The 114268-nt window shown below is 36.9% G+C and overlaps 1 protein-coding gene across 7 annotated transcripts; it reads left to right on the top strand.

Annotated features, from left to right (window-relative positions):
* Nucleotides 1-56483: 56483 nt before the first annotated feature.
* TRIM2 (tripartite motif containing 2) lies at nt 56484-114044 on the top strand. Of its 7 annotated transcripts, XM_087936010.1 has the most exons (13): nt 56589-56780; nt 62132-62255; nt 80425-80606; nt 82708-82945; nt 87557-87708; nt 89788-89968; nt 92139-92862; nt 93251-93354; nt 95404-95571; nt 96923-97091; nt 105713-105783; nt 108232-108372; nt 109868-114044. In XM_087936010.1, the coding sequence occupies exons 3-13, from the start codon at nt 80473-80475 to the stop codon at nt 110018-110020; spliced, it is 2235 nt and encodes a 744-aa protein (XP_087792136.1). In that variant the 5' UTR covers nt 56589-56780; nt 62132-62255; nt 80425-80472; the 3' UTR covers nt 110021-114044. The 7 variants fall into 7 exon arrangements, with proteins under 7 accessions (XP_026553942.1, XP_087792136.1, XP_026553945.1 ...); XM_026698157.2 differs by lacking the exon at nt 62132-62255 and having other exon boundaries at nt 56484-56780; XM_026698160.2 differs by lacking the exon at nt 62132-62255 and having other exon boundaries at nt 56641-56780; nt 80428-80606.
* Nucleotides 114045-114268: the final 224 nt, after the last annotated feature.

Genomic DNA, 114268 nt, shown 5'->3' with positions numbered 1-114268 from the left:
TTCTTATTTAAACTACATATTGTTACTATTTCCAGCACACTTTAGTATAAAGACTATGGAAGCCTTTTCTAATTACTGCTTAATTTGGTTTATAAAGGAGTGAATTAAGGTAAACCAAGTTTAAACACAGACTCAAGTTTGCATATTTGAATGTGGACTTTAACAACATTTGAGTTTAAATTATTTATTGTACGAATTTAAGCAAATAAACATTGACCTGCCCTGACATGTGCATGATACTAAATTAACTTTCAGTGGCAGAATAGATTATTCAGAATATTTAATAAATCAGTTCTTGTTTTTCTATTCATTTTTACGGCTGCTGGAAAAAAGATAGAATAAATAAAATGAAATCACAAGTTCTTAGTTCAGCTGTGTATTGAGTGACTTCAGCTTGTGTTTTGTTAGCTTCAGCATGCAGAGGGAATGCAATATAGGCATGTCTTAAAGACTCATTATGAAGAATATTTAAATAATATATATGCACTATTTTAATTTGTTAAAGAAAAGCGTGAAAGTTGATTGTATAGAACATGGGTACCAAACTCATCATGTCACGTTGCCGTAATGTGACACTTTGCATGGCCTGTGACGCATCTGACCAGTAGGCCGCCAGTTGGACACCCCTGGTATAGAACTTCTGTCTGTTGAATCTTTGACAATCTCATTCCACATTAAAAAACTACTTTCCTAAAATTGTGAATGAGTTACGAAATATGATGTTCCCTTCCATAATTCTCAATTTTATGTGAAAGGAGAAATTGTTCAATACCTGTCTCCAGAACAGTAATCTTAAAAGAATTATGAGGGCTGTCAAAATAGAGAAATATGTGAAAAAACAAATTATGATTTTCGTTTTCCTGAGATAAAACAGAATTTCAGTTATAGAAAAATAAGATGGCGAGCTTTTCAGGAATTCTAAATTTCATTTTATGTTTGAATTATCTATTTTAATCCTTCCCACAGTCTTTATAAGCCCACTTGTAGCTCTGTTTCTGTAGGCAATTAGAAGTTCTTCCATACAGATAGTCTCTGTATTATTCCTTATTGACCATTCAAGAGAGTATTGGCATAAAAACGTGAGCCATTATGTATCCACTCGCATCTTGGGTCAACCTTGCTGATAGGATTAGTTTACTAGTCAATGTGCTTTTCAGAATACTAGGCTGAACTAACAATGGTTTATTGTGGATAGGCATGTGTTATATAAATATAGTCATTCCTCTCCTCTAATATTCTTTAACTTTATTGGAATTCCACATGACAAAGGATCATTTTTGGATTCTGGCAGCATTCTAGATCACTTTTTGGCTGTTCCATTTGGTGAGATAGTTTTCCTAATCAATTCATAGGTTAAATAAATTCCAAGGTGTCTTACCCTAAGATGTAGTTGGCTGGTTTATAAATCAATAAAAATGTGTCACTAACCATTTTCAAATAAGAATGACTCCAGGTAGTCCTCAACTTACAACAGTTCATTTTGTGACCATTCAAAGTTACAACTGAATTGAAAAAAAGTGACGTATGACTGTTTTTCTCAGTTACAACCTTTGCGGCATTTCCCATGATCATGTGATCAAAATTTAGAGGCTTGGCAATTGGGTCATACTTATGGCCATTCAGTGTCCTGGAGTCCTATCATCACCTTTTGCAACCTTCTGACAAGCAAAGTCAATGGAAAGTCAGATTCACTTAACAACCAGATTACTAACTTATCAACTACAATGATTCACTTAATAACTGTCACAAGAAATGTTGTAAAATGTGGGAAGATTCACTTAACAAATGTTTCACTTAACAACAGCAATTTTGGGCTCAATTGTGGTTGTAAATTGAGGATTACCTGTAGTTAGGTTTTGCATGGAAACCCAGAAAATTGAATTATTCCATGGATTGAATTATTCCATGGCTATCCCAGTCAATTAGATGCTAAAGCAGCTTTTGATAGGTTCTTGTCCTCTGGATGTAATAGTTGTGAGTCTTCCAGTTCCAGTAAGGATGATACAGTGGTCTGTTGGCTGGGAATGCTCATGTATGGGTCAGCAAGGCTGTTTTAAGACAGCTACAAGACTTCTGGGGTGTGGTTTGGTGACTTTGAAAAAGTTAGACAGGTTACAGAGTTGCTCTGGGTTAGTACGTTGACATCAGGAAATCCCAGGGCTATAGATTAGATGCACTGAGGCAATACCTCTGTATGGTTGCCAAGAAAGTAACATGGATGCATCATTTAAATTACCAGAGCATTACTCAATGAAAGCCAATTTAGTCCAGTAGTTAAGCCTAGGAACTAGGTGACAGTGAATTCTAGTTCCACTTTAAATATGAAAACTGGCTGGGTGGTTCTGGGCAAGTCACTCTGTCTCAGTCCAACTCTCCACACAGGGTTGTTGTGGTGAGGAAAGGAGGAGGAGGAAAAAGTATTATGTATGTTCACAACATTGGATTATTCATAAAAATAATAAAGATGGGATATAAATAAATTGAAGTTTTACTTTTAGGAGATCTTGACAAAAGCATTGGTAGTCAAGGGGATTTAGGGTTAGGGTTAGGGTTTCATGGGTTTATCTGACAGCTTTTAGTTTTTCTAGAACAATGAACACATGCTAAGAGTCTAGTTAATTCATACAATTAGTAGCTCTTGAGGCTTAGATTTACTGCTTGTAGCAATGCATACATTTCTATTATATATGAAAAGAAGTGTTTGATCTTAATAACAGTGCAGATTTTAATTTAAATGCTTCTATAGAAAAATATAGAAAATAAAAGTGCATATGGTGTGATTGAGGTCTTACATTACACTAAGCAGTGGTTTTCAATTATAAGTTACTGAATAAACCACAATTCATAAACTATGATTTACAAATCACATTTTTCTAGAACCAATCACATTACTGGTGTGTTAACAAACTCATATACTGTATATCCAATGCAAGTATAATCTGCTGCATGTTTACTCTGAAGTTCCCATGTAAATGTGTATGAAAATGCAATGCTTTCTCCACTATCAAGATTTCTATTCCTCTGTACCTAGTTTCTTTTAATAAATTCCTGAGAACTGAAAGATTGATTCTTTTGTCTTATGCATGAATATATACTTACACATGATATTGACTTGTTTTAAACACATAGAAATATATGCATACACAATTGCTTTTTTAAACGTTTTGTCTTATGCTACAATACTGCAACTTTCTTTTCCTTCAAGCCTAAAATTATGGCTTGTATGCCAGAGAAATTTGCTGTGGATAGTCCTGCCTGCAGCTCAGAAACAAGAAGGTAAGATTATAGTGAGGCTTTTTGTTTGCTCACTGACAAAGAGACCATGATGCAAATTGAATACACACTTCTTGTATATTACTCAATAAGTAACTGCGTACTATTTTTATTCTTAAGTAACTTCTACTCACATACAAGGAGAAAAAAATAAATATTAATTGGAAGAAGGCGTGTATGACAGAGAGCAAGTAAGAGAGAAATACAGTCTGAATAGTCAAGACCTTGCTGATGATCCAAACTCTGACAAGGATCTTGGAGTACTCATCTCAAATGACCTAAGTGCTAGAGCCCACTGTAACTACATAGCCAAAATGGCATTAAGAGTTGTTAGCCTAATTGTATGTAGCTTTTTCTCTGGTAATATTACACTAATAATTAGAGCATACAAAACATTTGCTAGACCAATACTCGAATACAGCTCATCAGTCTGGAACCCACATTATGATATTAACACAGTTGAGAAAGTCCAGAAATATTTCACAAGAGTTCTCCACTCCTCTACTCATTGCAGAATACCTTATGCCACCAGACTCAAAATTCTAGACCTAGAAAACCTAGAACTAGGCCGCCTTCGGTCCGATCTAATTATAGTATATAAAATCATACATTGCAATGTCCTACCTGTCAATGAATACTTCAGCTTCAACCATAACAACACTAGAACTGTTCTGTACAGACATTTGCATACTCGAAATCCGGCAGCCCGGATTGGCTAAAGCGCACGGCCACCGGATTGGCTGAGTGCGCGGCACTGATTGGTCGTTCGGAATCGACCGCGATTGGCTGAGCCGATCGCGGGCAATTCAAACGACCCGATTGGCCGCAGCACTCGGCGGAAAATGCTTTTAAGCCGCGTTTCTTCCCCACTCACCCCACTTGTGTTTTATCCCGAATAAAGAGCTGAACCAAGTCACTGCCTCGCGTCCTTTGTTCGTATGAGAGATACGACAAGAACAAACAATAGATACAAACTCAAGGTTAATTGCACCAAACTTGATTGCAGGAAATACGACTTCAGTAACAGAGTAGTCATGTCTGGAATACTCTACCCTGACTCTGTGTTTTTTAACCCAAACCCCCAAAACTTTAACTTTAGACTGTCTACTATTGACCTCACCCTTTTCCTAAGAGTTCTGTAGGGGGTGTGCATAAGTACACCAACGTACCTACCGTCCCTGTCCTATTGTTTCTTTTATATATTTTTATTTTATTTTTCTTATATGTATCCATGTATTCATAACTATGTTTTTACTTATACCTATTATCTTGTAAGCAATTGACAAATAAAAATAAATAAAAAATAAAATAAAAGTACTATTAAGTGGCCACATTTGCATAATAGTAAATCATAACAATTATCAAGGCAGGAAAATTACTTTGGTCACATAATGTAATATGCCAAAGCATAACATGGCTTAATATGATAGCCTAATTCATACAACATGCTAAATTATAATGTGGTTTGTTGGGTTATAGTTTAACCACTGTGGTTTGCAAGTCATGGTTTTTGATGTAGTGTATTATATGAATAAACCTAAAGTATATTTTTACCTCACTGTGCTGTGTACATAGAATATTATTTCTCTGGAACAAATGGGTGATTTTCCTTTTCTGCCTTAAATGAACTATGAGGCTTTGACAATTTCATAAATGCAATGAACGAGATGATTGTGTACTTTCATATGACAGTCTGAGGTGATACTTTTCAATGTTTCCTATCTTAGATTATATCAATATCCTTATCAAACCCCACTTCTTCCCAGAAGAATATTTGTATATTAACATAGATTTCATCATCTCTAAAATAATTTAAAGTGACTCACTCATTATGTAACTATGGGAACCAATACATAATATAACTCTTACTGATGAATTAGATAGCAATTCCAATTCCATTTTTATTCATTCAAGTGGGTAACCATTAAATAGATTAGAATCACCATACACAAGGAGAGCAGAGTCTTGTCCTTACTCCTAGGACCTTTTTTTTTTCAGAAGAATTTGCATGTACTCCATGTATGTGGATAGGTGTGCACATACCTATCCAATTGTCCGTTCATGCACAATTTTAATCTATAGGTACTTTGTAGGAGGGTTTTCATTTAGAAATTTTAATAAGTAGATTCTAGATCAGCTGGCTTCTTTCCTATACATTGCATTCATGAACCAGATTCAGTTACATGTATTTCAAAAGTAAAGTTTCTATACTGAGTTTGATTTCTGGTAATTCTAACATCATGGAAGGTGTTCCATTGCCCTCTCCTAGTTTTTACCAATATATTATGGTAATTATCAGAGGAAAAACATTGAAAGACATGTGTATAATAAGCTGCTTTGTTCTTTATCCCTTTTCAAATTGCTTCCGCTGTCAAACAGATGAGGCTAGGGACTCTGGAAGACGACAGATACATAAAACTATGACAGAATAGAATGAGTTTCATAGAAGCAAAAATGACCTTGCAAAAAGGCCTTGGTTGCTTACTTACCGTACTTGTTTTACTTGTTTTATATATGAGATCTTTATATTCCTGTAAGCCGCCTTGAGTCACTATGTACAAATAGGCAGCAATATAAATTTCATAAAATAAAATAAAATAAATATTTATTTATTTACAGGGTTTATGTGGCTGCCTATCTCATACAAGAACTTTAGGTGGCTCACAACAATTCATATCAACATGGTTAAAAACAGGAATACCATTCCATCCAGTCACCAGATCAAACATTCTGGCGGTTCACTAGTGGTATGGATGATCCAAATCTTAAACCATTTGTGGAAGTTTATCTACTTTCAATCTGCCTGATCATACATTATATGTTCCTGACTAGCTATGTCAGGATAATAGTTTGGGGAGATCAAATTACTGATATATGGAAATTTCAATGCTTCTAGTGAAAGATAAGCACTAAACATATCTCAATAGAAACAGGACAGGTGAAAGAGAGTGTTCATGTAAATTCAGAACAAGAATATTGATGGATGGTTTAGGCTGGATTCTAATGAAGGCAATTGCTTTTGCAAGGGATTGCCAGGTTCTAGGGAATTGTAAATGAACTGCAAAAGCTTCTTGGTATGCACCAGCACAACAATTTGGAAGCTGTTCCTGCATCATTACTCGTGTTTCAGCAGAGCCTGTAGAGGAACTCATTATTCATGATTTCATCTTGCCTATTTAAAATGTGTAATAGCTCAAAGATTCGGTTGATGGATTCCTTCCAACTCTTTGATGACTCAAAGATAAATTTTCAAGGTTCTCTTCTAACTGGTCCCACTCCCATTTTGTGGTTTAATGTTTACACTTGAGCTGCATGTCTTTACTAGACTGAAAGATCCTTAGGCCAGGATCTTATCATTTTTTTGTCTTAAGTAGCATGCACACCCATCAAGTTATAGATAATAGTTGCAGCTGCAAAGGTATGGTGGAAAATTACTTAAGCTCTATATTTCATTCCTTTCCTCGGTGTCTTCTAGATGTATTAAACATCATGGTTAGGAATTATGACAGTTTAAGTCTAATACAAGAAGACTGGGAATGCTGGTTTATTCAGCTTTCTGAATTTGGCTTGAGCCAAATTCTTTAAATTAGGCTTAACATAAATCTGAAGTCTCCATTTCCAACAATAAATAATCCTATTCTTAGTTACCGCTGCTTTTAAAAAAATATGTCTGTATTTCAAAACTAAGTTCAAGTATGAAGAACTGAAGTTATATGAAATAAGTAAATAAAATCACACAATGCATTTGCTTTCCCATTTACCAAAAAATTAAAAATGCATTAATTAAATTTCAGGAGAAAGTAGTTTGTATATTTGTTATGAAACAAGATGTCATAACATCTTATGAAAATCAAGTTCTACCAGTTTTATGCTATGATCCTCATATTACTGTAATTTTAAAGGCTGGTAATATTCTATTCAGTGCACAATTTATTATCCATTATCTTTGTTAAATTTTGAGCTGAGATTAACAGCTAGATAGGTAAGAAAACTTCAGAATATATTACCCAATCTAAATCATCCTGCTCAGTCTGAATTTATGTAACAATCCCAAACTTCAGACAATAAATGACTACTGATTGATAAAACTTGACCAATGCACTAATTATCTGGAATTTGGTTACTTTTTCAGCACTGAAAGTAGCTAGACAGATGTCGATCTTATTAGTTAGACAATTTAAATTTGATTTTTCTTGTCATGAGAAGTTAGAAATTGGGAATCTGGTAACACTTTTTCTAATTAACAAATGTTACTATTATTGTTTAATTAATATTTAATTTAATTATTATTGTTGTTTAAATATATTTATCATTAGATGCAAGACAGCTGATGTCATTTGTTAATTTATTGTTTATTTATTCATTATTTATTTCCTGTCTTTATTATTTTTACAAATATATCGACACAAATTCCTCCTCCTAATTTGTCCACAACAACACTGTGAAATGAGTTGGGCTGAGAAGGAGTAAATGTGCCACAGTCACTCTCAAATATAATTTAATTCAAATTAATTAATTTAATAAGTATTAGATAAATTTAATAAAATTAGTCTAAAATGTGCTATTTAACAATTTGATTTTGGGCTACCATAAACTAAGATGCATCCTGTTTATCTACCTGTCTGTCTGTCTGTCTATATCTATCTATCTATCTATCTATCTATCTATCATCTATCTCTCTATATCTCTATATCTCTATCATCTATCTGTCACACTTCTTAACCCTCCATCTTTCTCAGGCTTTCCTTCTACAGAGATACAGGGATAGTTGTCAAGCATCCAAATCTAAATCACATGACCTTGGGGATGCTGCAATGGTCATAACTGTGAAAAAGTGGTCATAAGTCAATTTTTCAGTGCCATTGTAACTTCGAATGGTCACTAAATGAACTGTTGTAATCGAGAACTACCTGTACTCTGGAGTCATTCCTATTTGAAAATGGTTGGTGACACATTTTTTTCCCGAGAATATGTTCATAACAGAATCATCGCTCTCAGTCAGCTGTTATGTAATGATATCTTCAGAACTTTCAGGAGTTTACAAAAGGAATATAACTCATCTAAAAAGGGTAAATAGCTATACATTATCAACACATTGTTCAGCCTTAATGCCAGCACAGCCTTTAAAACACCACAGCTTTTAACAGCAATTCTGCACAACCGCGCACTGGGAACAGGATCCCCCTGTTCCTTTGCCTCACTGATGTCAGATTCTGGAGGCTCCAGACTCAGCACATAACTCTCAGATGGCCCTGGCCCCATCTCTCAGATCCCTCAGATCCCTTGTCTGAGCCCTCCCAGACTCCAGGACTGGCCCATGCTCTGCCTCACTGTCCGACTTTGCTACCAGCTCCGCAGGCTGCCAGCGGACCACAACACCATGGTGCTGAACAAGGGGTACTTGTAAGACATTTCTGGACATTTCTGGGAGTATATTGTTGTTACTGTGTGCAAGTTGGGCAGCCATATAAATCTATTAAATAAATACAATGAATAATAAATATTCTCATAATTGCAACTGTCAGATCGCTGGAGCCATAGAAGTGCACTTTAGGCATTGGTAACCAGTTCACAATCATAACGCATAGTCCCACATCTTTGAATGCCATTGGGATCTTAATTGCTTCCAACAGTCAATGGAGAAACTAGAAGGAGGTTACATGACTGTAGGATTCATGCAACAATCTGCCGGAATCTATGCCTTACAACAGTGATAGTTAACCGTTTCGGCACCAAGTGCCCAAAGTGCATGTGTGCATTCCCAAAATGCAATGTGTGTATGTCCCCATGCATGCGTCCTGCCCCCCCAGGCATGGCAGGAGGGGCATGCACATGCGCGGCAGAGCTGAGCTGGGGTGATGGCTCGTATGCCCACAGTGAGGGCTCTGCGTGCCACCTGTGTCACATGTGCCATAGGTTCGCCATGACGGCCTTACAACCACTCAGCAATGGAGTTCCTGGTACTAATTACCATTAACACAGTTGCCAGTTTTTAGCTAATGGCCTTCATTCGCACTGAGTTCTTCCTCAGGTACAGTACATAAGGGCAATGGAGATTTCCGTCTACCAATATCACTTCAGCTCTGCATTAATAATGCTGCAATTTCTATTGGAAATATACTTTGGGACAATAAGTTTATTAAACAGCAGAATCACTGCTGGAAGACGGTTGACCATATATGTAATTTAAATAAATATATACACTGCTCAAAAAAAATAAAGGGAACACAAAAATAAGACACCTTAGATCTGAATGAATGAAATATTCTTATTAAATACTTTGGTCATTACATAGTTGAATGTGCTGACAACAAAATCACACAAAAATTATCAATGGAAATCAAATTTAGCAACCCATGGAGGTCTGGATTTGGAGTTACACTCAAAATTAAAGTGGAAAAAAACACTACAGGCTGATCTAACTTTGATGTAATGTCCTTAAAACAAGTCAAAATGGGGCTCAGTAGTATGTGTGGCCTCCACGTGCCTGTATGACCTCCCTACAATGACTGGGCATGCTCCTGATGAGGTGGCAGATGGTCTCCTGGGGGATCTCCTCCCACACCTAGACTAAAGCATCCCCCAACTCCTGGACAGTCTGTGGTGCAACGTGGCGTTGGTGGATGGAATGAGACCTGATGTCCCAGATGAGCTCAGTTGGATTCAGGTCTGGGGAACAGGCAGGCCAGTCCATAGCATCAATGCCTTCGTCTTGCAGGAACTGCTGACACACTCCAGCCACATGAGGCCTAACATTGTCGTGCATTAGGAGGAACCCAGGGCCAACCGCACCAGCATATGGTCTCACAAGGGGTCTGAGGATCTCATCTCGGTACATAATGGCAATCAGGCTACCTCTGGCAAGCACATGGAGGGCTGTGCGGCCCCCTAAAGAAATGCCACCCCACACCATGACTGACCCACTGCCAAACCGGTTGTGCTGGAGGATGTTGCAGGCAGCAGAATGTTCTCCACGGCATCTCCAGACCCTGTCACATCTGCCACATGTGCTCAGTGTGAACCTGCTTTTATCTATGAAGAGCACAGGGCGCCAGTGGTGAATTTGCCAATCTTGGTGTTCTCTGGCAAATGCCAAATGTCCTGCACAGTGTTAGGCTGTAAGCACAACCCCCACCTGTGGACGTCGGGCCCTCATACCACCCACATAGACTCTGTTTCTGACCGTTTGAGCAGCCACATGCATATTTGTGGCCCGCTGGAGGTCATTTTGCAGGGTTCTGGCAGTGCTCCTCCTGTCCCTCCTTGCACAAAGGCGGAGGTAGCGGTCCTGATGCTGGGTTGTTGCCCTCCTATGGCCTCCTCCATGTCTCCTGATGTACTGGCTTGTCTTCTGGTAGTGCCTCCATGCTCTGGACACTACACTGACAGACACAGCAAACCTTCTTGCCACAGCTCGCATTGATGTGCCATCCTGGATGAGCTGCGCTACCTGAGCTACTTGTGTGGGTTGTAGACTCCATCTCATGCTACCACTAGAGTGAAAGCACTGCCAGCATTCAAAAGTGACCAAACCATCAGCCAGAAAGCATAGGAACTGAGAAGTGGTCTGTGGTCATCACCTGCAGAACCACTCCTTTCTTGGGGATGTCTTGCTAACTGCCTATGCTTTCCACCTGTTGTCTATTCCATTTGCACAACAGCATGTGAAATTGATTGTCAATCAGTGTTGCTACCTAAGTGGACAGTTTGATTTCACAGAAGTGTGATTGGCTTGGAGTTACATTGTGTTGTTTAAGTGTTTCCTTTATTTTTTTGAGTAGTGTATAATGATTCAAAATATACATCAGTGAAAATTAATACTTGAGTAAACTTACAAGTTTATATATTATTTATTTTTATTTCACCTTAATTACTTTATAGGTAACTCAAAACAGTGAACATACACAATACTTTTTCCTCCTCCTGTTCCCACAACAATCCTATGAGGTGGGCTGGTTTGATAGAAAGTGATTTGCTCACAGTCACCTAGCCAGCTTTCATGTCTAACACAGAACTAGAACTCACAGTCCCCTGGTTTCTAGACTAGCACCTTAATCACTATGCAAACTGACTCTCTTTAATATCTATCCCCTCCACCTGTGATGCTATAATGCAGGGGTGTCAAACTAGATTACTTTGAGGGCCAGATCAGCATTGTAGTTCTCCTCCATTGGCCAGGTGGGCAGGGGAGAGATGGGAGGATGCCTCCTGCAGCACCTGCTGGCCAAAATGGGGTGCAGGGGGCCACTTACAACCCCCTGAGCACCGATTTGGCCCTCAAAGTGGTGCAGGAGGCTGTCCAGGCTGAAAATGGGCTGCATGGGGGCCCCCAGCATCCTATTTTGCTGCCAAAGGCATCACAGGTCAGATTTAAGCACCCCGCGGACCGGATCCGGCCATGGGCCTTGAGCTTGATGCTCCTGCTGTAATGTGTTAAATCAAGGATTAGGCAGAAATTCAGTAACCAAATCCATTTTCCAGTATAGAAATAGTATAATGAAAAAGCAAAACAAATTAAAGATTGTCTAAGAAGAAAAATACGGCAAATTAGCCACTAAACAGGAATTAATGATTAACATTTACTGCCAATAGCTAAAATTAAGATTTAAAATAGGTTTACTTCTTGGCCAAAAAGCTTTAAGCATTTACTGTTGCCCAGATGATGCACATCTGTGCTGATCATTTGTAAATCATTTTCTTTTATGGGGTTTTTTTCTACTCCTCCATATGCATGTATCTTGTGAATATTTGACTGCTTAGAATAAAGTGGGATGAGTTTGAGGCAGCAAGAAAGACTGTCATTAATTGCTTTGTGGGTTTACTTGTATACAAGTTCCTTCAGGTGCAGATTACAACAGTTTTATTTTTTTCTTACGAACACTCTTTGTGCTGTCTCAGCTAGCTTTACTAATGAATTCAATGGGAGGCCCGTAGAGCATATGCAGTACTGAAAATTAAAAATATAAAATAAAAGCAGGTTGCCAACATATTCTAATAAACTTTCTCATTTGCTCAAGATGAGCAAATCTATGGGTATGGGCAATTTTTAATAAATGATATCTTGGCTTTGTATCTTTGCCAGAAGCTGAAAACTTCTTTTTTTTTCCTGCAACAAAGGCAGGCTAAAATAGAAAATAAAAATAAAAATTATATTACTCACACTTAAAAATTCCCACTTAAATGTTTGAGGTTTTTGAGAAACTTCCCAGACTTACTGGGATTCAGGCAGCCTATAAATTTATTTACACTATATTGTTGTATCATATAAATTATTATTACTATAATATATACAACATGAAATCATAACTGCCATTTTTAAGCTAATGGTCTTCATTCACACTGAGTTCTTCCTAAGAACCTAGGATATTGTACTGTGTTGGTGTAGCATATGGACACATCCAAGCAGTGTGCATTTTATAATCAACAGGTGGAAATTTTGTCAATGTTTGTACTACTTTGAATTCTTTATCTGGTTTGCTATTGGAATTATGCAAAACATTATTCTGGATTCAGGGTTGTTTCATTTAATTCCTACATAAAATCAACTTTATAAATTGGATTGTGGAATATGTTCAATTGAATGGTTGCTTCTGAATTGATCTGATAATATACATTTCTTAAATAGATCAGATAAATATGGTAACCAAAATGAAAGTCCACATCAAATCAATATTTTAAATTGAATTGATTCCACTATTAAGACATAATCATCAATTGATGTTATCTTTTTGACAAGACATCCTTAAACAGACAAGTACTAGAACTCTAGACACAATTACACATGCATCTATCTGGCTCCTGAAACATTCTTTATTATGGCCACATATAGTAGCTTGTAGACATTAAAGGGCAAAATACATACAGTATCTATAAGTAATATCTGTGTGGTAAGAAACCAGAAGAGCAAGTAAGTATAAGTTAATTAAAATGCAATTAGGAAGCAATCTTGACAAGGCAGGAATAATATGTTTAAAATAGATTTAGAAAAGTTGTGAAAAAAATTGCAGCTACTTTGTCCTGATGCTCATATTTTGCAAGGTACAAATAAGTGTAATGCACTCATACACAATTTCCAGGTTCAACTTTGTTGTTTTTGTGTTTTCTTTCGCTTTTCTATTTAACCTTAAGTAAGGTTAAAGTAAGGTTAACCTAAGTATAGTTAACTTAAGATGTCCAAACAGCTCCAAGGAGGTGAAAAACTGACATCTATATTTTAGTTTCTTATTTATGCACAAATCTAATGTAAATATGGTATGAATTGTATGAAGCCCAAAAAAAGAAAAGTGTTTCTTTGCTACTCTTAGGACCCAAAATCTGTGTCAATATATTAGAATGTGTGGACAAGCTCAACTAAACCAGCATGTGCTTTGCTTAAGTTAGTCTTAAGATATTGAGCAAACCCAACAAATGTGTTTCATGAGCCCTGGCTTATGAACAAACTGAATCACTTTTGAGAAACCCATTAAACAGCAGCCCATGCCCTGAATCTAGTAGGTCAAAGTTCAATGCAGTTTAACTTAGAGCATCCTACTACGTCATCCTTCATTTTTGCCTCTATTCATCTCAGCAGAGAGGCAGCTTTCAGGGATAACTCAAGCGAAGAACAATATTCCCAGCAGCTTGCATTGTAAGTAGAGCTGGCGGGTTCTTAACCATTCAGCCACTGTTGTCTTGCTAATTCACAGTAGTCCTTTTCTCTCAAGCTTCAAACACCTGCAACTTAATGAAAGCGTACATTGTTACTTCAAGTGGGGGACAGCACATGCTGTGTCTACTTCAGCAGCAAAAGATGAGGGGGGTGACTTCCCATTTATTCACCCCACTCCCACAACACTGTAAGGGAGCATTGCCATTTCCGCTCATCTGCAGACTGTAGGTTTTCCACTAGGTCAATGAGCTTAATATGACACAATTTGCTTTTGAAAAACCAAAAACATTATTCATGTTTTCCTGTGAAAAAAATGTTCAAAATTCTCTTATTTCTATCCTGAAAACAAATCATGCAGTTCAAAATGCAGTAAAAGCCAAACACTATATTTGAGATCGAGTAAGCTATATCCAAGCAAAAAAGTGACATGAATTATTTTATTCTTGGATTCAAACAAACTTGTGCTATTCTTAAGTTTTCTGATTGCTTCTTTTTAGGCCTATTCCAAAGAAGAACATTGAATTATTTACTTGAAAATGTAATAAATATATTAAAATAAATTGTGTTGGACTAATAATTATTTATAAAAATACACAATGCACACATGAAGTACTGAACTGGTTTTATGTGTAAAGAATGCTATATACAAGTGAGCTCCAAAACTCTCTTGATCTCTCCTAGTTCTCCTTTGTGGTCTCACTACTACAGTACTACCATCACATTGACTCCCACTATGGAAGTAGTCATGAGGACAGAGTAAGACCTTTCCAGGTTGAGAATAGGAGATATACTTCTTTTCACTGAACTTTTTCCAGTAGTTGCTGATGTGGCCAACTCAATAATTAAGATGCTGAACTGGAATCAGGAAGATTCAACTTGTCCTTGTGAACCAAGAAATGTCTCTCAACCCAACTTACCTTAGAGGATTGAATGAAAAAAAAAACGGGTGGAGATCTTCACATAAGATGTCTTGATCTTTCAAAGAAAAGACTGAACAGAAGTCTATTAAACAAACCTGCTTTGATAATGTTGTTCAGCTTAATTATGTCTATCTTTCAGAACTGATGAATAATTTCATTTAGAACAACCAGTTTGCAAATATTTGAGTTCTCTACAACTCTTCATCCAACAAGGTATTATAAAAATCAGGGGATAAAGGAGAAACATTACATTATCCAATAATTATAAAGAAGGAAGATAAGGAAGAAACATTACATTATCCAATAATTAGGTTAGCAATTTTAACCTAATTAAAATAGGTTAAATAGCATTTCTCTTAGTTCAGAAAACAGAAACATTATGTTTTCATGAAAGCGGAATCAAAGCTATGGCAGTTTGTGAATTCTGTGATGGAAAGCTGAAGCTGTGGGCACACTTACAGAATTTTGATATTTGTTTCCAGTAAAATAAATGCTAACTTTGACATTATTCGCAGTGCAGAAGTATGCTTATTTCTTTTAGAAATACCCCCAAGTTTTAGTAATGATTGTTCCTAAGTGAACATGTATAGAATTGCATTCTTATTGGTTTCTCTAATTCTTCCAAGATAGAATGCTTTGCTTTTCATCAAAGCCGTGATACGCAACTACATTTTTCATGTGCCTCTTCGTTGTTTATAGTTAGTTCCAATGCTTTTCTTCTTAATATGCACTTCATCCATTATCTAATGAGTAATCTAGAAAAATTCTGAAGTAATCAAATGTTGTAACTCTGCCTGAATTAACATCATAGATCTCCCTTGCAGTATCTATCACTAAGTACATTATGAGGGCATATCAGAATAACGTATGATTGACTAAGCCAGATTTTACCTCTGATACACTGTTTCTGTGCCAACCTGAATTTGTTTGCATAAAAAGAGTTGTCCAGAAACAAAGTTAACCTTGCCTATTCATCTAGCTCCAGATCTGGTCCTACTGTTAACTTTATCATAATCCTATATTTGCGATTGGTTTATTAATACTTGCCACTTTGCTGGAATATGTAAAACACTGAAAATACCAACTGGCTATTATTAGAGAATCAATTATTACATAGAATAGAATAGAATAGAATAGAATAGAATAGAACAGAATACTTTATTGGCCAAGTGTGATTGGACACACAAGGAATTTGTCTTGGTGTAAATACTCTCAGTATACATAAAGAAAAGATACATTCGTTAAGAATCAAGACTCATAACATACAACACTTAATGATAGTCACAGGGTACAATCAACAATCAAATCGTACTAGGAAACAGTCAATATAAATCCTAAGGATACAAACGACAAAGTTACATTCCAACAATCACAAGTGGGAGGGGATCGGTGATAAGGAGTGATGAGAAGATTAACAGTAATAGTAGTGCACACTTTGTAAATAGTTGAACAGTGTTGAGAGAATTATTTGTTTAGCAGAGTGATGGTTTTGGGGGGAAAAATGTTCTTGTGTCTAGTTGTTCTGGTGTGCAGTGCTCTAGCGTTGTTTTGAGGGAAGGAGTTGAAACAGTTTATGTCCAGGATGTGAGGGGTCTGTAAATATGAATATGAATTGAACCTGGATTGCAAAAGTACCAATGGTCCAACAATAAGGCGTGAGCGCAATATAGGCTTAATACATTGTGTATTTACTTAGTGTTAAATTCACACAGTAGCTAATTCATTGTGTCCTGCTATTTGTTAAATAACATAGAAACTTAACAAAAATATGATGTATTATGTGAAAAAATAAATTTTTTAGATGTATTTATGTGAGGGATTAAACTGTTACAGATTATTATTCAGAAGACCCAATTTTTAATATTTATAAGGGGATTATTAACCTCATTATTTGAAGCTTTTTACGACTGCTCCTTGTTTCTGTTTAATTTTTGTGGAATAAGGCAGGTGTTCATGTCAAAGAAAAGAATGTAAAAGTTGGTACATTATACATTTGGTAAATATCAAATCATTTTGTCTCTTAACATAAATACTGGTTTTAGGTTATAATAGATAATTTTATTTATTGTCTATTTTTCTTTCTACCAATAAATTTTAATTTGTTTTTCCATTGTAACTTGTTTATTCAAGTCTATAATATATGTATGATTATTCAAATACACTTTTTGCAAACAAGTAAAGCTTTCACCTAGCAACTGCTAGCAATGTAGAGAAAAGTAAAATCCTACACTTAGGCAAGAAAAACCAAAAGTACACATATAGACTGGGGTGAAACCAGGCTCAATAGCAGTAACTGTGAGAGGGATCTTGGAGTTTTAAGTGGACAACCAGCTAAAAATGAGCCAGTAGTGTGCAGCAGAAAAAAACCTAATGCAATCCTAAGGTGCATTAATAGAGGGATACAATCAAGATCAAGGGAAGTACTAACACCATTCTATAAAGCCTTGGTAAGACCACACCTAGAGTACTGTATCCAGTTTTGTTCACCACATTATAAAAAAGATGTTGAGACTCTAGAAAAAGTACAGAGAAGAGCAACCAGGATGATTAGGGGACTGGAGGCTAAAACATACGACGAATGGATGCAGGAACTGGGCTTGGCTAGTCTAGTAAAGAGAAGGACCAGGGGAGACATGATAGCTGTCTTCCAATATTTGAGGGGCTGCCACAGAGAGGAAGGGGTCAAGCTATTTTCTAAAGCGCCTGTAGGCCAGATGAGGAATAATGGATGGAAAGTGATCAAAGAGAGATTCAACCTGGAAATAAGGAGAAACTTTCTGACAGTGAGAACACTCAAGCAATTGTACTTTTTCATGATGTTTGCATTTTAATGCACACTGTTCCTTAACAGTACATGTTTTCTCATGCATTTTAAAAGGAAAACTTCATCATCAAATTCTAACAATTTTGTTTTGGATTCCTTTCTACTTTGGGGAGACTATGGGAAAGGGTCTGGAAGATACATTTGGACGAAAATATGAGGTCTGGATACTTCAGCTTCTGAAACCCTCATTAAAGATGTAAACCATGTTTTAACTATAGTTTACTGAGTGAACCTAATTGGCTGAATCTCTACAACATCCTGAGGAATAAACAACAAATTACAAATACAATCCAAAATGGCTGGGTTCATGCACCATGATAAATCCAAGCCAAACTATTTCCATTCTTATGTATATATCTAAAGTACAAATTGTACAGGTAGTCCTCAACTTACAACAGTTTGTTTAGTGACTGTTACCACGGCACTGAAAATGTGACATATGACCCTTTATTGTAGTTACAACCTTTGCAGCATCCCCATGTCATGTAATCAAAATTCAGAGGCTTGGTAACTGGTTCATACTTATGATAGTTGCAGTGTCCTGGGAGTCATGTGATCAAAAATGTCTCACTTAACAACAGAAATTTTGGGCTCAATTGTGGTTGTAAGTTGAGGACCACCTGTACTGTTTCAAAAAAATATTCTTAGTATACTATGGGAGGGAGTTGCTAATGACACTATCAAGAACTGCATCTAATTTATATGCTCTAGTCCAGTGGTGGCTAACCTTTTTGGGCTCTTGTGCTAAAAATTGTGCACGTGCTTGCAAGCTCATATTTGTGTACCAGCACTTAGAAGGCAATGTGCCCCCTCACACCCCCTCCACATGCGTGCGCAATCCCACCCCATTCCCCACCGCCCCCTTACCTGCACTGTGCCTCAAAGCTGATTTTTCAGCTGGTTTGAGGCCTTTTTCAGCCTCCCAAAGGCTTGATGAAGGCTTCTTCAGGCTTCTACAAGCTTTGTAGGAGAAATCTAGCTCTGTTTTGTCACTTCATGTTTTTCCGAAAATATTGGAAGTGACAAAACGGGGCTAGATTTCGCCTACAAAACTTGTAGAAGCCTGAAGAAGCCTTCCTCAAGCCTTTAGCAGGCTGAAAAAGGCCTCAAACCAGCCGAAAATCAGTTGTGAGGCGTGCATATGCGCAGTGAGGTAAGTTTGCCTGCAGCTCGTGTGCCAGCACAAATGGCTCTGCATGCTACCTATGGCACGCGTGCCATAGGTTCGCCATTACAGCTCTAGTCTATCCCACTGTCCAGGACTTTATGCACACATGAGATATCACTGTATTGGAGTAACACAAATGTCAGTTTTGCTTTGCATGGGACATTTATGTCACTAGCACTACATTGTATCATTCATAGCTATTTCATCAAGCCACATACTTAGTCCTTGACCTACAACCACAACTGAGCCCAAAATATATGTTGCTAAGTGAGAAATTTGTTGAGTTCGGCCCCGTTTTACAACTTTTCATGTCACATTTGTTAACCGAATCACTGCAGTTGCTAAATTAGTAACATGGTCATTAAGTGAATCTGGTTTCTCCTTTGACTTTGCTTGTCAGAAGGTTGCAAAATGGGATAATATGATGCCCCATGACACCGCAACAGTCATAAATATGTGTCAGTTGTCAAGCATCCGAATATAAATCACGTGACCATGGTGAAGCTGCAATGGTCATAAGCATGTAAAATGGTCATAAGTCCCTTTTCCAGGGACTTTGAATGGTCACCAAATGAACTATTGTAAGTCAAGGACTAACTGTATTTTCTAAACTTGCCCCTAACTCCAAAAAGACTTACATCAGGTGGGTTGTGCCTTTGTTTTGATTTGTGAAATGCTTAAAATGTTGTTTTTGTAGATTGTCTAGGTGGAGAATTATTTACAAAGCCAGAGACATTTGCAGATATCATACAACTTGAGGAACAACATTGGGATTGTAGACATCACTCTCAATGACAGCACACTTGGACGACAACTTTTAGGCAAGACTGAGCGAGCTTTTCTCATCAGCTTCTCTTTTATCTGAAAACAAACAACAGTGAGCTGCTTGACAAGTTTCAGTGGGAAATAACAAATGTTTTGTTCACTGCAAATCATGCTTTTTATTTCCCTAATACAGTTGTCTGGTCTATCCAGTCATTTTTACAAAAAAAGAAATCTTTGTTGCTGCTATTTAGATAACTTTGCCTGATCCCTCCCAATCTTTTTCTCCTTTGATTTTGCTCATGTTTTCCCCATCCCTGGTCATAGCCTTTTTTCCCTTCACTGATTTTTTTTTCTCATTCCCTATTCGCCCTTAGGCCTGACTCACTTGTACAAGCAACTTCCCAGACCTTTGATGATTGCAGAGATGCCCCAGAAATGCAAAACCAGGTTCCCTGAATCAGCAACCTACAATCCTGGCGCCAAAGGGAGAGAGTCCCAGCAAAATCCTTAGGTAGTTAAGATACACATGCAAGCATTTTACACACCTAGCATTTCATATGTACACGTTGCATACATTTTACAACATACAGTAGCTGCACAAATATTTGTTAAAGCAGCTGCTAAACATCTGAACATATAAAAAAGGATTCACTCAAAATACTTGCCTTGCCTGTTGATGGTTTTAGGTGTGAAATTGGGTAGGATCATTTTTCAGGATGAAGGGCTCACATCACAGTATTGAATGCCACGCTGGCAACTACATTCCATAAAACTATGTGAAAGAAATTGGTGGGCCGGGGCAAAAACTAAAATTGATTGTATTTAATTTGCATAGATTTAAATTTTAATCAAGTCTATGCAGTTAATAATTTACACCTTACAATTCAGTGAAAACCTGTAGAGCAGCACTGAAGAAAGATTTGGGGAATTCCATGCAACATTAAACCCTTAAGAAGGGAAAACTTTTCACACACACACACAGAGAGAGAGAGAGAGAGAGAGAGAGAGTGTTAATGGGCTAGAAATCACATCGTTGTAGTTCTGTAACATCTACTATCCTAATTACTTAGTCTAAAAATTTAGTAAACCAGATTCCTTTTAAAATATGTTGCTTAAAGCTCATGATTTGCACATGCTTCGAATTAAAATGCCATTTGAGAACTATCGAATGCCAATTGAGCAAGCCAGCATGGTGAATTGTGAACCATGATTTCTAGTTTAGTGCATTGCATAAACCTAGTCACTTTCAATAAACTAATATTAAACAAAGCATCTCCAAGCACAGTTTTTAAAGTCACAACAAAGGCCTAAATAAAACATTTACTGTTCTTAAAGTCTAGATTACAAGCACATGTGTAAGCAGGATGTTTCTTCAGCTGATTAAGGGTACTGTGTGAAAGAAAATGAAGGAAAACGTGCTAGGGCAAGGATCAAGGCGGATCAAGACTGTTTACTGTGCTGCATCTGGCATAAGGGTTGACTGCTTTATGGATCATCAACCTCCACATCTGCAACAAGTAAGAGAAATGTTGATCTCTTTAATATTAGCAAAGCTGCTGCAATCCAATTCTTTCAGAAACACTTCAGTGCAATGGATTAAAACATGAGGTGTTCTTATCCCATAAAGATCACTTCTAAGCATTTGAAGGGGTCCTTCTACCTTGTTGTTGATAGGCCACCCCAGTCATGGCTGAAGCAGATGAAGGACAGATGACTGGTGGATGGATCATCAAGGTTCCTTGATTTTTATCTACAAAGAAAAAGGTCAGGATTTGGGTGAGGCTGAGGAAGTTTACCTGCTATTTGAAACCAGCAAGACATTTAGAAAGTGATCCTTCTGATCAAAAGAAATCTTATTGCTCTTTTCCACGTTGGTTAAGTGGCCTGCTAAGAGAGTTGGTATAACTAAACAAACCCCTTATTGGCTTAGTTCCAACATAGAGAAAGTCAGTATCAGAGTTGGCTGGTTCCCATTGTCCCGTAATCTGTTCGATCCCAACTTTTCCACTATGGGTTTACCCTTAAACAACTGGAGAAAAATGCCCATGATGTGTCTTAGTTTATTTTCACCAGCTGTTTGTTCAACATAAATATTTAATTACCATCTGAGTTAAGAGACTTTCTTTTCTTTAAAGTTAACATAAAATTGTTAGGTGAAACAATGATGAGTTGCAGTATGTAGTCCAGAGCTGGAATACTTGGGTAGTGCAGTGTATGGCACAAGTTCCTGATTGCACTTGATTCCAGCAATATAGTCACTTTTTATCCAGTGATCTGCTACTTTTATTTGCAGTTGAGGTAGGTCAAGTTATGATTGCTAATTCTCAGGATTAGCAAAGTTTTCACATAGTTCCAAGCCATAGGATGTATTTTCACAGTTATATCCAGTGGTGGGATTCAATTTTTTTAATACTGATTCTGTGGGTATGGCTTGGTGGGCATGGCGTGGCTTGGTGGGCATGGCAGGGGAAGGATACTGTAAAATCTCCATTCCTTCCACACTTCATGGGGAAGGTTACTGTAAAATCCCCATTCACTCCCCACCCCACTAACCTGCTTTCCAGCTTCGTTCTCCTGTGCAGGGCAACAAAAGAAGACCCAGCCAATCAGCTAGGACTCGGGAGGCAGAGAATGGATGGGGGCGGGGCCAGTCAGAGGTGGTAGTTGCCGGTTCTCTGAACTACTCAAGATTTCCACTACTGGTTCTCCAGAACTGGTCAGAACTTGCTGAATACTACCTCTGGCTATAAGTAAACTCAACCAACCATTTTAGCTACTTTATTATGGCAGAACCTAGCCTGAATGTTTCATTTATAATTTCCTATATTGTATAAACCCTGGGGGATGGGTTATTTGAAAAAACTATGTTTGAGCTCACAATGGATAAGTGTACCATGTAACTGAACTCCTTGATTCCTTCTTTGCATCTATTATCATATAAAAAGGGGAAAATAGTCCAACCTACCAAAAGCAGCACTGGATGTATCACATGCTGGCCCCCACACCCATCTGGGTTAGCAAAGGGGGGGGAAGTCCCAATACATCACGTGACGACGCTGTGATGATGCAAGTTTGACACCTCTGCTGGAGATGATAGCATAAGCTTATGAGAGGTAATAGTACCACTAGTGAAACTACACTTGGAATATGGCATTCAATTCTGATCACATGGTATAGAGGCAATAAATGGACTGGAGACTAAATCATACAAGGAATGCTTAGGTATGTCTACTCTAACAAACAGAAGGATTAGGCAGTGACATTATAGCTGTCTTTTTGTACTTGAGGGCCTGCTACAGAGAAGAGATGACCAATTATCGAAGGCATCAGAGGGTAACATAAGAAATGATCGGTAGAAATTCATTAAAGAGAAATACAACCAGAACGGAGGAATTTCCTGACAGTAAGAAAAATTAATCAATGAAACAGTTTGCCTAACATCTGTTGTTCTTATCACATCACTTTTGCCCATGATCCACCCCCAGAATTTACAATTTTACATTCTGCATATTTCATTTTCATATTCTTATTAATTCTCTTAATCCTTCATCTTAAACAATCAAATCAGCTATACTTAAATTTATATTCATTTTAATTAATTAATTAATTAGCCATGAATATGTATAAATAGATGTTTAAATTTGAAACATTTTTTTTTTCCTAAGCATTCTATTACTGAATTTCCAAATTGCCAGATTTTTCTGTACTCTATGATTTTGTTTCTACCTATTCATTCATGTTACTTAACAAAAAAACTCTTTTTTGTTCTGGATTGCATTCACTCAAAATATTGCACATTTTTTCTGAAAATTCTTATCTTGTTCTTCCATTATTACTGCAATTCAAGTATATATTTATCACCAACCTATTTATTCCTACTTTAATACATGCTCAAAAGGAGCACAGTGGCTTACATAGTTAGGATGTTGCGCTGACAATTTGCAAGCTTGTGTTTGAAGCCGGGTGTTGCTGTATGATGGGGGGTGAGCCCCCATTTTTCGGTCTAGCTCCTACCCACAAAGTAATTTGAAAGCATGAAAATATGAATAGATAAATAGATACCACTTTGATTAACAGGAACATTAAAGGAACCCCCAACTGGGCATCCTCTTGGCAACAGTGATGTTGTGAGTTAATCCTTTAACCACAGAAGTGCTTCGGTGTTTCCGACATGCAGTGGTAGGAGCCAACTAATTTAACAACCAGTTCATCCTAAAGACCAGGTGGGCATGGCTGGAGAGATCATGTGACTGTGGGTGTGGCCAACTCGATGTCACTCACTTCAAGATGGGGTGGTGATGGCCAAACACTTAGACTTACCTTTGTGCAGCAACAGCATTGGTGATTCTCCAATGCCTCATGTCTTGCTGGGTCTCGCTGCCTGACAGTCAGGGTTTTTTAAAAGGATTTTGCAGCAGGAAATGGCGAGTGGCTACTTCCAGCCTTTTGTGGTGCAGCTGGGCACACGACCCCACCCTGAGACACTGGCCTGCAGCCACCAGTCTTTTTCGGCATGAGAAGCCTGCAGCCACTGGTCTTTTTCAGTCTGAGAAGCCTCCAACTGCTGCCTCTTTGCTGGCATGAGGGGCCTGCAGCAGCCATTGCCTCTTTGCCAGCATGAGCAGCCTCGAGTCACCTCTTTGCCAGCTGGAACTGAGCCGGCAGTGGCAGCTGGAGACTGCAGGCTTCTCACAGCAGCAAAGAGGTGGCAGCTGCACACTTATCAGCACTTATCAGTGGAGGGGGGAACACGGTAAGTAAAGAAGTGCTGACCAGGGTGTGACCTGGGAAAAGGTGTATTAGGTAGCAGTATAGTCATATCAATGATGCAAGCATTCCCTGGGTAAGACCAGATCCACAGCTCCTTCTTGCTCCATGAACACAGGAACAAATGGGCCCATCTTTTATTCATATGCACTATCTGTGTTTTGATGTGTTGCATTTTTACTGGTTTTTGTCTCGAGCTATCTGAAGCCCTTCCAAGTATTTAATCTACTGTACTTAATTCCAGTCTAGCATCATCCTACCTCTGATTGTCTACAGCATACCCCCTCTTTTCCAGCTAATGATGACTACCCAACCTGGGGTCTTCTCAGCTGATTGCAGCTTCCTCTTTCTTTTCTAGTTGATTCAATAACTCTGTAAAGGCCAAGCTGTCCAGAAGAGTCCCAAAGGTTCTTTTTCAAGAAGCAATTGGACTTTCTCTGGGTTTTTTTTTCCTGAAACCAGAAGCTGAAGAAACTTCTTGGATGAGAAGTGAAACGTCTTCAAAGAAAACCCAGAAAGTCCAGTTGCCTCTTGAAAAAGAACCTCTGGGACAAACATAACCCGGATGATTGAGAATCTCCATAGGTGTGTTTTGGCCACCAAGTTTTTCTTACATTTTCCCAGTGAACATCCTTTTGATTTCTGCTCGGCCTGATGAAACAATCCCCTTTCTTTCTTACCATATGCCCACTATATTGCAATGGTTTCATCTCTCTATGATTGCTGTTCCTTTGCTTCTATTAACCTGAAGTATGAATTCTTCATAAGGGGCTCAGTGGCTAAAGCGCTCAATCAGAAAGGTCAGCAGTTCAGCGGTTTGAATCCCTAGCACCGCGGAACAGAGTGAGCTCCTGTTACTTGTCCCAGCTTCTGCCAACCTAGCAGTTCCAAAGCATATAAAAATGCAAGTAGAAAAGTAGGGAACACTTTGGTGGGAAAGTAACAGTGTTCCGTGCACCTTTGGCATTTAGTCATGCCGGCCACATGACCACGGAGACGTCTTCGGACAATGCTGGCTCTTTGGCATTGTAACAGAGATAAGCGCCACCTCTTAGAATCAGAAATGACGAGCACATATGTGCAAGGGGAACCTTTACATTTACCTATGAATTTTTCATAGCCACACTGGCAGATTTCTATAGAATAAAGGACATGATTCTCCCTATTAAAGCACAATGTTACAATGGGGGAGAAGGAAGGGAGGGAGGGAGGAGGACGGAAGGAGGGAGGGAGGGTGAGGGAGGGACTGTTTAGTTTCAAATGAAAAAACATGGGGAATGTGAAGGGGATCTGTTTGTCCAAATAACTAGGAAACCAAAGGATAAGGATAGGGATTAGTGAGGAAGGAACCATCTCTAAAATTAAAAAATAAATAACTATAGTACTGATAGACTCGCCCACACATAGAACAGATATCAAGGCTTTCTTTTTTTGCATAGAGGGAAAAAAGGAAGCGAATGACTAATCAAAGTTTATGGTTATCATAATCTGAACTGATCCCCTGTCTAGTCCATTGCTAAACTATTGCAGTGCAATGCAGATTAGAATTCAATAAAATCAACTTTAGGTACAAGTAGGAGAAGAGTTCCTGCTCTTAAGTCCCCAATTAAATTTTATGAGTTTGGCCATATTTTGGGCAATATTCTGCAAGGGCAAGCAGCATCCATTTTTAAAACTATTCTATGCAAATTAGAATTTCTAAACTAGAAACTATCTATTAAGCCAACGTAGTGTGGCTCACATTCTACTAACTAGGAAGTATATGGAACATACTTACACACCCTTGCGGTGAATGGGAATCTTTATTCATAAATAGTTTGCTACCAGAAAGTGGCTGCTGCCAAGATGCTTGACACCGTGCAACTCATGTTTACCTATTGAGAGCAAAGATAATACAATAAATAGTTATTTGTGAGAGCTGGCTGTGTGCAATTTCTAAGAAAGGGTAAGAGGGCATAATAATTTTTGAAAACGATGATTCGGGTGAGCACATTGACTCCAGAAAGTGTCAAATCTTCCTTCCTATTGCATAACCTTCTTTTTGGTATGAGCTACTTAGAAACAATGGTGTTTCCATCAACTTTCTATTGCAACCACGTGTATATGTTAATATATGCAAAGGTTTACATATAACTTGACAGGTGATAAGGTAGAACAGGTATGGGACAAGGGGGTAGGATAGCTAGATTTTTTTAGATCAGTAATGAGCCATGATTTCCTGATAAATGCTGCAAATTGTTCAATGGACAAGCAGTTATACATTGTTATACAGCAGTTATACATTGTTTCTTGGAAGTAGTGTGTATTTACAGATCTTGTACAACTGTTTGCAATGTACATAAATGCAAGTTAAAGTAGAATTAAGTTTGCAATCCTGTGATTTATGAACGGACGTTCCTTAGCATTTATGTAATAAAGTACCACACATGTAGTGTGTCATGTATTACTTCATTAGGGTTACAGAAGTCTTTCTCAACCAGGGGTCCTTTATATGATTAAGACTGTTAACTCCCAGATTTCCAAATCTGAAAGTAGAATAGACCTTACATGAAACAAAGATCCCAGTTATTACCTTTTTACTACAGGTTTGAAGTATGACTGAAGCTAGAATGTAGAAACAGGCTACATCCATCTTCTACGTGAGCTTTTGCAGTTCAGAAATTACTGTCAGCAATTACACTGTGAGATTTCACCTCTACTTACAGCTAGTTTGTTATACTTTTATGGTATAGAAAAGTTCATTACTCTCTGTGAAAATAAATGATCAGAAAAGAAGTTCAGTCAAATAACTGATGGGCGCCCAATAAATTTTATAATAAATTTTATAAATAAATAAATAACAGCAAGGTAGAAAACACCTTTTCAAAAGAAAGAGGAAAAACAAGAAAAAGTTACTCTGATTCTAAATGCTTTACTTACATCCTATTATGATTTCTCTGATTCTAAAACTGAACAAACCAAACCCTAATTCCTGAAACTGGAGGGTGGCATTATTTTCTGAAAGCAACAATCATTTGTTCATATATTTAAGACTGGGTTTCATTGAAAGTAACTGAATTTATTTCTTAGTAGATAGGTATCTCTCCTGCAATTTTTTTTTAATGAGCCTTATATGCTGACATTGACATTCTTCATGTGTAGAAACTGGGTTTGTCTCAAATATTTTGCAATAACAATTAATGCTGTCACCCAGTGATTTGCAATTAGTGACTGACAAGGCATTGCAATACCATTTGTGAACAGTAGCAATGGTAAGAAAAGGTCAACATCCAATAAATAACTTCTCAGTAATTATTTTCCACATCTGTGAACATCTTCACAATAACTAAACATTTTACTCACCTTAATACTTCTTAAATAAAACCCAGTATTATATCTTACTTTTTCCTATGAGTAAGGAAAAATACTTATTTAATTAATTCATAGTTACCCTAGTTTTAATCCATAGCACAATTCTCACAAATTAGAGATAAGACTTTAATTTTTCCTGTAACCAGACCAATGTGATTAACAAAAGTAAAGCTTCACTTAATTCAAGAATTTGTTGAATTGGTTTTATAATAACAAAACTGAGTAAGATGCATTTAGTAATGTCACTCATATTGAGTGGAATTGGGACACAGAAAGGGCCTTTGGACAAATCCAGACAATCATATCTGAAGTTCACATAGGGCCAATGATAGAGGTACTCCACGGTGTCTTTCGTAATATCTCTTCCTCCAAGCCAGAGGTCTTCAAACTTGGCAATTTTAAGACTTGTGGAGTTTAACTCCCAGAATTCTCCAGCCAGCTATGTTGGTAGTTGAAGTCCACAAGTCTTAAAGTTGCCAAGTTTGGAGACCCCTGCTCCAAGCACATGTTTGATTATTACCAAAAAGAAGTTGTATTCTTCTATATGAAAAAACCTCATCAAATATCACCCATCAAAATGTATGGGTTTGTTGGAATATTTTATAGAATATAGTATTAGAAATTTCACCTGAGCATTTACACTTTTATTAAGTCTCAGAAACCATGTGTCCTTTTGCTGACTTTAAGATTTGTTGGCCTTCATACATTTTATTGTTCACAGACTTTGAAAGAACCAGGGAAGACTTTACCTAGGGAAGTGAGTGAGATAAGGTGTACATTCCAAGGATAGTTTCTCCTTAGGTAAATATTCTCAAGAAACCTAGAAGACCTGGTGAAGAAGGAAGGAAGGAAGTTCCTTATATGGATTGATGCAAGGAGGGATATGAATGATTGGGAAAGGAGGCATTCTGTATGAGGGGCTGATTGTATTGTATATAGCCTGTGCTGGATGGAGGGCATATTTGGGATCACCCACCCAACAGCTTATTGTCATGGTTGTTGGGTGAAGAATAAAGAATTTAATTCAATGCAACTGCCTGTTTTTCCGATCCATCTCAGAAACAAACTTACTAAGGAATAAATATTTCAACAGGTTGTATAAAAGTAAAGGTTCCCCTTGCACATACGTGCTAGTTTGTTTCTGGCTCTGGGGGTGGTGCTCATCTCCGTTACAAAGCCAAAGAGCTGAAGACGTCTCTGTGGCCATCTGGTTGGATGACTTAACGCCAAAGGCGCATGGAACACTGTTACCTTCTCACCAAAGTGGTCCCTATTTTTCTACTTGCATTTTTACATGCCTTCGAACTGCTAGTTTGGCAGAAGCTGGGACAAGTTAATGGGAGCTCACTCCATTATGCAGTGCTAGGGATTCGAACCACCAAACTACCGACCTTTCTGATCAACAAGCTCAGCACCTTATCCACTGATCCACTGCATCCCTTAACCGGTTGCATACAATTATGCTACTGAGGGCAATCTCAGTAAATTTTCTGCTAGGATTTTAATTTAATTTATTAAATATGCTGGTAAATGAAAAGAAAGAAGGGGTAAGAATAAGTGTACCTGAAGAATTAACAGCCAATTTGATGCTGCTTCCTTCAATCCGTGATTTTCTTGATATGGAATGAAAACATTTCCGACCACACCTGCAAAATGCATAGAAAATTTCAAGTGGGATTGCAATGGTTATGTTAAAAAAGTTAAATTTCTGGCTGTCTCTTTTAGGCCCTAATCCAGGGCAAGTGGTCCCATGTTTAAACCGTAAGAAAAATCCATCAATTTATGGGATTCTACGTATGTTTGAATATCATTTGGCCCTAATCATATTGGCAAGATTCATAGCAAATTCATCATGTGATTTAGATATCATATTTGACTTGGACATGTTTCATGTTTAAGCATGTATTGTAATTGCTGCTTCCGCCTGTAAAAAGACTTTAAGCTGCAAGTTCAGACATGTTTTATGAAAATTGGTTTGTGGTGCCACCAACTGGAATTATTCTCTCATGACAAGAGCAAGGTACTAATGAGAAGAGATTTAATTATTCACATTTAAAAGTTAATTAGCCACAATTAAATAATCCATGTGATACAGAAAACCTTTCTCTCCACTGTTCTTAAAATGACAAAAAAGAGTTCTTGTTCTATGAAATATTTAGAATTAGATCTTCACCACAGTTACCTTACAAATTGCTCACATTTATTTTCCAGATTAAATAGGATTGCTGGCCCTTTGCCCAGTGACTGTTCCTATTCCTTTAAGAATTTTCCCCTATTTCCTGCTTTCTAGTTATGCTGGAGTATGCTGCCAATTTTCCCTGCCATTTTAATTTTTCTTTCTGGAAATAATGGCAGCCGGGCATATTTTGAGGTCATTAGGTCGGGCAAGAGAGCTTCTAATGGTGTATCAAGAGATGCCATTTTCCTGTATTATGCACTTTGCCTGCTCAAGAGACACTTCCTTTGCTAACTTCCTTTGTTCTAGAAGTGGTTTCTGTGGTGTGGGAACTGTATTGTTGGTCTGGCAATAAGAGGTTACAGGAATCAAGTGATGATGAAAGCCGATCTATAGAGATCTCCCTTTTTTAAAGAGCTTTTCCATACTGTGGCCTCATGTTAAAACTGGCCGGAAATGATGCTGTCCTAAATCCTTTCCTGATTTCAACCCTTTCCTCCTCTTTGGCTATGATAATGGGCTGATATTTTGCCTGGACCACATTGTCCATAGCAGAGATGGTATTCAGCAGGTTCTGATGAGTTCTGGAGAACCAGTAGCGGAAATTTTGCGTAGTGCAGAGAACCGGCAAATACCACCTCTGACTGGCCCCACCCCCATCTATTCTCTGCCTCCCAAGTCCCAGCTGATCATCTGGGTCTTCTTTTGTTGCCTTCCACAGGAGAACGGAGGAGGAAATGGGGATTTTGCAGTAACCTTCCCCCAGTGGTGGGGTGGAAATGGAGATTTTACAGTACCCTTCCCCTGCCATGCCCACCAAGCCGACCCCTGCATGTCCACCAAGCCACGCCCACAAAACTGGTAGTAAAATTTTTTGAATCCCACCATTGTTCCATAGCCCCGATTTTGAGTTTCCCTGCTTCTTTACCCATTCTGAACTGAACAAGGAAGGAATTATCACTCTTTTACCGTTTGGGCTGCCAGGACAAATTTTCCCTCCGATTTTATCTCTTTAAAAAAAAAACCTTTTTATTGTTTTATAAGTAAATTTGTAAGACAACAACAACATAGCTACACTGCTCCAGTTTAATGCCTGAATTTCCCAAAGCCAAACACTCCAAACCCAGCTTTTCACTACTCCACTAAGTCAGCCTGTAAAACAAAATGGCTGCGAAAGGCAATATAGTTAGTGACTAGAAGGGAAGGGCAGTTTCTACTACAGTTCATGGCAGCCAATTACAGGGAGAGGTTTACAGTGTAATAAAGCACAGCAGATGAATCGCTTAGCACATTTGAGTCAGCACAAGTCAGAAAGCCTTTGGCTTTTGATGTATAGCAATAAAATATAGACATAGGTTGCCTTCCCTTTAGGCTGAATATAGAAAAAGATTATCACTGTGACCAGATCCATTATTATTCAAAGACCAAAGAAATAAACCTGCAGACTTTTAAGACAAATCTCTTCAGTGTAATAAGTTTCATTGCTAACAAAACATGGATAGGATTGCATCAAAAAGTAAATTCCATTATGCACGTCTTTTCTAGTTAAGTAAAAGCATATTGAATATCATTTTTTTAAAAAAACACAGCCAAATAGAGTAACTTATTGCTGTCTGGTTCTCTCACAAAGTGAACTTAAGTTAATAAAAATATTGATCCTACTGTGTATTTTGCATAACTGTACTGGCCGTGCTACAGCCACACAACAAACTACTTACATACATTATAGCACCAGCAAATCATGCAACTGTCATGTGGAAATGTCGCTTCAATCAGACGTGGACAGACATGTAAGCCTTACATTTATTGCAATGATTCAATTGTGTGTCCACTTTACAGAAAGTGTACAATTTTTCAGTGTCAAAAGAATAATAAATAATTTTACATAGTATGATTCGGTTTGGAGCAGTTTTTGATTACAACTTTTAATTGTAAAATGCTTTGTTTCCAGGGAATAAGTTTGACAAACACAGTAGGTTTATAAAGCAATAAGTTTGGTGTGGTAGATGTCATTTTTCTTATCAACCCTTTAACTGTATTTCAAAATTTATACATGTGAGCAAGAATTATTTCTCCTTTACTTATCTATACTAATGATCCAGGATTTGGGGGGTATAAGTGATTGTAGAAGTCAGCCTGACCTTTTGTACATTGGATGATGCAAGATTTGGAACAGCCGCACTAGATTAAGATGACAACATCTTGGAAGGTTGCTGAATGACAGTGAAAAATCTTGATATTTTAGTTGATGAAGGGATCTGAAAAAAGGGAATTACATTTCATAAAATTCCAAAGGAATAAGATCATTACTGCTTGAATTGTATTAGAAAAAGTTGAACATCTGGAAAATGTAAAGCCAATAAAACCATCTGTGATTTTTATTAGAAAATATGTAAATTGTAGAGTAAAATGATCTATTTGTGACACTATCAAATTAATAAGAATTATTTCATATGGTTTCAAATCAGTATAAATAGGGGATTCACAGTTACCCACAAAAGGAAATAACATGTATCTCATTCATTTTCTTCCACTTCATCTAATTTTTCATTGTTATATTTATGAAACACGTTTTTCTTGATAATTTTCTTACCTGTTTTTTTTTTTATTTTCCTTGGCTTCTGTTCCAATTCTATATTCCAGGATATCCCAGGATATAGAATGGATAGATTTTAATGTAACTATTTATAATAGAATTGTTAGGACAGGAATAAAATTTACACAGATTCCATAGAGTTTTGAAAGATATATTTTATTATTATCCCATTTTATGTTCAATACATGCAAAATTCCTTCTCAAACTTCAGTGAGTGCTTTATCATTAAATTCTAGTGTAAATATTTTGTTCTACATAATTTCTTTTAAATCTGTAACTTATATTTTCTCAAGAAAGTTTTACTAAATTTGTCTTCTCTTTAGAATGTTTTTATAAAAAAGATAGAACATTAAGATACTATTTTACAGTATTAATAAACCGATTACAAGAAAATATTAGATTTATGATCTTTGATATTGCTTATGAATTCCAAACTAGAATTAAGCCAATGCACCAATAATTGTTCCAGGCAATACAAATAGCTAATGCATTTATTTACAGTTATTTTGAGATTGTTCTGTAAACTAAAGCAGTTTGCCTTATAGTTTAACTAATTAAATGTTTTATACAATGTTTAGAAGTAAACAATACATATTATTAAGTGTTCTAACGTCAAAAACGTCATCAAAAATGCACAACAAAGAATGTTCTTTCTGCACCAACTCAGAAAGCTCAAGCTGCCCAAGGAGCTGCTGATACAGTTCTATAGAGAAATTACTAAGTCTGTCATCTGCAGCTCTATAACTGTCTGGTTTGGTTCTGCAACCCAACAAGACAGACACAGACTCCATAGAGTAATTAGGACTGCAGAAAAAACAATTACTACCCACCTGCCTTCAATTGAGGACCTGTATACTGCACAAGTCAAAAAGAGGGCTGTGAAAATATTTACAGACCCCCTCACATCCTGAACATAAACTGTTTCAACTCCTTCCCTCAAAACGACTCTACAGAGCACTGCACACCAGAACAACTAGACACAAGAACAGTTTTTTTCCTGAAAGCCATCACTCTGCTAAACAAATAATTTCCTCAACACTATTCAACTATTTACAAAGTGTACACTACTATTACTGTTAATATTCTTATCACTCCTTATCATCCATCCCCTCACACTTGTGATTGTAGGACTGTAACTTTGTCGCTTGTATCCTTACGATTTATATTGACTGTTTCCTAGTATGATTTGATTGTTGATTGTACCCTGTGACTATCATTAAGTGTTGTACATTATGATTCTAGATTCTTAACGAATGTACCTTTTCTTTATGTATACTGAGAGTATTTACACCAAGACAAATTCCTTGTGTGTCCAATCACACTTGGCCAATAAACTATTCTATTCTATTCTATTCTATTCTATTCTATTCTTGGCATGGAGGACTTGCTCCTGGCAGATAGCAAAACTTTGTATTTCCATTTGCAATGGAAGACTTTTTTTTTCTTTTTAATTGAAAAGTCTAAAAGATATAAGTATCTTTTTAGCAGTACAGATGAACAAATTAAAAATAAGGAAAGGGGAACAGCATAGAATTGATTTGATGGTTCGCTTTTTGCCTGGCATTGCATGATGGAATACTTAAATATTTCTGTGCCTTTGATTGATTTAGTGTTGTCAGATCCTGATTCCTGAACCTACAATTTTCTTTGAAATATCAGACTTAAGATCCTTGGAATATTGTCTTGATTAAACATTACTGTATATGGTAGAAAGAAACAAATAAATATGTGTATCTGTAGCTATTATTTTGAAAGTCAAAGATTCCAAAGAGATTTAGATTATAGAAATGAAATATGTGCATCAAAATATAGCAATATTAATCCATATGAGAATGAGATTAATTTAGGACAGGACATTTTCTCATAACTTTAATATATGCATTTTTCAGCTATGAAAAAAATGAAAAGCCTGTGTTTTAAAGTTAGTTATAAAAATAGAATTGAGAGTCCTAACTGAATAGAAAGTACTGTATGCTGGCATCACATCATATAAGCATTGCTATGTGGTACAACTCATATGAGAGAGGGTGAAATTATGACCATAATCTAATGTTAGATCATATTCAGTTCCATATACTAAAGCAAATACAATAGCTATTGAAACACATAATTTTGGTTCAGAACCATAACTCCCATGGTTTTGAAACTTTTGATACACAACTGTCTCCACAAATCTATTCATATTTAAATTGTACCGTGCTTCTCCAACAATACAGCCTCCACCAATAGGAAGGCCCAGTATGATTTCTAGGCATGAGGTGAAATTAAGTCCCACCCCCAAAATTTAGGCCTATTTAATCCATGTGTTTCCCAGCCATTTCTCACATCGTTCGTTAGAACTACACGAGGTGAAGAGAAATGGGGGGAAGGGCGGGGGATGGGGAGAAAACTTGCCTTTAGGAGTGCCCTGCAGGTAGCCTAGGCTAGAATACCCTGATCTACTGACAGAACATCAGCCGATAGAAGCTCCCCGAAGGCAGAGTCCCCAGCAGCTTCGGGGTGAGACGTGGCTACCTGTGTCCCCTCACCATTAGGCAATGTCTTTCAGGTGATGGAAGCTCCCCAAGGGCAGTCACCAGCCACTTCAATTAACCGGTAGAAGCGGTTTCGGGGCGAGTGCACACGCACACTCCCCTATCTTTTATGCATATTAGTTAATATAAAGATTGATTCACTGTTTTAATTGGAAGCTAATAAAGCAATAAGATGCTTATTTTTTGATAGCAACTAGATGAGTCTCCCAATTACTGTGCTTCTTTCTATAGTAGAATTATAGTCTGTTTTGAATAAATCCAGAAATAAAATTTTAAAAAGGGGCCTGTAAAGTATGTAAAGTATAAGAAATATTCCTATCTCTCTGAAAAGAACCTGTATTTATCCAATTATATGGTCAATTGTGTCTTTGTCATCTGGATAAAAGAATAATTGAGCTGTGCTAATTGTTGCACAGGTTTCTTTCCCATCATGAATACCAAAGCAGTGTTGTCTCATTGGTGATATCAGCTTATCCTTGTGTATATGTTTTGATCTCTCTGAGCAGCATCAATTATCTCCTGATTCATCATTACAGGAATCCACATAAAAATTTTTAGGCACACCCAAATATGTAGCATACCATATGGCAGTATTTCTCAACCTTGGCAACTTGAAAATGTGTGGCCTTCGATTCCCAGAATTCCTCAACCAGAGGTGGTATTCAGCAGGTTCTGACCAGTTCTGGAGAAGCGGTAGCGGAAATTTTGAGTAGTTTGGAGAACCAGCAAATCCCACCTCTGACTGGAGATTTTACAGTATCCTTCCCCTGCCACAACCACCAAGCCACGCCCACAGAATGGTAGTAAATGTTTTTGAATCCCACCACTGTCCCCAACCAGCATGGCAATATATCTTCAAGTTGACAAACAGTGTCATATTAAGTTCCTTTTTCATTAAACATAATACTTCTACCCTTGTGATTTATCTAATATTGTTCAATAAATTGTCTTGGATCCTAAAATAACATGGAAGTTGCTTATGAAGAATTACAGATCTGGTGATCCTGCCTTGGTTATGTTCATACTGCAGTTTTATCAAGTCCTGGTCATGAGTAGGTACAGGCATTAATAGTATTACGTGTTTGTGCCAACAAAAAAAAACCTTATTACCTTATTATATCTTGATATAACCAGCAAAATATAACTTATTACAATCAAGTTATATTTTGCTATATCAAGATTACATTCTAAAATGTCTAGAAATAGATGGACCGGATGCAATTTTGTGATTATTTCCACTGGTGATAGTTTTCAGTTTTTGTTTTTTTTCAGAGGCTTGGACAATGTTTTTTTTCCTTTTCTTTCCAATTCAGTGACATTCACGGCAGGTCAAAAATATTTCTGCTCTCTGTGGCTTCCTGAAGTCTATTTCTTCCTTCGCCAGCTAGTGTGATAATCAATAGAGAAACAGATTAGAAGTGAAAATCTGAATTCATGTACAAACAATTTTTTGTAACAAAAATTGTTCCAGACAAGGATTTTAGTTACACGGTCATTCTTCCTTATTCAGAGAATTCCAGCATTGAGGTGAGATGATTTATGCTTGTGTTTGTTGTTTATAATTTCTTCTGTTATTTTCTTCCATGGAAAATGTATGGAATGGAACAGAACAGAATAGAACAGAGTATTGGCCAGATATGATTGGACACACAAGGAATTTGTCTTCAGAGCATAAGCTCACAGTGTACATATACACTGCAAGTAATAGGTCATAAGTCATAAATCATAGTTATAGTTATTAATCATAAGTTACAAACAACAATTGGTAAATTATAAGAAACCAATAGGAGAAGATAGTAGGAAAGATGAGGAGGTGAGAAGAGATGAGAAATGAGACAGTGCTGTGGGAATTAAGGATTCAGCAGAGTGATGGCACGAAAACTATCTTTTTGTCTGGTTGTTTTGGCATGCAGTGCTCTATAGCAGCATCTTGAAAGGAGGTGTTGAAATATTAGTTAAAGATGGAATGGCTGCAGACTGCCTTTGAATGTCTAATACCAGGAAGTAGCCTGGGGGGAGGAGGGGGAATTTGGAGAAATCTTTTAGCTGGTCCTTAAAGTGACAAACACCTTTATATCTCACATAAAAGTATTAGGGAGATGAAAGAAATAAAAAACAAATGGAGGTACGTGAATGGTTGGGAGGCATGAGGAAGCAGAATGGAAAGAGGAGGGATAGTTGATTGAGAACATCAACCATCAGTCTGGAATCCACATTGCATATCGGACATTAATACAATAGGGCGAGTCCAGAGGTATTTAACGAGAAGAGTACTACACTCCTCTGCTCGCAACAGAATACCCTATATCACCAGACTTGAGATTTTGGGCTGGGACAACCTTGAACTATGCCACCTAAGAGGTCTGTAAGGGGCGTGCATAGTGCACCATCGTGCCTACTGTCCCTGTCCTATTGTCCCCATTTATTTGTACCTTTTTCATGTATTCTTACTCATCTTTATACTTATACCTATTATCTTGTAAGCGATTGACAAATCAAATAAATAAAAACATCTTTTATTACCCCATGATAGCTTCCATCTTGCTTGCAGTTCTGATGAGCAAGGACACAGCTTGCTTTATATGACCCCACTCCTCCAAAGCAAGGCTGCGACAATCATTTTGGAGCCAAGATGTAGGTAACAAGCAACCATTCTGCAATTTTATACAGTACGTAATGGCAGCTGTTTAAAAGCATCGCTTCTCAACTTGTTGCCTTTCCTTTTAATTAGTGTTGCTCTCCATCTATCATTTATATGTGTGTATATTTTAAAGTCAATTACATGAAAGCTCTGATTGCCAGAAGTGAGACAATAAAATATTTAGGTTGGTAACTAAGCAGTGCAAGTGCTCTTTGAAGTAAAGATGACTTTTACATGTTTGCTTCTGTTGTACTCAGTTTTAACTCTCTTTGTAAGTTATATAACTGTTCCCTTTGGCCTGTTGTCAAGGTCTCACATTAATGATAGGTTTGCTGCACATGGCTGAGGAAACTGACACACAGAGTGCCCACGTGCCAATTCCCAGCTACAGAATAATTTGTTGGCTGAATGTTTCTGTAGAAGAAGGTGGAATATCTCTGCATAAAGTTGCAAGAATAGTCATGATGAGGCCATTGCCCTAGCATAGAAAATATGAGTTTTGATTTAAAAAAACTAACAAACCCCACTTTGCACCACAACAGGTGCTTTCTTGCGCCTCCGTTTGTTTTCCCATCTCTCTGGGGATCCAGCACATCTCTGTCTGGCAGCCTCTGAGGAAGGGCAGGGTGGAGAACTGGTAGAAGACTTCATCCTTCCCGATACTTATTTGTATTAAAAATGCTCCACTATATCTTTCCTTTTATTCATGCTTTGGCACTCCCATATTTGCCAATAACATAGCGTAAGCTCTGAAGACATCTAAGGTAGAAAAACTATTTAATGTCTGTCTAGGTCAGAAGTCTCCAACCTTGGCCACTTTAAGATTTGTGGACTTCAATTCCCAGAGTTCCTCAGCCAGCAAAGAAATACAGAACAGGGTTGCGTTCAAGCTCTCAAACGCTTGCCTTCCTTCACTTTCAGCTGGTAAAATATGTGTCATGGGGTAGCTTGGCTTCCTTGAGCCAAAGCAAGAAAGCATCAGGGCAGCTATCTGCTTCTTCCTTGCATATCTTTGTGGATGGTGTCTTGCCATCTCTGTTTTGTGAGGTTGCCAGCTATTGACTTTTAGTTGGTAGGCAGTCTTGGCAATGATGAAATGTGCTGCAGAACCGGCCTTCTCTCATCTTCTCTATAATTTGTGCCACACCCAAATGTTGTTCAATGGTGTTATTTGTGATGTGGTCAAGAGGGGAGATACCTGATGTCCAATGGAGCAAAGCTGGCTGAGGAATTCTGGGAGTTGAAGTCCACAAATCTTAAAATTGCCTAGGTTGGAGACCCCTGCAATGGAGCATTCACATTTCCATGGCATCTACAGCTATACAGGACATAATTGTTTTCTGCTGTTCCAGAGGACTAAAAGGTATAGCAATAGCACTTAGACTTATACATCGCTTCATAGTGTTTTACAGCCCTCTCTAAGTGGTTTACAGAGTCAACAAATTGCTCCCAACAATGTAGGTCCTCATTTTACTGACCTGGGAAGGATGGAAGGCCAAGTCAACCATGAGCCCATCAGATCAAACTCCAGACTGTGGGCAGAATCAGCCTGCAATACTGCATTCTACCCATTGTGCCATCATGGCTCTGGCAAGAAAGCAAATGTTGCCAAAATATTAGAAGAAATGTCCTAATGGTGAGAACAGCTATCTTGGGCCAGCCATCTGATAAAATGTAAAGAGGCATCCTGTTTCCCAAACACTCTACCAACTCAGTGGCGGGGTTCTCATATCATACTAATCCGTAAAGCACTGGTAATCTTAGTGTAGGTAGGGGCAATAATCTTTTTTTTTTTTTTTAGTGTCTGATTTCTGAGAATTGCATGTTGTACAGCCAGTATTTTGATGAAACCATCAGACGAGACAGAACTAAATTTTCCTGTTCTTTAGAGAAGCTAAGAAGAGTTCTGGGTGTTTCAAGTCTTGAAGAATGTTCGGTGATTTCTGTACTAGTGATTTGTAATTAATTCAAGACTCTTCTAACTACAGATAATCCTAAATTTATGACCACAACTGAGACCAGATTTTCTGTTGTTAAGCAAGGTGGTTTTTAAGTGATTTTGCCCAATTTTACAATCTTTTTTTGCTACAGAATTTTTTTTTTTTGCTTTTGTTAAGCAAATAATTGAAGTTGTTAAGTGACTCATGCAGTCATTAAGCAAATCGAGGTTCCTCCATTTATTTTGGGTTGCAAATGATGTTCATATGAGTCTGGGACACTGCAACTATTGTAAATAAATGGTGGTTGCCAAGTACCCAAATTTTTGACCATACAGTTGATACATCAGTTGTAAGTGTTTTTCATATGTATTTGTTTTTAAGAAACGTGCAACATGGTTGGCTTTATACACTCATACACATATTTCTTACAAGTACATTTTTAAAAGACCAACAAAACTTGAAATGTTACAGCTTTTATCTATCATATAATCCTGAAATTAAAAAAAAAAATTCCTTGAGTGTATGTAACTGCTACATCATCTCAATAACCTTTCTTCATACCCTCTGATTTTTGTACAACCTTAAATAGATTTTTAAGTTTTAAAAATCATTTATCATGAATTAGTTGATCTCACCAAATCATCCTATTTTAATGAGTATTTTTATTCATTCTATTTGGTGCCAAACTGTCTTAAATGGTACATGGAAAAATGTGCTTTTTCATATATTTTTTCTGAGGCACTAAGAATAAATTGCAGATAGCTTTCTGAGCCACATAATATGGAAAAAAATTGCTGATACCTTTGAGGCACATGATGTGGAAACAATTTGCTGATATGTATTTTAAGATCTGATAAATGTTAAACTTGAGCAATCTGTATGGAATTGGAAAGGGATTCCATAACCTTGAACAAGGTAAATATATGGTTATGTGCCAAGAAGTTAAATCTCTATCTAATATATGGTTCAGAACATGCTTGCATGTGTTTATAAGCTTTAATTTAATTCACAGGAAGTCCCGTTACCTTTTGATAAGCCATTGAATTACATGAGTCAATTCATGTTTCACCTGTCCTAAAACTATTCAACCTGTGTCATTGTATTTTTTTCTCAGTCTCTATCTAGAATGATCTCCCTCCACCACCATCTATTGAAATAATGGTCTACAACCAGTGATGGTATTCTACCGATTCAGTCTAGTTCTGCTAAGCCAGTAGTACCAATGAGCAGTGGAGACCAAACCGGTTCTCTCCACCGCTCCGCTGTTGGGCCCACCCACCCACGCAGGCTGCCATACTCACCTTTATTCCCTGCTTTTGAAGCACACCTGCTTTGCGCGGCACAGCAGAGTGCCATGTGGCAGCTGCTGAAGCAACAGGAAGGGTGCAGGCTTGCAGGAGGTGAGTTGGAACGCCTCTGCACCTGCAAAAAGTGCATCTTTTGGCGTGCATACACATGTAAAATGTGTGCACATGAGCAAAACGCGCCCACCAAGCCATGCTCATTGAACCAATGGTAAAAATCTTTGAATCCCACCACTGTCTACACCTCCTAAAATTTCCAGACACACTCAGTTGGCAGTCTTCTTTGGTTGTTATATAATCTCTAGGCTCAGGGGTGGGATTCTACCGGTTCTGTCTGGCTCTGTAGAACCAGTAACTCTGAAGAGCAGCAGACACAGAACCGCTTCTGTGTCTGCTGCTGTTTTGGCCCATTCGTCCACCCATGCCCGGGCTCTTACCTGATCTTTATTTCCTGTTTTTTCAACCTCAGCTGCTTTGCGCGGCACGGCTGTGGTTGAAAAAGCAGGAAAAAAGTGCTTTTTCAAACACTGCGACCCACGCGCAGCTCTGCTCATGTTTTACACTCACACACAAAACATAAATCACCGAACCAGGAGTTACACTGGTCGGATCCCACCCCTGTCTAGGCTGCTAAACTATAATTTAGTGGTATGAATTTCCTTTTGGATGTTGAGTGAATTTAGCTTTGTTATTTAAAATCCATGATTTTATCAAAATGTGAATCCAGCCCATATTTCTACTGTATGTTTTGTGAATTTCTATCCCATTCCCTTCCTTGGAATTGTCTGAGTTTATGCAAGATGCAAAAATAAAGCCAAACTGTAAAAGACAAACAACCTTACAGAATAAAGTTGATCTCAGACCATCTTCCAAGAAGATCAGTATTTTCACAGATCACAGCTTTCACGGCTTTGCTCTTAGCAGATGGTAGTTCCTACCTTTCAGAGACTGTATACCTGACATCCTCCACTAACAGTCATATAGGAGAAGCTCTCTCACCTTACTTACTGCCTTTCTGGGATTAAAAATTTAGAGGATAACAGTGGAAATAATTTCTACAGTGTCACCTGCTGGCCAGGGAGCGTAGATGCATGTGATTAGAGGATTTCAATTTTCCTTCCCACCTTTGGGAGATAATCAATTTTGCAAAAGAAAAAAAAATTATTTAACTTGACTAAAATGCAAAACAGACAAATTGCAGAACTTCCCAAATTAAATTTTAAAAAAGGAAATCCAAAAGAAAAAAAAATACTTCTGTCGTATTATAAAATGGGGATTATTTGCTGTAAATACAATATGTTTTTAGTATTGTAGTATTTAGTACTGTAGTATTCAACAGAGAGAATACCCAGCATTAGTACAAATTTCAAATACTTTTTAACTATTTACGCCAGTGTGGAATAACAGCTGACATTACAAAATTCCTTAACTTAAGGAATAAAAGAAATAAGACATAAAAAGGTGTCTTTGCACCAAGCAGGAAACAATTGTTGTAAAAAAACAGTAGCATAGCAGTAGTCCAGTAATGTATGTTTCTTGTTTTAAAATTACAAAGCTTTTTTTTTAATCCAGCCAGAAAGGAGGGAAGATCTGATAAACTACCCCCCCTTGTATTTGACCAAGTACATATTTCTCTAATGGGGATTTCTTTTTAAATGAAGCTTGCAGCTTGGCAGCAGGCTACAATCACAATACAAATAAACAATATCATACTTTAGTATGTTATGAGAATTAAGTTTATGTTTGGTATAGTATTTGATTACAAAATCCACTTATATATACTGAAATGTTCTCTTAAAAAATAATGATATGCAAAAAGCTCCTTGAATTATCTCTTGCTGATACTGGAAATCAATGTTTGATAGTCTCAGTTATAGTACAATCATCATGGAGAAAATGTATGTGTTTGATAAGCGCTCACATGACGTTGGTGACACGTAATGAATCGAAGTGTTGCCGAACTATGATTTTCTTTGAATCAAACTTTAGCCTACTTATAAAGGAACAGAATATCAGTCAAGGTTAATAGACATGAGTTCAATCCATAGAACAGAGTCTTTCAAAAAGATAAAAAAGCTACACAATTTCCACTAAGGATTAATAAGAGTTTTTTTAATTTGTCACATGATGCATTAAAATTGATAAAAGAAGCAGTTGTGCTGAACTGCTCCTTTTCTTTAGGTTTTTGCTTTTTCCATGTCCATGAAGGTTGCCTGTAGTGAAGCATGAGATTTTTCTTAGCATTAGTGGTTACACCTACTTCTGGTGTGGTCCTGTAACTGAGTTTTTGGCAACCACTGTCAAAAATATTTATGTTTATGTGTAATTTGAGGTCTAAGCCTTCCTCCTCAAGGCAAGAAAGGCCTTTAGTCGATTTCTATAAAAGCAGACAGTAAATTAAATTTTCATGATGTCTCTTCATTCAAATATAAATCAGTGAAACTTCAGTTTATGTGCACTTTGCCTGCAGCTGTTAGGAGCAGAACAAAACGTTACCAATCATCATTAAGGCAAACTTAACAGAAGAAGAAAACAAAGGAGAAATTTTTTTTTGTCACATCCTACTGAACATTCCATGTCTCTTAAGTTGTATATTTTTAGATAGAAAGGAATTACCTATGCACTGTCAAATCAACTATTTCCTACTTAAGCTTTGCACATTCAATTCTCAAACAAATAAAAAAAGGCTTTTATTTGCTTTTGATGAATACGGAGATACATAGTTCAATTCAAAAGACTGACTTAGATGTTTGATTATATTAGAATTACCATACTGCTGATGTTCATTTATCAGAGGGCAATGGCATGAAAACTGAGGTGTTTTTCAGATCTAAGCAGTATCAACCCTGACTTGGAATAATATGATATTATATTACAAGGAACATAACATTACTGTGTATAATATGAGAAAGCTTGGGACAAATATCAGTGTCATTATATCCCTGTATTTCTAAATTCATGTATTTACTTAAGCATCTTTCAATTAGCCTGATTGATTTCTTGACCAGATCTGTGTGACTTCTAGCAACAAAGGGAGAAGCCCTTATCTGATCTTCCCTTGGAAGTAGGCACTCCTTGGCCATTGTGTGATTGATGGCTGGGTCAGGCTGTTTTAGATGTATGTATTCATGAGGTCTGCCAGTTCTGGAAAAAGTTCACTCATGTCAGGATGTAATAATGCTTTCTTTTAATTTTAATTTTTAATAATGCTTTCTTGGTTTAATTTTGGAGAACTTCTAGGGAAGTTCTCAGAATTTCATTTTTCTTGTGATCTATAATGATATTTAAAAACCCCACTCACTTGATTCTTATGTATGGAAATTAGTTTCCCTTGTGTGTATATGTGCACATGTGTGTTTTTTCTGCCCAGTCTGGCTTTCAGCTTTGTTCTCAATACTCCTGGTACATTCCTTAGGGCATGTCCTACTGATTGTTGTTTGCCACTAAAAATAATCTGAGAAAGGCCACAGATACTATGAAATACATTTAGGTATCTGCTCAAGTATGATGGTTTAATGTATTGAGTGTGAGTGCATATGTGTGTTTGTGTGTGCGCATATATTTTCTATGTGAGAAAATATAATTTGGTGACTTTTCAGAGGCTTCTACAGCAGGGATGGTTCTTTGAACATTTCATATTACAATTTGTTATAGCATTTAGTGGTTATTTTTAAATGTTTATTATTTATATATTTTCTTTTTCTATTGTTTATTTCAATATGCTAATTAATAGAGATGTGCCTTGACTAGAAATTGGGTATGAAATTACTATAGATATCTAAGTCATTAATAATATATTTGAATATATTAGAGAATACAGAGCTGTGGTGGTGCAATGGTTAGAATCCAGTACTGTACTGCAGGCTACTTCTGCTGACTGCTGACTGCCAGCAGTTTGGCAGTTCGATTCTCACCGGCTCAAGCTTGACTCAGCCTTCCATCCTTCCAAGAGGATATCTGAGTAAAATGAGGACCCAGATTGTTGGGGCAATATGCTGACTCTCTAAACCGCTTAGAGAGGGCTGTAAAGGACTTTGAAGTGGTATATAAGTCTATTGCTGTTGCTATTTGGATACTTCATATTTTATTATTATTCAATAATTGTTAATTATCCACCTGTACTTCATTGCTTATATTGGTTTAAAATAAATACTTTTTAAAATACCATATAGAAGATCTTTCCATTACAAATTGAATTCATACTCACCCACTGTGCCTATTGGGTCTTCAGTATAAATGTTTATTTACTGGGTAAAGGTCTGACTTAGGTTTCACTCTGATGCATTTTTATTAGACTGACCTATGTTCTACTATCAAGCTCATAAGCCATAGAAATATTTGATAAAAACATAATTACTGGTCTTCCAATTGCTACTAATTGTAGTTCTGATGATGGCTTCAGACGATGCAGAACTTTTTAAAGGTTACAGGTAAGTTGTAATTGGCTTTCTATCCTCATGCAAACTCTGTTTTTTCTGCAACTCACAGATTTTTTTTTTCTTTAACAAGATAGCAGAAGACTTTATCTGCCGGCATGTATATATGTATATTTTGCTTTTCTATGTAGGTAATGATGTGTCTTCAGCACACTGTCATTACTCTGCACGAAATCAGCTTTACTTCTGAAAACATATGTTAATTTTATCAGAAAATAATGACAAAAGTGGTTAACTACCTAATTATTAACATACACTTAAAGTTAAGTCTGATTTGGAACAAAAAGGAGCTTTTAGTATTTCAGTATTACAGTACTGAATCATTATTCTCTATAACATAAGTAGAACTTTGGTGAATATCAACTTCTTTCAAGTATGTAGGCTGCAAGAATCCAATGGAGTTTTCTGTATTCATTATATCTTTTTGTATCTGAATTTTTTCAACCAGGATTCGATAATCCTAATTGTATGATTTTTATATCAGAAACAGAACACAAGTTGCAAAAAGATTAATTTATTGCTGCCCATACATGCTTTCCAATTTATTTATGTGTTTACATGCACAGTCATGTTTATATAATATAAACATGTTGTTAGATAAATCATGAGCTAATCTCAGTTTATAACTCTTAAATTAGCTACAGTTTGGTTATTCCATAGACTTCTGACTGAATTTCAATGGATCCACATTTTTTCCCCTGTTTATCATGTCCAATTCTTATAGCCTACCTGGACAACTCACTGCAATTTTCTTGTCAAGGTTTTTCAGAAGTAGTTTGCTATTTCTTCCTTCCTAAGACTGAGTGATAGTGACTAGCTCAAGGTCACCAAGCTTGCTTTGTGCCTAAGGCAGAACTAGAAATCAGTCTTCCCATTTCTAGCCTGACCCCTTAATTACCACACTAAACTGTATCTCATGACTACATTATTAAATCCATGTGGAATACGGAACTATGTGTAATTATTTGCTATCAGTTGTTGGATGTCTTTCTGCATTTCTGCATTCTTGCATGAAAAAAAAATATAACAACAGAGAAGATAAATGGGCATTTAAGATTAATAAGTTATGCTATCCCATATATTGTTTACTTATTAAGTTATTATAATATACAGCTTTATCTTCATTCACTAGGCATTAAACACAATTCCCAACACAAATATATTCAGTTGGCTGAATGGAGTTGTTTTTTTCACAAATTACGAAATACCCTTCTTTAGTTCTATGCTCCTTCAAATGTCATCAGCACCCAAACTGAATAGTGCCAAATATGTTTTTAAACATTAGGTAATGGAAACGTACAAAATAGTAAAAGCCTATTCATGCCTGAGCAGATCTTGCCACATTTGCTCATTTGGGCACTAAGGTATTTGCAGATATAATCAGAAGAGAGTGAAATATGAAATGTTATCTCTCCAAACACACAAGTATTATTCAGAGTTTCAGAACTTCAGAGGGGGGACAGGTTCAAGTATGAATGGTTTTGAAGGCCTTTTATGAAAAAGTGGGACAAATGGAAGATAACAACTTCTGGACTCCTTGCAAACTCAGGATAAAAACCTGTTTGGAATAACTAACACAAACATTGAATCCAGTTTCCACCAGGAGGCAGCAGAAACTGCTAATTCAAATCAATTCCTACTTTTCTTACTTAAAGGCATAAAATCAAAGAATCATGAGGTGATGTGGGGCCAGTCATTCTGTCTCAGCCCATGAAGTCGGGCTCAGGGGACAAGCCAGTCAGTCAATTCAATATATTGTCGCAAACAAATGGATCAACACTTGGTTGATTTGGAAAAAAAATAGACTTTCTACTTGTGGGAAAACATTAGGAAGGAAAAAAAATGAAGAGAGTAATAGAAATACAAAAAACATCAGAAAATACATTTTCTTTTTCTTATTATATATTTCTATATTGTAGCAACAATCAACCCCCCTTCCAAGCTGGACAGCTTTAACATATGCGATCAATAAATAATAAAAAAGGAAAATAATCAAATACTTAATATATGGCGCCATAATGAACAGAGGATATGATAAAGATGTGTAAAGGTCCCTTTGGATTTTTTTTAATGTATTAATAAACAAATGTATAAGACATGCTTGTAAAGTTAGAAATGTTGATTAGAGATATGACGGTGCACACAATTTGCATGCAGTATTGATACCATGTTGTTGGACAAAAATCAAATGTCATGATATAATGATGCATATAGAATTGAAATTTAATTCATAGAAGACATATTATTGTTCTTGACAGGGAAAATTAGAACAAACAATTTCAAGTTATACTTAAATTGTACAAAATAACAACAGGTGGATGAATTTGGATATGCTGGAAGAATGTTTTTTAAATATGAATAAATGGATAGAGAAATGTTAGGTACTTATAGAAATATAATTGGGTAGGATGTGGCCTGTTCCAAGGAATGATTTTTGTTTAAAAAAATCAAAAGTGGATAGATGAAAATGAAAGTTGGGTTTCATTTTCCAAACTGAAAATAAAGCATAAAAACAAGTAGAGTGCATTTTGAATGGGTTATTTAAGAAATGGGGAGTGGGTGATGGTTTAAAACAAGAATTTGGGTAAAAAATGAATAAATCAGATGCTGAATGAGCCTAGTTTGAATACAAAAGAAACAAGGATGAAAGGTGGGCTTTGAGACATTTGAGAACAAATCCTACAACAAATATATGAAAGAAAAATAGATTGGTCAAGAAAATAATATAATATCCTAGGTTCTTAGGAAGAATTTAATGCATATGAATGCCAACTTTGGCTAAAGAAATGTGACTTTAGTTCATTGTTGTGAAATAATCATAAATATGTAATAAATACACGGGTGGGATTCAGCCAGTTCTTACCAGTTCGCCCGAACCATTAGTTAATTGCTTATGTAGTTCGGAGAACTGGCTAAAAATAAAGTGCAAGAGAGGTTTCTCTCTCTCTCTCTCTCTCTCTCTCTCTCTCTCCCCCCTGTCCCTCCCTCCCTCCCTCCAGTTAATAGCTCTGGGCAGACAGCCAAGAACTACCTAACAGTTGCAGTTGGAATGCAGATGATACATGCTTGAATGTAGTCAATAAACAACAGAAACTGTCAGGATTAGGGCAGGGAAACCCATCAATCACCCATCTAGGGATGGAATTAACCTCTTCTCTTCAGGAAGAAGGACAAAATTGCAAACGTTTTCATTATAAAGAGTATTAAGTAACACTTCTGTGATCAGTTGATACTCCCTGGAGTTCCCCAAGACCTTTTATAGCTGCTACAATGTTGGCTACGCCTTGCCTTACCTTGCCATATATGAGGTGTAACAAATAAAAGGACGGGACTTCCTAGTGTAAATGGAAGAGCTTCTTGGTCCCAATTTTCTTGTGCTAAAAGCCAGATATGCTGAAGTTTATATAACAGTATTCTATAATTAATGCTTTATCAGACAGGTTATAATATTAAATCAAAGAGAATACATGCAGCTCAAGGTTCGAATTGTGGAGGCCTTCATTCTCTCTAAGCTTGGTTGTTTTCTTGCAGACATTTCATTACCCAGCCTGGTAACATCATGAATGCCATCAATGGCAACATACATATTTATGAAGTTGTAAATGCTCCAACGCTGGAAGTTTTTAAGAAGAGATTGGACCGCCATTTCTCTGAAGTGGTATAGGGCTTCCTGCCTAAGCAAGGGTGGGCCTAAAAGACCTCCAAGGTCACTTCCAATTCTATTCTTCTTCTTCTTCTTCTTTTTCTTCAGCGTTTGTCTCGCGCTCGGGCGAGGTCCGCTAATGTCCTTGAGTACTGCTTCCACACCTCTCTGTCTGCCACGTGTGTCGGGTCTGCCTTCGCGATCTCTAGATCGGCCTTGATCGTGTCCATCCAGCGTTGTTTAGGTCTACCACGCGGTCTCGCTCCTCCGACAGTCACCTTCATTACAGATTTGATGATGGATTCTTCCTTGGCGCGGCTCACGTGGCCGAACCATCGTAGCCGGGACTGCCTCATGACCGTGGGGATGGGCACGACGTTGAGCCGTCTACGCACTTCTTCGTTCCTGACGCGATCGAGTAGGGTGAGGCCTACCGACCATCGGAGCATTCGCATCTCCATTATCTGGAGTCTGCTTTCGACTTCTTTGGTCGTCGGCCAGCACTCTGCGCCGTATATGGCCATGGGGCGCACCACAGAGTTATAGATTTTCGCCTTTAGGCGCATCGGCATCTTCTTGTCACAGAGGACGCCCGTGACGGACTTCCATTTGCCCCACGCTGCATTGATCCTGGCTGCCACCTCAGTTTGTAGTAGGCCTTCTTCCCCAAGAGTAGTTCCCAGGTATTTGAAGGTGGAGGCGCGCGGTAGCTCCTGCCCGTTCACGTGGATGGAGCCTGTCATTTCATTGTCAGTGGTCAGGTATTCGGACTTCTTTAGGTTCAGCCGGAGCCCGAACTGCTCGAGGCGGTCGTGCCACTGTTGGACTCGGTGCTCTAGTTCAGCCTTGCACAGGTTGGCCAGGAACACATCATCGGTGTAGAGCAGCGTCCATGGGGCGGGCGTGTACAGGTCGTGTGTAATTGTGTCCATCACCAGAATGAACAGCAGTGGTGAGAGAGCAGAGCCCTGGTGTACGCCGACGGTAATATTAAACTCCTCTGATATCCCAGCTGCCGCTTTTACACGGCTTTTGTGACATCTGTATAGGAGTTGGACCCATTGTACGAGCAGCTCAGGCACGCCGTGGTCTCGCAGTGCGTACCAGATGAGATCGTGCGGGACTCGGTCGAAGGCCTTTTCCAAGTCTAGGAAGGCGGTGTGGAGCGGGATTTTCTTTTCTCTGTGAGCCTCCAATTCTATTATTCTATTATTATTATTCTATTCTGCTATTCCGTTATTATTTATTTGGGTAATGAAACATATGCAAATAAAAAACAAAACTGATGGAGCATCAAGAATTGCACAGTTATAACATTTACATGAAAATTGCTTGGAATCTGCTTAAAAACTACAGTCAAGTTAACTGGTTTTGGTTATCAGATTTGATTTTATCAAAGCTGATGTCAGCTTTGGAAGCCATATTTTACTTAGAAGTTTTCACGCTGCCATATTTTAGTGCCTGGGAATTTGGGAGGGTGGATCTCACAGAGAGGTGGAAGTTTAGACATAACAACATTCTTCTTCTCAGTCAAGGACATGTCATCCTGCACCTGGGAAGGAGCGGTTGGAGGAATGTCTCCAGTTGGGACGATCAGTGATTGGACCATGTAATGGACTAGTAGGTGCAGGAGATGGGGTTTTGATTTTCAATTACAAAGGGAAAACCCAGAACTCTCAGATTCAGGTTTTCCCAAATGTGCCAATATGACAACTCTCATAAAATAGAACTTTAAGAAAATATTTGTCTCAGAGCTTGTTGCATTGGAGTTTGTGACTTGGAATGCTGACAGCTAACATATGCTTAGCGACATATAAACAAATACTTTTTTTTTTCTTCTTGTTGGAGTTCTGATATAAATGTTTTACATGCCAATTTCTGATGCAACGTGCCTTTTTAATTGCTATATTACAAAAGCATTTCAGTAACGTTACTTTCTTAATATGTTTGCTATAAAACCTATACTTACTTATCTTATATTTATGGCATAGATTCCACCATTGAAATTCATTAGGCTAGTTAATATGTATGTGAGGAAAATACAGAATATTGTCCTAACAGGGATAAGGAGAATAAGAGAAATATAAATTAGTGATGTAGTCTGACAATGATCCTGTATGACAGACCAATTAAAATCTTTTGATTTGTTTGGCAAAGAATGCAGAATTTCCAGAAACCTTCAGTAGCATTCTGTAAAAGTTGTTGACATAATTTAAAATAAACTCCTAGCTAAGGTTTAATTATACATATTTCAAGACTAGTCATATACTGGCTGCAAAAAAAAAAATATTTTGATTAAAATATGTGAATAACAATGACATATAGTAATTGGTAGTTGTAATTGTAGTTATAATAGCCTTATAATAGCCTTATCACTAGAGATGTGTTATGTTCCTTCTTGCTTCAAATGCTCTATTATCATCCCAGTGCCAAAGAAGCCCTCATCAAGGAACTGAATGACTACAGACCAATTACTCTAACATCTGTAGTTACGAAAATCTTTGAAAAGCTAGTGCTGTCCCACCTGAAAACCATCATGGATCCACTGTTAGATCCCATGCAGTTTGCATACTGAGCAAATAGATCGACAGATGATACTGTTAATATGGCTCTGCATTACATCCTACAACACCTTGAATCTTTAAAACCTACACAAGGGTCCTCTTTGTAGACTTCAGTTCAGCATTCAATACCATCATTCCAGACATTCTTCTAACTAAATTAAACCAATTAGCGGTACTTGAACACACTTGTAAGTGGATCATAAGCTTTCTAACTGACAGGAAGCAGCAGGTGAAGCTAGGCAGAATCACATCTGATACCTGTACAATTAGCACAGGGCCCCCCCCCAGGACTGTGTGCTTTCTCCACTTCTCTTCTCCCTATATACCAATGACTGCATCTCAAATGATCCATAGTGAAGTTTGAAGATGACACAACAGTGATTGATCTCATTCAAGACAATGATGAATCCGCATACAGACAGGAGGTTGTACAACTTGCCTTGTGGTGTAACAATCTGGAACTGAACACACTCAAAAACGGTAGAAATGGTGGTAGACTTTAGAAGAAACCTCCCATACTACCACCTCTTACAATACTAGACAACACAGTATCAACAGTAGAGACCTTCAAATTTCTAGGTTCTATTATATCACATGACCTAAAATGGACACCTAACATCAAAAATGTCATCAAAAAAGCACAACAAAGAATGTTCCTTCTACGCCAACTCACAAAGCTCAAACTGCCCAAGGAACTGCTGATACAGTTCTACAGAGGAATCATTTAGTCTTTCATCTGCACCTCTATAACTGTCTGGTTTGGTTCTGCAACCCAAAAGGACAGACATAGACTTCAGAGGATAATTCAGAGGACTGCAGAAAAAACAATTACTACCAACCTGCTTTCAGTCAAGGACCTGTATACAGCACGAGTCAAAAAGAAGGCTGTGAAAATATTGACAGACCCCTCACATCCCGGACACAAACTGTTTCAACTCCTTCCCTCAAAATGACGCAATAGAGTACTGCACACCAGAACAACTAGACACTAGGACAGTTTTTTCCTGAAAGCCATCACTCTGCTAAACAAATAATTCCCTCAACATTGTCCAACTATTTACAAAGTCTGCACTACTATTACTATTAATCTTCTCATCACTCCTTATCACCCATCCCCTCCCACTTGTAACTGTATGACTGTAACTTTGTCACTTGCATCCTTATGATTTATATTGACTGCTTCCTAGTATGATTCGATTGCTTATTGTACCCTATGACTATCATTAAGTGTTGTACCTTATGATTCTTGACTCTTGACAAATGTATCTTTTCTTTTATGTATACTGAGAGTATTTGCACCAAGACAAATTCCTTGTGTGTCCAATCACACTTGGCCAATAAAGAATTCTATTCTATTCTATTCTATTCTATTCTATTCTATTCTATTCTATTCTATTCTATTCTATTCTATTCTATTCTTATAGATGCTATAAAAATAACAAACATTTAATTCAGAGGAAATTATTATTTTAGGTAGCAAAAAAAGCCATAAGAATTCTGGTAGCATCTTCTCTGACCAAAAAAAGATAAGCTTGTATTACAGACAAGCTTTTATGATCTACTGCATACATCTGATGAAGTATGCTGGTAAATGTTTTTGGTAACATTTATTAACCTAAAAGGTACAACCAAATGCATTCTGAATTAACTCAGGCAATTAGAGATAGTTCTTGTTTAGCAACTGCCTTATTGAGCAACATGATAGCAGTGTTCCAATATCTCAGGGGCTGCCACAAAGAAGAGGGAGCCAGGCTATTATCCAAAGCACCTGAGGGTAGGACAAGAAGCAATCCATGGAAACTGATCGGAAATTTCCTGACAGAACAATTAATCAGTGGAACTTGCCTCCAAAAGTTGTAAATGCTCCAACACTGGAAGTTTTTAAGAAGAGATTGGATAACCATTTGTCTGAAATGGTATAGGGTTTCCAGCCTAAGCTGGGGGTTGGACTAGAAGATCTCCAAGGTCCCTTCCATCTCTGTTATTCTATTCTATTCTATTCTATTCTATTCTATTCTATTCTATTCTATTCTATTCTATTCTATTCTATTCTGTATAGTTCTGTTTGCCGTTATGATGATGATGGAAAACTAACTTGGTGACCAATTCTTCCATGTGAGACCTTCATAGTTTGGTAAAGGTAAGGAAAGCTCAAGTAAGATTATAAGCACAGTTGTGATTTTATTTAGCAATCGCTTCGCTGAATGACCAGGTTGATAGTTCCAATTGTAGCTAATAAACAAATACGACATATAAATGAAATTAAAAATATAATAGTTACTCCATAAAAATAACTGAAAAGAATTATTGCTGAGAAAATGTGAGAAAATATAACATACCAAATATGTTCAAAAATATTTACTTAGAACTGAGGCATAAATTTCCTAGTCCAAAATTGTTCTAACTTTACTTGTAAGAAAAGTTTTGTCTAAATGAACAAGAGATAGAGCATCAAAAGGCATGTATGCCTTTCCGAACATAGAATTCAACAGCTACCCCAAGCCAAAACAGGTGTTATTTTTCACTAGTGCTGCACATAATGGCACCAGATGCTTAAGCTGTTTTTCAACCCTCATAATCTGTGTGGCATTTGAGATTCTTGGAGGCATTCTGCTTGTGATGCAGTCCCTGGATAATTATCTAGGCTTTATTACTGAAACAATCATCTTTTCAGTTATTAGTACCCATAATTCTTTTGCATATCAAAACCATCAAACATTATCTACATATACTATATGTACTAATTACTTATTATACTAATTACTTTGCATTCCAGAGATCAACCAGATGTACCACAGTGCTGTCTCATAGGCCCAAGGAAATTTTTCCCAATCACCTGCTCAGAACCAAGTGAATTTTTATCCTCCCTATAAAAATCAGTGATAAGCATAAGTCTAAAATTGACCGGATAATTGTTTTGTCAGTGACAATGGATTGATGTTAATGTTGTCTGCATACAGATCACAAATAATTGTTCTGCGGTGAAAATCAGACTTAGCATATAGTTTCTCACATGAGTTGGTATCATGACAAGCCCAAAACTATTATGGCAGGAATATATTTGAAAGCTTCTACTTATCTCCTCTCTTCAAGGCACAACACCAGAGGTGGTATTCAGCAGGTTCTGACCAATTCTGGAGAACTGGTAGTGGAAATTTTGAGTGATTCAGAGAACTGGCAAATACCACCTCTGTCTGGCCCCACCCCCATCTATTCTCTGCCTCCCAATCCCAGCTGGGTCTTCTTTTGTTGCCCTGAGCAGGAGAACAGAACTGGAAAGCAGGTTAGTGGGGTGGGGAGGGAATGGGATTTTGCAGTAATCTTCCCCTGGAGTGGGGTGGAAATTGAAATTTTACAGTATCCTTCTCCTGCCATGCCCACCACGCCATGCCCACCAAGCCACGCCCACAGAACCGGTAGTAAAAAAAATTGAATCCCACCACTGCACAACACTAAAATATCCCAGTACACAGAGGTTTGGGGAATATTCCCAGGCAAGGTCAAAGAACTCAGCTAGGAAGTTGATTGAGCCAACAATGGGGTAGGAACTCACACTTGATCCAAACACTCAATTTCACACAACCTCACAAGATTACATCAAATAGATACATTTGCAGCTCTGTTTTTGAATGTTTATGTATACTAAAAAAAAGCATTGCAGAAGAAATTAGATATTGCAAACTGTTTCAGATCTGCTCTTAGAAGATGTGTCAGAGAAAAAGAGAAGTTGATTCCTAGCTCCAGATCCAAAGTTAACTAGGGGATGCACAAAATAGCGTATTAAGTCAGTTTATAATTAAAAGTAGTTATTTTCACCATACCATCTAAACTCTGCCATCTGGTTTAGCATCTTGTGGAAAAACAGCTGTCCTTTTAACTTGCTTGCTTCACTGATTCTGTCAACATATATTATGCATGTTCCCCTGTGACTTTAGTTTAAATTTTTATATACAGATTTTAAAAGTGTTGCAAAGCTACCATGGGAAAAGGAGAAACTGCAGCCTCTCCTTGACATTAGGATTTGGAAAAAAATTATAAGGGGAAATATTAAGTTTTATGTGACAGAGACTAACAACAAATGTTCAGGCTAAAGACTACATTTCCTAAATTGGGAAATTGAAAAAGCATAACAGAAGACAGTATACTGCACCACCAGCTTCAGGATTGTAACATGTACTGATGTGTGGTGAGCATATTTAATTGGGAAAAATAAAAGACAAACTTTTAAAAGGGGGTAAATTTGTAGGGTAAAATAATATTTTCCTGGTCATATTTGCTTTACAAAGGAAAATTCAAGAGCAAAACCAAGAAAATAAATAAATAAATGGAAAGGACAGCTTTCTGAAATAAAAGAGTGTGTGTGTGTGTGTGTTGTAGGTAGAAATAAAGTGCTAACACACTCTAGTATTTGAAGCATGAATATACAGCCTTCCAAATGTCTTTGAATTACAGCAGAATCTTCCTTTGTCAGTGCTTGATTAAGGATGATGGGAATTGGAGTCCCAAAACATTTGGAGGACCACTCAGGATATTTTTGTACTGCAGTTGAATTGGTAAAAGAGATGTCTTCATTCCCTGTTTATGAAAACACTGGAGTAAAACTTTAAAATATTTCCTTTTTATATATTTGATTTAAAAACTCTCTAAGCTGAGCAGTGTTAAATATATTCAGAAAAGGACCTAAGTTGGATATTTTCTAAGAAGGTACATGAAATCTTTATTGATGTCGTTCCTTATGTGGCTTTTACCGCAATTACATTTCATGTATCGGTAGTAGAAAAAAAACATGGCCATTTTTCATGATTTGGTCCCCCCTTCTCGCCCGCCCCCACCGCTCCTTTTTAAAGCTTAGGATGCAAATGTCACATCTGCTTCAGAGGAGACGCCTTAATCTGGGACATATAGATTATGCAATGTTTCCATGGCAACCGTTGGGGGGAAATTTAGCTCTCTGCAGTTTCCACAGAAACTGTTCCCTGCAGAGACAGGTGCCTTGGAGGGAAGGGAAATGAAAGGGATCACGTGGTCGCTGCAGCCCGGAGAGGGGGGGAGCGTTTGTAATGCCTGTTGTTTTCCATGCAGGGAGCGGGGTTTGTGGTTCTTTGCCTGGGCCTTCGTGGAGGCGCTGTGGTTGGGGAAAGCCACATTCCGGCAGACATCTGATCTCGATCACGCCAGCTGTTAATTTGCAGCAGTTTAAGAATAATTTTTACATGGAGACATTCTATCGGTAAACGAAAGCGCCTTGTTTTACGCTTTTTATTTTTTTTATTTTATATTTTTCCTAAAGAGCCAGCAAGTAAGAAAGAAAGGATGGTTCGGGATAGGAGATTCTTCTCTTTTGGTGGCTCTTTTGCATCCATGAATTAAAATGCATGTTTAGGAATCCCATTCATGTAGTCGGGGGTGGGGGTGGGGGAGGAATTATTTGTGAATGTTCTTGTTCTCGATTAATATAATGCTTAATTTTTTTAACGTTTCCATTCAGTCGTTTGGAAGATGCAATAGCATCACGCTTTTATTTAAATAAGGAAGGATTGTGGTTTCACTTGGTTTCATCAGAGAGGCAAAACGTAGCATTTCACTAAAGGCGTAATGCTGACAGATTAATGCACTGGCTATATATATGTGTATATATTTTTCCCCTGCCTCCTTTCCTCCATCCTTTTTATGGAGAAAACATCCTACCCTGGTTGTTAACCCTGACAGCTGTTTGGTGAGCGCAAAGGAAAAAACAGCAGGTAGAGAAAAGAGGAAGGATGGAAGCATGTAGGAGTGAGTGGTTTTCAGAGGGCGACCTCCTTTTTTCCCCTGGCCTTGGGCTTATATAAAAAGTGGCTTCAAAAGACCTTTTCTCCCTTTTGTTGTTATTATTAATCTCCGGATCAGTGCACAGATCACGCAAAACAATTGCAAATGTAAGTAAGTGTTTGTGGTTTCCTTGCTGATTTTTAGACTGTTAGTTAAGGGTAGTATTTTGGTTTGGATTCTTTCCCCACCCTATAATGTAACTAAAGTGTTCTTGTTGAAAAAGCAGTGGCATGAAAGGCGAAGACGAAAGCAGTTTTCTTAAAAGGAAGTACTGACCCGTCTTTCAATGGAATGATTTGTGATGCGGAAAATTTTGGGAGCTCTGCAGAAGAAGTAGTGATGTGCCGCATTAATAGAAAGCAGATTTGTTGACAGAGGTGGAATGAGGAACCGGAGTCTTTTTTTTTTTTTTTTTTGAGAAACCTGTAAGCAATTACTTATTCCATTGAGCAGGAATCTGTTAATCTAGTTGCCTGGTTTTAAAAAAACGAAAATGATTCAGAAGCGTTGCTGAGAAATTCTGCAAGATTTTGTGAAAAAGCTGCAATAAATGGGCATTTATAAGGGATTGTTAAACCTGCATGAGAAATGAAAAGAACAATGCCAGAAGGATGGTGAGCAGCGCTTTTGTTTTTATAATGAATCCTTTTGTAGTTTTATAAAGGGAGGAGGATCTTTCAGTGCCTCCCAAGCTTGAATGCTTAATACTAATGGTGCTTGGGAAACAGAAAAGTTGTTTTTTCTCAGTGATTTAGGCATGTGGTTTAATGGTAAGAATTTTAACCTTTTCCTAGGGATACATTTATTTATTACAAACTAGTATCAAAGATGGATTTCTGGCATATTTAATATATATGCATCCACAGTTTCATACTTGTACAATGACAATAAAGTTCTTCTAATTCTAAAACTCTTTCTGCTGGTTTGCTGACCTTTGCTTTTGTAATATACAGCTATGTCAATCTGTGATTTTAAAATATAGAGCTTTCAATATTTCATTATATTACAAACAAAGCTTATATGGTTGAAGTAATTCTTGTGTTAAATATATGTGTATTTGAAAATTATGCTTGGAATTCTTATACTTTCCTGTATGAAAATTGAAAAGAACGATACTAGAACAATGGTGAACAGTTTGCTCTAGTTTTATATCTTGTTTATTTTAGGAATGTGTTATTTGCTGAACATCCATCCACTGCATCCTGTTTCTTAGCTATGTATGATACAATTTTTACATGGTTATTAAAAGATGGATGCATGAGATGACAAGAAAGCAATGATGTCACAGTTTGAATGATGAAGTGAAATGTGCGGTGTAAATTTGAAAATATGCTATAGACAACAATTCAAAGTTATGGCAGCGCTGAAAAAAAGGACATATACCAGTCCCAATATTATGGCCACTGCAGCATCTCCTACGGTCAGAATCTCTGCAGTCTCTTTGGATTATAACATCACAGCAAGATGTGTCATGTGATCATTTCAAACCTTGCCTGCCAGCCTCCCATAAGCAAGGTCAATGGGAAACTGGCAGGGAGGTTTTCAGGTTGCTTTTTCTCCCAAGGGGCATATCCTTCTGAGGTCGGTAAAAGGAGAACCCAAAATTGTTGTGGGCAACATGCTGACTCTGTAAACTGCTTAGAGAGGCCTGTAAACCATTGTGAGGCAGTATATAAGTGCTGTTCCTATTTGTGTTATTTTGTGCCTTAAATTTGAATATCCTACTCTTTTTTTATTCTGTTATATACAATAAACATAGTATTGCTTAGCCTGAAAGTATTTATGTGCTGTACATATACAGGTAGTCCTAGAACCGGAGTGTCAAACTCATGTCACGGCTGCATCACATGACATATTGGGACTTTTTCCCCTTCACTAAACTGGGCATGAGCATGGTCAGCACATGATGCATCTGGCCTGTGGGTGGGGTGTTTGACAGCCCCGGACTAGAAGTAAAAACGGCGCTGAAAAAAGGGACCATCACATCATCCCTACAATCACGTGATCAAAATTCCACCAGTTTGTCAACCAGTATGTATTTATGATACTTGCAACGTTCTGAGGTCACATGATTGACATTTGTGATCTTCCTAAAGGACTTCTGACAAATCAGTGGGGGAGAGTTGGATTCATTTAATGACAATGTGTTTCGCTTAATGACCACGGCTAAAAACATTGTAAAATGTATTCATATAATAGCATTGCTTAGCAACAGAAAGTATGATTCCCATTATTGTGGTCAAAAGTCATGATCTACCTGTATGTACATGAAGTTTCTATAATTGTCTAAACTCAATTCCCCTCAATATGGGGAATTTATATCTGGTGGTCCATACAATTATAGCTTCCTAAATCCAAAGGACAATTTGATTTGGAATAAAAAGGCAAATGTTGAGGATTCCAAGGCATCCTTTGCCAATTCAGTTTTGGCTATGCTGGCCAAGAGTTCTGGCCATTATCATCCTAACACATTTGGATGGCGTAAAACTTTACCAGGATGCATTATTTTTTCCACTTTACCGGGTTAAAAAAGAAACTTTTTTTATATTTAAAAAAATCTGTTTTGAGAATGTATCATCAAAATTGCATAAATGCCTGGAATTACATATGCTATATTATAAACTTTAGAATCTGACATGATTGGGTTCATGCTAAGTCTGAATCATTCTAACTGTATTTAGGTCTTATTCAAAGGGATTCCGGTAAATAGTAGCCATTCTTCTTTCTGTAGATAACAATAGCAGGAAGAGATAAAAAATGTGTGTAGTGACAAAGAAAAAAAGGCTAACCTTGTCTCTTCTATGTAGTTGCAGTTGAGATAATTTGTATTCACAATTTGTTGTATTTAGTAAGATTGAAAAAAAAATGGCAAGTTTGTTAGAAAGTCCTGTATATATGATTTTTCAGTTTGTTTTTCAGTGGATTTTGCAATTAGTTGCAGTTTTGTTGCATTGTGCCCAAAGCACGCATCTAAATTAATTCTCATTATGTTAATTACAAATATCCAATGCTGCAGTAATAGAAGTTCAACTGAGCAAGAATTAAAAACAAAACCAGATGTCATGTGGATGGCACCAGAATCTTCCCATGACATTTTACAAAAATCTTCGCTGAAAGATTGTATTGTTGTTGCTAACAATTGCTGGTCCTTAGGCAGGCTGAGCAATGGTACTTTTGAGTAGAACAGAGCCAAGTGGAGCCTCTCCCTGCCCTGACAGTATTGCTGCTCCCCCCTTCCGTGAACGCAACAAGCTGCCATCAAATGGAGCACTCACCCACAGACAGAATGAAAACCAAAACTATAGCGTTGGCATTCATTGTGTTTGCAAAATAGCCTTTCAGAAAGCAAGTAATACATTCCGACAGAAGTTAGGGCAATGGAAAAGTTGCCTCAGAACATATTCAGGCAGTTCAAAAAAAGTATGAGTTCCTTGTATATGCTGCTGATACATAATTACAGTTTAATTGCTAGTGGTGTTATGTCAATTTCCCAAACAAGTCAAAATTGTTAGAATTGTATCTACTTGTTCACCATATCTAATCTGGTACCCAGAAGCCTGATGAAATATGTGAATGTCAATCATGTCATCTAATTATTTCCCCAGAAACTCCGACTGATTTGAGGAATGTGTGATTTGTAAAGTCACAGTTATGAAACAGTCATTCATTCTATCTTAGGAAGTAAAGGAAAGCTAAAATGGTCATGGTTTTACTTCGCAACAGTTTCATTTAATGACTGAGTTGCCAATCCCAACTGTGGTTGATAAACATGGACTACTGGCCTTAGGAATTGATATTCAACCTATAGTCTATATATTTTGGACCATAAATCTTAGCCATCTTATTTAGGGGTAGCAGTATGCAAAATATTGAGAATTCAATCTGGTTTGCATACAATTAGGGGAATAAGTGGGCTTTCTCAGTCTTCCATTATCTTTTAAGAATAATATACCATATTTTAATCAGAAATTAACCAAAGAGGCTGATCGTTGGCTGGAACTGCCCCATAATACACTGTTAATAATTACAAAGACTATTGAAATCATTTTCAAAATGAACTTGAAGCACTGATTTGAGTTTGAAATGCTTCCAGGCTTACAGAGATAGCCAGTCCCAAATGTGAAACCAAATCATTTCAACTTTGAAATGTTTTACAGAATTCCCTGAATGCTTCCCTGATAATTTTTCCTATTTTTCTTGGAGGATTCCTCTAGCTCACGGGTGAGCAACTTGGGCCCTTTTATGACCTGTGAACTTCATCTCCCAGAATTCCTGAGCCAGCATGTTTCTAAAGGGGCCATAATTACTCACCCCTTCTGTAGTGGAAGGCTAGTCTGAGAAACAGTGGCCAAAGTCACAGCATGGCATTTGTTACCAAGGTTTTGGCAATTTAAAGCTGTAATCTAAAATGCTCTGGTAATTTTCAGTGCCAAGTAAAATATCCCACAATCTATTTATATTTTCAAAAATCTATTAGAATAACAGGAAACATTACGTAATGGCCTGTCATATCAGAATTACAGCTGACGCCTTCCATAGAATGATTTGTATTTTCCCTGTGCAAAGCATTTTTAGCTCCTATTCATTTACGAGCAGGCTGGCACAATTATTCTTGTGGGCTTTTCTCATTCCCCCACTCTCCTTTTAAGAACGAAACACTATATCTTAACCAAACAGTTGCCAAAGAGACTGATCATTGGCTGGAACTGTCCCATGAGAATAAGTCCCACCTCTTTGGTTGTGCTGACAAGCTGTTTATGTTTTTGCAAGGGTACTCTTTAACTCGGCCTCATGATCGCTATAATGGGACCAATTGTCTGAATGCTGCTTGGAGCAAACTCTTTCCCCCAAAGAGACTGTATTTCAATCCCTAGAAAGACATAATGGAATGCCTGTAAGTAAGCTTTGAATTATCTCTCTCTCTCTTTCTCTCTCACTCCCCAGCACTACTTCTTTCTTCTTTCTTTCTTATTTCTGGAATTGGAAAAATTCTAAAAATATTTTAAAAGCTAGATTTGGGCACCTTGTGACATTTTTGTTGGTCTATTCCGGAAGGATCTCTTAAATTGGAAGAAGAATATTACTTTGTGTTCAATGACATGCTTGATAAAATGTCCATCAAACAACTATGAGATTATCTTGCAGGGAAGCAGTAGGAAAAACAGTGACATAAATTTAATAGGGCACAGTGATTAAAGATAACATTTAAAAAGAATTATGAAAATGATCATGAGGAACTTCTCTAAAGCCTTTGAAGGAAAATATATTGATGTGTAGAAGGACATCAGAGGATTGTTCTGTGCCTGTGCTAGGATGTGGGCATAGATTATGATAAGAAATTAACATATTCCTTTTAAAGGAACTGAGCTTTAACTGTGGCATTATATGATGTATTTCTAACATCAAATGGTCAATGATATATCATATCAGATTAATTCATCTCTCAAAGTTTATGAAACATTTTTGGATTCTTACAAAACAATATTCTGAGGTTAAACTTTCTTAAACATTTGGAATAAGAAAAACATTTATATAATTTTACAAAACAAAATGTGAGTTCTTGATAGAGTTATAAAGTTAACAGAAAACATTAAACCATTTTATAAACTTAAAATTTTGTTTTTTTAAAAAGGTATCTTATTAAAACAAATAATATAAATTATATATGATCATAGTACTGTAAATTAGAAAATGGATAATCCCTCAAATCTAGATTAAGTGTTTTTTATAGTTTATGAAAACCAAATTCCCAGATTGACTCAATATATAAGGTTAATTTACTACCCAGAGATGAAATATACACCACTGATTTAGAATTGTACCATGTAATATTGAGCTGAAAGTGTATTCAAGTCTATATGAGTCTAAGCACATGAATTGAAGTGCAAAAACTGGCTTCACCATCACCTCAAACTCATCCCTATCTCCACAAACATATGCAGCTTATATAAAGCCCAAAGGCCTGTAGAAAGGGAGATAAGGAAACACTTGTATTTCCTGACGTTCTATACAACATGTTTGCTGCAGCATCAAAACATGGCTTTTCTGTATGGGGAAGGATTTAGTGGAAAATGAATTCGTATTTCCAAAGAACACAACTTGTGCTTTAAAAAAACACTTTCTCTTGTTTCCTCCAGAAGTAAAGCAAATTAACCATATTAATTTTCCTCTAATAATGCCTTCAGCACTCCCTCTTCTCTAACTATTATAATTTATTAGAGGTGGTTACATCCAAGTTCTGGAATTTTTATTAAACGTACAAAGCTATGCATTTTGCAAACTGAACTAAAGCCATATATTTTTGTGAAAGAACATATAGTATGTACGTTGAAATAGAACATTACTTTAAAAAATGACAAATTCATTAAGAATATATTTGGCAACAATATATTATCTTGCGAATAATTTCCACAGTCCATGTGACACTGTCACTTAATAAATCAGGCTGAGATGATGACATATAATCAAAATTAGAACAGAGAGAAGATTTTCAAAGTCCCAGAGAAGCACTAGACCCTAGGTTTATATTCAAGGGCATTGAACACGTCTTCCATTTTACTGACTGTTCACAATTTATTTGGCTTTTATTTCTAACCAGAAATAAAGCAGTTTTAATTGCCCTTAATAAGGGACATGGGATCTGAAGCATATTAGGCTGCACAATAAACTTTTCATGGGCAATCTGAAGCTACTCTGATAGCATTGGCACACTAAAGTAACTGCTTTTACAATAGCAGTGCCCTACTGTGCCGTTTAGTTTCCCAGAATACCTCTCATTTAAGGCCACTCCAGAACATTGGGGAATTTAAATGGGACTAGATGTAATTAGGATGTGCTGCTTGGAACATGTCCTTTTATCATTTTTTAAGATACAAAGACATGTACCATAGGCTCCATGCTCTGATACTTGAAATGCAGGTATCGTATCTAAAAATATTGATAATGGTGTTGGCTACAGCTGTACAAAACCAATAATTGTAGGACCTGAAACTTTCTGATTATAGGATTCCAATAGCATTTGGCTGTTTATTGTGAAAAGCAGGATATAAGTTCAGCAAGGTAGAGTTTTAGTGGCACAGAACAGAAACTAAGTATACAGAAGTTTCAGATTCAGTTCCTGGAATTTCTAGGCAGGATTGAGAAAGGCTGTTGTATAAAATCTTCAAGAGCCATCACCATTCAATACAAATTTAAGTTCTCAGTTTGGTACTCTTCCCCAATGTCTGTCAAAGATGAATAAGAAAAGCTCCCAAATATTCTGACATCTGTTTTCTAACTTGAGTTCTTTGCTCTTGGATAATTCTCAGAATTTTAGCTTTCTATGTTTTAAATAATGCAAAATAGTTGAAAACCATGTAATGCAGGCTACAAATGTGGGGAATTGTAATTTTACATATCTAGTAGGTGATGAGGTTGGGAAAGTCTGCTGATTAGTGTCAACAGACCTGATATAGAGTATGTAAAAATACAAAGCTAAATATTCTTACTTGTAGCTTAGTGTGTGACATTAATGATACTTTAAAAAAATTGACTGATAATTGCTGATGTTCGTACAGTAAAATAAAATTTTGTTATAAATCCTTCATCTGAACAAGCTGTTTTGTAATGATGTATGCCTGCTAAATGTAAGACAAAATCAGGATAGTACAAATGCCAGCTCATTTAATTCAGCTTATTTTTTGCATTGTACCATCTGTGATAATTTTTCCAGTTTCCGATCTGCCTTTTACATTAAAGGCAACCACCTGGAAATCAGAAGCCCCTAATGATCCTGTGTAGCTTACTTGATTGCTTTCATACTTCTGCATATACACCTAATTGGGGACTGGCTCCTTTTGTGGCTAAATTCTACAGAACGGGGGCATGGGGTGTTACATTTCATGCCTTCTTGAATATTTTAACAGAGAGTTCCGCCTCTGACAGTCTTCACGCCATATCAGACAGCAATTGTAATTCCAGTGAATTGTGAGATATACTAAGGATCTGATGCATCATTTGCATGCTTTATTCTTTTCATGATTACACAATACAGCAGACAGATTTTCACTGATGGGTAATATTACACTGTTACTCCTCCTAGCCCATGTCAAGTTTATCCCATACACCCGGTTTCTAGCTCTGCTTCAAACTTTGTGCTTTCTGACATGAGCTATCTTTCATACCAGATGGTTTTTAACACTTCTTTCTATTTATTAACAGTTCCTGCTCCAATTGGCCATAGTGCCTGGCATTCCCCCTTCCTAGCCTAGCTGTGTACAGCTGGTTGGCAGTTAATCCCATGATAGCTGTTATGATAATGAAATATTTCCAACCCAAGAAGCTCATGCTCCATTCAACCCTTTCATCTTCCTGTGGGCATTTTTTAGTTTCTCTCTAGGCTGGGGAAAACATATTCCGCTTGCTTTTCTACATCCTGTCTACAATTGAGCAAACTTTCCTTTCCTTTTTCTTAATTTTTAAGCTACAACATGGGACATTTTCAAGTGGCAGCCATTCTTTGGATTTACAAAGTGGTATAGAAAGAGCCATCGTTGATTGCTTTGATTTTAAAAAAACTTAGATCTGCTTTAGTGTCAAAGAGTAATATGTAAGAAAAGGGGCTATGTGTACCAACATCTAGAAAAGCAAAGGAAAGTCGTCAGAGTAGTAAAGAGGAAACAGATCCTAAAAGGAAAAGCTGGCACCAGTGCACTGATCCACTTAGGAGCCAACAGGAGAAGAACCAACAGGCATTGCTGTGAGCATAATTGAACTAAGGACTAGTCCAGCCCTGTGGCAACCTCACCGCAATTCAGAAGTGGATTTTATGAAGTAGCCTTAAGAAACACATGTATCATGGAAGAGAGGCTGCTTTGGCTGCAATGTGGAATAGTCCTGTATATAAGATCAACTGGGCGGATGCAGGATTTAGCTTTTACTTTAAATTTCAGTCATTTCAATAATAATTTGAGAAATCTAAAAGAAAGTGGTGTATGCAGTGTGCTCAGTCTGGTTCAGCATTGATTTCACAGGATATTTTTTTGACTTTCTTGGTGAGATTTACAGGAGGTCCTCAATTTACAACCACAATTGAGCCCAAACTTTATGTTGCTAAGTGAGACATTTGTTAAGTGAATTTTACCCCATTTTACGACTTTTCTTGCCACATTTGTTAGGTGAATCACTGGCATTGTTAAATTAGTAACAGTTAAGGGAATCTGGCTTGCCCATTGACTTTGCTTGTCAGAAGGTCACAAAAGGTGATCATATGAACCTGGGACATTGTTGTGGCTAATCTTCCACCACTTCTTGCAATCACCTTTCCCAATTTTCCAGGCACTAAATATGGCAGCCTCAAAGCTACAAAGGAAAAAAAAAATGGCTTCCAAGGCTGACACACAGGGTGCTTAGATCTGGTCTGTGGGCCTACCCTGGAAACAGTGAAAGACTGGCATGCGGTCCCTCTGCCAGCAAAAAATGGAGGTTGGGAACGCTCTCCCAGGCTCCATTTTTGGCTGTGACAGCCTCCCCGAGCTTTATTTTCACTGGCTGCAGGAGGCCGTTGTAGCCCAAAATGGAGCAAGGGTGGGCCACACGCACCCTGCCTGAGCTCTGTTTTCACTGGCAGAGGGCTGCAGAAAGCCACCGCGGCTGAAAACAGAGCTTCTACAAGTGAGCTGGCCGTGCTCCCCTAGCCATGCCTCCCTGGTCCCCTGAGGTCAAACCCAACCCACATGTGACCCTCAATAAAATAGAGTTTGACACTCCTGATCTACAGTATATAGAATGTATATCTGTGTTTCTCTGTTTGGTTTAAAAATATATATATCAATGGTTTGAAAGATAAAATACAATATCACTTTCAGTTAAACATGTTCAGTTATATTCATTGCTTAATTTTCTCGTTTTACATTATTAGCATGTGTTCAAGCAGAAAAAATAGGTATTACATGAAGTCTTACAGCTTCATTGCTTATGATAAAGAATTTTTTAAAATCTTTTGCTGCTTGTATTTGAAAGTGATATAGTTAATCTTCTTTTGCCAGAGCTTTTCTAAACGCTATAGAAGTTTTTTGCATTAATTTTCACCAAGATGCCTTATTTGAAAGTGTTAAAAAAACACTTCTGTTGAGATTTCTGACAGTAATTCTGCTGGGTTGTGAGTGTGAAATATGAGATGCAGAGAAGGACAGCAAAACGTCACTCCTTCAATGGCTGGCTTTTTGGGTGGGGGAGACAGAGTTTTGCCCTATGTGAGGTCAGAAGAAACAAATGAAGGATAAAAAATATTTTGTATGGCTAGAATAGATCAGAATTTTATTTTTTAAAAGAAACTTTCATTAACTCATTTTTGCATATTACTATAGTTTATAAATAGATTGCCCCCCAAAATACAAACTCTTAGTAACTTGGATTATCTTCAGAGTAAGGCCGAGATAAGCATCTTAGTACCTTCCAACCTGTATCTATACCAACATAGGCTGATGGGAACTTAAGTCAAAAATTGGAGGCATATTGTTGCCCTTGCAAGTAGTTCTCGACTTACGGCCATTTATTTAGCAACTATCCAAAGCTACAATGGCATTGTAAAAAGTTACAATGACTAATCCTCATATTTACAGCATTGCAGCAGCCCCACTGTCATGTGATCAGAACTTGGGTACTTGGCAGTGAGCATGTACTGTGTTTCCCTGAAAACAAGACCCTGTCTTATATTTTTTTGCCACCGAAAAAAGGCACCAGGTTGTCAGCTTTAAAATTCAGCTGTCACATTTTGGGGGAGGGGTGGAGGAGTTGAAAAGTTCAAGGTTATTCTGTAGGTCATATTAAGAAATTCCAGTTGCAGTTAATTGGCTCTTGTGATTTATGAAGTGTAGAAGTGGGAGGAGAGAAGGGAGGAGAGAAGGTGGATTCTGTGTAATGCCTGAAAATAATTTCACTTTGGGTAATTGCCTTTGACATGCCAGATCTGTTTCTAAATAAATCGGAGAGAAAATATCTCGGAGTGGTTGATATCATGGATACTTTCTGGGTGCCTTACACAGGTCTTATTTTCAGGGGATGTCATCCACTGACTAACCTCACTTGCACGCGTCACTCCCGGCCTCCTTTTCTCTGTCAGAGGACTTCAGAGGACTTCAGCAAGGCTTTCCTGAAGGCATCTGCAGCCGATAACAGAGCTCTAGGTAGATCTGGAGCTTTGTTATCAGCTACAAAGGCCCTTAGGAAAGCCTTCTGCCAGCCTTGCCAGCTGCAGAAGAAATGGGCTGGCAAGGCAGGTGTCAGGGTGTGCGAGGTCTGGCTACAGCTGTCCAAAGGTAAGTAGTAGGGCAGCTCCACTCCCCCATCCCCACCCTAGCTTAATTTTTACCCCTCCACTCTGGACTGGGCAGGAACTTGATATTTATTTTGAGGGTAGGGCCTATATTGGGTGCACGTGTAAAAATCAAGCTAGGACTTACTTTCAGGGTAGGTCATATTTTTGGGGAAACGATATTTAGAATAGTTACAGTATGCAGAGGGGAGGGTCATGTGATCTCCATTTGGGACCTTCCTAGGGGGCTTGTGACAAGTAAAGTCAGTGAAAGATCCAGGTTCATTTAATAACTGCATGATTCATTTAATGACGGTAGTAATTTGTAGGATTGTAAACATAATAAAGGTTGTAGGATATAAATTAATACAATTGGGTCCCAAACAATGGCTTGAGTGACAGTTGTAATAGCATTTTAGCATTTGAGCCTAACTGTACAATAATAAGTATTATTCAGTAGTTCATTCCATTGCATTTATCACAATTTGTTCCCCTATGTTTTTGTACTAAATTAAAAACAGTAGAGATAATATGCTTGGAAGTCTATCTTTAGTTTACATTCTTTGTTATCAGTATACTGCACTTCCTGCAATAAACATAGCTTGTTGAAATCAAAGCACAGCTGATACCAACGTTGTCTGCTTCAGTTAAAATTAAAAAGCTCCTACCAAATATTTTTAGAATAAGTGATGGAGCTGACATATGATCACCATCTCACTGAAAATCCCAATTAAACACAGTATGTTGCACACTTGTTGATTAGATGCACATTTATATAGCCACAAATTTAATACATTATTGACAAATATAAAGGATATGAAGATGTTAAGGAATAAGAACTCACAAATTCAACTACTAATTTGGCTCACTTCTATTCATATAAAGGTCTCTTAAGTAACCATAGATTTAGTGTTAGATTATGTTTAATAACTATAAGGGGATGTTTATGAGTCAAATAAAGTTAATAGCATTTGTTGTTTTTACAATTTTAATACCTTTATTTATATAATTAGGCATTTTAGTTTTTTGAAATAATGATCCCTAATGGGTCAAAGCTTCTAGAAACACTAATGTAATACACCATATTATTATACTAGATGCAATAAATGAGCAAAGAATGGATTTTGCGTAAGTCTCCTATTCTCTCTTATGTGGTACAGAGGAAACCAAATACTATATTGATAAATTAAGAGCAAAGTTAATCTCAGATATGTAAATAATGCAGTTAGTTTTGGAATTTCCTGTCTAATTTTTTTATTCCTTGGTGAATTTTCAAACAAAAAAACTTAGTGCTTTGTTATATTGAGACAAAAAGTGATAGAAAAGTTCATTAAAAGTTTGTTATGGACAAACTAAATTGAGAAATAAAGAACTATAATCACAGTAACATAGTTTTCAGATATATTTTTTTAACCTGTACATGGTTTTTCTTTTGAGGCCTCTATTATTCTTTTCTGCTAGTTTTTTTAGTTACTGCCTCTTTTTAAAAAATCTGAATGAACTAATTCAAGAATTGTTAGGAATATTTTTATTATTTTTGAAATGTAGTGTGAAATAACATAATTTAATAATCTCAGAAAAGTAGAATACATTAAAAATTGGATTTTTATATACTTTTAAGAAAGATAATTCTGAACTTTTTAAAAAAATGTTATAGCATTCTTATCCCCAAATTACTGAAAATTGGAAATTTTTATATAGCCTATTGTTGACTAATTGGTATGGTAAAGGTATGATGAAATGGTAGTTTGGAAAAAATTTACTAATGAAATAACAATACTGACTTCTGAGAGGAATTATATTTTTATCATATCTGAAAAGTTTATACAAGGATATTAGTAATGACTGTTCTGATAAATTAAGTATTATGTGTAATCTATAGTTGGATAGTGAAATATCTTTTTCTGGGCTATTGTACTCAAGGTTGGGGGTTTTTCTTTGCATTACAAGGATATTAACAATGAAAAAATAGTAAACACAAAAATCCAAATAAAAATCCAAATCCAAACATAAAAAGCTACAATTATGGAATATGGAGTTTTTGGGTACCATTAATCCTCAAAAACCATACAATTGATATTTTTACCTACTTTGAGGTGGTCTTGAGACTCACAGATATTTATGCTTTAGAGCAGGGCTGTCAAACTCGCATCATCACAGCATCGTTGCATGACATATTGTGACTTTTTTTCCTCTTCGCTAAACCGGGCATGGGCGTGGCCAGTGTGTGACAGGTTTGGCCTACAGGCTGTGAGTTTGACACCCCTGCTTTAGAGAGTAAACTATTCCAGAGGGAAGCTGTTGCAGAAAAGGCCCACTATTGGATCACCTTATACCACAACTCCTGATATGGGCACCCTAAGTAGATACTCTGTGAATGTCAGTGATACTCAGATCTCAATCCATAGAGAGTATTATACGTAGCAACTAGCAGCTTGAATTGCACTTGGAAACCCAGTGGTAAATGGTGCAGCTCTCGTGGTAGTAGTGTAATCTTGCTACATTCTGGATTAGCTGAAGTTTGTGGGTAATGTTCGTGTATATCCTCATGTACAGCAAATTATAATCCAATTAAGAAGGCAGGTCATGAATAACTTATATCCGGTTCATTCTGCTCCAGGCTGTAGCTGGGGAACTAATCAAAGCTAGGCAAAATTCCTTTTGGTCACAGTTTTCACTTATATTTGAGTAGGAACCTTGAGTCCAGGAGAACATTTCATTTCAGATCATTCTGGAAATGAATCCCATTAAGAGCCAAAAATACTGTTGTCCCTCTGGATCAACAATTTCTACATCTTGCTTGAGTTGAGTATCAGCCTGTTTTCCCTATCCTGGCTTGTGCTGCTTCCAGAAATCATATGACTTGTACCATATTTCCCAGTGAGCCTATGTGGAGATACTTGTCTGCATGTACAACCTATCACCTTCTTCCATGCTTTATAGGAAGTCCTTGAGTTATGAACGCCCTTGGAACCAGCATTTATATTGCTAAAATGGTTATAAAGCAAGATGTCACATGACTGCTTTCTTTTTATTTATTTATTAAACTTATTTTCTGTCCTTCTCGCCTAGAGCTGAATAGTTTCTTCCAATGTATTGGTATAATTATTTTTTATTCTGCCTGAAATAATTCAGCAAATCTTGTCTGCATTGTGGTTCTGCAGGATATTTTTTCTTAGGGGCTTACTATATTTCTTATCATATACTGCTTCATTATTTAATAATTTAGTATAATACTATTTCAGAGATGAAAAATTTAGTATTAAAAAAAAAACTTTTCCACAACATTGTGCAATAGAGAGACACAGAGAGAAAAATACAGAGAAAGAATTGGGATACAAACAGTTAGGGTCAGGTAACACAATATCAGAGCTGTCAAAATGGTGGCCCACGGACTGGATACATCATACGTAGACCACAGCCACCCCAGCTCTGCAAATGGGAAAAACTTCACAAAACATCACATGACAGCAATGTGACACTGTGAGTTTTTGACACTCGTGCACGATATTAATATGGCACTCATGGAAAAAGGGAAAGAGTAAGGGCGATTATCTCTATTGGAAGCAGTGCCTAGATGAAAGAAGAGTTAAAGAAATATTACCTGTTTTATATTAGAACATCAAAAGTACTTCTAGACAAAGCATTTAAATCAGGGGTGTCCAACCTTTCACCTTCCCTGGGCCACATTAGAAGATGAAAATTTCGTTTGGGCCGCACATAAAATAAAATAACAGTAACAATACCTGATCATCCAAAAAAACCATAGAAAACATAGTTAACATATTAAATTTATTTGGAAATGAAGTTAGTGAGATGTTTTTATTATTAATTATTTATTAAAATTATTTATTTTTATCACAGTTTTTTTATCACGGTTTTTTATCATGGTTTATTTTCCGGCCAAATTTTGCGGGGAAGCTCGCCGCCTCGCACCTACCTCTCCTCCTGCAAATGGCCCGGCTGGATGAGGCAGGACTGGAAGGCAGAAGCAGCAGCAGCGGCGGGGGCAGTGGCGACGGGGGCAGAAGCAGCAGTGGTGGCGGGGGCAGAAGCGGAGGCGGCGGGGGCAGAAGTGGCAGCGACGGCAGGGGCAGAAGTGGCAGCGGGGCAGAAGCGGCGGCGATGGTGGTGGTGGCAACAGCAGGAGGTGGCGCTCTGACGGCGCCTTTTTCTGTTGCTGCTTGGCCTGGCGCTCGCCTCGCCCTGCCTCGCGCCTGCTTCTCCTCCTCCTCCTCACTGGCTCTGGCACAAAGGTTGGGGTGGGCACTGGGCCGCATTATAAGGTGACCTGGGCCGCATGTGGCCCTTGGGCCGCAGGTTGGACAAGCCTGATCTATACCCTTTCTCTCTAAAAATGTTCCCCCATCATACTGTTTATGACACTGGATATTTTGTTTTACTAGTTTTCCACATAAACCGTTTTTTTTATTGATGCTGCATGCTGTTAAGATTCATATATTATGAAATGATGGTTTAATATATGATTTTAAGCCACAATCATGATTTACAACTGATACCATGGCATAGTGCAATATGCAAACTTGCTAGCTGACTTTATTCAGAAATTTTAAAACAATCCAGAAGAAAGTATTTTATTTAATTTATTTATTTGTTTTTGTCAATTGCTTACAAGATAATAGGTATAAGTAAAAACATAGTTATGAATACATGAATACATATAAGAAAAAAAAAAGAAACAATAGGACAGGGATGGTAGGCACATTGGTGAGCTTATGCATGCCCCCTATAGACCTCTTAGGAAAGGGTTGAAGTCAATAGTAGACACTCTAAGGTTAAAGTTTTTGGGGTTTGGGGGAGAAACCACAGAGTCAGGTAGAGTATTCCAGACATTGACCACTCTGTTGCTGAAGTCTATTTCCTGCAATCAAATTAGGTGCGATTAACCTTGAGTTTGTATCTATTGTTTGCTCTTGTGTTGTTATGGTTGAAGCTGAAGTATTCATTGACAGGACATTGCAGTGTATGATTTTATATACTATACTTAGATCGGACCGAAGGCAGCATAATTCTAGGTTTTCTAGGTCTAGAATTTTGAGTCTGGTGGCATAAGGTATTCTGCAACAAGTAGAGGAGTGGAGAACTCTTCTTGTGAAATATTTTTGGACTTTCTCAACTGTGTTAATATCAGATACATAATGTGGGTTCCAGACTGATCAGTTGTATTCAAGTATTGGTCTAGCAAATTCTTTGTATGCTCTAGTTATTAGGATATATTACCAGAGAAAAAGCTACGTAAGATTAGGTGCCTTTTTGGCTATGTAGTTACAGTGGGCTCTAGCAGTGGGTCATTAGAGATAAGTACTCCAAGATCCTTGACGGAGTTTGGATCGTCAGCAAGGTTTTGACTATTCAGCCTGTATTTTATTTTCTGATTTTTTTTGCCAATATGTAAGACAGAGCATTTATTTGTTGAGATTTGAAGTTGCCATTTGTTTGACCATTCTGATACATAGTCAAGGTCTTTTTGAAGGGTAGCAGTATTGTCTGTGGTGTTGAATAGCTTTACATCATCAGTGCTCTTGATGATGTACAGTTGCTCTTGATATGATCACAGAGGTCATTTATGTAGAGTATGAAAAGAGTTGGTCCTAGAACACTGTCTTGGGGGACACTACTGTTGACAGGTACAGAATTTGGTAGGGCACTCCCAATTTTGACCATTTGTTGTCTGTTTGACAGGAATGCTTCTATCCAGTTATGCAGGTGTCCAGAGATACCATAAGATTTTAGTTTTAGGAGTAGTTTGTCGTGTACCACTGAATCAAAGGCTTTACAGAAGTCTATGTAGATTGCGTCTATTGCTTTGCCCTGATCGAGTTGTGTTGTCCATATGTTTTTGCAGTGTAAGAGTTGCAGATTACATGATAGTTTTTTCCTAAAACCAAATTGTTTATTAGAGAGTAGATTGTTTGTCTCTAAGTGGAGGATGATGGCTTGGTTAATAATTGATTCCGTGACTTTACAGGTGACACATCATAAAGAGATTGGTCTGTAATTTTCAACTAGGCTGGGGTCTCCCTTTTTGAAGATGGGGATAACCGTGGCTTGTGACCATAGTTTTGGCAAGGAGCTGGTCCTGAAAGATTTTTCAAAGATTATGCTTAGAGGTTTGGCTATGGCAGTGGATAGCTTTTTAAAGAAAGTAGGTACATATTCCGTCCGGTCCAATAGATAGAGATGGTTTTAGATTGCGTAGTGCTTTTTCAACGTTGTCTTCTGTAACATCGATATGTGTTAGATCATTGTAGTTGTCTGTGGTTCGACTAGGAAATACTTGGCATGATCCATTACTGTTTACTTTGCTGTTTAGTAGTAGCAAATCATTTCAGAATAGACACAGTCAGCAGCTACGAGTCAAGTTTGGCTCAAGTCCTTTTTTAAAAATAAATCCATCACCACTCTGACAGGTCTTTCTCTGAATCAGTTGATTCAGCAAATATTAGAACTTAGTTTTTTTATTTATTATAAATAATAGCTGTTTTAAAGCTGTTTCGGATTTAGTAGTGGTCTATGCAATGTGCTTAGCTTTTCACTGTCCAAAATAATTTGATGATATCATCTGAAAGTCTCAGCAATTGGCAGGAGCTATTGTAGTTGGCCATTACTTGTACTTGGAAGCTAAGCAGGGCCAGACCTGGAAAATCCCAGAGCGGGAACCTAGATAAGGAAGTCTGAAGGCTATGGCAAACTATTTCCATCCTTGTCTAGATCAGGGGTGTCGAACTCATGTCGTCATGTGATATGTGATTTCCCCCCATTCATTAAATGGCATGGGCGTGGCCAGCAGGTGATGCATCTAGCCTGTGGGCCTCGAGTTTGGCAACTCTGTCTAGATCGATCGGGCTGGGAGAATTGATCTCATTCACTGTATGCCCTGGGATTTTGAGTTACCATATTAAACAGGAGATTTATCTGAGAGGTTTATCAAAACAAAAGTAGGGAACAGAATAGAGATTTGCTCACTATTTCAGCATTATTAATACTGTTTTCTTAGATCAGGGATGTTTTATTCCATGTGCTGGGATCTTTACTATTAGACTGATACTTTGTTTATTACTTCAAAGAGAGTCTAGTTGCTGCTCCTGCCTGCTAATTTGTATTCAAATTCTGCAGGCCAGCACTGAGATTGAAACAGCTGATTGCTGACTAGGGAAGGAAAAGCAAAAAGAAAGAAAGAAATCCACCCAGCAAATCTCATTGCAGTTCTATGCTGCAGCTGTATCCCACAATCCCTTTCACCATTTGCTGCAGTCTTTCAGCACAGATTGAGTGAGAAAGATGCACTAAATAAAAATTGATTGGCTGAAATCCTTTAGGGGTTTCCCACTTGGTTCTTGACCTGAAGAGGAGGAAAAGAGAGAGAAAGAGAAAGAGAGCTTGACTGGGCCTCCTTTTTTCATTAATTTTCTCCCTGGAATGGAGCATTGCTATCTGAAGCAGGAAATAGGCTGCATCTTCAATAATGATTACAGACATAGCAAATTTCTAACAGCTTTAAACGTGAGACTTTTAAACTCTAATATATTATTGTAATTATGATTGGCTCTTTTGGACGACTGCAAGAGACAACTGCATCCTGGAAAAGATTTCTTAACTTGGTATTGCATTGATTAAGCTCAGTTTTTCATGAAGATGGGTATGTCTTGAGCATTTATGGTTATTCAGCTAGCATGCTTCCCTCCCTCCCTCCCCCCTTATATATTCCTATTGTGTTTAAAAATAATACTGCATGGTTTATAGTTATGTGTTCTTTAAACAAAATATGGGCTATAGTGATTAAAAGCAATGTGGAAAAATATTTCTAGAAGGAAGAAACACCTGTGTCTGAAGATGCTTAGAACTGTTTTCTTAGAAATCATTTATATTTTACTCATGGGTTCATAATATTTCTGGAAAGAAAATCTATTGATTTGATAGGGGTTTTTTCCCCATCAAGTAATAGTAGTCAGAGTGGTACATTTGTGGAATTCTACCTGATTTTGAACCACTGTTCAAATTGTAAAAATCTTGTATTTGCCTAGACATTTGACAATTATATTGTAAATGTTGCTTCTGGAAACCTATTCATGCATAAATATGTGGTTTAGAACCTGAGTTTTGTGAATCATTGATCTGTATTGTTGGTTTAGTTTTCTCTCTGAAAGCTTAAAAGCAGCACTAGTTGGGCGGAGCCCAGCTTTTATTTGAAAATGCTGTGCAGTTTGAACAGGCAAAGCTATTATTTCTATGGGTTTTGTTTCACTTGGTAGAATAATCATTCTAACATATATAATACATTTTGCTGAAATTTATACATAATAATTACTTGGGTCTTCATTGTATCTCCTGTTCCAGATGGGTGTGGCACATCCACACAATTTCTTTCTTTGTCATTATTAACAAAACAATATTTATATAGGGATTCTTGCATCATAGTCACCAGCTTTTTATACACGTATTCTTTCTGTGTATTAAAGCTATTTTGATGAAGTATTCATTTAAAGCAAAAACATGATGTCGTTTTCTGAAGTGATTTTAATGCTAACATTAGATCCTTATCAAGAGATACATTGTTTTGAAGGCTGTACTCTAGAATTGGGTTAACAATTTTTTTTTATAATTTAACAGCTTTATTTAAGGATAGCTGGTATTTATACAAAATTGTAAAATTTCATTTTCTCTCTCCTTTTTAAATGTAAAAGGAGTTTGCTTGCAGTTTGTAAGAAACAGATTATTTTCAGAATTATTTATGATGTGATCGTACAGTTGTTGGATATTCAAAAATTAAAAGTATAATACCCTAAATATAAAAGATTATGATCTTAAAGGTACACTTTTACAAAATATAAGCTCAGTAAGAAATCATTGTGGCATAAGGCTTTGGAACATGGAGATATGCATTATTTTTTCAAACACATCAATTATATTCAAGTCTTCCAAGTCACATCTCAAACTGTAGTTAAACCATTCAAAACAAACTATGATTTGATTCTAAAATGAAAGAATGCGTTAAATTTTACATATTAAGAAAGAAATAATTGTTTAAGGACATGGTTTATTCTTACAATCAGATTTGTAGGATTGGATGAATGCAATTACAGTATTAGTCACTTAGTCATAACTGTAGTATAGTCCCATGGGTAAAAGTTATTTATTGATAACAGGCATGCTAGCAGGTAGCCCTTAATCAGTGACCATTCAAAGTTGTGACATCACTGAGTGGTACTTAGGACTAGTCCTCAAAGTTTCAGCCATCACTTCACCCTGATCATGTGATCACGATCACATTTAATTATGGTCATTATACCTGCCTTCTTCCCACAAGCAAAGTCAGTGGGGAAGTCAGTAAAGAAGGTAAAAATTCGCTCTAGTCTGCCCCCCTCATCCGGCAGTATCTGCCCCATTCCCAAAATCGTGCATGCCACTGCATTTGCGTCTCACCTAGCAGCACCCACTTACCTGCCTTCTAGCCTGCTTGAACAATCTGGGGATTAAACTTCCTGCCAGCTTCCTCGCTGACATGATTGCTGGAAGCCAGCCAGACATTGTGAGTGGGTCCTCAACTTAATGACCAGTGGACCTTGCTTAAGAATAGCATTGGGCACTGCTAGGACTACTGTTTGCTAAGTGATGCAGTCACATGGCATTGCACTTTACAGCCACATCATTTAGCGACAGAAGGTCCAATTACCATTAAGTGAGGACTGCTTGTAAACTTCTACTTGGAATAATACATAATAAAAGCTCATTCAGAAGGAATAAGATATCATATAAACCCAGAATTGAATTATTCGGTCAAAACTAGCACTGGTATATTTTAGTGTAGTTTCTTTGTATTCTTTATCAATGAACATTAAAGGAATGAGTATCTTAAGATATTTTTTTCCCAAAGGGAGTGCTTTCATAATGATTTCATGCAATCCTAAAACAAAAACTCCAAAAGCAAAAATTTCTAATTGCTCTGAGTTTTGTCTTAGACAAATACATTGGCTTTTTTTTAAAAAAAACTAACCAGTTTAATTGAAAAACACATGTGGGGTCTACTTTTAGAATATTCTGGGTCACCTGTTCTCATGTTGCTCAACGTTCCCTTGCCATTGTTGGTGGATACTGAGTACTGGAGAATTGCTGGATTCATATATTTATCTAAGATAAAGAATACAAAGATGTATTTACCAGGTACTAAGCAACCTGTTCTATCAACCTGTTCTTTTTTAACAGTGTTCTTACACTAAAATTGTACTCGGCAGTGGTGTGGAACAATTCAGTCAAAGAATAAATATACAGCAAATTAAAAACAAAGCTGACAAATTGAGAAATAATCACTCACAAAAGGGCGATTGTGGCTAAGTTAAAACAATATAGGACATTGTATATTGTTTGAGCCTTATACTAGAAAAGTCTGGAATAGGACCCACTTAAAAAAAGTTATGCTAAATGAAAAAACATTTAGAATATCAACAATTCCTCTTCCATTAAACATAATAACTTAGAACAAGTATATATATATATTTAGTACTAATTTGTTTTCTGAGGTTCTCATGGTAGTTGTATGTGGATCTTTGGTTGTTGGGTTTCTCACGTAAGATTCAAAGTATCTAGGCAACGCGTTCGATGAAGTCTCATTCATCATCATCAGGCCTCTGTCTTTGGCTCTTGCTTTTCAGAGTGAATCACTGAAAAGCAAGAGCCAAAGACAGAGGCCTGATGATGATGAATGAGACTTCATCAAACGTTGCCTAGATACTTTGAATCACGCGAGAAAACCCAACAACCAAAGATCCACATTTAGTACTAAGTTTATATTTCTGCATGTATGATTACTATTTGCAAGTATTAAAATTAAATCAATAAAATTAAACAACATTAAAAACCTGGATAAACAGATCTGATTTTTCCTAATTTCTCAGATGACTGCAAGCACATATGCCTAGAAAGAGCCTTCCATAGCTTTGGAAGCCACATCCTTCATTTGAAGGACTACCAAGGAAAACCAAGTGATTCTTTTGAGAGTAGCTGCTTTAAGAAGTTACTGGAAGGTGCTATATAAATCCTCTTGCTAGTTTTAGACACCGGCACAACTTCTTTATAGGGTTGTTGCTGATAGTTCCAGTAGTGGTATGCTACCAGTTCAGCCAACTGGTAGTAGCTGAGAGGAGGAAAAAAGCCTCTGAAAATCAGCTGAGAGGATAAAAGACTGAAAAATGCATGGGAGGGTGGGAGGGACTCTCCTAGCTTTTTGTTTCTTCATCTTCTCAGCTGATTGGCTTGTTAGATGCGCATGCGCTAGGGGCGCACAATTGCACATGTGCGATCACCCACCAAACCGATAGCGACTAAGGTAGCATCTAAAGTACTAGATAGTTCACATTATAGATGCTGATATTTGTATTTAAGTGAATGGGTTACCCTTTTATTCCGATATGTTATTTCATGTACTTTTTCTGGTACTGAGGCAATCTATATTTTGACTTTTTTAAAAACAAAATTTCTATATTTCTGGAGGGAAAATTGCTTAGGATCCCTTCTCTTTATGCAGGCTACTCTGAGATTGCTTTAATGTAATGCAGTGATTAGCAACTGCCCAGATTTTTGATAAACGAATAGTACAGTAGTGTGCTGCCTTATTTCTAAGGGCAAAAAAGAACAAATATGCCCCACGTTGCAGTAAATAATTACATTTAGTCAGGATAAAGAGGTTTATTGTCAGTGGGAGTTACATATTTCTTTAATTTTAAACACCTTGTCATTTTTTAAAACATTTCAGCAGTGTGCAGGGTGAAAAAGAGCAAGATCCATATGTCAATGGTCTAGGATGGCCAGTGAAGGCTCCAATATCCCAAGTCCTGTCGTGCGTCAGATTGACAAACAGTTTCTGATCTGCAGCATATGCTTGGACCGTTATAAGAATCCCAAAGTGCTCCCATGCCTGCATACTTTTTGTGAGAGGTAAGTGTTTTTTAGTGTCTAAGTCAATCCAGCCATTGAATCTGCCTGGATTGTCATGTCAATGACTTCCCAGGGGTTTAGGCTTACCTTTAATACAGTAATAATAAATGGTCGGTGTGGTAGAAAGGTTTTCCTAAAATTACTAACAGTAATAATAAATAAAAGAATAAATGCTCCTTGGCTCTTTATCTTTTCCTTTTTGTTGCATTTTCATGATGCCATTTGTCCCTTGACCATAATCCGTTACTTGATGTGAAATAAACCATAATTAGTGAAATGAGACAATAGAAAACGACTATTCTATTCTATCTTGGAAGTCAGTTGCATTGATAGTAAAGTTTGTTTCAGATACTTAGAAATGAAGCCTTGGCAACTGTTCTTTGCTTAAAGCTTAGTTTATTGTCAGTGTTTCTTTATGTCCTTGGCAGTACTGCTGTTGTTTCTATGTTACATGGAAATGAATGGTGATTTTCCTGCATTAATTTCCATACAAATAAAAGCCACATCTAAATCATATCATACTGGGAATAATGTGAGAATATTGTAATTCTACCCGAAAGTAGAGCTAAATGTTTCCTAATCTTTGTGTTTCATCATCTACAAGGTTTGATTGCATTTGCTGTTTTTAAGCAATGAATACATGTCATATGTCCACAACATAATTTTTCTTCCTATAATACAGGGGTGTCAAACTCAAGGCCGGTGGGTGGGATTCGGCCTGCGGGATGCTTAGATCTGGCTTTCAGGGCCATCCTGGAAACAGCAAAGTGCCTCTGCCAGTGAAAATGGAGCTTGGGAGGGCCGTGCCCTTTTCACTGGCAGACGGTTGCAGGAGGCCGTCGCAGCTGAAAACAGAGTTCAGGAGCCCATTTTTGCTGGCAGAGTGCTCGGGCCACCTCCGGTGCCCCCGACACGAGTGACATTGAGCTGACCATACCCACTCCAGCCCCCAAGGTCAAACACAACCCTGATGCTGCCCTCAATGAAATAAAGTTTGACACCCTGCTATAATATTTAAAACAGTCTCTTCAATTTGCGTTGTATGATATGAAATCTGTTCAGCTTTAGCTGTATGCCTTTGGCTATCACAGGCAGATTTAGTTTGGCTTTACCTTTAGCTGAAAGCTGTACCTAGGTTGATTTTTACCTGTGGGGAGAGGATTTAAGCCTCTTTGTGACCCATTGTAGACTAGGAAGCAATGCAAAAAGGTGAATGTGCTTTAGGCTCTAAGGCAGCTTCTCTTAATCTGATGCTGTGCAGGTGGTTGGCATGCTGGCTGGAAGCTACAAGACATCTCAAAGGCATTTTGGAGTAAGGAGTATGTTCATGTTTTAAACATTATGCATGGTTATTAACAAATATTTATCACAGAAAATCACCAGAATATCATAAAATTTTAATACAAGTTCCTGTATATTGCAAGATATAGGAGACTTTACAGGGTTGCTATATTTTTAGGATGCTATGTGGTAAGTGCCTGTATTGACCTCTCTGATTTTGACTTTCTTTGGGATGAAGGAAATCTGAGTACATGAAAAATCATTTTCTTTGATTCCTTCAAAGACACATTCCTTCTGTCTCACCTTTTTAAAGGTCTGCAATATTTCATCACAGGTAATCCTCAGTTTATGACAGACCAGAATTTCCATCATAAGTCATTGAGGTTGTAAATCAAGTCAGACCCAGTTTTACAACACCTTTTACCATGATTGTTGAGTGAATCACTATGGTTTTTAAATGAGTCACAGAGGCATTAAGCAAACTCAGCTTGCCCAATGCACATTTTTGGCCACAAATTGGTTCAAATGACTCCACATGCTGCAACAGGTCGTAAATCAGTTGTCAAAATCCTAATCTGTGATCATGTGACAATGAGGATGATGTGACTGATGGTCATACGTATGAGTATAGGTTATAGTTTTTACCCAAGCCTTTTGAACTTTGAACTATGGTTAAACAGTTGTAAGTTGAAGAATATCTGTGTCGTTGTCAGGGAAGTACAAATTTTAAATGCCGAAGAGTTTACCTCTTTTTGAGATGAATTAGAGAATTGGAGCATGAAGCAATACTAATTATTAACTTTTTTGTTATCCCCATTAGGTGTTTACAGAATTACATTCCAGCTCATAGCTTAACCCTTTCTTGCCCCGTGTGCCGCCAGACATCTATTCTTCCAGAGAAAGGGGTTTCTGCACTGCAAAACAATTTCTTCATCACCAACCTAATGGATGTCCTGCAGCGAACTCCAGACAGCAGTATTGAGGAGGCTGCCATCTTGGAGACTGTCACAGCTGTAGCTTCAGGGAAACCACTTTCCTGCCCTAATCATGAGGGAAATGTAAGTGGATTTGATTCCTGTGAGGTTTATTGTAGAAAAGAAATGGCATGAGAGGAACATTATTGCTTTATATGTATAATTGATTTTGGTAATATTTTATTTTCCATTGTGACCATATATTTGCATAGATAAAGGTATTAAATGATGTGAGTTGGAGGAGACTGTTATATTAATGCTTTCGGAATGTAGTCTTGAGTTTTCCTGACAGATATTCCTCATTAAGCTAGTGTTTCATTTAGCAACTGTTCACAGTTACAGAGATGAAAAAATAACTTTAAGACCAATCCTTGCATTTATGTCTGTTGTGGACCAGTAAAGCAAAGAAAAGCTGAAGGAAGATTGTAATCACTGTTGTAGTTTCACTTAATGAAAGCTTTGCTTAATGACCAAGTTACTGGTCCCAATTGTGACTTCTAAACCTATATATTTTTGTTTTATAAGTGCTTATTGAAAAATGCTAAGACATTAATGAAATGTTTTACTAATGTTCTTTCATTGCTCTTTAAATTAGTAATTATATAACTCAATTCATTTGCTTAAGCTTAGTGGATTAATTAAATGGTTAATTAAATTAAATGCTAACACTAATTAAATTCTATTGATTCCAAAGATGAATGACTTTCTTTATATCTTTGTTTCATAAATTGCTGTATTTATTGAAAGACAAAACCATCTCGATCTCTGGGAATACTTTCATACCTTTGGTCTGCATGATCATTGTTCATAATATATTTACAGAATTGTATAAATACATACACACACACAGAACTTCATTATATAACTGTTGCAACCAGGTATGGCAAAATAAATATTCTATTAAAAGATACAATTTCTTTCTCACTATATCTATATTGTAACGCTGTATCTAGTATTTCTGATAACATTAGTAAGAATAAAACAAATGCACATATAAAAAAGGGATTCTGGCTATAGGTGAATTGTCTGGACAGTTTGTTATTTTCATGGTTCCATTTAAGCTGTCAGACTGGTTTTACTGCAGATATACTAGCCAGCATAATATTGCATGCAAAATGTGCCAATGTAATATGAGCAATAAGGTATCCTTGCTGCACAAATTGGAACACATTGAAATTTTGGAAATCCTTGTAACTATAGCCAAGTGTTTCAGCCTTGGCAATGTCAAGACAGGAAGGCTTCAACTTCCAGTATTCCCTAGCCAGCCACTGGCTGGGGAATTGGGGAGGTTAAAGTCTACTCATCTTAAAGGCTGAGAAGCACAGCTCTAGGGCTACTACAATGTACTTACATCCAATAACGAAAGAGGGGATTTCAGAGGTAAGAAACAGAACATTTCTTGTTTCTTTCACTATTCCAACCATTTCAGGCATCACTTTACCTTCTAGATCAGGGGGTATCAAACTCATATCATGGCGTCATCACATGACGTAGCAGAACTTTCCCCCCATTTGCTAAACCAGGCGTAGTCGTGGCCAGCATGTGATGCATCCAGCCCGAAGGCTGGGAGTTTGATGTAATTCATAATACTCTACATCTTTCCACCTATAAGTACCCTGATGTGATTTATTGACAAACATGTTTTATACCATCACATGCCTTTATGCAAGTTGGAATTCTGTGTTGTTTGTTTTCTGGGAATAGGGACTAGATATTTGCAGCAGTAGTTTTTCATTTGCTAATAGTCCTGATGGAGTTAGTAGTGGTAGTAATACAAACATTCAAACTCAGCCCTCAGGAGGGAAGATTGCAGAGATTGGTTTGTACCATAGTATCTTTTTCTAATATACGTTTATCACCCTACCTCATTCTTTACCTGCCTCGACCCTGTGAATTTCGGTCATCGTCCCTATATAAAAAAGCGGGAGAGGACGGTTCTGCTAATTATAGACCAATAAGCCTCCTCAACACAATCAACAATCTTTACATGATATACCTACAATTCCAGGTCTGGCTCTAAGAATAAAACATATTTGTAGAGGAGCAAACTGGCTTTAGGGAGGGCCACTCTACCATTGACCAGTGCCCAGTACTCCCATAATTTCATTGAAAAATGAATAAATCCTGCAACTTTTGTGCCACTTTTGTTGACTTCAGAGCATTTGATTCCATATCCCAAGCTAAATTGTGGGACAAATGGAAGCAGCCTCGAATAATTTCTACCTCATTTAATATCTATGTTACATGAAAGGCTCCAATGTGCTTATATAAACCTCCTCAGTATCTACTACAGGTAGTCTTCAATTTACAGCCACAGTTGAGCCCAAATTTTCTGTTGTTTAGTGAAACATTTGTTAAATGAATTTTACCCCATTTTATGACTTTTCTTGCCACAGTTGTTAAGGGATGCTTTTGATAACCTGATTGTTAACCCGATTGTTAAGTGAATCTGGCTTCTCTATTGACTGTGCTTGTCAGAAGGTCTCAAAAGGTGATCACATGACCCTGGAACACAGCAAAGGTGATGAATATGAACCAGTTGCCTAGCATCTGAATTTTGATCACATGATTATGAGGATGCTGCAAAGGTTGTAACTATGAAAAGAGGTCATAAGTCACATTTTTCAGTGCTGTTGTAACTTTGAACGGTCACTAAACAAACTATTGTAAGTTAAGGACTATCTGTATATTCTTTAAACTTGGCAATTTGTTCATTTGATTAAGAATATGATTCTTAATATTTTAAAAATAAATTGCAGAACTGGTATGTTGCAAAGCATTGGTTCTTTGAACAGTTGGATTTGCTATAATTTTACTAACTGCAGCCCTTTTTGAGAGGGTTGATTCAGCCATAGGGACCAGCAAGCTCCAAGATGTTACTTGTTTGTTGTAAACCATCTTAAGGATTAGTGTGTTGTCAGAATTGTTCCTCTCTGTGGCATTTAGAAGAAACAAAATATTAACAAAAACTTGTTCTCTGGGTGACATGCTTTTACGAAATCTTACAGCCCCTTTACTCCTTGTAGTTCTTTCTTTTTAAGGAGGTTAAACAGAAATACATCAATATGAAATATTGTAAGCATAATTTTGATAGGTGAAATACTTGCTTCTTTTTCTACTGAAGTGTGAGAAAATCTTGGCCGTACTAGCATTCCCGCTGGTGTATTATTTTAATCTGCCTGAGAAATGTGAGAACTAATGCACGCATTCTGAATCTGATCAACTTTAAAACATCAACCTAAGCAACTTACATTACTTTGCATTAAACGTGTTTGTGCCAGAAATATGGGCCTCATTAAATGCAAAGCTGATACCATTCTGATTTGTATTGCAAAAGGTATCAGTAATGCTTCAGGAATTTACAAAGTAACTTAATACTCCTACAGCGCAAGATGCAGCAGTTTTATTTAAGGCTGAAGAATGGAGAAAATGAAGAGTAATTTGTTATGCTTTAAATAAAACACTCTTAAGGTTGTATTTGTATAAGTATGGGATAATTTTTAGTATTATTGGATGTTATTATGCATAACTATTTCTATAATTATTCTAACTATTGACTTCAAAGCATTTGATTCCATATCCCAAACTAAGTTGTGAGACAAACTGGAAGCAACCTCGATTGATTAACGTCTATCTCATTTAATAGTTATGCTACATGAAGAAAGGGCTATCAAAGAACATGCTGGCATGATAACATTAAACCTGATACAGTGTTGAATATCCAGTAAGGGAGAGAAACTGTGCTTGAAAGGGTAGCATGGAGAGCGCTTGCCTATAAAAATCTCCAAACATTGGACACAACTAAATGGTTAAAACAACATTTTTACATACTACTAAAACTCCTGTGTCTCTTCGTAATATTCAGTTGGGTGAAAGAAACAATGCATTCCTAGAGCAACATTTTTAATCAATGGACCTCAAATGACCTAACTGAAATAATCTGGGAGCCATGTCTCCCATGCGATTGAAATTTGGCAAAGCTAAGGCTGCTTCAATCAGCCATGGTTGTCTTTCCAAGGAATGAGGCAGTGGCAAACCACTTCTGTAAAATGTTGCCAAGAAATGTTGCCTAGATTTGTCCAGGCATGACAAACTTGAACACAGAAGAAAAAGGCCTCTTAATAGGGCACATAAAGGTATAGCGTGGAAAATGATTTAAAAAAGAAAATTTCATTTTCGGAAGCTTTGAGTACATAATATCTGAAAGACCTGAAAGAATACTCAATCCATAACATGATTAAACTCTCCCAGAAAATTCTTTACTTGCCCCAGAAGAAAAAGAGGAAATTACTTTGGATTTAACTAAACAGTCAGTAAAAATTAATGATCAAATTAAATGCTCCAAGCCTCGTGTAGCTTCCTTCATCCACTTTTACCTGTGGACATCAGACCTTTTCCTAATATTGCCCACTGTAACAGAAGGGAGAAATGATTACACACATGACGGATTTTATTTACATAAATTAATTGTAAATGGGATATTAAAACTAATTCAGTTTACTTTTTTCCAGGTCCCACTTTTTTGGAGTGTTCCTGTATGATGCATTCCTCAGAATTTGCTAGGGAAATATTGCATGTCTTTGGTTTAAAACAGCTTTGCATTGAAATGCATCACTCAAAGAATTAGAAATAATGTATTCAAACCTGAACATTTGACATTCTAATAAGAATACACGTTTCTTTATTTTTAATCAGCTGATGGAGTTTTACTGTCAGTCCTGTGAGACAGCCATGTGCCAGGAATGCACAGTAGGAGAACATGCAGAACATCCAACGGTCCCTCTTAAGGATGTAGTAGAACAACACAAGGCTTCTCTTCAAACACAGTTAGATGCTGTGAACAAAAGGTGAAACTATGAAAAAATTTCCTGGTTATAGAATTGCACTTTAGGGCAATTTTTTCCAGCTTGGAATCTTCCAGATGAGTAATGGTTATACTGTACTTTCCAGACCATGTGTCTGGGAATTCTAAAAGTTTGAGTCTCGTGTATGTAAGGAGCATCATATTGAACAACTTTTCTGAAATGCAAAAACAAAAAATTATTTATGACTGTTTGAAAATGTTGCATGTGTCTCTTTGGGAGAATGTACAGATAACTTTTATTTCCTGAGCTTTTACTTTCACGAAGATTTTGAATGTTGATAAAGTGCATGTTTTTTTAATGAAAAATATTTATCTGGATTTATTATACTTATTCTTTTTGTTTTATAGAATAGTCAATTAAATGCTTAGGAGATATTGGTAGTATTCATATAATGTTAAGCCAAGTTTTTTTTTAAAAAAAATTTAAACAACTTTTGAATTCTTAGGGTTCTGTCATCTACCCAAATTTTTTAACTGTAGCATGGCACAAATTTAGTTGACTAAAGGGTTGTATCGAACTTCAGTGTCCGTATTCTAAAAATTAGTGGAAGAAGGCAGGACTTTATCCAGAAATAGTAATTTTTGCAGGTAGAAAAGTACAAAAAAGGACCAAACCTTTGATCCTATCTGTCAGAGTCCATATAAGAAAAAATGATAGGCAACTTTTTGGACTCCTAATTTAAAAGTTGGTGGCAAAAATGTCAAAGTTTCATAAACAAACCCGCATATTGTAAAATATATTGGCCAACTTTATAAGTAAATGTAGACCAGAAATTTTCAGGATTTTGGCTCATTGGGAATGAGCAGCATGCTCTTGTTTCCTGCATAGTTATTCCCTTTGGTTCCTGTTAGCAGGAGTAGTTAAACAAATCCAGATGGTTTGATATGGGAGGACAAACCAGATTTCTTAGTTCTTTGTAATGATACATCATAGGCAGGACTGTTTTGTTTCTGTTTAATGCCCATGCTGTCAGGGAGAGGCAAGTGGAATCAATTATATATTGAGCACAAACATACTTCTTGTTCTACACTAATTTAATGGAAATTTTAATTAATTGTAGCTTACAATTGCAAGTGAAATAATTCAAGATTCCTTTAGAATTGGCAATATTTGTATTGTCTGAAAATTATAATACTAACACAACTTTAAAAAAAAAAGATGTGTATATAAATTTGCATAGCCCTGAAGATCGCCGAGTCTGTGTGTGCCTCACATTTTGCTCTTAAGCTACAGCTTACTGAATGTTTACAGTTTATTGGGTTCATACAAGATACTACGGTATAATCAAATTCTGCCTTAGAAAGATTTGTAAATCCAGCTAATGCTTGTGTGCAGCTTTTAACATTGTAGAAAAGTCAGCATCCAATCTACATTTATATCTGTTTATTGATAACTATTATATATTATATATTATTATTATATATTAATTCATGCAAAAAGATGAAATGTTTCTCACAAGATAGAATGGGGAAGCAAATATCTAAAAGTCAAATCTGTAACTCAGATAGTACTCGACGTACTACTGCAATTGAGCCCCAAATTTATGTTGTTAAGTGAGACATTTGTTAAGTGAGTTTTGTTCCATGTTACATCCTTTCTTGCAACAGTTGTTAAATGAATCACTGCAGTTGATAAGTTAACACAACTGTTAAGACAATCTGGCTTCCGCATTGATTTTGCTTGTCAAAAAGTTGCAAAAGGTGATCACATAACTTTGGGACAAAGCAACAGTCATGACTATGAACCACTTGCCAAGCATCAGGGTTTTGATCACATGAGCATTGGGATGCTATGAAGATCGTATGTGTGAAAAATGGTCATAAGTCACCTTTTTTCAGTGCCATTGTAACTTTGAACAGTCACTAAACAAACTATTGTTAAGTCAAAGATTGCCTGAAGATTGCATTCAAACATAACATTAAACTATGGCTTGGCACTATGTGTGCAGGGTCATTATGAATATTATTCAAAGTTTAATAATTGTGTAATGATACATCTTATGAATGTTGAAGGGAAATTGTAGCATTGATATTTGAAATGTGAACTGCTTGTTTTTAATAGGCTTCCAGAGATAGATACTGCACTGCACTTCATATCTGAAATTATCCATCAACTGACCAACCAAAAGACCAGCATTGTAGATGAAATTCATTCCACTTTTGATGAACTCCAGAAGACATTAAATGTTCGCAAGAGTGTTTTGCTTATGGAACTGGAAGTAAATTATGGCCTTAAACATAAAGTAAGAGTTCTGTTCTCATCATTAAAATATTTCTCTGTTTCTAAGGACTGTATTATATCATTTGGAAAAATGACTGAAATTCATATTTTCTTTAATGAAGGAAACTTTTGGAAATAGCAAATGTGTCATAAAAATTGCCACTCCAGTGAAATTTGACTTTCTCAGTTCATTGTTATTATGTAAAAACTAGTGTCTTGTACAAATAAACAGCTTCAGAAACATTGCTCTAGTATTGGTTTAAAGGAAGCAGAAATTGGAGATGGCCTTAGATGAACATATTTTTTGTTGGATTTTCAGGATGTATGTGTGGCTGATAATTTTGAAAACCAAAAATTAAAGCATTTACACAAATGTATTGTGGCCTATTGGCTGCCGGCCCCTCCAACAGCCAAATCAGAGGAGGAGGCGTGGGAGTCAGGGTCAGAATCAGGCAACCTGGGAGTTCCGAGAGGGACGAGGGAATGGAGCTGGCAGAGAAAGGGAGAGAGAGAGAGACAGACAGGCAGAGGCGGATCCTGGGCCATCTGTCAGCCCTCAGATGGAGAGTTAACAGGCTTCCAGGTCTGGAGGTGGTTGATGAAGCTGGGTCTAGTGCCTGATGCGCGGCTGCTCCGAGGGCAGAGAAAAGGAGAGCAGTGGAAAGTCGTGGGCTGATCCTGGGCAAAGAAAAGCCACCGCCGCTAGCAAGGCCCCACCCTAGCTACTTTCTTTGATGTCCATTCCTCTCTGCTACTTAAATTTTAATTCTCTGGAGATAAAAGGCAGGGAGATGAATAGATGTGGCAGGCAACTATTCATCTTCCAGCCAGCCGGACTTGTTAGTCTGCGAGAGAAACTTTTTGCCGGGGCTGCCAGCATTCCTAATAAAGGAATCTTTTGAGTTCACCTTATCATAGTTGGGGAGTTGAGTCAGAACAAAATGGTACCAATAGTTTATAATCGATTTCATTAGACACAGTGCATTATATCACAAAAAATAAAGCCAAAATGTGTTTTATAATTTGGAAGACAAAATGATAATAAATAAGCAATGGTTCTTGAATATTGGAAAAATATGCCTGTGCTTTCAATCCTTAACATGCATTAAAATTTAACAATATGTAACTAGACATTTTACCAGTATTGTAAAATTGTATTGCATTGTAGAGTCAAATCTTTCCTCTCCACTTAAAAAGGCGGTTAGTACATGTTGAAAGGATGCTAACAGGTATTTAAAAATACTTTCTTTGATGTCCATTCCTCTCTGCTACTTAAATTTTAATTCTTCTTGCTTGCATATGGAACTTCCAGTTGGATGTAGTATTCTGGCTAACTGCATACATTTTTAATTCAACATCTACTCAAATCATGGAATATAAAGAAATGGGTTCTTTGCATTGCTCAAAGGACTATGTTACAAACATGCAAAAATGCTATAAAACACATTGCACCAAAAAAGATGTAAATCTTAAAAGTAGTTTAAATGTGGCTTTTGTGGCTTGTATATTATGGGCTGGAACCAGAGGTGGTATTCAGCAGGTTGTGACCAGTTCTGGAGAACCAGTAGTGGAACTTTTGAGTAGTTTGGGACAAATACCACCTCTGCCTGGTCCCACTCCCATCTATTCTCTGCCTGCTGAGTCCCAGCTGATCGGCTGGGTCATCTTTGGTTGCCCTGGTCAGGAGAATGGAGCTGGAAAGCAGGTTAGTGGGGTGGGGAAGGAATGGGGACTTTGCAGTATCCTTCCCCTGCCACTCCCGCCAAGTCACACCCATAGAAACAGTAGTAAAAAAAATTGGAATCCCACCACTGGCTGGAACTGACTTTTTCTGGGTTCAGACATAAAAGTAATTGTGTCTATAAGGTAAAATTGGTCACGAATCTAAAAAAAAATTTCAAAGTGGATAAAAAGCATATGAATGCTGAGCAAATTTAATCAAAAGTTTCCAAATTGTTTGGTTGCTGTTTTGGGGGAACTCGTTTTTTAAACCCTGCTGCAACACAGACTTTTTGTGACAATGTTATTCAATATCTTTTTGTATTGAGTCCAATATATATGGTGTGGTTTTTATCCAGTTTTGCACTATTAGATATTTCCATGAGATACTGAAACTTAATGATAGAAAAAGTGTTCCTTGTTTTATTACTTGGCACTTCAATGAAATAACCATAGTATTTGCTTTTATCAAGGTCTTGCAGAATCAGCTTGATACTTTGTTGGAGGGACAAGAAAATATTAAGAGCTGTAGCAATTTTACCGCCCAGGCACTCAGTCATGGAACTGAAACAGAAGTGTTACTTGTTAAAAAGCAGATGAGCGACAAGCTAAATGACCTGGCAGACCAGGAATTCCCTCTTCAGCCCCGTGAAAATGATCAACTGGATTTCATCGTAGAAACAGAAGGATTGAAAAAATCCATTCATAATCTTGGTACTATTTTAACCACAAATGCAGTGGCTTCTGAAACAGTGGCCACAGGTGAAGGACTTAAGCAGACTGTGATCGGGCAACCAATGTCAGTCACCATCACAACCAAGGACAAAGATGGTGAGCTCTGTAAAACCGGAAATGCTTGTCTCACAGCTGAGCTGAGCACACCTGATGGAAGTGTGGCAGATGGAGAGATACTTGATAATAAAAATGGCACTTACGAATTTTTGTACACTCTCCAGAAAGAAGGGGACTTTATTCTGTCTTTGAGACTGTACGATCAACATATTAAAGGCAGCCCATTCAAACTCAAAGTCATTAGGTCAGCAGATGTATCTCCTACTGCTGAAGGAGTTAAGAGACGTGTTAAGTCTCCTGGAAGCGGCCATGTGAAACAGAAGGCTGTAAAGAGACCAGCTAGTATGTACAGCACCGGCAAAAGGAAAGAGAATCCCATTGAAGATGATCTAATCTTCCGAGTAGGTAAGGAATGCCTCTGTTTTAAATTTTCATGGACTGCTGCTTATAGCTGCAAACATGTCCATAATATTATTTCATACTTGTAAGGACTTTGTCTTGCTAAAAGGATTTCCTTGCTGGTTGACCATTGTAGTCTTTTCTCCTTTTATTGCCCTTGGGCTGTTCCACATAAGTGCTTTGGATCAGTTAATGATTAGTTGGATTGGTTAATGATTTTTTTTGTGATAAAATTTATTCCTGAGGTTAGATCAATGTATTTCAGATGTTGCTCAAATTTAGTGAACTCACAGCAATGTTGGTATTTCTGTAAAATGGAGCAAAATTCACTTAAGAACGATGTCACTTGGCAAGGGAAATTTTGGGCTATCTTTTCTATTTTGTTTTGTTTTAGGTACCAAAGGGAGAAACAAAGGGGAATTTACAAATCTTCAGGGAGTAGCTGCATCTACAAATGGAAAAATATTAATTGCAGATAGCAATAATCAATGTGTACAGGTATAGTTTTTTTGTTCGTTTCTTCGTTAAAACTTTTTATTAAATGCACAGAACTCATAACATGCGTTAAAGAAATGTATATCTAAAGTACCAAAATTTAAGGGATCATGGTTGTTGATGCTGTGGAATTACTGGTAATAACTATGTTAAATTTGAAATATAGCTAAAGCTGGAGGTACACATTAAAATCTGCTGAATCCCAAGTGTAAATAGGCTAGTTCTGGCCCATATGTACAATTACAATATATGTCTACTGTTGATAGCCCTCAACTTATGACCGGTCACTTAGCAATTGTTCAAAGTTACGATAGACCCATCTAAAACTATTTACGGCCGGGATTTGAAATTCTGATGCCCACCTGCATCACATGACCTTATTTGGGTACTCAACAGCCAGCCCACATTTACAGCCAGGTAATTGAAATGAATTACATTTTTGCCATTTTTGCTTTTTTTCGGGGGGAAATGGCCTTTAAAAAAAAAGAATGGCCAACTTTGGAATATTTTGGAAAAGGAACAGCACAAATGTCTTAAGAATCTCTGGTGTTGGGGCTGTTGGCTCAAGGAAAATTGTTATCTATCCTCTGCTATATGACCTTATTCAGAATATATATTTTTCCCCTGCATGCAAATGTGTACTGTTATTATATGTTGTTTACCTTTTAAGCAAATGTTACTGATAGGGGAAAAACATAAACAAAGCTGTTCATGATAGGGATAAGTTATTGGTAGGGAAAAACATGAACAAAGCTATACATCTGAAATAATTTGAAATGCTATTTCCTTGCTTATTTATTCACATACTCAGCTCCCTATACTTTGGGATATTAATCCCATAGCAAAAGACTATAAGATGGAGAACAGGAGAATTTCCTGAAGTTTGGACATGGCACAATCCTCACTGATCTAAAACTTTTGTAGGCAATTCTTTTTTAGGTACATAATGATCGTTTTATATCTAATCATATTACTTTAGTTCTGATGGCTCCCTTACCTGTCCATAAACTAGTTTTATATTGGCACTTGAATCCATCGCACTAAATCAGTGCATGCCAATTAATCCATAGGGCACTTCTGATGGCCACTTGTAGTTAATGCTATTTGCTGGTAGTTGTTTATAGTTCTGTCTTCTACTATAGCAGTGATCTTCTGTAGAAGATACCTTGGTTCACCAAGTAACTTCACAATTTTCCCTTCACTTATAGTTATAAATGTTTATATGTTATATAAGCATTTCAGTAGCTCTCTGTCACTTACTGAAAAACCAAAGGCTCAAATCTAGCATTTTCTAATACATAACTAATTTACACAATACTAGTATCTTCCAGCGCATGACCTTATAATAATAAACAATATGTATATAATCGTCTAGGATTTTAGGGGGAGGGGAGGGTTGGATATAAATAGCCCAGTGCCATTGGTACCAGACTTGCTATTGCTCCTTGTTAGATTAACACAAGTTACTGCATGCCATTAACTTTTAATACAACCCACTCTTGGATAACTCATTGTGTTTCCGTCTAATCTACTTCATGGGTTGTTACCTTGAGCTGTGTAAAGGAAAGGTAGATACAGTGTAATAAATATAACTCTCAACAAAATATATTTGGGTGGCTTCTTGTTCCCTAATTCTCCCTCCTTCCCACCCACACATTTTTCGGCCTGTAGTGATCACTAAATATGCTCAATCTTGGTTAGGTTGTTTTGGGGATTTGTGGTCCCATTTGTGCCTTTAAAAAGTTGTACTTCTACAAAGTGTAGATTATCTCCAAGCCTGGCAATAAATTGACTGTCTAAGCAACAATATTTATAATCTTAAGCATCAAAATGACAGAACATATTCATACACTTTGTAACTTCATGAGCTTCCTCTTTTCTTAAGGCAAATATATGTATGTTTGAAGTATTTTTCCTAATCCCAAATGGTAAGAGGAAGCAGAATTCCATATGCATGTTAAAAACATGTCAATGTTTCCCATGTGTTTCCCATAATGGAAACAGTTGCATTTTATATGAAAGTTGCTGTTGCTTTTTTCAAACAAATCATAGATATTTTCCACCGATGGCCAGTTCAAGAATCGTTTTGGTGTACGGGGAAGATCCCCTGGTCAGTTACAGCGGCCTACTGGAGTAGCTGTGCACCCTTGTGGCGATATCATTATTGCAGATTACGATAACAAATGGGTTAGCATATTCTCCTCTGATGGAAAATTTAAGGTAGGTTTACAGTCAAAATGTAAAATACAATAAAATTTATTTTCCTTTTTAAAAAGCAATAGTTAATGGCAGGTTGAAGCTGATAAAGGGGTATAAAATGATTATGCTTCCTGAATTGACTGACAAGAGGGCAATGAAGAGTGAAATTACAGCTGTTTACAATACAGTGAATTGAATCTGCCTCCCCCAGTGTTTTCCAAATGTGCTTAGTCTCTCCAGAATTCTAAGCATTGCCATTCAAATACATACATAACAGTGAAGCCAGGATATTTGTGTTCAATATTTAGTCGTCAAATGGCAGATTCATAATTAGTGAGTTGCACATCATGTTAAATAAAAAACACATGCAAACACATTTAAAATATGATAGAATAGAAACATGATCAGAGACCTTTGTGAAATTGAATATTTTGCTTGTATATCAAATTAAAGCTTGATTAAGTGTCTTTGTTGCTGGAGCCTGCCAATAGTGGCACAAAATATTGTAAAATCAGACGAAGTCCACTGCTGAAAATTGGGAGTGTAGCAAAAAGAGTCTTTATAAACACAGGACAACAAAGAATGTAGACCTTTGATATAGTCTAGATTTTTTTATACATTCAATAATAGTCACTATCTCTTAGCCCAACCTACCTCACAGGGGTTGTTGTGGACAAGATAAGAAGAGGAAGGAATATTAGATATGGTTGTACCTTGAATTATTTATAAAAATAATAAAGGCAGGATTTAAAAAATTCCAATAAATGAATAGGCTCTTTATCACTGATACTAATTAAGGAGAAACTGTCCTCCAGTTCTGATATCAATACGAAAGAGCTTTAAAAGTCAACACTGGTTTAGAAATCAATCGAAATCTAAGGAAGATATTATATCTTGCAGAATTTTATACTCTTTATAGGTAGTTTTAGAGAATAATTCCCTATCACATTCTGGACCTGCTGAAGTTTCTAGACTTTTTTCAAAGGTTAAAAAAAGTATGCAAGACTTTTTTCATTTAGACTTGCATAAGTAGAAAAAATAAGTTTCTCAGGTGTGTGTTCCTATGGATGGATACATTTATTGAAATGATAGCTGCAGCAACATTATTATATGCAGCTGAAAAGTTCTGATTTTACTGACAAAAGAGGAATGACTAATGATGATGGAATTTATTGCATTGGCCCAATTAATTAGACATGAGACTGCTAAGTTTACTGATACTTAGAAAAATCCTTTATTGACTTTTTGCAGGAAACAGGGAAAAAAAGATGTTATGGTGTATAATTTTGAAAATTAGAATAAAAATAGTAGATTATACAGAAAATCTACAAATAAAATAAAATAAAATTAATCTCTTTCTTTGCTTGCCTAGGCAAAAATTGGATCAGGAAAACTTATGGGGCCAAAAGGTGTTTCTGTGGATCGTAATGGACATATTATTGTAGTGGACAACAAAGCATGCTGTGTATTTATCTTCCAGCCAAATGGGAAAATAGTAACCCGATTTGGAAGCCGAGGCAATGGAGATAAGCAGTTTGCAGGTAGCAATTGTTGGTTGCTGTTTTAATATACTGTTTTATGTTCTTCATGTGGTTCAATAGTGTTGAAACTTAGAGAGAACAAAACCAAAAGATTCATTCATTACATTCTTAAAAATGTGGAACAATAAAGGCAGAAAATAAATATAAATAATAACAATAATAAATAAAATAATGTATTTTGTGATGTAATAGGATATGTGTTTTAAATCAGTCTTAAATTATGGTGTGACAGCTTATGTTTTTAGGTTGCTTTGCTTACCAGGCTAAGGTTGATAAAATTTTCAACCCTGTAAAAATATTTCCAAAACAAAAGCAGGTTGGAATGGAGATTGTGGCCCTGCTTATTGAAGATCTTTCTATATTTCTTTAAACAACACCATATAAGTAACTTCCCACCAACCATATTAATCCATTCAGATTACAGCAGTGTTGAATGAATGCATTTCTTTGGTCTTGAGTAGAAAGGAGTAGTTGGAAACTAGCCAGACCCACCCTTCCATGGCCAAGGCTTTTCTCAGTGCTTTTCACTATGTCACTACTAATCATCATCAGTGGACCGTCTAATTGGGACTTAAATAAATGATTGGAACCTTCAGATTTCCAAGGAAGTCTGTTTTGTTAAATTCTCCAAAAGGAGATATGACATTCCACTTGAATTATTAAAACTTGTTTCTGGGCTATAGTTTATGTTAGTGTTTGGGGATAAACCCCCTAGCTGAGTGCACAGCAGCAGTCAAGCCAGGCAGCCAAATGAGAGAGAGGCTGGGCCCAGGAGTATACACACACTTGAGACAAATACACTGTTTGTGGTTTAAATAGGTATTTAATTCATACAGAGATTAAGAATAGTCATTCAGTCCATATGTCAGTATCCAGTTTATCAATCCAGTTATCAAGTCTTTTAAACAGTAAATACAATGTCTTTATCTGCTTGTAATCTTCTTGTTCTGATACCTTCCTCTCAAGGACAACACTGAATTCTCAGCTCACCAGTAAACAGTCCTTGTGTTCAGTTGAATTTGGTATCTGGCACAGTAGCCTCCAAAGTAAGCAGATAGACCAACACAGCAGACAGCAGACCTGGAACAGTAACCAGGTGCATCCAGAAGCCGGACTCAGACAGTTGCATCCAGAAGCCGGGGCTCAAACAGTTGCATCCAGAAGCCGGACTCAGACAGTTGCATCCAGAAGCCGGGGCTATTACGTTTCCCCTCCTACCTATATGGCTGCCTGCAACCGCACCCACAATGACATTGCAGTTTCTTGTGCTTAAAGCTACATAGCACTTAATCCTAGGTTTACATATTTATTCAACCCAAACCAGTTGGAGTATTCATATACCCAACATTCTCCCCTTTTGGGTGACATAAATATATAACCTTTACATTCTAAACCCATATTTTTGACAACTCTGTAGATGCTTAATGGCACCTTGGGCTTTAGTAAAATGATCAGCTACATTGTCCTCCGACATACAGTATTCCAGCTGTATCAATTTACTCTGTACAGATTCTCTTACATTAAGATACCTCAAATCTGTATGTTTACTTCTCGTTTTAACTGCAATATTAGTGGCCATTTGAATTGCTGCCTGATTATCTTCATGTACAACTATAGGGTAATTTACAGTTATACCCATATCTTTTAACATTTGTTTGTACATAATCAACTCAGTACACAAAAATGATAAACAGGAGAATTCTGCCTCCATAGTAGACAAACTTATATGCTGTTGTCTTATAGACTTCCAACCAATTAATGTCTTACCCAGCATTATGGCTATTCCTGAAGTCGATTTTCTAGTATCTCTTTCTGCTGCAAAACTAGCATCTGCATAAGCACTCAATATGAGATCACCTTCTGGTTCTAAATACAGTGCATGGTGTAATGTACCTTTAAGATATCTTAGGATTCTTTTCAATGCATTCCAGTGACATTGAAGTGGGTCATTATTGTGTCGAGCCAGCTGATTAATACTAAAAGCAATATCTGGCCTTGACCAATTGCTAATATATGATAAGCTACCAACCAAAGATTGATACAGTTCCTTATCACATTTGGGACTTTGAGTATCCATTTTGCAAATATCCTGACTCATTGGAGTCTTTGCAGGCTTACAAAGTTCCATTTTATAATCCAATAGCAATTTAGATATCTTATCTTCCTGAGATATCTTAAACCCTTTCTGTGTTTTCAATATATTCAAACCTAGATATCTCTTTATCTCACCTAATTGCTTGATTTTTATCTTCTTGGCTAATGATGTTATTATTTCATTTGCTTCATCATTAGTCTTAGTTATCAGAGCAATATCATCAGTAAACAACAATAATAATGATATCTTCCCATTCTTTTCTCTCTTAAATAGACATGGGTCAGCTAAACCAGCTTTAAATCCTATATTGGTCAGTTCCTTTACAATATACTGGTTCCATTCATAGCCCGATTGTTTAAGACCATAGAGGCTCTTCTTTAACAACCAACAATCATTATTATTATTATTGTCTCCTTTAAATCCACTAGGCTTTTTCATATACACAGTATGTCTTAGTGGAGCGTGCAAGTAAGCAGTTTCCACTTCTAAATGGTTAACTATATATTGCTTGCTTGCTGCCCACACTAATGCTGCCCTTAAAGTTGCTGCTTTAAGACTAGGTGCAAATACTTCATCATAGTCTTTTGCACTTTGTCTAAAGCCTTGGGCTACTAACCTTGCCTTATGGATCGTATTTCCATCTTTATCTGTTTTTATTTTAAAAATCCATCTGCAGCCAATGGGTTTTTTCATTACTAGGTAATCTCACGTTTTCATACACTTGCATATCCTTCAGAGACTTCAATTCTTTATTAATTGCTGCATACCACTTTTCTTTCTCTTTAGAAGGATATCATTTATCTCATCCACAGTAGATGGCACTCTATTTACCTGGCACACTGTGTTAGCCTGGTATCTATCAGGCGGTCTAGAAATACGTGTAGTCCTTCTGGGAATTACTGGGCTTGGTTGAGTTACTACCTGGCCATTTTCCTCATCTTGCTGAGCTATTTCTTCCTTTTCTACTTCTATGGGCACTATCTCTTCCTGTACTTCTCGCTTTACATTTTTCTTAAAGTTACAGGGATACTTAATGGGATTTCTGTATGATTCAATAATCACCTCGTTATTGCTATCCTGCTCTAACTTATCCCATCCTACGTGCTCTAGAAATTGGGCATTGGCACTACATAACACTTTAGATGTGCCTTTCTCCCAAAATCTATATGCCCTATGGTTAGCTTGGTAACCAACAAAGAAAAATTGTTTAGCTCTGTGTTGCCCTTTACGCCTGAGTTGTGTAGGGATATGCACCCATGCTGGTGCACCAAATGTGTGCAGGTAACTCAAATCAGGCTTCCTGCCATGCCACATGGTGAATGGTATTCCACCAGTGGTTGAGTTAACCACGTTGTTCAATAAGTTATTAGCACACATTGCAGCCTCCCCCCACAAAGAATCAGGTAATCCAGAATCAGTTAACATAGTACGGGTCATCGCCTGCAATGTTTGGCCTCGCCTTTCAATATATGCATTGTGCTGTGGTCTGTATGGTGCAGATGTCTTATGAGCTATGCCAGCTGCCTTTAATCTATTCTGGAATTTGCTGTTAACAAATTCCGTGCCATTATCTGTCACCAAGGTTATCAGTTGCCGTTTACTTTTTCTTTCAGCAAACTTTAACCAGTTGAAGAAATGTTGATATGTTTCAGTTTTGCTTTTCATTAAGTAGCAAAACCCATATCTAGAGTAATGGTCCATAATGCTCAGTATATATCGAGCACCCCCCATACTGGGTTTCTTTGGACCAATAATGTCTGCAAATACTACTTCTAAAGGTTCTTTAGTTTTGAAACCATTTAGCCTATTTGCAGGCAATATTTTACTCTTATCTTCACAACAGACATTACAACGCAAATACTTATCACAAGGTTTTAACCTTATCCCTTCAGATAACTCTACTGTACGTTTTAGCATTTTAAAATTTACATGCCCCAAACGCCTATGCAATAAATGGATACATTCATCATGAGGCTTGGTATTATTAAATACAGTCTGTGCCTCCCCTTTCTTACTATCATGTAAGACATACAATGCTCCATTTAAAGCTGCAGTTACCTTTTTGTTATCCCTTTCCAGTATGCACTTATTATTCTTAAATGTAACCACATATCCTAGTTTATCCAATTCTCTTACAGAAAGTAAGTTCATTTTTAACTGTGGTACATATAACATTTTTATATTCTGGTTTAAACATGGACAATATGCAATACCTTCACCCTTGGCCTTGAGATGCCAACCATTAGCGAGTGATATATGCTGAGAGCTTGTAGACATTTTTATAAACTTTGTCTTATCTCTCGTGATGCAGTGGGATGCTCCACTGTCCACCACCCATATATCATTCTTCATATCACAGTTGCTGTATGTGGCTAGTTCAAAGGATTTCTTTGGCTTCTTTAAATTCTGGCGTTTTCCTTTTCTGCAGAATCTTGCCAAATGTTCTCTGCCTCCACAATTAAAACACTTTTTAATTGTGTATGCCGTTGAAGATAACTTCTCTTCTTCCGGGTGCTTTCCTTTACACAGCTGGTTTCTTTCAGGCTTTGAAGATAATTTCTCTTCCTTATTCTTATCTTCCCTCAGCTGTTCACGTTCGCTCCTTCTCCTGGCTTCCTCTAATAGCCGGCCGGTTATCTCAGTTACTGATAAACTGTCTTTAGGCAATACTTCCAATGCAGTCACAAAATCATCATAGGTTCGATCCAGAGAAGACAATATGATGTATACTTGTTGCAACTCATTAAATATAAGCTCTTTTTCTTGCAGTTCTTGAAAAATGCTTTTCATACAGTTTAAATGAGTTAACATGTCTCCATTTTTCTCAAGATGTGTTCTAAACAGCTTCCGTGTAAGATTGATATGAGCTCCTACACTGTCTCGAACATAAATCCTTTTAAGATTATCCCAGCATTCTGCAGCATTTTCCACTCCACGGATATGAATGAGTTGCTGGTCAGACAGGGTGAGACCTATGATGCACAAAGCCTGCTCATTCTTTCTTTCATAATCCTGTATCAGTTTATAATCCTCTTCATCATTAGGATTTAAGTTTGATATATCTGGTGGGTTTGTTATTATGTCCCACAAACCTTCTCTTTGTAGCAGTAAACTACACTTCATTGACCATGAAACATAGTTTGTTCCATCTAGTCTGGATATCATGGACAGACTTGGCAAATTTACTTGTGCCATTGCTCTGCAGAAAAATAACTATTTAACAAACAGTTTGTCTTTACAGTAATGTGTAACTCTTGACCAAACTCTCACTCTGCTATAACCTGGTTAGCTAGACTGTGCACACTGCTGGGCCCATAACCAATGTTAGTGTTTGGGGATAAACCCCCTAGCTGAGTGCACAGCAGCAGTCAAGCCAGGCAGCCAAATGAGAGAGAGGCTGGGCCCAGGAGTATACACACACTTGAGACAAATACACTGTTTGTGGTTTAAATAGGTATTTAATTCATACAGAGATTAAGAATAGTCATTCAGTCCATATGTCAGTATCCAGTTTATCAATCCAGTTATCAAGTCTTTTAAACAGTAAATACAATGTCTTTATCTGCTTGTAATCTTCTTGTTCTGATACCTTCCTCTCAAGGACAACACTGAATTCTCAGCTCACCAGTAAACAGTCCTTGTGTTCAGTTGAATTTGGTATCTGGCACAGTAGCCTCCAAAGTAAGCGGATAGACCAACACAGCAGACAGCAGACCTGGAACAGTAACCAGGTGCATCCAGAAGCCGGACTCAGACAGTTGCATCCAGAAGCCGGGGCTCAAACAGTTGCATCCAGAAGCCGGACTCAGACAGTTGCATCCAGAAGCCGGGGCTATTATGTTTCCCCTCCTACCTATATGGCTGCCTGCAACCGCACCCACAATGACATTGCAGTTTCTTGTGCTTAAAGCTACATAGCACTTAATCCTAGGTTTACATATTTATTCAACCCAAACCAGTTGGAGTATTCATATACCCAACAGTTTACTTCCAGAATGGGTGTCGTGAATTTAAAATTATAATAGTAGCTTTCCCAAGCTGGTGAATTGTAATTGAATACTACTGATGTTTAGTACGTATCCAAGAAATAAGTATCTTCCATCTTGCTAGCCATATATTGAATTCACATTATTTTAAAATCTTAATTATTCAGTGTACAAATACAAGATACAGAACAGTACAATTAAATGCTTGCATTTTCTGCTTAGTATATTCTTGTTGCTCATGCTATAGATAATGTTTACTCATCTGGGGAAATAAAGCAGAGTTCTCTGCCAAAAAATAATAAGCTTGATTAGGCAGCAATCACTAGTTGAAACTGTTCAGGCAACTATCATATTACATCCCAGTTTTTATTTTATGTCCTGAAATTTTGGATATTCTTCAATGCGTAATAAACTTTTAAGTTCTTGCATGTAAAAAAAAGTTTACTGGGAACACTATTCAAATATCCTGTAAATCAATTACAGAGTTGTACAAGCAATTGCAAAATGAAATGGTTAAATAGTAGAGGTCATGCATTTTATTTACATTTATTGAAATTATTTTTTTCATAGTTACTCACTTTTCTCCCACTATACCCCTAGATTCTTTTAAATCTCAATACAATAAAAGTTACATTTAAATCACATTAAGTAAGTACTAGTAGTAAGAACATTTGTGGATATACCACAGTCTCTTTTTTTAATCAAAAAATGATTGAAGTTTAAAAAATGAGAAGGGGAAAGTTGGTATCTCCAATCTCATTTGGAGGGTGAAGTAGAAGTAAGGGTGGTATAGAAGTATATGATACTTGTGCATCAGATTTTAATTTCATCCATGATAGATTTATACAGATCAGCAACTATAAACATTTGATTTATTTTTGCTGAATCTTTGAGTGAAATATATCGCTTAGCCCTAGAATTTTAATGTGATGGTAAAGCATGCTGTCATGCCCCTGGTGGAGGCTGACTCTGAGGGAGAGGAGGAACAGCCGACAGGGAATGGAAGTGTGGCTCCGGAGGTTGTGGAGGAAGCTGGGGAAGGGCAGAGGCCAGCTGAGCAGTCAGAGGAGGACCCAGGCCTATCTCCTTTCCATCATAGGGCATGCAGGGAGGAGAGGATAAGGGAGAGATGTGGTCTACAGGGGAGGAGAGGGGCTTGATTCTCTTTATGGTCTGCAACTATGACAACTGGATAAGAGGACAGACATGCATACGGGCGAGTGCTGGAAACAAAGCATGGAAATATCTCTCGTTTATTGTTCCTCTTTGGCGTCCTTCCCAGTGTGTGTTCTGATATCTGTGGACTTCTTTAAGCCGTTATCTTGTCTGGTTTGTGTTGTTTTTTACTTTTTATAATTTAAATGGCATTTTCTCCTTCTTGTAACTGCTTGTGTGGGAATTTTTTGTCTCCAGTCAAGGATATTTGGAGCTTAAAAGCAAAGTGAAGGAATAAAAGGGGCTTCACCTGTTTTTTTTTGTGTGACTGTGTTTATTTTGTATCCCACTCTGGGTCATAACACATGCCCTGTTTGTTGTCTCCAGAAAAATGTGCATATTTTTTTGATACAGAGGAAGAAAATAACAATTATATTGGCAAAATTAGAATCCTCTTCTATTTTAACGCTATACATTTTTCAAATCATATTAAGTCAACTTAAAGTGTGGAACTTCATTTTTAATTATTTTATATAGAAGTTTTATCTTGCTTTAAAAGGACATCTCTTGGCAAAGTAAGTTAAACAATAGTATTTAACAGTAAAGCACAATATGCTGGTTGTGTAAGGTTCCCAGAAGCTTTTATCCACTCAAGGATATGAAAAAGTAGGACAGAAACACACTTACACATCCCTGTTCTGTATAAAATATGTAATAAAATGTAAAAGAAAAGTTTTCCTTCCAACTTCATTAGTACTTTGGGAAAGATAAAGGAGCAATCACTAAGGTACAGCCTTACTGTACTTGAGGCCATTCCCCTATGGCAGTGGAAGAAGCAGTCTGACACCTCCTTATATATTAGATTTAAAAATCCCAGGAATTTGAAATAAACTGGGTTTTACAAGACTTTGATTTTAAAGCAAGTTGGCTCAACGACATAATAGTATTAGTAGTAGTTGATGTAGTAGTACTACTATTACTTCATCAATATTTATCCTTGGTGACCCTTGGACAAATTCCTGCATTTTTCTTGCCAAGATTTCAACAATGATGTCTCATTGCCTACTTCCTAAGACTGAAAGAGAGTGACTGGCCCATGTTCATCTAGCTGGTTTTCATGGTTGAGGTGGGACTAGAACTCACAGTCTCCTGGTTCCTATCCCGATGCCTTAACCACTACACCAAACAGGCTATATTACTACTACCACTATTCTGTTAAAATAGATGGGGGAATATTTTAGTCTAAAATTATGCTTATCTGTCAGATAAGAATGATGTGGTTTTGGCGTGTAGACTTTTTTCTGCTTCTAAGAAGATAGTTCCTATCATCATCTCATCTTTCTCCATTATATTGATTTTTATTTACCTTCCCATATTTATTACAGGCCCTCATTTTGCAGCTGTCAACCATAATAATGAAATTATTATTACTGATTTCCACAATCATTCTGTCAAGGTATGATGCTACTAGTTCTTTGAACCTTTGGTATTCATTCATTTTCTTTTATAGTCTCAAACTGATAGAGAACTTTTTGTAAAAAACTGTTAACAAGAACAAACGCAAAAATGAATACTCTTAATTTTAATTAAATTTACATATTATATTAAAATACTTGAGTAATTAGTACATATTAAATAACCAATGCTTTAGTTTAAGGCAAGGGGTCCCCAAACTTGACAACTTTAAGATTTGTGGACTTCAACTCCAAGCTATGCTGGCTGGAGAATTCTGGGAGTTGAAGTCCACAAGTCTTAAAGTTGCCAAATTTGAAGACCTCTGGTTTAAGGGATGATGTGGTTGGTGTCGTTTTTATGTTTAATTATGATAATATATTGTTTGTTTTAGTTCCAAGAAATACAATGAATGTTCCTTAGATTCATTTTGCACAGTAATTGTAAATTATTAATATATACAATATACATTTATTATTGCTTAAATTTACATTTGTATTATATTTATGTAGTTTAATTAACTGGGTTTATTAATAATTTATTAAATTAAATTTGTTTATTATACAAATATTTATTATTTGTATACCGTTCAGGGTCACCCTGTGAAAGAGATGGGCAATTTCTAGATGTGAGAGGCAGTAGGTAGGTAGAAGATAGATAGATAGATAGATAGATAGATAGATAGATAGACAGACAGAATGAATGAATGAATGAATGAATGAATGAATGAATGAATGAATGAATGAATGAATGAATTCTAATATATTATTTTAGAGTGATTTTAATGTTTAAATGGCCCATGGATGCTCAAACCATAATGAGATTCAGTATATTTTTGTCTTCCTTCTGTGTCCCCCCTCTCCATTTTTCTGTTATTTGTCTGAGGATGCTTCTAAACAGAACAGTAAAATATAGCGCTCTAAATATAACAATAATTGTAAGAAACACAAAAATCAGTTCTATGAATAAGAAGTTGTGTTATAAGAGAAGACTACTATCAAGTTCCATTAAGCTATGTATCTGTTACTTGAAACTAAATAACCACTGAAGAATCTAGACGATTCTTCATTATCTTCGAAAAGTAGGCAGGAAATAATTGTGTTTTTGGTTTGGATTAAAAGGAAGACATTGAATTACATTGAACAGGTTGCTAGTATACCAGCTCAGCTGGAGAGCAACTGCGTAATGTTAGAAGTAGCAGTTGTTTAGTTGTGCAGGATTTCCTAATTTGAAAAGAACGGTTGGGTATATGGCCAGATTCCAACACAAGATAAAATAAAGGTAGATAATTGTTTGAAAAAAACAGAATGTATTGCTGTCAATCAACAATTAGAAGAATGCTTCTAGTTAAGTTCATAGCTCTAATTTATATGTTTCAACTTCCCTGTGGCCTAATCCCAAGGCTTTTTGGTATTTTACCAAGTTGCCAACAACCATTCTACCAATTTATGCCATAATCTTTGAACTTAGCTTTTCAGATCTTATCCCCTGGTTTTGCCACATCAATTATTCATTTTTTTAAAACCGCAATTAAATCTGGCATGTTATGTTCAAGAAATCCCACAATATTTTAACTTACTTTCAACTACTTCTTTCAATTATATGTTCCTACTAATTTTTCATCACTGGGACATTTACAGATGTTCCAGTAAATAATTTGGGCCCCTATGTTAATGCCACTGTTTATAATCAGCCCGTGTGATCTTTGCACAAGCTGAATATATGCTTTTTCTGCTTCCTTGCAAAGTCTATGGTTTGAATCATTTTATAATCTTCAATTCTGGCTTTGATTGCATTAGTTTGAATTTGTTTGAGTTGCAGTAAACCTGTCTCCATTTCTGTGGGGCAGGTGTAATCAATCAATATGTCAGATGAGAACAACGAGATCCATATATGAAAAGTTCAATTAACTACTTTATTACTCATGCCTATTTCACAGGAATCTTCTTAGACTTGCAGTTTGCACCTGGGCCAAATTAGATAAGATTCAATGGCATTTAAGGGAGGTAGGAGGTTGGACCTTTCCCTCTTGTTGCCTACATAATGATTCCAGCTTAATTCCACACTTGACTCGTTCCCCTGGCCCAGCCATCTTTCTCTGGCACAATATCATTATAGAAATGTAAAGCATACTAAATATTCATCAGTATTCTGTTTTTTAAGGCCAAGCAGTTTGTATCCAATTAATTATTTCATTGTTTAAACATGACCTATTGAGTCCTTGCCAAGGAGGTGGGATAGGCAGATGTTGTTTGATGATGTTAAAGGTATCATCATAGGATGAAAGTAAAGCTCTCTGAGTAAAGCTGCCTTTGCAATTGACTGATGATCATTATTATTATTATTTTAATATAATTATTACCATCATAATTTCTGAAAACTCACTATAATTTTTCCCTCTACAGATAATTTTTATAAAGTTTTTTAAGTGTTCTGTTTAAATGTCACCCAGGTATTTAACCAGGAAGGTGAATTCTTACTGAAGTTTGGGTCTAATGGAGAAGGAAATGGACAGTTCAATGCTCCAACAGGAGTAGCTGTAGATTCTAATGGGAATATTATTGTAGCAGATTGGGGAAATAGTCGAATACAGGTAAATAACATTTTCCTCTCAATTAGCAACTTTAATATGATATGCTTGTGATGCATGAAATTTTTTTTTCAAGTCTCAAGGATAAAACCATGTTATGTGTCTCATCTTTATTACCAAGAAATCCACTGAGATCTATAAGGTAATTGTGGTCTTTCTGCTGAAGCATGCCTCCTCCTCCTCCCCTCCCCCATGCCTCTCTGTGAGCATGCAATTTATTCAATTTATATAGCTACCCATCTCAAATATGTGGCTCCAAGTGGTTTATGAAGAATTAAAAACAATTCAAAAACACCAAAACCATACAACAGATTAAGAACAATAAAATATAATAAAATTCAGGTAGTCACATCCATTAGTAACAATTGATGCAGCCACTTCACAGGGTCTTATCCTAGGGTCTTTTCCTAGGCTTTTAACAGGACACTGAGTTCTTTAATTTGGCATGCCCTAAGCCAGTAGCACTTTAAAGATTAATACCATTAACATAACAATACGCCCCCCCTCCCCAAGTAGGAAGACCCAGCATGTTTTCTAGGCATAAAATGAAATTAAGCCCCTCCCCCAAATTTAGGCTTATTTTAAAATATGCAAAATGGGGGGAAGGGCGGTGGGGAACTTGCTGTTAGGAGCGCCCCACGGGCAGACATGCCTCGCCACCAGCTGCTCCTAACGGGTGATCATGGTAGAGTGCAGAGAGCTCCCTACTCCCGCCAAGCACCTTTGCTGCAGACCTGAGACCTTCGGCGCCCGCTGCTGCTTCCTCTGCCGCTGTTGCTGTCCCTTCTGCCCATGCCACCACTGCATTTGGAGCTGCTGCTTCTGTGTTTGAACTACCACCGCTGATTGGAGCACATTTGGACCGCCGCCGCTGTTTGGAGCACCGCTTCCATGTTTGGAGCATGTTTGGAGCAGCAGCAGCAGCTCCAACGCAGCAGCAGCATTTCAAACGCGGAAGCGGCAGCTCCAAACACGGCGGTAGAATGGGCAGAAGGGAAAGCAATGGCAGTGGAGAAAGCAGCAGCGTTAGGTGCCGAAGGTCTCAGGTCGGCAGGAGTAGGGAGCACTCCGCCATGATCTCCCATTAGGAGCGGCTGGTGGCGACACATAGCTGCCCCCCGGGGCGCTCTAGGCGAGGATGCAAGGGGGGGAATTAAGTTACCCCAGAGAAGACGGCCTAGCCATTTTGGGGGGGCTAAAAAAAAAAAAAAAGACCTGGCCTTATTTTATGAGAAACATGGTACCAGCTCTTAAAATTATAGTAGCTAGTGCAGATCTTATCCTAGGGTTAGAGTTAGGATTGTTTGATCACAATTTTATTTGTACTACACTCCCAGGTCCCATATCTATTGGTAAAACCACGTTTTCAAGGCCCCATGAAAAGCCAGCAGAATTGAGGCCTATGTGATTTCCAAGGAGATAATCTATGCACATTAACTACAGCATATAAAATTATATTGTTCTTTGACTAACCATGGTCTTTTGATCTAATTCACAGGTTTTTGATGGAAGTGGATCCTTTTTATCTTACATAAATACATCTGCTGATCCACTTTATGGTCCTCAAGGTTTAGCTCTTACTTCGGATGGTCATGTTGTTGTTGCAGATTCTGGGAATCATTGCTTCAAAGTCTACAGATATTTACAGTAATGGTTGGAGTTGGAACATGTTTAAGAAGTTACTAGCTGCTTCTAGAGGACAGTGTAGATAATATTCTGCTTCTTAAATATTTTTTCTGTTTTTTAAATATTTAAAATTTAAAATTGCAGGATCTCTAGTATGATCATTCTTTTATTTTATTCCAGACTTATCTTGTTTACATAGAATTTGCATAGAATTTATATGCTCTGCATTGAATTTATCAGAAGGATTAATGAGACCCTACTTCACCCTACACCCCCCACTAAATAAAACCTTCACAAAGCCACTGGAATACTAGAAATATAAACTGTGACTTGTAGAGCAGACATTTATAAATATATAAGTAATTGGATGTACACATGAAGAAGGAAATGGACTCAAGAAGGTACTTGATTCAGAAGAATTTATTTTAACTCTGAATGGGAGAAGTTTAAATTTTCACATTTCAAAATTCTTACTAGTAATAATATTCAATCCAGCAGGATGTCTGGGAATCTTCAAGAACACATTATTGTAGGTATCTCACATATAACATTATTCAGATGTACTTTGTAACTTTAAGTAGTTTATTTTAATTTAAAAAGGATGTGAGTAATCCTTTCTGTTAATTGGCAGACCTAATAACTTAATTTTTAGAATTATAAGAACAAACACACATTTTCTGTAGTGCGTGGATTGATGTACATATCTAGCAACTTTTCTACTATTCAATATGTTGTCAATGTTTTATTGAAACCTAAAAGTTTACTCTGGAAATGTAGGATAATGTAACTGCTGATAGTTCATAGAATCAAGTTCCAATTAATACCAGGCTAATTCGTTAAAAAAAATGGTGACTGTTATATCAGTTTAACTAATTTCACAACTGACCTTTATATTTCATATATGTTCCTACAGTGGTTATAAGAGCAGTCAATTTTATTCAATTGCTTGTTTTTGCACAGGAAAACAAGCCTTATGTGTATCCTAGTAGAAATCTTGTATTACCAAAGGAAGTTTGGGTAGGTGACAAATTTTGAGGAGGAAGTCAAGGGTTACCAAAGCAGGGTATTTTTTTTTTAATTTCAAAAATTTAATTGTCTGTGGTTACTGTACATAAGTGGAGGATATTGAAGATACTTAATTAATGTGAGGCTACATTGAGATTCCAAAAAAGCTCATAATTTTCTTCATTACAAATGTGGATAATGTGAACATTAAAAAAACAATTTTAACTATAGGCAATTTTGATGTACATGTTTTCTTGGTGCCCTTTCTTGAGGTCTGAAATTTTACTTTTATTGAAAGTTTCTTCTCTTATGCTTGCTTCTTGATACAGGTCTTGTGATTTCCAGTTAATTGGGAACATCAGAGTGCAAATTTTTTCATTTTTATCCAACAGCAGCATAATTTTGCATAATATTAAATAATGTTTAGAACAAGTAAGAATAAAACTGCAATCAACAGCAAATGACGTTGACACTCTTAAAAGAGTGTTGTCAACATTTGAAATAATATTGTATTTCCTGTTTCAATCATGGTGCTTTCTAAATATATTTCAGGTACACTACTGGAATAGGTGGAGCCCAATATCTTATCTAAAATACTGACATAATGGCTTTATTTGGACAAAAATAAAACAAATTATGTAGTTAGTACTGCTGCTAGATAATTGCCTATATTTTGGAATATAACACAATTAAATTTGAAATGATTCAGTATCTAAACTAATGATACATATTGTTTTAATACTTAGCCAATAATTTCAAATAATGTTATAAAACAATTCTTTCAAAAAGAACATGCCAAGAATCTAATTAAAGAATTCTTGAATATACAAAGAAATATCTGCAAAGGCAATACACACTAGACATTATTTGTCCTAAACACTGAACCAATTTGAAAGCTGTTTGAATTTTAAGAGGGAACTGGATTTCCTATTTATGATTTTATGAATATTTATTAATCGTATGAACAATAACAAAATTGTAATTGTTATTGAGTTTCTTACATAAAAAGGGCATTTACAAATTGTTCCAAATGTTATTGTTATGAACTAGATTCAAAGCATATTGTCATACCAATCTGGTTTAAAGTTTGAGATAGTCATATGATAAATACAAATATTTGCTTGAGTTTTTAAAGAGGATACCAAGCCAAATCCTATAGTGACCTAAATGGAAACGTCTCTAGTAAAAATCTGGGATATTTATATTCATTTTAATGACTTACTGCAGTTTTCAGTTCATTATATAAAGGATAGAATAGAGGCTAAATTGTCCTAAATTGATACATATATAGTATTTGATGCATGCAGGCATGTCCATGCATTCCTTAAAACACTTCCCTAAAATAGTTCCTCAGTTCTAATAAAAATTAACTTAGTAATGCTTAGCGATATTTGATTCAAATTTGAATTATCGCTTCTTTCCTTTGCAACTATGCTATCATTTGTTAAGGCAACATGGCCTTCCCTTTGATTTTTATGCATGTTACTGTAAATTGACTGATGCTGCTAGAGATCTGTTGAATACTTCTCTTGATCATAGCTAAAAGGCCAAGAAGTGAAGAGGCCTGTGGAATTGTAGATCCTTGCTAGAAGTTGAAAGTATAGAATCATTAGACGGCTGAAATAAGGCTAGATGAGTCTACTTTAACATTGAGTGATGCCAAAATGCCTAATCAAAATTGGATTGTTTCTTGCTCATCAAATTCCCAAAGCTCACTACTAAAGCATTTGTGTCCTGTAAGAAGTAACTGATTAGAGATTACTATAAAACTTGCAGAACTACATATACAAGAAACCAGTCTGGATCCAAATAAACATTTACTAGACTACAGGCATTTACTCTTCTAAATTAATATTCAAGAATAGTATCTGTAGATTCAGCCCAAATCTGTGACTCTGCCAAACCTACAATTACTTTTTAAGGTATATCTGTACTGCAAATGTACACTAAATTAACAGACTCTGGGAGGCTGAATTGTTTTAGTTTATGCTTGCAGAACAGACATCCCTCTTGTATCAAGTGGTGCTTATAGCTGCAGTAATGAACAATGCATATGTGTTTAGTCAATGTAAACACTTGCTTGATATAAGGTTTTTTTTAAATTTTAATTTGTTTTTGGATAAACTTGCAAAGTGTATATTGAAAGGTTTTTAACTGTAAAAAGCTGTTAAAATTAGTTGAGTTTTTACACTGATTTAAAATTTCAGCAATGTAATGAGAAAATGATCTCCATTATTGTTGACCTTTGTAAACATTACAGGGCTTTCAACTTTACAGCTACTTTTTCTTTGATATAACTGAAGATTTAGCATTGCCATATGAAAAAAGTGCCCATTAAGTTTTGCTTGTTGTGTGAAGAAATGATAGCAAAGAACAAAATGATGCTATCTATTGAAGATGCTGTTAAACTGTGAGCAATGATTAAAAACATGTGTTCTGAAGAATGTATGAAAGGTACTCTTTTTCCTATAGTGTAGAATGATTCCTAATTGTTGATAGCTTCTAATGAATGTACAACATTGAACTGGATGTGTGCATAGCCTTAACCTCAAAAGTTTGCTTTTTACTCCCCTTTATGACATGGGAATGTTCCATAATAAGTAGCATATCCCAGTGCTTGCAATTGAATTGTTTCACACATTATATTTTTCAGATTCTTAGAATAAATTAATTTTATTGTTGCTTTGTACATTCCAACTTCATGCGCCAGTTCATCTCTATTTCATTTTTAGATACATAAAGTTATTAAAGTTATGTTCTCTAGAAATTATACTGAAATTGTAGGACTTATTTTATTTTTTATGCTCCCTTGTCGGTTTTAATAGATGTATAATCTCTGTCTAGTTAAGGCTGAGGATGAAAGCTGTTCATTGAAGAATGTCTGTATGTAGATTTAGCTTCATGTGTGCCATGGTATTTTTTATGATTTATCCTACAAAGAGAGCTTAAAAAAACCCTTTTACCTTATTTTGGAACACTAAGAAAAACAAAATCAAATGTGTGTCATGCACAACCTTCCCCCAAATAAAACTGAATGAAAATTGTTTTGTGTTGTTTTTCAGAATTGAAGATGGTTGGGTTGCCACGTTGTCCTCATGTACCTTTATTGCTCATTTTCATTTTTAACAGGGAAAGTGTCAAGAAGTCTATCTACTACATAAAAAATAACTACATTTTAATTATAAAACAGTATTTCAGAGCATATGATGCCTATGTACTAATAACTATAGGTACATCCAAGCCATGGACGAGGGTGCATGATTTTGCT

The sequence above is a fragment of the Pseudonaja textilis genome, chromosome 6, assembly GCF_049901715.1.
Source record: "Pseudonaja textilis isolate UNSWEBS1 chromosome 6, rPseTex1.2, whole genome shotgun sequence".
NCBI classification, from domain to species: Eukaryota; Metazoa; Chordata; class Lepidosauria; order Squamata; family Elapidae; genus Pseudonaja; species Pseudonaja textilis.
Note: the sequence above shows the minus strand (reverse complement) of the source record. Positions and strands in the feature narration are given on the sequence as shown.

Bases quoted from the DNA above. Each gene is read 5' to 3' on its own strand.
- TRIM2 (XM_026698157.2), top strand. From the start codon at position 80,473: ATGGCCAGTGAAGGCTCCAATATCCCAAGTCCTGTCGTGCGTCAGATT. The intron at 87,709-89,787 runs GTGAAACTATGA...TGTTTTTAATAG, and splicing joins TTAGATGCTGTGAACAAAAG to GCTTCCAGAGATAGATACTG. The intron at 93,355-95,403 runs GTATAGTTTTTT...AACAAATCATAG, and splicing joins GCAATAATCAATGTGTACAG to ATATTTTCCACCGATGGCCA.